This window comes from Equus caballus, chromosome 4 (assembly GCF_041296265.1).
Source record: "Equus caballus isolate H_3958 breed thoroughbred chromosome 4, TB-T2T, whole genome shotgun sequence".
NCBI lineage: Eukaryota > Metazoa > Chordata > Mammalia > Perissodactyla > Equidae > Equus > Equus caballus.
This window is the reverse complement of record NC_091687.1, coordinates 61,476,786-61,620,964: the sequence shown is the minus strand read 5'-3', so window position 1 is coordinate 61,620,964 and position 144,179 is coordinate 61,476,786. Positions and strand designations below refer to the sequence as shown.

General features: G+C 42.2%; 3 protein-coding genes, 1 long non-coding RNA gene and 1 pseudogene across 47 annotated transcripts; 3 read left to right on the top strand and 2 right to left on the bottom strand.

Annotated features, from left to right (window-relative positions):
* Positions 1-8,320: 8,320 nt before the first annotated feature.
* CBX3 (chromobox 3) lies at positions 8,321-19,520 on the bottom strand. 12 transcript variants are annotated; one of them, XM_023639400.2, is made up of 6 exons: positions 19,380-19,520; positions 17,923-17,974; positions 14,836-14,978; positions 12,410-12,572; positions 9,955-10,052; positions 8,321-9,600 (listed from the first exon to the last, which is right to left on the bottom strand). In XM_023639400.2, exons 2-6 carry the CDS (start codon positions 17,944-17,946, stop codon positions 9,474-9,476), a joined length of 555 nt encoding a protein of 184 aa, XP_023495168.1. In that variant the 5' UTR covers positions 17,947-17,974; positions 19,380-19,520; the 3' UTR covers positions 8,321-9,473. The 12 variants fall into 12 exon arrangements, with proteins under 12 accessions (XP_023495168.1, XP_023495170.1, XP_023495172.1 ...); XM_023639402.2 differs by having other exon boundaries at positions 9,955-10,049; XM_023639404.2 differs by having other exon boundaries at positions 14,836-14,975.
* A 768-nt stretch (positions 19,521-20,288) lies between these two features.
* On the top strand, positions 20,289-30,737 carry HNRNPA2B1 (heterogeneous nuclear ribonucleoprotein A2/B1). 33 transcript variants are annotated; one of them, XR_011438203.1, is made up of 14 exons: positions 20,290-20,423; positions 23,300-23,335; positions 23,433-23,543; positions 23,727-23,873; positions 24,172-24,382; positions 24,533-24,634; positions 24,716-24,796; positions 25,459-25,521; positions 26,825-26,944; positions 27,203-27,325; positions 28,048-28,130; positions 28,976-29,204; positions 29,496-29,568; positions 30,194-30,737. XR_011438203.1 is itself a non-coding variant. In XM_023639395.2 (12 exons), exons 1-11 carry the CDS (start codon positions 20,418-20,420, stop codon positions 28,107-28,109), a joined length of 1,062 nt encoding a protein of 353 aa, XP_023495163.1. In that variant the 5' UTR covers positions 20,290-20,417; the 3' UTR covers positions 28,110-28,130; positions 30,194-30,737. The 33 variants fall into 33 exon arrangements, 10 of the variants coding, with proteins under 10 accessions (XP_070121857.1, XP_070121856.1, XP_023495164.1 ...); XR_002807484.2 differs by having other exon boundaries at positions 29,496-29,631; XR_011438209.1 differs by lacking the exon at positions 23,300-23,335 and having other exon boundaries at positions 20,289-20,423.
* Positions 30,738-33,212: 2,475 nt separating this feature from the next.
* On the bottom strand, positions 33,213-65,427 carry NFE2L3 (NFE2 like bZIP transcription factor 3). Its single transcript, XM_023639393.2, has 4 exons — positions 64,519-65,427; positions 43,606-43,785; positions 37,796-37,882; positions 33,213-37,043 (listed from the first exon to the last, which is right to left on the bottom strand). Exons 1-4 carry the CDS (start codon positions 65,092-65,094, stop codon positions 35,787-35,789), a joined length of 2,100 nt encoding a protein of 699 aa, XP_023495161.2. The 5' UTR covers positions 65,095-65,427; the 3' UTR covers positions 33,213-35,786.
* LOC111773199 (small ribosomal subunit protein eS19 pseudogene) lies at positions 47,806-52,607 on the top strand (annotated as a pseudogene).
* LOC111773198 (uncharacterized) lies at positions 63,997-98,472 on the top strand. The gene is made up of 6 exons (XR_011438220.1): positions 63,997-64,171; positions 67,886-68,047; positions 68,860-68,917; positions 72,307-72,538; positions 73,605-73,739; positions 96,389-98,472. It is a non-coding gene; the product is annotated as an uncharacterized lncRNA (long non-coding RNA).
* The last annotated feature ends 45,707 nt before the right edge of the window (positions 98,473-144,179 follow it).

The window sequence follows — 144,179 nt, the reverse complement described above, 5'->3', positions numbered from 1 at the left end:
TGGTGGATGCCATTGAGCTTGATCCTTATTGTAGACACTGAAATATCACGATAAGGAAGAATGTTGCTATGAGAGGTCGCTTAATATTAGTTTCAGTGTCATTATTTTCTCCTTTAAGAGGCTAAAATGCAGAACTTCTGAATAACGATAAAAGGTTGAGTCTGTGATTTTATTTTTAAAAAGCGAAAATTCTCCATATGTATACACAGAGCTCCAAGAGTAGCTTTAAATATCAGTGTTCTTGTCCTGCTCTCCCAAGTCATTTTTTCCCCAATACTTAAATTTAAGGAAAAGGGCAGATTTCAATCTTCATTTGAAAAGAAGGAATTGGTAGGAAGTTCTACAATGTTCCAGGACGTTGAAAATATTCACATTAGAAGTTTTTTCTAAAAAGCAAGGACAAAGGGTATTTTAAGAAAGTGTCTTCAGGGGCTGGCCTGGTGGTGCAGCGGTTAAGTGTGCAGGTTCCACTTGGGTGGCCCGGGGTTTGTCAGTCCGGATCCCGGGTGCAGACATGGCACCACTTGGCAAGCCATGCTGTGGCAGGCATCCCACATATAAAGTAGAGGAAGATGGGCATGGATGTTAGCTCAGGGCCAGTCTTCCTCAGCAAAAAGAGGAGGATTGGCAGATGTTAGCTCAGGGCTAATCTTCCTCGGAAAAAAAAAAAGAAGGTATCTTGAAATTGGCTGAAATTCTTTGCCTTCATTATATATTTTATTTATATAAAACATCCATCTCTTTCTGGAAAAGCTCTCTTCTGGTGATTGATCCAACCATATTGCTCCACACATCTGTATACAGTAGATAGTTCCAGGGAAGGCATTTGACCCAAGCCAGAACAATGAGAGATCTCTTACAGGATTTTTGAATTGGACAGCAGAGAGAGAAAAAAACTCAATGTCTCTTTAGAGGCACACTTGGGGATTTGGGAGCTGCCAGCACTTTTGGTTTCGATTTGTGGAAACCAGTTCCAAAGAAGACAGCCAATAACCAGAGATGGTGAGTCTTGGGGTTGTGCCAGTCCAAGGTTCCAGTCATCCTGAGGCTTACAGTGGAGACTGGTAATAATATTTATCTGGTCCTTATTAAGTACCAGACACTCAGCTCCAGGTGTTTCCATGTTTCTCATTGACTCTGAAAGTCCCATGAGATAAATACCATCATTATCATCCTCCCAGTTTTATAGATAAGAATATTGAGGCATAGGGAGGTTAAGTAACTGCAATAAATAGCTGAGCTAAGATTCAAACCCATGGGGTCAAACTCCAGAGTCAGTGCTCTGAACCAGTTTATTATTCTGTCTCTAGGTCAGTGAGTAATTTTCCTTATCAAAGGAAGTTTGAGTTGAGTATCTCCCACTCTTAGCCAAATTACGTAATACGTATTGTAGGTTTACTAAGTAAGACACTAGTGAAAGGAATCAAAGGAATACTTCAATCTAACTATGTCCCAAAGATACTTTAATGTCTTCCACCTCAAACTTGTTTCTCTTCCCTTTCTCACTAAATGACATTTTCATCCCTCCTAGATGACATGAAATCTTGGAGTCATTCTGGATCTCTTTCTTCCTAACCTCCACATCACTTCATTTTATATACCAAATCACTTTATTCTACAAATACATATTGGGCAGTTATGTGTTGGACGAAACCCTATCTTCAAACTGAAATTGAACATAAACTCACGTTCATTTACCTGTCATACAGCAAAGCCAGTCATCAAAACGTCAGGATTGTAGCAGAGAAAGAGGTTTATTACCAAAAGGCAGCCAGGCGTGGAGCTGGAAGTAAAACTCAAATCCACCTCCCCAAAGGAAAAAAGTTAGGGGTTTTGATCTTGGGTTTCGCGGAGAGGAGACAGTAGGAGGGGGTTGGGGGCTGAAGTTTTGAGTCCTCTGTGCAGATGTGACTGTCTTTCATATTTCTTCACGGGTCACATATGTGAATTCGGGGGTGGAGGTTCTATGTGTTGCATGTGGTGGATTTTTAGCCTATGATGTCTAAAGTTTACAGTCAGTCACTTTAGCTTCTCAGTGCGCCTGTGCAATATTTAGTCAAGCAAGGGGGCTGTCAGGGAGCTGCTCTCTTATCAGCGGTCTTCCTGTTGTTCTGCAAAACAAGCTCAGAAACTTCGGTTACTTTGTTTCCCACATCAGTCTGGTGAGTGCCTGGTTTCAAAACCAAGCCTCTTCTTATTCCCACAGCAAATGCCCTAGTTCATACAAATGGCGTTGACTTTCTTTAACCTTTTTGTGCCCTAGTTTCCTCATGTGTAAGATGGGGTCAATCATACCTACTCCAGGGGGCTATTTTGAGGATTAGATGAGATAAAGTATAAAAAATACTTATGACAATATTCAACAACTGTTAGGTATTTCTTCTAAGAACTAAATTCTTTCATGTGCTCATGGAGATTTTCATTACGTTTGCTTTTACAGCAAAAACATGATCTGTAATGGGAAAATAGACTCCAAATGAATACGCTTTCATATTTTTGTGCTTCTCTGAGTGACTTATATGATGCCTGCAGAAATCTTTCAACATAATATGAATTCTTAGAATACACAAAAAATCCCCACCCAAAAACCCAACAACTCTTTCCCCCCTCCCTAACTATTCTCCATTAGCAGATATGTCAAATGATTGTCATGTATCTGAAAAGGTCAGCATATTCATAGGAGATACTACATTCAAAGCGGGATCAAGCTATGAAGTATTAACAAGATAGATTGGCACCTACTACAACTTCCTTGATTACACCAAGTCAACCAGTCATGCACTGCATAACGGCGTTTTGGTCAAGAATGAATTGCATATCTGACAATGGTCCCCTAAGATTATAATGGAGCTGAAAAATTCGTATCGCCTGGTGTTGCAGTCCTTGTAACACAGCACAACACATTACTCATGTGGCTGCAGTGATGCTGGTGTAAACCTACTGTGCTGCCAGTTGTATAAAAGTACAGCACATACAATTATGTACAGTACATAATACTTGATAATGATAATCAACGACTATGTCACTGTGTTACTGGTTTATGTATTTACTATACTATTAACCTTTTTTTAGAGTTTCCTCTATTTATTAAAAAGTTTACTGTAAAACTATGCCATGTTACACTGGCAGCAGCCTCATATATCTTGTGTTTACTGTGTCTCTTTATTGCATCCATTTCCCTTGTGCTTGATTTAATCTCATGCTTTTTTTTAATAATCTTTTTTTTCTAAGATTGGCCCTGAGCTAACATCTGTATCCAATCTTTTTTTTTCCTCCTTCTTCTTCTCCCCAAAGCCCCCCAGTACATAGTTGTATATCCTACTTGTAGGTCCTTCTAGTTCTGCTATGTGGGACGCTGCCTCAGCATAGCTTGATGAGCAGTGCTAGGTCTGTGCCCAGGATCTGAACCAGTGAATCTCCGGGCTGCTGACGCAGAGCACACGAACTTAACCATTCGGCCACGGGGCCAGCTCCTAATCTCATGCTGTTTTGTTTATGATGGCCCCTAGGCATACAGAATCCACTGCTAATGTTGCCAGTAAGAGGCCATGTTGAGTGATTCACCTGGACCCAAAATTAAAAGTGACCAAGGACAACAAAGGTGGAAAATCAGCGATGGCTATTGCCAGGCATGCCCCATCCCACCATAGCTATGATCTTGAAGAACAAGAACAAAGTGACAGAATCTGTTAAAGGGTCTGCTTCAGTGAAGGCAGTGAGACTAACAAAAATTCGAGGAGGGCCTCTATCAGACATGGAGAAACTTACAAGGACCTGGATTGAAGACCAGAAGCGTATCCCTCTCAGCACTGTGACAATCACAGCCAAAGCAAAAAATTTGTTTGCAGTGTTGAAAAAGGCTGGACCTAACTACCATGTTGAATTTACTGCTAGCTCTAGGTGGTTTAAAGGATTCAAGAATTGTTATTCATTACATAATGAGGAAGTGAGTGGTGAGTCTGTGACTGCTGATGTGAAGGCAGCTGAAAACTTTTTGGAAATTCTAGATAAGCTGATTGTGGAGGAAAATTACTTGCCTGTGTAAATATTCAATATGGATGAAAGCTCCCTATTCTAGACATGGATATCTGAAAGGACTTTGATCCAAAGAGGCCAAGCCAATGCTAGGTTTCAAGGCTTTGAAAGACAGGCTAAGTCTTGCTTTGGGGCAATATTGCAGGCTACAAATTGAAACTCTTTGTGATCTGACACAGTGAGAACCCCAGGGCCTTCAAGCATATCAATAAACACACACTGCCAGTATATTACAGCAGCAATAAGAAGTCATGGACAACCCAGCTCCTCTTCCAAGATGTCCTCCTAAATTGCCATGCCAGTGAAATGGAGACGCACTATTTGGAGAATAACATATCTTTCAGTGTTTTGCTTATTGTTGATAATGCTTCCAAACATCCTCCTTTTTTTGGTGATCTTCATCTCACTATCAAAGTGGTGTTTCTCCCTCCAGACATTACCTCTGATCTAACCAGTGGGTCAAGGAGTTATAGCAGCTCTTGAGGCCTACTACCTGAGGAGGACCTTTACCCACGCTATTGCTGTAACTGAGGAAGACACTGATAAAATTCTGGAAGCATTACAACATCTACGACTGTATCGAGAACCTTGCTTGGGCTTGGGGTGATGTCACCAAGGAGTGTATGGATGGCATCTGGAAGAAGACACTCAAGAGATTTGTCCACGACTTCAAAGGATTTGCTAAGGATGCGGAGGTTGAAAAAATCAACAAGGCTTTGGTTGAGATGGCAGACAACTTTAACCTGAGTGTGGATGAGGACGTTGTTGAGGAGCTTTTACAGGTGGTTCCTGAGGAATTGACTAATGAGCAGTTGTTGGAACCAGAACAGGAATACATAGCTGAAAGAGGCAAGAGAAGAAGAAACTGCAGAAGGAAAAAGAACCATCAAGAAAATTCACAGTGAAGGGTTTAACAGAGCTTTTGCAGACCTCAACGAGCTCCTTCAAAAGTTTGAGAAGACGGACCCCAACACCAAAAGGTTTTCATTAATAGAGAGGAATGGTCATGGTACATTATCTGCTTACAAGCAAATCTATGATGAATAAAATAAACCAAGCAAAGCACCATGGACATATTTCCAAAAAGAGATACCCCCTCAGGAACCTCAGGCAGGTCCTTCAGGAGGTATTCCGGAAGGCATTATCATAGGAGACGACAGCTCCATGTGTTATTGCCCTTGAAGATCTTCCAGGGGGACAAGATGTGGAGATGGTAGACAGCAATATTGATCATTTTGACCCTGTGTAGGCCTAGGTAAAAACTAAGGCCTATGTGTTTGTGCCTTAGTTTTTAACAAAAAAGTAAAGACAAATAAAATTTAAAAATAGAAAAAAGCTTACAGAATAAGGATATAAAAAAATATTTTTCTACAGCTGTACGTGTTGTTTTAAGCTAAGTGTTATTACTAAAGGGTCAAAAAAATTTTTAAAAAGTTTATAAACAAAGTTACAGTAAGCTAAGGTTAATTATTAAAAAAAGTTTTTTAAATAAATTTAGTGCAGCCTAAGTGTACAGTGTCTATAAAGTCTATGGCAGTGTCCAGTAATGCCCTAGGCCTTCACATCCACTTACCACTCACTAACGCACCCAGACCAACTTCTAGTCCTGCAAGCTCCATTCATGGTAAGTGCCCTAGAAAGGTGTTCTTTTTGTGACAGAAATAGAAAAGGAAGACATAATGATCATCACGCTCAAGCTCATGATTTCCTCACAATTTTTTTTTTTAAAGATTGGCACCTAGGCTGACAACTGTTGCCAATCTTCCTTTTTTTTTTAAGGATTGGCACCTGGGCTAACAACTGTTGACAATCTTTTTTTTTTTTTCCGCTTTATTTCCCAAACCTCCCCGGTACATAGTAGCATATCTTAGCTGCAGGTCCTTCTAGGTGTGGGATGTGGGACGCCGCCTCAATGTGGCCTGACGAGTGGTGCCATGTCTGTGCCCAGGATCCGAACCCTGGGCCGCTGCAGCAGAGCGCGCGAACTTAACCACTCGGCCACAGAGCCAGCCCCTCACATTTTCTTTGTCAAGTATCTTCATTGCCTAGTTAAGGTTCAAGAACTTGGAAGGAGAGGGAGACAACACTTGTAACTGTCTGAAGAGTTACCTTGAAGGACTGATTTCCCTGCCTTTCCGCTATCGTCCATGGTACATACTAAAGACACCCTTGGCAGTATCAGGTCCTGTCAGAATTACAAAGAACCAGCTCCTTGGTTTGCAAACAATGGATATTCACTTGTTTTCAATTACAAAAGAAAGCACAGGGAGGGGAGGAAAGTAGTGAGTGATCACAATATTAAAGCTTCAGAGATTTTAAAAATAGCTTATTGGTAATCAACTCCAGATCAGAGTGTCCCCTTCTGTTCTTGATGGTGTTAAACTCCGAGATCCTGCCAAACCAATACTTCTCCAGGAAAACAGATTCCAGGCCCCTTATGAGAAACTTCAGTCTTATCTGTTGACCAATTTTTTTGGTAGAGGCATATGGTTCCTTTACTTTGATCCATCGGATTAGGGAAACTTTGCTACCTACATATCTGACATCTTCAGAGGTATTGGTGTCCATCTCAGAAAACAAAAATCAGAAACCTTCAGCACAATATCCAACAAAATCTCAGATTAAACACCTAATAAATATGACAATGAAAATAGAAGACAATTTAAGTGAATATCCATATAACTTCAACTTTAGGATGGGAGAGATATGTTTAAACAAGACAGGAAAGCCAGAAGATATAAAGACAGACAAGAGCTGACCAGATGAAAATTAAAAGATTTGGTATAAAGACATAAATCACGTCAAAACACAAATACTGAGAAACTATTTGCAACATAAAAAACTCGTGTTAATATTCTTACTACAAAAGGAACTCCTACGAATTCAAAAAATCATAAAATTGGCAATTAACTTTTCGAAGAAGAAATGCAAATAGTCATTAAACATGAAAAGAACGCTCAACAAAAATATCACAGATTTGCAGACTAGAAGTGAGGAAATAGGGTAATGGGTACTGATCAAAGCGTAAATCAATGCAAGCTGGACTCACTAACTTCTGGGAATCCACCTCTAACTACTTAAGTGTCACTATACATTATGTCTAAGAATGTTCATTACATTATTCTAATAGCAAAAGACTACAAACTAAATATACCCACATCAATTGGTTAATTTGAGGAAGCTCCATACAACAGCCTACCACGTCCCTATTAAAGATAAGCGACAAAACACACTTTGATTACTAAATACAAGGCATTGTTCCAAGTGCCTCAAATGTATGCATTTCATCTTTATAGAAACCCATGACTTATCTGTTTCATAGATGAGGAAACCGAGGCACAGAAAGCTTAAGTAACTTGTTGAGAAACTATGCTACACTGCTAGTTTTGAAGATGGTAAGAGCCAGAATCCAAGGAATGAAGACAGCCTCTTGAAACAGAAAAAGACAAGGGAACAGATTTTTGCCATCAGAGCCTCTGGAAGGAACCAGCCCTGCTGATACTTCAACTTTACCCCAGTGAGACTAATTTCGGACTTCTGACCTCCGGAACTGTTAATAAATTTGTTTTTTAAAGTCATTAAGTTTGTGGCAATTTTTTACAGCATCAATAAGAAACTAATGTATCATAAGGGATAATAAAAGCAATCCAAGGACAACATACTGTTTCCAGAAATGCCCTTACTGACGTTTCATGTAGGGCCAATTTGCTATCAACAGAAGGTTCTGTATTTATGAGCCCACTGGCGACAGCAGTGCTAGGTCTATAAGGAAATAAGTAATAACTTAGTATAGATATGATTTCCTTTTTTTTAAATTTTATTTTTTAAATTGAGGTATAGTTGACATTCAACATATTAGTTTCAGGTGTACAATGTAATGATTCAATATTTCCATATATTGCAAGGTGATTTCCTTTTTTCTTTATCAATTTTGGAAATTAGAAATCTATTACAAGAGATCAGCCCTATCAGAATATCCGATGGTTTAGATGGCAGTTTCAGAACACTAGGTTCTAAGTATGAAAATTTCACTGTAACGAAACAAATTCCCCTTACTTAGACATCACATGAAACTAATTTTTATCTCCCTACAAGAAAACATTTTGTGGAAATGCATATTCTAGGTAAGTTTGAAATTCCTAAGCTCAGAACATCTAAGACATGTACTCAAATGCCTTAGTGGTATACGATTTATAAAGATAAAGATAATTCAACAAACGCGTGTGGGTGTTTCTACTCCCACTATAAAGGCAATCAGATAAACAAAAAAAAGAGTCTAATCACATAAAGGAATATAAAACTATTTATTGACCACTGTTTACCAGTATTTACAATAAAGTAAACAATATACAGTTGGATAACATTCTGATTACTACAAAGTTACTGTTTTTCCTGGCTTCTGGTGAACCAGTAACCCAAAGACTGAGAAGTCTGAGCCTACATGTAAAGAATAAGTTGGGATAAAGAAAAAACATGCAGGTCAAAGAGTTTAGATTACAAGTTCGTTCACCCATTTATTCCAGCAGGTCCTAAATCGCCAATCTTCAACCATCTGATTCGGTTTCCATGAACAAAATCTTACACATTCCACGAATCATGTCCTCTTAGTCACTATACTCCAGGGATTTCAACTTCTTGTAAAAGAACGATTCACTAGAAGGAACCTTTAAATGTCCACTTAATTAAGTGTTGCTTACCTAATTAAAACACACCAGGATTTGTCTAGTTTTCTCATTTGGGTGGGGAGGTTGTTGGTAATGATAAAATTTTCCTTTCAGGGTTTTGCAAATAAACTTGCCATTTATATGACTGTAGGTATGAATTCTGATATGTCTAAATTTTCGAACTAATTACAAAATTACCTCTTTAATTTGAAAGGTTAAGGCTTCAGGAAAAATTTCAATTAAACTTCAAGTGATTTCTTTCTTAGGTTGCTCAAAATGATGGCATCCCAAAAACATAGGCTAATCTATGGTTTTGAAATGCTGTTTTGTTTTGGTGAATGATTAAAAAAAAAAAAAGAAAACCATTGACACATGTATTTTATGTATACACACATCAAAAAACCCCTAAACAAACAAAATCCCCAGTATGGTCCTTAGGCATACGAGTTAAACAAATTCTGATTGAGTTATGCCTATGGAGATTTTCCCCAACATTTAGAAAAGCTGTTCTCTAATGCAGAGGAGTAATATACCATGGTATCAAATGTTCTTCTCTGATAAAGGAAGCAACTACAGAAAGCTTTTATTTGTTCAAAGTAACCAGTGCTATAGATGCAAAAAAAACCCCCAACAACTCCCTCAATATTACTTCAAAACGAACATATCAAACTTGATTTTCATTAGAATGTAGTTATTTTTTCACACTAATAAACCAAAAAACCAAGACTGAGATTTTATATATATATAAATATATATAAAAAGCAATGCAAACAATTATTGAGCTTCATCTTCTGGACAAGAATGCCAAGTTAGTCTCTCTTCATAAAAAGCAATTACAATTTGAGGACATTTCATATTTGCCTCTTTTGCCAGCACCAAGTCTGCCTCATCTGAATCTTTCCTGTTGTGAGGAAAAAAAACATGCAGTTAAAAGTCTAAATTATTTTGGTCAACTGAGAACCATTCATTTAAGAAATCATAATTCAATCACAAAAGGTAAGTTCTTCAGGAAGGTTATGTGGTAATTGCGGCTATGTTCCAATAAAACTTCATTTTCCAAAACAGGCCAGTTTGCCAATCTTTGCTTTAAAACAGCATTAGCAAAAGTAACTGGAATCATCCTTTCCACAGATAATTACTCTCTACTTAATGATGAAAACTATTTATAAACCTTTCCTTTCCTAGATAAGGCTTCACAAGTTTTTAAAAAACATGCTTTACTTTAAAATATAAAAGCAATCACCTGCACACTTACCATTTCATGAGAAACATTAATTCTCCACTGCTGTCTGTGGCACCAATTATTCGTTCAGGATCAAGACCTCTGGCAAAGCCTCTTGGTTTATCAGCCTGCTTAAAAGAGGTTAAAGATTTATTTATATAAATGCTGCCAGACCTTTTTCCACATAGCAAACTAATAATATTAACTTCCACAGTTTTCATGATATGTAGCTTTTTTTGGGTGAGGAAGATTGTCCCTGAGCTAACATCTGTGCCATCTTCCTCTATTTTGTATGCGGGAAGCCACCATAGCATGTCTTGATGAGCAGCGTGGTGTATAGGTCCGCAGGTGAGATCTGAACCCACACACCCTGGGCCACTGGAGCAGAGCGTGCAAACTCAACCATTACATCACTGGGCCAGCCCTAATACGTAGCTTCTAAATAACTTTCCAATAGTGAAACAGAAGTGGCTAGGGCAAGAGCCCATATTTAGTACTAAAACACACAGTAATTCCCATTAACCTTACAAGCAGAAAAAAACAAATCTGGATGTCTAAAGTATTCTGGATTGCAGTCAAGAAAACAGACAACTTTCTTCATCCAAAGACATCAAAGGCAGAAGTGTGTGAGCACACAGAAAAAAACTAATCCCTTTATTTCTGGTAACTCTTATCAATTAGTAATCATAAATTCTTCAAAGTGTTTCAAATGACTTTCAGGAATTAGTCTAAAGTACTCACATATTTTTAAAGCACACACAAAACAGTAAAAACTTTAAAACTCAAGACTAGTCAGTATTGTAATCAATCTGAATTACAGGAAACCTTATAAAACACTCAGTGTAACCAGTGGTTCTCAAAGTGTGGTCTGAGAATCCTTGAGACCTTTTGGGAATGTCTATTTATCATCAAGGTCCCCTCTTCCATCTGTGACTTTATACCTCCACCAAACAACCTAACAGCAAATCAAATGCAGAAGTAGAACTGTCCTCTATTAAGCCAGACAGTGAAAATTTGCAAAAATGTAAAATGCCACTCTTCTCATTTAAAGTTATTTTTCATGAAGTTATAACATGCAGTAAGTTTTGCAATTCTTAATAGAAGACAAAACTATTTCAGAAACTTATATTTTAATTTCTAATACAGTTTAAGCAATGATAGTTAAAACTCATATAAAAAGTCCTTTGGGATCCTCAGTAATTTTCTGGAGTGTAAAGGTGGCCTGAAAGCAAAAAAGGGTGACAAGTGCAGAGACCAACAAAACTTTTCTCCCTACCAGACTTTTATATTAATATCCCATCTTTGGAGTAGGATTGCTTGGGTTCATTAGAATGAGGGCTGTAACATTCACTAGTTGTGTGGCTTTGGGCAAGCTAACCTCTGTGGTTCAGGTTCATTATCTATAACGCAGGAATAATTATGCTGTCTCACAGATATTTCATAGTATATGAAACACAAATTAAGTTACTTAGAACACTGGCATATTGTTAAGGGCTCAACACAGGATAACTATTGTTATTAAACAGTGCTTCTGTTGAGTATGTGGCTGACTTTCAATTTACCTATATCAATTAAGAGGTACCTTTTTGCTCGGCCTGCTAAAGCATTCAGAACCAAATTTATAGCCAACCCTGTTTCTCATCTGTAAAATGGGTATAACACCTATAGTCTTAATAGAGTTGTCATGAAGATTTAAAAGACTATCTAGAAAGTACTTGGCATCCAGTTCAAATGATCAAATTTTAAATCTAAAGACCTTATCAATAAGTCTGTATCGTACATTTAGTCCTTAAGCCTAAATACTAATTCAGAACCAAGACCTTTTTCCAAATTGGCATGCTAGGCCAGTAGGGAGGACAAGTATAATGTTTTTAAGTTGAGGGTAGAAGCAAGGAGTTACGTGATTTGCCCAAAGCCACAGAGACATTAGTAAAGCAAAGACTGGGTCAAAATACACATGTGGTGAATGAACCAATTATTCAAGCCAATAAAGCATACAAAGTTTTTTATTATCAAAGAGTATATACTTCAAAATCAAAGCACTATTTGGGAATACTTTGGCAATACAAAGATTGGCAATACATGCCGAAGTGAAGTACTTTCTGGTGGTCAATGCCGCTAATGGCTTACAATCAGGATGTGCTATGTATATTGTAAGGTACTTCAATGACCTAATCTTAGTGGTCTTTACATTTACAACTGCCTGTCTTGGATCACTGGAAATTGTCTGATCAGGGATCAAATCCTTGAATATACGCAAAATAACACTAGCACAACAATTTAAGTGGTATAAGAACTTACTGCACATTTATACAATGTAGGCTAAACCATGCCTATCCCTTTTGTCCTAAATATTAAGAATTTAGGAAAAGCTTTTTAATGATATTTTAAAAGTATCTGAGTTTTTAGAAGTATCTTAAAAGTATTTAAAATCAAGCCATCAACCTTTTACAAAAAGCCAGTCTGGTGGGCAATATTTTATACTTACAGTATCTCTTTTCTTCTTTGATTTGCTATCATCAGACTCACTGTCAGATAAAGATTTCCTTTTTGTACCATCTTTTTCTTTACCAGCTTTTTGAGAATTAAGAAATGCTTCAATTAACTCTGGACAATCTAAATTTTCTTCAGGTTCCCAAGTATTGTCAGCACTGTGTTCAGTCAAAAAAAAAATTCATTCAATTAAACATGGTTCATCACCATCATCCAGATCCACTAAATATGTATCTGAAAAGCTGTCCTCGGTACTGCAGATGCTAACCACTTCCTCCCTATCCTCCATTCTTTTGAGGGAATCTTGCTTACACTTGCTTTTGTGCTTACTTTCACAGCCTCTACCAAGTGGGCAATCTGCTACAATACCTGCAAGTTAACGGAATCTGATTTTAACAGAATAACTGGAGCTACTAGCTTTCCAAGTTACGTAGACAACCCACTTCAGAATTTCTCTGGAAATTTTTAGAAATGCAGATTCCTGATTCCTCCCCCAAATTACTTTATCAGATTAATCATATCTGCCTAGGGTTAGGGCCTCCAATACTTTGTGTGAAAACATAACAATTCTGAGGCATTTTCAAATGTAAGACAGTATTTTCAATTTCTGCTGGGGTGCTCAGAAATGACATACAGCAAGGGTTGGTAACCCAAAAGTCAAATCTAGCCTTTGGATGGTGGATAAACTAAGAATGTTTTTCACATTTTTAATAGGTTGGGAAAAAATTTCAAAATGAAAATTACACGAAATTTGAATTTCAGGGCCCATTAACAAAGTGTTATTAGCAGACAGCCATGCTCACTTATTTAATGTAGTGTCTATCATTGCTTTTGAACTATATTCGCAGAGTTGAATGTTTTGACAAGATACCTATGGCATACAAAACCTGAAGTATTTATCATGTAATTTTTTTAGGGAGAAAGTTTGCGACCCCTGATACAAGGCTGAGACGACCATTTCTGCATGTTTTTCAGAAGAGCTGGAACAAAAATGAGTATCAATTGCCAAACGTGAAAGTAAGATCATCCTACACTAGTGACAGGCTTACTAATTCTGTGTGCTCTCATCCAAAAAGCCTTTACAGAACGAATAGGATGAAACTACTCATTTTAGAGATGCTGGGAAAGGTGCCATTAAGTCCTGGTTACAACTTGGTCTGTTGACATCCTAAGACTCTACAATTGGCAAATCTAAATTAGAGGGTAGAGGAGGACAAAAGAGCTGAAGTGGAGCCTCCGTTCTGTAGTGTTATTTTCATTACAGCCTTCTATTATTAATTAATGCATTACATTGTCCATAGCAGGTTCTCAATCAGAGTAGCAGCCTTAAGTTTGGAGAGAAAGAGGGAGTTAATTTGCTAACACTTTGGTGGGTAGGATGTAGACAGACTCTAGTGTCTCATGGGATTCTTAAAAAAAAAAACCAAAACCGCCTACCAAGGTAATCAATTCTTTGGCACTGGTTAAACCTACTTTTAAAATAGTTGAGACTTACTTTTGCTTGGTTCTGCCAGCTGCAGGAAATTCTTCTAGTGGTAAATTATGAACTTATGATAAATACTTAAGCTCAACTAAGGGTACTAAGGGTACCAGAAGGATAAAATAGGGAAACCTAAATCTTACATTCAACTCATAATACCCAAATTGCTATGGAGGCGACTTTACATGTAAACGTTGGGGGAAGTAGAGAACAGACATCTGAAGCCTCGTAATTTGACCATCATATCCCGCATCTCCACCATGCTCAGAAAATTGCTATTCATCTCCACAGAGACATTTTCAACAGTCCCTGCCCATGGAGCCTTGCTGTTTTTGTGGTGTACAGCAGAAGAATCAAAATAGATTAGTACATGATAAACCTAAGTTAAGAGTATAATTTCTGCATGTAAGTTACTTACAAGACATCTAACATTATAAAGAGTGATTATGAGAGGAATTAGTAACAAGCAACATGAGGAACTAGGGAGCTTAAAAAATGCCCAGACTCTACTTCTTAGAGATTAGGATACAATAAACCCAGCATAGGACCTGGATTACGATGAGCACTTCTGTTTAAGACTCACTAATCTACATCATATAGCTTCAATGTTTTTAAACGCCCTCTGCACGTGGGGAAAACAATGTAAATTAGGTATTCTAATTAGTACAAAATCTACATTAAAACACATCACCTACATAGTAAACTGCACTCTATAATTCTATAAATTTGACTCTCCAAGGTAATTAACTTCAAATCTGCTTGGTTACAACTTTGAGCTAAAGAACTGACTCTTTTTAAACAGATCTCAAACAAGATAACCCAGACTAAAGGTGTCCTTTAAATTTGAAGAAACCTGTGGGAAAACTGGCAAAAGATCTCAGGCAAAAAAAATCTTAAACACCACTTAGGTGCAAATATATAATAAAAAGGATGTTTCTTACTCTGTAAATCCCTTCCACTTGAGGAAATACTCCACTTTCCCATTCACTACACGTCGATCTAGTACTTTTTCCACCACAAATTCTTCAGGCTCTGCCTCTTCAACTTTTTTACTCTTTCCATTTTGTTTCTTTCCCATTTTCTGCTAAAACAAAACAAAAGAGAAATTTAAGAAACATCTCTTTTGATTTTTGAGTACACTTTCAAGGCTAAATTGCTTAATCATTGCATCTGACACCTAAATTCTTACTTCTATACCCCAAGGCAGACATCTTCTGAAAAGATAAAAGTCAACGGATAATCAATAAAATAAAGGCATGCTTAATCCTGATGGTTTAGCTCAAGCCTATCACCCACCACCCTTCACTGAAATAATTCAATCAAAAATATTTTCTGGAAAATACTGGTATCTTTTCCGGGTCTTATTTTTGTCTAGTCTCGAAGACCAAGTTTACTAGAGTTTTCACTCATTTTAACTGCAACACAGGAAAAAACAACTAGAAAGTATTAGAGAACGATACAGAGGAAAATTAAGTAGCAGTGACAGGTTTTATTAAGTGAACCACAGACCCATTAAAACTACGGCCCCCAAACACTAAGATCCCCTTTCCCAATTCAAACACCAATGTTAAAAATGTCAACAATATAGAAAAGAGATATGTGCACAACGAAAGCACGTTTCAGAATCCTGCTATTAATTGCAGGGTCAACCAAGGAGACCATGAATAGATTTAAAAGGACGGATTATTTTTCCACAATCTCTGTAGATAATATTACTGACTACTTGGAACAAAGGTATAATGCTGTCACTTCAAGAGACTAACATGCTGTACTATTTTTATTCTCTGTGAAAAAATTCTCCTTTCTTGGTTTCTCAAGACAAGGAGTCTAAACTGATAGCCAACGAAACTCACTTTAAATGAGTTTCTAGGTTTTTTCCTTGTGTAACACTATTTGTGAGCAGCAGACCAGGCTCAACCTGCCATTTTCCAATAACTCAGATTTGTTACGAGGATTGAAAATGGATATTTTTAAAAAACAGAAATGGTTAACAGAAGAGAGTGAGAGGGCAAAATCCCAAACGTTATGTTCATTTTAAAATTATTTCATCTTAAAACAGGTGCTATTAACAAATCTTAATTGCCTCATCACTAAAGTCATCTCTCAATATAGCATACAAGTTAACAGCAATGCCTCAAGATTGCAAAAAGACATTAAAACCATCTAGTCATTCAGAAGTCTACACACAAAGAAATAAAAATCCTCCAGAATTTAAAAAAAGTGCAGCAAACATCTGATTTTGTTGGATACCATCTCCAAGTCAGGCTTTACAATTTCCATTAGTCAAGATACTTGGGTATTGTACCCAGCCAGATAACTTTCTGCTTCTGTATAGCAAAAGGAAGCTTAAGAATGATAGTGGGAGGAGTGGAGAAAACTTGGTTGTAGGCAAAAGCTTATTATATACTGATCCTAAATAAAAACAAAATAGCTATGTCCATGAAGGTAAGAGGTTAACAGAATAAAGAGGATGACAAAAATAAACACAGAAAATGAAAAACATAAAAACACTAAGAAAAAAATTTGGCATAAAAAATCAAGTACTACTATGGCACTCATAAGCTAGTTTCAAGTGCTCATCTGTTTCTTTTAAAAGAAAATTCACTCACTTTACCATTTAAATCATAGTACACATCTCACAACACTATTTTAAAATGAAAAGTCAATAAAAACTTTTAAAGTTGTCAATTTGTGATCCTTTAAAAAAGGATAAAATATTTAAATATCAGTAAGTTACAGACACTGAAGACTATCAAACTGTGTGCAAAAGCAATTTAATTTTAATAGAATTATCTATTTGCTTACTTTCTGTATCTATATTCATCCTCAAAGCCTCATGGACAGCTAGTTCCTTTCCCATCCAATACTTGAAGAACACAAGTGACCATAAAGCCAATTCATTATCTCTACTTTGGTTTACTGCTTATGGAATTTTAGGAACAGTTCAATCCTGAGGGGTGATAGAAGATGCTATGTGTGCTTTTTCCATTGATGGCTTTGATGGGAATCATCTGTGCCACACAGACTCACCAGATAAGCTTCATAGTTCATTTTTTGTTTCCTAGGACATTTGACTTAAATGTGCAAACTAATGATGGCACAAATTAAAATCACCAACTTGCCCCTTTTAGTGTGAAACCCAAGAAGAGAATATACAAACCAAAACCAAGTGTTTTGCTTTATTTAGATATTAACACTCACCTTTATATGCTTGCAATTACTATTAACACAATATGTTAGAATTAAATACTATGGGAACCATAACGTTGAATTTCGTGATTTTTATATGACTATTCCAGTGTTTTTAAAAAGCTGATAACTAGACATGGCTTTACACATTTGCAGAACTTTTAATGAAGTCTGACAATGCAAACTTTGGATTTAAGAAACTGCTAGAGAGAAAAAATTGCTCAAAAGATCAAATCCTTTCTCGTTCCTGGACACACGCGATTTTGTTCGTCTTGTGTACTAATAACACTGCAATGATTTAAATTTAAAGCCCATCTGTATTTTAGAATAAGCAAGTCTGAAATATGACATGACGAAAGTAATTTGGAAGATTCACTGACTTTTTGCCCCAATTTAAGCGTACAAGGCGCCTGTTCTTTAAACAGGGCAATACTGAAAATACTTGCTTTCTCTAGAATTCAGTACAGAGTGATTCAGGGGATATTATGCCAATCAAAAAGGCTTCACTGCTTAGTCTATGCTTTGTAACATATTCTTCCATTTACATAAATTTGTGCATTTTTATTACAAAATAAAAACAGTAAAATTTGTATTGTGCTATCCTCCCAAGATTAGCTTTCTTTAAATGAATTAAGATACTATTAAGCCAAGTCACTAAGTATCTCAACATAACGATTTCGTTTTGGCCCCTAATTCTCTCCATAACAACACTGGGGAGAGTAGGGACTGGGGAATATATATAGATGTAAGTTTCTCAACCACAGAGATGCAAAGTTATAATTTTTGGGGAAAAAAAATTGAGTTAGATCCTTACATATTTTAGGTTTTCGTTAACTTACCAATGTAGTTTTATTGGAGGCCATTTTTTATTGCAGACTTGAAGAGCTATTACTAGAAAAACGCATGACAGTTAAAAGGAAGTTTGCATGACACAAAAAAAGTAGGTAAACACAAGTTTTGTTTGGATTGCAACCCCAGGTATGCAGCGAATATTATCAAACATGTATACAAATCCACTGAGAAGCAGTTTTGAGCTCCTGTGTTAATTAGACATAATATGCCTGAGAGTACATCAGTGTTCTAACATACGGGTCTAGGAAACCTTACTGGGGACATTGGTACTTGAGACAGCTTCACTGGTTGAAAACAGCAGATAAACGTTTTTTCAATTCAAACCCCACTTACACCGTACTATTTTTTTAAAAAATGGCCAAATATTTTGGTTCAAAATCGGACAACTACCCAATCACAACGGTAAACTACCGTGAATTTTTCCTCTAGATCTCTTAACAGGCCGAAGAGTCGCCTGCGTAATCCCAACTTGGTTTCTTCTTAGAACCCCTCCCTCTTCCCAATCACTAGTTAAAAAACTAAAGGAAAAACAGAGCGAGATGCTCCAGTCCCATTTCGTGCCACTTTTGAAAACGCATCACCTCCTCTGTCCGTCCATCTGCTCCCGCTAAGCCTCAGGCCCCACCCGGCTTCTGCGGCCTACACGCCGGGCGCCCGCCCCCCACCCGGGAGCGCGGGCCGCGTGGTCAGCGCAGCCGCGGGGAGAAACAAAGGCCGCGCGCGGGGGCTCAAGGGCACTGCGCCACGCGGCTCGCGCCTCCCCCGGCCGCGGCCACATAACGGAGCGCCCGCCGCCGACTCCGGGAAGCGGGCCGCGCGGATGCGGGAGAATGCGCCGCCCTCCCCGGAGGCCCCGGTCGCCGACCAAGCCCGGGAGGGGGAGGAGGGCCCCTCATCTCGATTCGGGATGGGGGAGGGGACAGGGAAATACGCTTTGTCTAGAAATAAGGTGGCGGACGCCACAGCTCTCTACGCTCTCGGGGATAGTCTCGTGCCCCCAACTAGCTACAGGCGCCGGCGCAGCGCCAGGCCCGCCGCCGGGTCTCTGCTCCTTCCCGCCACCTCCCGACTCGGGGTGGGGCGAGAAGCGGGGTCTGGGGGGCCTGGGCCGCATGTGCGACCTAATGCAGCACCACCGAGGAAGAGCTAGAGAGAAAGAAAAACACCGACTTCACCGCCTCCGAGCTGCTCCGGGTCCCGGGTCTGCGGCGTCTCCGGCCCTGCACGCCTCCAGCTCCAGCCACATCCGAGGGGGAGGGGGCCGGGGAGCTGCGCGCGGGGCCGCCGCGGGGGGGAGGGGATGGCACCGCCCACGCCGGGCCGCCGCCAGGGGCGGGGCGGGGGGGCGCGCGCCCGGCGGGGGGGAGGGGCCGCGCGGCGCCGCGCCCGCCGGGAGCCCGGGCCCAGGGGGAGGGAGGAGAGCGGCGGGGACCGCAGCACTTACCGTGCGCAGCGTGGCGCCGGCTGGTCCCCGGAGGGCAGGGGAGGGTAGGGGGAGGGAAGAAGGAGCGAGGACTGGGACGAGAGTCTTCTCGGCGGAGGCGTTTTTGCTTCGCAGCAGCAGCCGGTGGCGCCAAAGCCGGGCCCCGCCCACTTCCTCGCCCCTGGGGGTGGGTGCCTCCAAACGCTGGGGGTGAGGGGGTGAAGACAAACTTGGGTGGGAGGAATCGGGGACGAAGAACGAGGGCCCCTTTCGGACCACCCTCTCCAAAGACCTCTCCTGAACCCGAGGGGTCAATTCCAAAGACGTCGGCCGGGGTAGATTGGTGGAGCGTGAAGTGTAATTTGTTGACTAGAGTCGCTTCGGGTGTTTCCGGAAGGGGCCGAGTCTGTCCTCTGCGCAGGGGAGGGCGTGGGGGAGGGAAAACGCAGGAGGAGGCTGCAGATTCTTCTGGCGGGAGAACGGGGGCGGGGGCGTGGGGGGACCATCAAAGGCGTTGCTGCTGGGACCACCTCCCGGGCTGAGGGGGCTGGACCTCAGAGCTGCGGAGTAAGCTCCTCCCGACAGCGTTAATTTCAAACTGCGCGACCGTTTCTTACCTGCCCTGCGCTAAGGCGGGGGCTGGACCCAATTCGGAGAGAGACATACGCAGGACTCGAGCCTTCCGCAATTCACTGAGCCAATTTGCGCAAGTGACGTCAAGCACCACTGCTCGCCGCAAGGGGGGAGGAGTACGTACTTGGCGTAAGGAGGACGTAGAGCGTTCCCGCCAGTGGCGGCGGTTAGGGCGTTTCCGCAACGGCCTGACGTAGGGGAAGACGCGTTAGTCGGGGGGAAGGTTCTAGAAAAGCGGCGGCAGCGGCTCTAGCGGCAGTAGCAGCGGCGCCGGGTCCCGTGCGGAGGTGCTCTTAGCGGTGTTGTTTCTCAAGCAGCGGCAGTTCTCACTACAGCGCCAGGACGAGTCCGGTCCGTGTTCGTCCGCGGAGATCTCTCTCATCTCGCTCGGCTGCGGGAAATCGGGCTGAAGCGACTGAGTCCGCGATGGAGGTAACGGGTTTGAAATCAATGAGTTCTTGGAAAGGGCATGGCGAGGCCGTTGGCGCCTCGGTGGAAGTCGGCCGCCCGCCTCCGAGGGAGAGCGGCGGTGAAGTCTGGCCCCTTCAGAAGCCCCTGGGCTCAGAATGTTTTTGAAGAGGAGTCGTTAGCGGAGGCCTGCTCGGACCCCACCTTCCCCACCCTCGGCCTGCCGGCGCCATTTCCCTTTGCTGGGGGTGGGGGATGGGGAACTGGCACATGGCGGACGCGGCCCGCTCCGGGGAAAGGCGGGCGCCCGGGCGGGAATTCGCGTTCCCTTCTTACAGCTCGCCGATTGGGGGCCCCGGCGACACCGCATGAGCGTTTCGGCGGGTTTCGGGGCCTCGTGTGTGAGGCTGCGGCGCTTCCCCTCCCCCTCTCTCCCGGGAACCGGATTTGGCGGCCGCCATTTTCATTTCTCTCCTTCCTCGCAGCGTTTTTCTTTTTAAACCTCCGAATCCTGTTAGTTTGCCTCCCTGACCGAAGAGGAGACGTGGTTAACGATTTTTTTTTCTTCTCGGGCTGTTTTCACGGCGTTTTGAGGTGGATTGCGGGTGTTTTGGGCGCTCAAATCGTTAGCGTCCTGCGCACCTCGGTCGAGGCGCCCTCCCTTCCTCTCGATGAAATGGCGCCATTGCGGCCGCGCGGAGCGGGCGGGGGCCGGGCGGCGGCGGGAGCGCCGCCGGGGCTGGGCCGGGCCAGGCGAGCCGACCCGCGGGGACCACGGCGGCTTTTCCCGTCCGCTTTCTCTGTGTAACGGTCCTGCCTTTGTCTGCAGTGATTAAAAAAAGGTGGTTGAATTGCAGGAAAATCTAGAAATACTCAAAATTTGGAGCCATCAGATTAGTATCGGCTACGTGGGTGGCAGCGGGGAAGGAGGTTATGGGGGGGGATTTTTCTCCTGTCGGCTTCCCTTTGGATTAAAGGGCTTGTTCGTGTTTTGAGTAATATTTTTATTGGGAAATTTACTCCTTAGTAGATAAGACCACGGATCCTTGTAAGTGATAAGCCAGAAATTTTGAGGAAAGTCGACTGAAAAATGACTTTATCAGTTGTGCTTTGGTTAAAACATGGCTCGGTCCTTCCATGCGTGTGTTGCCGGATACAGAACTGTTCGAGGCTAGGCCGCTCTGTTTGAACTTTGTCACTTTTCTCATTTATGTTTGCAATCGTGGTTGATCATTACATTGATAAGCATAAGGTCTCAAGCGAAGGGGGTCTCCCTGAGTATTTTTGACCCTAAGCACGCTTATAAAATAACTTTGTTTGTAATCGATAGTGGACATCGGGTAAGTTTGGAAAAAACAGAGGTAAGTAATGAGTTTTTGCCTTTTGTAAGTGATTTGTAAACATTGTTGTAGATGTGCTTTTTTTTAATCTCCGTAGTTTATTTGGATTTTAAAAGAATTGTTTACTATTTGGTGTAAATAAAGCTGAGTCCAAATATCAATATGCTGTATAACTAACCATTTTGACAGATTGTTAAATATCTCAGAAGCTAGTTTAATAATTTAGTCTTTAAAGAATTTTCAGAATCCTGAAAACAGTTAACTATCCAGGAAAAAAATCTGAGTTGCTATCTTAGCGCTGTATTTTCTGAACTGTTGGAAGAATATCCTGCTTAGAGGGAGAAATCTCCATAGAACTGTGGGTTGAGAACTGTAATGCTATTTGCTGGAAATAAGAAATGTACTGTTGTATTGAAAGTTGACGTTTTACTTTTTAGTTGCATTGCGCACTTGTAGCAGTTTGTCCTGGACATTATGATCTATTCTGGTTTCTGAATATTTTTTGTTTTTTCAAGCTAGTCAACTGAAAACCAAATGTAATGATCCATTCTTTAACTGACAGCCCAAGATACAGGGCTATTCATGCAGTGTAATTGCTTTGTGGTTTATAGGGATTAAAAGCTTTCAGCCTAGGCTGCTTTTTTTTTCCCCCCACTTGTAGAATTAGAGATAACTTGTGCTGTGTAGTTTGCCAGATGGCCACTAAGTTAAATACATTTGAGCTTTTAGGTTTTAAAAAAAAATGGTGAGGCATAAATGTTAGCGTTATAAGGTGTAACTACTGGGTAGTTGCAGTGGTCATTTAAATATTTTGATGGTTTTTGAAAAGATGATTACAGTGAACTTATTTGTTACTGTTTATGAGCTCAATAATCAGTTTGTTTCTGTACTTATTTAAATACCAAATAAGGGAGTGCCCATAAAAGTCAATTATGTTAGAACTTTACAGCTTTAGAGACCAATGGTCGTAAAGAAAATACCTGCCTTGCTCAGAAGAGAGGTAAATTTTAAGGATGTTTTGGAACATAACACTGAACGTTTTTTTCTCCCGATAGTGTTTAGTGTGAGGGAAAGAATGATTTTTTTAACCAGTTTTTTTAATGAGATGCCTTAGTATCGCCACCAGGGGGAGCAGTGAAAGGAAAATAAATGTCAGTGTTCGGATACTGAGTTGTGAAATAAATGGTAAACTATTGAGTTATAAGTAAGGAACCAGTAGGTTTTATGTTGAAAAGAAAAAGTATTTAAACTGAGTGTTTAAAAGTTAACTTTAACTTTTCTGTTGTGGAATATAGAATTGAATGCAAATTTTGGTAAGATTTGATAAGAATCCTTAACCCTTCGATGACCAGGGAATAGATTTGCTCTTTTCTCTTCAGAAAGTGTTTTTAATGATATTAAATTGGTTTGAAATAATTTAATGTGAAGTAAATTTAGATCAAGGAGTAATGACTTTGAAACTTGTGTAGTTCAGCTGAGGCAATTTTTTGGTGTAACACAACTAATATGCAGTTTAACATATGGTTTAAATTTGATGTAAGTTTTTTTTTTCCCCCCCAGAAAACTTTAGAAACTGTTCCTTTGGAGAGGAAAAAGGTACTCTGCCAGCAGGTCACCTCATATTTAAGAATTTAATTTCCTGCATACAAAGAGAAAATGTAAATAAAAATTGAAATGGTGTTTTCCTTTGCAGAGAGAAAAGGAACAGTTCCGTAAACTCTTTATTGGTGGCTTGAGCTTTGAAACCACAGAAGAAAGTTTGAGGAACTACTATGAGCAATGGGGAAAACTTACAGACTGTGTGGTACGTTAAAGACAAAAGTACCTGATAGTAGTTCTTCCTCTGTTGCACTTCTGTGTTTAAAATGTGTAGTAAATCATGGAAAAAAGCACTTAAATCTATCTTCTTCGTAAATGTTATCGAGTTATACTGTTCATAGCACAAGTAATGAGATCAAATGATAAAGTTTCCCCTTTGGTTTTATAGGTAATGAGAGATCCTGCAAGCAAAAGATCAAGAGGATTTGGTTTCGTAACTTTTTCATCCATGGCTGAGGTTGATGCTGCCATGGCTGCAAGACCTCATTCAATTGATGGCAGAGTGGTTGAGCCAAAACGTGCTGTTGCAAGAGAGGTGAGCAAAATATAACTTCTTTGTGCAATAAATGTCAAGAAAATTCTGTCCCACGGAAGATTAGAATGTCGTGTTTGAAAGAACTAAGTTGTTTGTATCCAGGTCAAAGTTTTTTGCCCTATTAAAGCTGTGTTGGATTTCTGTACTTTGATTTCAAAAGACTAGGGTCTTATTCATAAGCTGTTGCTTTACCTGGTAATTTATCATAGGGTAGAAGCCATCTTTGGTATGTGGATAGTGTGCTTTCAATCATATTTGTGGTTTATTTTATTAGGATGACTTTTTTTCTCCATTTCAGGAATCTGGAAAACCAGGGGCTCATGTAACTGTAAAGAAGTTGTTTGTTGGTGGAATTAAAGAAGATACTGAGGAACATCATCTTAGAGATTACTTTGAGGAATATGGGAAAATTGATACTATTGAGATAATTACTGATAGACAGTCTGGAAAGAAAAGAGGCTTTGGATTTGTTACTTTCGATGACCATGATCCTGTGGATAAGATTGTGTGTAAGTGTCTGTAAGCATTAGATGTGTGACTGCTTCATTCGTTAAATTTTGCATATGTTAACGCCTACAGCTTTTAATAAGAGGTGAACTTCATAAGTTAGTTACTATCATAGCATGCTGATTTAAAGGAGTCTGAACTTTTTATTCCAGTGCAAAAATACCATACCATCAACGGTCATAATGCAGAAGTAAGAAAGGCTTTGTCTAGACAAGAAATGCAAGAAGTCCAAAGTTCTAGAAGTGGAAGAGGAGGTAACTTAAGTTCTTTTTTTTTTTTTTTTTTTTTAATTTATTTGTAAGAGTGAATTTTAGTAACCAAGACATTTGTTGTAGGCAACTTTGGTTTTGGAGATTCTCGTGGTGGTGGTGGAAATTTTGGACCAGGACCTGGAAGTAACTTCAGAGGAGGATCTGGTAAGTTCAAGTTCTAAGTGTTAGAAGGGTCAGTGTGCTTGATTGAAAGTGATTTAGTTTTCATTAGAATCAGGAAATCCTGTCTGATTTTAAGAAGTTATGCTTAAGTCTTTAACATAGGTTGTATCCTGGTGGGAAGTTCTGATTTGGCCAAGCAGTAGGTAGAAGTTAAAAAACATAATCTTACAACTATTCAGTCAGTCGTAGAGATCATTTTATGGTCTCCAATTTTTAAAAAAGGTAAAATGAGGTTGTAACTACTTTAGAAATCACAAGGTATTCCTGAATAGTGAGTGTAAATATCTGTAGAGTCTTGCTTGTGGGCTTAAAAAGGTTTGTATCTATCTAAGGTAAAGAGATGTCAACAGAAAGTCCGTATCCAGTGTCACTCTTGTGTATAAGTGGAATCTCTTAAATTGAGGCTTGCCGAGTTTCGAGCCCCAAAATGAGACAGTTATCCTGATAATGAGATTTAATTACACCCTTTTGTGTGTTTATTTTTAAGAAGAAACACGTAACACCAGTTTTCCACCATAAGGGAGATGGGTCGTAGTAGTAATTCTCATCCAGAGATCACTAATGAGAATGTGGAGGAAAGCAGGGTAAGGAAGTGAGTTGTGATCAAGGTATAATAATGATTATCTTTTTTCTGCCCCCAACAGATGGATATGGAAGCGGTCGTGGATTTGGGGATGGCTATAATGGGTATGGAGGAGGGCCTGGAGGTCAGTTTCTTCTGTGTTTCAGTTTATGTGACTTAAAGGTTTAATCACACTGTATGTTTGTCTGGTTTAGTGTATACATGAAATTTTCCTTAGTTTTACTTCTTTTATAAAGGGCTTTTGTGATAGTGGTTCAATTGTATGACTTTTCCTTTATAATTACTTTACATCTTAGTTGTTTAGCTTAGAGTATATTTGTAGTTGTTAGTATAGGTTGCAGAATCATTTGGGTGGCTTTTAAATGAGAATTTAAAGATGGCATCATGATATCCCGTTGTTTCTCAAGCAAAAGAATTGGACATAGATGTGATACTCTGTGTACTCTGTTTTCCTGGAAAAACATAGACTATTGGATATAAGCAAGATCAAAATGTAAGGGGAGTGTGAGAGCAATTGTGTCTTCCTTGGCTCTTAAGATAATGAATCCCCCATGATAACATCCAAAAGATCCCAAAGGAAGTATTCTAAAACACCCAAGCGTGCTCCTGGGTACAGTTGAGGTTGTAGGTGTTGTTATATAAAGTGATATATTAAAATATGTGTTTTGTTGGAGTACAGAAAAGGTTGATACTTGCTGACAAATGTCCCAGTAAGAAAGGGACATTTAAAACTGTGAGCTCGTAATGGAAAGCTTATTTCTGGTTTTGCCACTCATTGGGCATGACTGAGTTACTCCTACGTCTCATCATTTCCAACTTTGCTTTGAAATCCAAATAATAATTTGGTGTTAATGAGAATGATGAATTCTAGTATTTAAACTACAAGTAATTTGAGACTAACTGTACCAGTTAAAGGTTTTGAATTACATGCAAGTTTGCTAATTTCTGGTCCTCCCCCCCATTTCTACTCACAAATAGGATAGTGGGCATATGGTTGAAGAGACATGGTGATTTCTAGGGAAGTATGAGTTGGGATCTATTGGACCAGTAGGAGGATGTGGCTCTTCTTCCTCCCACTAGGCTTTGCCTCTTGTCTGCCCCCACAACCCTTACACAAAATACCAGTAAGTGTTGGAGATGCCTTCAGAATCCTTAATATCTTTAGATTTAGAGGAGAGCTTTGACATTACGGGTATTTCTCTATAAAGGTTTTATTCTGTTGGTTGTGGCTAGGCACTCTCTGCCTTCAAATGTTTACCAAAGATGCTCTGTTCTGCCCTTGAGGCTATTCTAGAAAAGATTTTTGTAGAATTAATATTTTACTTATAAAAAATAAGTGTTTTGGAAAGCTAGAAATGGGTGTGATAAGACAGTTCAAATGGCATTGAAAATATTAAGTAATTACTTAAAGGCTTATTTTATAATAGGTGGCAATTTTGGAGGTAGCCCTGGTTATGGAGGAGGAAGAGGAGGATATGGTGGTGGAGGACCTGGATATGGCAACCAGGGTGGGGGCTACGGAGGTGGTTATGACAACTATGGAGGAGGTAAAAAATTCACCTGCAACCTTTATGTGGGATTTTGGATTGAAATTAATGACTTTTAACACGTGAGATTTTTCATTTTGATATTGTCATTAGTTGCCTTTAAAAATTGTAGATAGGTGTTCACATTTATTCTGATCATTTATTTTTTGTGGGAGATTTGTCCTAAATACTTAGCTGTATCATTGGTTTAATGTTTGATTATATTGTTCTGATGTTCATTATGCAAAACCTAGTAGCCCCCTTTTGTTTCTTTTGCAGGAAATTATGGAAGTGGAAATTATAATGATTTTGGAAATTATAACCAGCAACCTTCTAATTATGGTCCAATGAAGAGTGGAAACTTTGGTGGTAGCAGGAACATGGGGGGACCATATGGTGGAGGTAATTGATTAGATTATTTAAATTATTTTGTGTGGTTAAAGGATTAGTCTTTCATGACTTGCTAATTGTTAGTTTATTTATCTTTGGGTAACTTCCTTCATATATATTGTTACTGAAATAGGAACTTTGTGGAAGCAAAAAATTGTAACGTCAGCTTGGGGGATCGGAGTGGTTGACATGAGATGTTCAGTAGTGTGAAACATTCAGGAGTTGGGAAAGGAGGTTAGGTATTTCGGGTGGGTGTTCTTTTTTTCCTTTTCCTTGGCTCATTTAAGAGAAGGACAAAATTGCTGAGCACATTACAAGTGGTATAAATGTGTATGAGTTGTTTCTTAGAAACTGAATATAGTAAATAATCCCAAGCTTTTATTCAAACCATTGTTTCAGTTACTCTTGAGAAAATTTTTAGTAGGACCAAATTTCTTTTGCCTCTTGTGGTTGGCATATTTTTTTTAAAAATCCGTTACTAACTCCAAATGATTGTGGTAGAGAACCCTCTAAAAGAATAGCATCAGTAAAATGTTTTTAATTCTAAAGCACGAACTTAGAATATCTATGAATCTGGATAATTTGTCTTCTAAGTAATTAGGTTAATTGGAAATGATGGGTTATGAGCTCTCTGTTTTGAAGAGTGTGTGGCTATAAAATAGTCAACGATAGTGTTAAGATAATTATGGAAATTGTAGTAAGTTTGCTTTCTCTTGCTGTTCTAACAATTCTAGGAAACTATGGTCCAGGAGGCAGTGGAGGAAGTGGGGGTTATGGAGGGAGAAGCCGATATTGAGCTTCTTCCTATTTGCCATGGGTAAGTAGCTTTTGAGTTTTATGTATTATTGTTTTGGGAGACCTAGCTGCCAGGAGTAAAAGCTTTTTAGGATCATGTTATCTTTCCTTAAAATCTGGGTAGATGGATAATTTCATAACCTATTTTTTTTTTACTCTTTACTTCTGTTGAAACAGGCTTCACTGTATAAATAGGAGAGGATGAGAGCCCAGAGGTAACAGAACAGCTTCAGGTTATCGAAATAACAATGTTAAGGAAACTTATCTCAGTCATGCATAAATATGCAGTGATATGGCAGAAGACACCAGAGCAGATGCAGAGAGCCATTTTGTGAATGGATTGGATTATTTAATAACATTACCTTACTGTGGAGGAAGGATTGTAAAAAAAAAAAAATGCCTTTGAGACAGTTTCTTAGCTTTTTAATTGTTGTTTCTTTCTAGTGGTCTTTGTAAGAGTGTAGAAGCATTCCTTCTTTGATAATGTTAAATTTGTAAGTTTCAGGTGACATGTGAAACCTTTTTTAAGATTTTTCTCAAAGTTTTGAAAAGCTATTAGCCAGGATCATGGTGTAATAAGACATAACGTTTTTCCTTTAAAAAAATTTAAGTGCGTGTGTAGAGTTAAGAAGCTGTTGTACATTTATGATTTAATAAAATAATTCTAAAGGAAATTGTGTAATTATAGACTTTTTATTTTAAATAAGTTAAGGAGTGGGTAGTATAATTAAGGTCCATTGCAAAGCTGTTGTTATATTTGTGTAAGATAAATGCTGGTCAGATAAAAGTGTGTTGTCTGCAATTCATCAGGATTAAATTATCTAGATAACTTAAGGGATATCTCTGCAAGGAGAAACACCTTTTTAGATCTTTTAGATGCTGCTTCTTCAATGCAAGGAAAGGAAATAACCCCAGCGAGGTACTCTTCAGGGATACAGGTCTAGTACAAGAGAACTCTTGACGGCTACTAAGTTCAGCCAGTCTTAAAAAACTGTGCTGTTTCTACAAAGCTTTAACTACAGTAGTTTATAAGGATGCCAACGAAAGCTGAGGGTGTAGAGCAAAATAGTTCTAAGCTTCAGTTAAACTTCTTTAGGTAAGATCTTATTTACTTTTCCTTTCTTAATTTTCCTCCCCAAAAGATAAACTAATACTCTTCAATGGTCTTTCAGTATAGTGGTTCTTATGTAGTTTAACATAGCTATAAATTGAGTTTAACAATTTATAAACTCAAGAGAATAATTTTATAAACCCTGTTTTCCAATCTGTCATTTACTTAAATTATTTTGGTTTTTTCCCTTTTTTTCCTTCTTTCCCCCACCCCCCCTCCCCCTCTATGAAGATTCAGGTGCTTAACATATCATTTTTTTCCCTGCTGGAATTTTAGCAATGATATGAACCATGGACAAGTATATTCTGCTGCCACAAAGACTGTAAAGTGCTTCATTTCAACAGCTGAGGCAAGCCAAGTGATCATTAATAAAGCTTTTCTTGGTTCCTTCAGTGGTGTTGGTAGTAAAATGGTAGGTAAAAGTTAGGCTGCAAATTCAATGAATCATGAAATTTCCCATCGTTACACCCTTGTGTATTCACATTTCTTGGATCAAGCATTTTGAGTGAACTAGGAGTTTTTATTAAAAATAAAGACATTGTGTTTTTCTGTTACATGTTCTGTTGATACGGTTGTTCTAGCTTTACATGCTTATCAGGATCAGGCTAAGGAGAAAGTTCAATCTATATTTTCAGATAATAGTTTATACTTTAATGAATAAAGTGTGTCTCTACATTATAAATCCTCTATGTATCCAGTACTAAATACTCAGGTTTAAATGTGGTAATTCTCTCCCAATCCCCTGCGTTATAGGAGAGATGTAGGTTGGCTGCTGAAATTCATTTCTTAAATGTCATCAGAGTTTGGTTGCCTGGCTTTATTGCCTTTTCAGGAATGTGGCATATTAAATCAGGGCATATTCTACTGTATGCACCAGTGAGTCTTCTTTGATCCTAAGACCACCACTGAAGTTATTTAGGTTCTTTGGACAAACATGATAAACTTCTTCAGATACTTTTTTTTTCCTTTGGCAGGAAGGTGTCTTGCTGCAGGTAACTAATGAAGAAGTGGTCAACCACAGAGTCTTCAAGAAATAAGAAATTCTGTACCATCTGAAAGTAGTTCTTGTTGGTGCCTTCATTTTAAAAAGCACTCTTTAAGATTAAAGGGAAATGTTTTCTGATAAAATACAAACTTCATTTAGTACAGGTTCTTAATATAAAACATTTACAAATTGAGTATTGTTTGTAAAAGAGTAACATCAAATTGGCTAGAGAGAGAAATGTATCATGTTTTAAATTAGGTTTTGTGAGTAGACAGATTAAAATTTTATTTTAAATATAAAGTTTATAAAATAAATACTTTTGTATCCAAATACTTGGTGTAATGTTTACACATAAAATGTGTGAATCTTGTTCTATAAACATTCAGTTGTCTAAAGGATTGCCATCCCCTAGACTTAAAGCAGTTTCACAAAGCAACACATTGCCATTTTTCTTAGAATATTGATAGACAAATGAGAAATGCATTGTGGACATACTGGCTGTCCTAATAAAACGCCATTCTTTATACACTGTATACTCAGCGTTTGAATGCTGCTGTAGTTTTCTGGCTTTATCTTGTATGTTTAACATTGCTGGTGGTGGTTTTAAAATCATCACAGATTTAACCAGTTAGAATGATTCAAATTAAGTGGCTCTGCAAAGCACGGAGACAAAATCTGTCACACTAGTTTCTCAAGTGTTCTTTTATATTTTACACTTAGTGTCAGTGGTTACCTTTTTAAAGGGGTTAAACATGGTGGATGAAGTTTAATAACAAGCAGTGATTTTCCTTATTGGACATTTATATAAATAATGAAAGAAGAAAAATAGGAAAAAAGGTTGACTTATTTTAACTACAGTTTCTTTTAGTTTTGATAATATGAGATGTCTCACAGGTAAGTCAAACTAATGGCAGAAGGTGATCTGTTTTGTGTAAAATAGCTGCATCAGAAACTTGTTCGAATACTTCGCTTCAAATTTATTAGAAAAATAATTTTGAACGTTTAAAAAATGTCTAGCTCCGGAGAAGTTGAACTTTGGAGAAAATAAGTTGCTGTAACACAACCTTAAAATACCCAACCCTTAACCAGCACAAATAATAGGGATAAAATTCAGTAATATATAATCTGAAATGAACTGGCTTACTGAAACACCATACTGTTGAATATTCAACAAAGACGTTTTTCTCGTGTGTGTTTTGTGTATTGAGCTGTTTAATTTTTTTTTTTTTAGAAGTTGAGATTTAAGGTAGCTTATCTATAACCCTAGGGTCTTCTAAAAGGACGAAATAACTTCTGTTAGTATAGGATGGTGTCTTATGTTTTCTTCTCAGGCTTGACCCTTACTGCTGTATAACACATTACCTCAGTACTTAGAGCAGTTTTAGAGCAATGATAAACCTGTTACCTCACACAGTATTTTTGGGTCAACAATTTGGGAGCAACTTAGTTGTGGGATTCTGGCTGAAGCCCAAGGTTGCAGGCAAGGAAAACATGACTGGGACTAGAAAATTTGCATTCACAATGGCCCACTGACAGGGTTGGAAGTTGCTGCTGTTTCCCCCTTAGCTACCCAAAAAGAACAGGAAGCCTCAAAATATGACCAGTGTTTAGAAGTCACACTATTTTGTATCCTGATAGTTGCATAATGTGGGTATGTTTTACTTCCATGTCTACCAAGAGGCAAGTGTTATTGGGAGCCATCTTGGGTGCTGGCTCCCACACTGGAGTGCTTCTCTTGTGAAAGTTTTTGAAACTTCATCACTCTGTCTCCCTTGTAAGGATTTCAGTAGCCCAATTTGGTGTGTAAATATAAGGTAAATTGGTCCAAAAGTGATTCTGCTAACTTGGGCTCAATAAAGTATTGAGAGCTAATTTAGGGGAACTTTGAAAGAATCATGTCTCGGTTACTTAGTAATGATAATTGCTAGTTCAAAAGTGGGTGTGTACCTTTGCAGAAGGTGGAAAACATCACTAATCTCAGTATACCTAAAGTACATGTACAGTCTTGTTAATTTTATTTAAATCAGTCGGTCAAGATTTGGAACTAATGTGTCCAGATGGTTGATACAGCCCATAAAATTTTAATGCCAACTAATGCTTTTGTTAGCTGTGTTAACTGGGTGTTTTTTCTGATAATGAGGCAAACCAGTGAGGTGAGTGGATTACCCAAGAAAGGAGCAAATTCATTTCTTTGAAGATGATGGCAGGTCAGGGGGAGAAGAGACTGATCCCTCTATTTAAATAAAAGTACTCTTTAGAAGTATTTGTGATTCAGTCCTAATAGAGGCACTGTAGGCTGACATTTTTTGTTCTGGGGCTTAGATCTGTAGCCATTTAGTTGATGTCTGACTGCTATATTCTAAAGGTCGGTGCTAAACAGCCTCGAGGGAACCCAAATAGGCAGATCTTGTTAAGCACACACTCCTTGGGGTTAATATACATTGACGGATACTCTAATCTTACCTGTGACGGTGTTCAACGTGACCTGTTGCTGGCTTCGAAAGGAAACATAAAGGTTTTAATAGGGGAAAGGACAAACGACTGAACATCTGGTTGGCTGACCTCATTTTGCTTTTAACTCAAGAAATTCTATACTGGAGGAATGATTCCAGGAATTTTACTTGCTATAGGTAAGGAAGGTAAGATTACCTGTATGTTGGGATCAATTCAAAATGGAAAGTAGGTTTGGGCCAATCCCCCAAATTCAAGAGTGCCTACAGGAAAATGTACTGCAAAGAGGTCAAGAGCTAATAACACAAACTACTAAATGAATGAGTAAACATTACTGATCTCAATTATCTAGTTCTTAATTGGTTCTTTTGAGGTTTTTGAGTTTTTAAATGCCACAACATGCTTTGGAACACATTTGGTGTATATCACCACTTACCCCTTAAACTTGGTTTTGATGGAATTGTTTCTCAAGTAAGTCTTGGACTGTATCCAGGTTTTGGTCAGATTAACTGAAGACTGATTCCACTATTTAAATGTGTAAGAGACCGAAGTGGACAGATTGTTTCAGTGGTTTTACTCAGTACAATGCATACAACTTAAATGAGAGTTTGACCTTTTCAGAGTTACCAGTTCCTAAAATCTGAAGCTAAATAGAGGAGATTCTCTTTTTTAAAGATTTTATTTTTTTCCTTTTTTTCCCCAAAGCCCTTTGTATGTAGCTGTACAGTCTTAGTTGTGGGTCCTTCCAGTTGTGGCATGTGGGATGCCACCTCAGCATGGCCTGGGTAAGTGGTGACCTTTCCACACCAAGGGTTCAAGCCAGCGGAACCCTGGGCCGCTGCAGCGGAGCATGCGAACCTAACCACTCAGCCATGGGGCTGGCCTCGATGAGATTTTGTAACACACTACGATAAACTGCACGTTAAGACTACTGGATTAGCAGAACAGTTTAGTCTAACTGGGTATCAGTTTCTTAATCAGCAAATAGGGAGTTCAGAATAAAATCTCGGTGTGAGGTTTTTACTGTTAGAAGATCCAGAGTACGGATGGATTAATAATAAACAGCTTAAGTTTACATTCCTTGAATCTTGTGATTTTCTCATGTGAGGTGATCATTGTCAGTAAACCAGCCCGTGGCAAACTAGACATGAAACTAGCTGTTGAAAATTTGTCTTGGTTACAATGCACCAAATACCTTCCTAATTCAAACTGTTTATAGACTCAGCTTCAGTTAGAATATTTTTGAGTCCCAGCTCACTCCAAGCCTTTTATTCTTGCCCATGTGATGATCTACTCTATTTCATTGTGGTATTGATGGTTTCAGGGATTTGGAGAGAATGCCAAGTAGGTCCTTGATAATCGACTAACGTTACTTTGTTTTGAAAACTGCAAGTAAATTGGTACTGTAGATTTTCATATTGTAGCCTTGAAATAATGTCCGTGGTGATATGCCCTGAACGTGTAATGAATCTAAATATCAAAAGCTAGGAGGGCTCGCCTGGTGGCACAGCCGTTAAGTTTGTACATTATGCTCTGGCAGCCCGGGGTTCATTGGCCAGTTCGGATCTTGGTTGCGGACCTACACACTGCTTGTCATGCCATGCTGTGTGGCAGGCATCCCACATACGAAGTAGAGCAAGATGGGCATGGATGTTAGCTTCGGGCTTATGTTACTCAAAAAAAAAATTTGATGTGTGTTCTCTTCAAAAAGACAACCTGACAGATTTTGAAAGTCGTCATTGTACAAAACTGATTAGAAGTGTGATTGTATCTAGAAGCATTTTACTGGTGAAATCTAGGGCTTGAAATGCCTAGGCCCAATATAACACGGAAAAGAATTAAAAATCCAGACTGTATCAACAATTTCTGTAACAACATAATCCCTTGACTTGTGCTATTCTATGTAGGCAATGATTCTTATGGCAGAAATAATATCTGACAACTTTGATTCTCAATTTTGAAATTAAACCTTAAACGAGTACTATTCATGTTGATCTTGATGTTCTCAAACCTGGACAATCTGGGGTAACAATCTTCAAGAAATTGTCTCAGTGAGTTTTCATTTCAAATGCCCTTATTTCTAGGATTAATGACTTTGTAACTCATCGTCAAACCCTCTTGTTCAAATAGTTAATCTTTTTTGCCCTGTTTGTGTTTAAAAATTGTCCATATGGTTTCAGTATTTCCAGTTCTCTCGGGTTATAGTCTATGCTCATCTATTCACACCTCCCGTACTGTTGGTTTGTGTTCTTGTATGGCTTGTAATGTTTTCACGTTAAGCTACATGAGTTGGAGGGAGGCCTAAACCCTTCTCTGACTGTAGAGGTATTTCCCAGCAGGCATTAAAACCGAATGCACCCTTAGTATTTAAGCCCCAGTTTTGTTTTTTGGCACCTTGCTTTTATTTTACATAATATTCTGTGTTAAATCCAAGGGGGGATTTCCCTTACCAGTTTAATGTATGTTGACTTCAGCATGGCTTGAGTCTGATGGATGTGTTCAAATCTTAAAAATCAGTATTTTGCTGCCCTATTTGCTACATATTCACCTGTATTTCCTGAATGTGGGTATTTCGGAGGAAAAATACCCCAAGTAAATTTGCTTAGGATTTCTGTATAAAAGGTAAAAGTTAACTTTTTTTATAAATTGAAATATAAAACTTATTTCCACAAAAAGAAAAAGTTATAATTTAAGTATTCATAAAAACCAAACTAAAATACTTTTGGAAAAGCTCACTCACTGTACTTCAGTGCTAACAAGCTAAATGAAAATGTTAAGGCTACTTAGCATTTCAAGTCATATAAAAACTGAATAATTAAATCCAGTGTTTGCTCTCTTTCAAGTGACCATCTTATTTAAAAAATGGCTACCAAAGTGGATAGTCATATCAAGGTTTTGTGTCACCTTATTCTTTGTGCATACTACTTATGAATCATGCATATAATGCCGTAGGAGGATTTCACGGAAAAGTGGTTTCCCCCAAATGTCCCACAAGTCTGATCTTGAAGTCCTAAATTTTTGTCCATAATAAACTTCAAAATGTAGCCTTAACTCAGTGATTCAAGTAGGAGTACTTAAGATATAACACCTGAGCTGAACTTCAGTTTCTGAACATTACTGCTTTATGCATATTAATGGAATCCATCTTCAATTCCTTCTCTTTTTCTCTTTCGGTTTTCCTTTTTGTGGCCTGAAGTCACCAGTTCCTTGGGTACAATCAAAACACTTCCATCATGGCTGTACTGAAGAGCATATTGGTTTGGATTGACTGGCCTACCTTCATCATCTCTTAACCTACTAAAAACATCATGATAAAGGTGGTGCAGTTTCTGTTTCATTATGTTAATAGCTTTGTTACACTGGGCTCGCTCTCTCTTAAGGGTTTCCTTCTTTGCTTGCAAGTTACATACATCCTCTTCTAGATTCAAAATTATGTCCATTTTGCGCCTACGACAATTCTGAGCAGCAACCTTATTCTTCCCTCTTCGTCTAATATCACGGATGAGCGACACTTGTAAGTCTGTCAGATAGTGCCTGCTTAGCATGCTGTTGAAAGAATCAACAGGCATGCGGACAATTTCATCTACAGAAAAGGGGATACGTAGAGCTTTGGCACGCCGTTCATCACGGCTTAAGTTTCTTTCTGTGTCACTGAGGTACCTACTCATTTTCTCTGGCTTTTCAGGCCATGAAAAAGATTCAGAATTGGATTCTAGGGCACGTGGCTCTAAGTGGTAAGTGTGGTTATGAAATACATGTTGAAATGCAAGGTCCCCACAAAAACCAGAGTCACTCCTATGACCCATGGGCGCTGGGTAGTTACCTCCCACAGCCCCTTCTAAATTATGGTGGGGAAGAGATTCAGGGTCACTACTATATCCTGTGGCGCCTTCTTCACAGATAGAGTGAGAGGTATTAGACTTGGTGATAGAGGTGCTGTTGTGGCTTGAATTTAACGAAAGCCCAGAATCAGAATCTGGTTCTTGAAAAAGCTGAGAAACTTCCATTGCATCCAGATCTCCTGTGGCCAAAGACATTAAATTTATCTCATCAAATATGTTTATATTGAGGTCATGTAGAAAGTCTTCACTTGTTAGGTTCCTCATCTGATTGTCAACAAATGGGAGGAATGCTGTCAAATTAGCTACAGGAAGGCTCTGTTCAGCGTTGGTGGTATGAGAATTTAACTGCAGAAATGGTTCTTGTGGCTGTGAAGTTCTTACTACTGGATCTCTTCTAAATGTATTGTCAGGACACAGCAACATGGCTTCATGGAGATTCACGTCATGACTTATAGCCTGGCTAAAGTTTACATTGTAATGTGCTGAGGAATTCATGCCATCGTTGCTACTTCCTGGAAGGGCAGGAATATCTCCCAGTGAGATGCCCTGCAAAAGGAAGGGAGAACACTTTAAATACACATAACCCTACGGCAACAGCAGTTCCAGTATCTAACACAACATTTCTTTCCTCACGTTTGTCAGTTCCTTTACACAAACAGAGATATGCTGTTGGCTATGAATAATTTTACCTAGTTCAATAATACAGGCAACATAATAGGTGATGTAAGCCCAAATTAGAATATGCTATACTCGAAAGAGTTATTCTTTGAATATCATGGAAATTTTTAAAACTTGATTAAGTTAAAAGGTCTTGTTATTAAGTATAATATAGTCTTGTAATTTACTGCTTTATAAAATGCAATTCTCATCCTAGCTATTGGCAACATTGTGGAGGGTCATGGTTAATAACAGCTGTAGTAAAGTAGTCTGGGAGGGGTGGGGTTTTTTTTAAGCAATTAGACCAGCATCATAAAGTACAATCAAGACACAAGGGCTGCCAGAAAAATAAAGCCATGGTTTGGTTTGTCAAATGCTTACTGCCATTTTGATTCAACATGAATTATTTGATTATATCTTTGTTATAATCTGGAAGGACGAACAGTATACATATTTGATAAATTCTCCAAAGTTGAAGTGTTTTCTATAAAAAGCAACCCTAAGTCTCCGTTTAAATAACACACTAGATGCTATTATATAAGTATTCAAATTATGTCACCCAGGCAAAAAGGTTATATTTATTCACAGAGAGGTCAATGCAGATATTTTCCTGCAAGGATAAAAGCCAAAGGTCCAGTTACCTCCACTGAATTTTCAGGCTGTGATGATGAAAGCAACTGAAATAAGTCTTCCATAGAAAAAGATGTATCTGTCCCATTTAGATGTCTCTAGAAAAACGCAAAAGGAGCATCATTCATTTAAAGTGAAAGACTGAATTGGCTGCCAGGGGCTTTAGGCTTAATCTTGAAAAGATAACCAGGTCATATCTTCATGCTGGACTCTAATCTTTATTTTGGAATTTTTACATTCAGTTCTTTTTAGTACTCAATATTTTAAACAAAAACCTTTAACAACTCCCCAATTCCTGCCCTATCTTCCATATAACTTTTGGTTAATATTCTTAGTTCCACCTTACTTTGCCCCTCCACAGCCAACCCTCAAAATTGGTTACAAAATTATGTAATTTTTATAGTCAAATACATACTGAGATTTACCAAAATGTTTTACCAACTTATCAGTGCTTCATCTGCCTTCAGGGTTTAGTTTCCTTCTTGTTGAAGTAACTCCTTTGATAATTCTTTTTAGAGAAGCTCCAGGAGTAGCCAACTCTTAGTTTTTTGTAACGTACTTATTTTGCCTTCATGCTTAAGTGATAGTTTATCTGGTGAGATGATCTGGTTTAATGTTTTCCCTCAGTACTTTGTCTCATGGCATTTATTACTATTCATACGTTTGCTATCAGTCATTTTATAGCCAATCTTTTTTTCCTCCGGTGTTAAAACAATTTTTTTCTTAGTCTTTTTTGTCCCACCATTTCACTTTGATATGTCTGGGACTTGATTTTATTTACTCTGCTTGGGACTCTGCATTTCTTTAATCTGAGTCATAAGAAGATCATTTTAATTTTGGAAATATTTTGCCATAAGCTCTTTGAATACTTCTTCATACTTCCTAGTCTCTCCTGGGACTCCTATTAGAAATAATTTAGATTGTCTCATTCTGTCACTATCTCAATTTTCTTTTTATATTTAAAGGTAAGCTCATCTTTTTTGGGGAGTTATTTCTGTAGGAATCCCACATACCAAGAGTTACCAACTAACTATAAGGCAGTTCTCTGTTTTTCTCTGCAAGTACCAGTTTTGATATCATTTTCTACACTTTGCTTTCTTGTCTCAGGATTCCTGATGGTGATGGTGGTGTGGATTCAGACTCTGTATCTGGCTTTGGGGCCCACTTTGGGTTCTGGCTTCTAAGGGCTGGATAGATAGCTTCCTTGCTATGTCTCCTCGCTGATGGCTAGAACTGTCCTAGTCCCTATTTCCTGAACAGAAGAGCCTTTCAACATTCTGGGCTGTAAGCAGGGAACTCAAGTACCCCTAGGTATGTACTGGAGACCTCTCTTCCCATCTATTCAACCCCACTCTCGGTCATGATATCCGGATCCAGTTCCTCCTTGGGGCTCTTCAGCTCTGGCGCCTGATTATCTTAAGTTCTGGATTTGAGTTCCCTCTTTGTTTCTTTTATCCATAGGGTCCCTTTCTTGCTTTTGAGTTCTGCCATACACTTAAAATACTATCCATTATGTTTTAGCTAAGATTTCTACTTTTGGCGTGTCATAGGGGGTATCTTTACATGCCAGCAGGTTCACATTCCTCACTTGTGCTGTACATCACTCCCACCCCGAACTTTTTACTTTAGGGTTTTCTTTTTTGAAGATTCAGACCAATTGGATTGAGGAGTAGGTGTATACACATATTTGGTTTCCTTTTCTGCCAAATACCTTGGGTTCTATAAAGCCATGTTTTCAAGGCCCATAATAGAAAGCTACAAGGCTTTCTGTGTCTATGGATGCTACAGGGCTATTTAAGCTAAATTGATGGATAAGATTTCTTGCATTTAACTGGCAAATTATGCATTCTTAGTGGATAGCAGACTTCTTCAATTGACTTATTTAAAATGATTGCTAATTTGTTAAGAAATTTCAGAAATGTTCTATTCTATTAATAACCTCACATTTGACTCAGTCCTGGCCAACCATTCACCAAAATTTGTTGATGGTCACAAGTGTATGAGAATGGATACTATCTGCACAAATCTGTATCCCTGCAAAAACAATCCATAATGGTGAGTAAATAACATTATTTGCAGAAAAGAAAGCCTCAGTATTTAAAACACAGAAGTTAAGGGTATGAGGATCATTCTGCTTAAAATGAATTATGGACTGATTCTTCGGGCTAGTCAGAGATGTGTTTCATTAAACCTTCTGCCTCTTTCCTCTTCAGTGCCCCAGGAGATGGCAGGTGGAGGCGCTCACCCCTACCAATCCAGTCCTCTGGTTGGGTTGATAGGAGGGTAGGAGGAACGACAGAGTGCCTTAGAGACAACAGCTTCTGCTGAGTGTCTCATCAATGCCATCTTTCTCTGAGCTCCATTTCTCCCCAAGTCGCCTTATGCCCTGATGGTGGTAATGGTTTCATGTTGTTGCTAGTTGCTGAGAGCTTCCTATTCCTTGGTGTTTCCCTTAAACCTGCCCTCACCTCTGCTGAAAAAAAGAATCCCCTCATTCATGTATCTTCAGAAAATCATCAGCATGTGCCTTCTATTTGAGGGCCTTAACTGTGGACAGCATTCTGTTTGAAGTCAGTGTGCCAACAGAGTTCTTCTGTCTACCACACTTAATTCTTCAGAACAATTTTGAGACATTTGGTTTCAAAGAACTTGGTTAATCCATTTCTAAATCTAATTGCTTAATTTTTTCTGCTCAGCTAGGAACAGATCCTGCACAAAAATGGACAATTAAGCCATTCTTACAGTTAATCCATGAAACATATTCCATACTTCAAGTTCAATGTAAATTGCCAGGAAATAGTCAGTCCTCTTCTTTTTTCTTAAGTCAGACTCTCATAATTCTCCCCTTCCTAAGTCTTCACATAAAATATGAACATAGTTTTCTATTTTGGGTCAGAATTCATTGCATTTTGAGCAGAGATCACTAGGATGGTGGGCACACATTTAACTTTATAAGACATACTTTTAATAAGATTAAACATTAATATAAACTCAACTTGTCTTTAGTGAGAACAATATGTCTTCAGACCAGTTAACCTACATATACTGTGTATTTGTTCTTCATTAATAGCTGGCAGTCTGTGTCTAGGACTCCGATGGGGCTAGAGAGAAGTCACTGTTAAGGAGCAAATTATGCCATTCGTCCTAGGTATTCTTCCATGGTAATCACCCAAAGAATGGAAATAAATGCCAGTGATTAACTGATCACAAACAACCCATTTCTGCTTTATTTCAGCAAACTGTAAGAGCACTACAGCTCCATGAAAGAGTAGACAGATAGTGTCAGAAGCTCCTATAAGAAATGTGTAATTTGCAGTACACAAAGATGTGGTGTAAATGCTAACTAAACAAGACTGACACAGGCCAGGAATGTGGAGGTACAAATGAGGAGCCGAGCCTTATCATTAAGAATTAAGGCACAAATGCCTTGCTTTGAGTGATTAATGTGTTTCCGGAAAGTTTTGTCCAAACTGATGTTTGTCCTAATTCAAATTATATTTTAAATTCTCCAAGGAAGCTCCCTACTTTATCTCTTCATTAGTATTTAATGAGTGCCTACTATGTGTCTAACAGTCAGTCAGTTACCAACTAATTTGAATTACCAAGTAATTCAAAGAAGTAGAAAACACAGTTCCTGCTTTTTTGGGAAGCCCAGTGAGGGAGTAAAGGCAAAGACACACCCAGGAGAAAAATGAACCAATAGCATAAATCTGTATACAATGAAGTGGCAGACTGTGATAAAAACTCTCCCTCAAAAAAGATGACTGTGAGGTACTCAGGAAAGTGGGCTGAAACGTCTCCTTCAAAATAAATATGGTTCTTCCAGTATTTTGTTAATATAAAAGTCCACTGGCACTGAAGCAATAATGTGTGTGTGGGAGGTGGGAGAGGAGAGCAGGGGTAAAGCCACACCAAGGATCCATGAATTATGAGGAAAGCCAAGGCCTAGGGAGAATACCAGTGGGCGAAAGCATGGCAGGTGCAGACACTTCTGCATATCAAAGGGGAATGAGAGGCTGCAATGGGACCCTCATTCAACTGAAGGTTATAAAAGGGTTGAAGCCTCAGAGGCTAGGGAGTGGAAATAGGAGGTTTTCTTGGAGTGAGCTCCCCACCCCTCTTACCTGAAGACTAGCAAAAGGACTCAAAGAGACCACTTAGAAACATGGTGTGTGTTCTCTGCAGTCTGGGGAACACAGTAGATGAGGCAGAGCTTGCCTGAGGAATATAACAGGCCGAGAGGCCAGACAAGGGCTGCAGTGAGGGAAGTGACTAGACTGACAAAGGGGGAGAAGGGCAGGTTTCCAGGACCAGCTGCTGGGGAGCCAGAGAGGGGAGGTATATGCCACGGAAAATGCAAGAAGGACTCCTAAAGGCCAGCTGGAGGTAGAGGTGCCATTTATTTATCCCTGTCAAGAGAAGGGCCGATGAAGGACTCCCAGCTGTGGGGACAGGGGTGTCCACAGAACCTATGAAATCAAAGTGCCCATCTGACAAAAGTAGTTTTAAATACATCCTACAGTCAAGGGAAACCAGTGTGATTGGTGCCAGTCAAGTAACACCTTTCCTGAACCCTTACCACCCACCACACCCTCAGCCCCAGAGAAGACAGCCTACTAAGCAAGGGATGAAGACTTGGGGAAATAGAGAAATAAGACACACACACACCCTTTTCCACTTAAGCTAAGCTTCGAGGCTGCTGCAGCAGGTGAGACAGGAGGAGGGGAGAAGGTGAATTTCAGTTCAGAGTTTTTGAGAATTACACTGGATTATATTGACCAATTGCTGTACTGAGATGACCAGGGAGATTTTAATATGATTACCTAGAAGTTACAAGGCCTGCCCGAGATCTCACCCAAGATGTAGGGAAGAACTAGTTCCCCTACAACAGGTCAGAACAGGCTAGAAGGGGTGAGAAATGGTGGGTGGGCAAAGAGAGTAGAGCAGTTTTCTGATTTCACTCCATCGATCACATATTGTTTGATGTAATATTACATGTCAAGGGTACAGTGATGATGGGTTGTCTGAGAAGGGCCAAGCCATGGTACTCTCCATCCTCCAAGGGTATTCAAGGCACAGCCCCAAACTCCTCCTGGTTAAAGGTCTGTGGAGCCTCCAGCTTGTCTTCGGAGCATCCGTTTGCCAGGCTTGTGGGCTGGGACCTCAGCAGGGCTGAGTAGAAACCAGAGAATGGCCTAAATAAAAGAAACGGGGAAGCACAGGCTGCAAGAAGAATCCATCCCTTCAGCCTGGCTCTTGGAGTTCATCTTTCGATACCTCTCTCACTGATAAGAGTGTGGTTAGACATAGAAGAGCCAAGGAGGCTGTCCCACTGAGCCCGGCCAGAGGTACAAAATGGGCTCCTGGATGCCCATTCAGCACGGCCCACCAGGAGACTAAGCAAGGATTTGAGCCCAAGCCCCAGCTGGTATAGAGGGTGATTTGCCTGTAGAGTCCTCTGGCTCGCTCTCCCAGACTTAGCCAGCCTGGCTGCCTCTGCAGGTGGCTGGTTGAGGATTCCTGAGTTCAGGGTGCCAGCCATCTCTTTATCCCTTGCCATGGCAAACACAACTAACAAAACCTGCTAGCAACTTCCTGGAGGTGAGTTTAACCAGAAAAACACTAATTCTACGGGCTGACTCCTTTGTAAATCAAATAACCACTCCTGCAATGTAAAAAAATATGTATTTTCATATGTCAGATTTGCTTATAGTAGAGTACACTTATATGCAAAATTCATTCGCAACACAAACTGTCAAGGTCATAAAATCTACCTTAAAGCCAAAATGTTAGTAAGGCTGGGATATTCTGACATGCTCACCTCATTTCTAGATTCAGTGGTCTTTTCTGCCTCCCAGTCAGGTTTATCTGCTGTTTTATTTTCATCTTCATTCTTTTGCTGTAGTGATTTCTCCTCCTGGGCTGACACTCTTTGCTCATTTTCCTCATGCTGAGAACTGTGATCCACAGCTTCATGCCTCTCTCTTAGTACCTCATTTTCCTATAAAAATACCCCAAAATATGCTAAGTTGAAATCCATGTTTCATCGAATAAGTCAAACAATTTTTAAAACTGCATTGTACTTACTGCTCAGTGATCATGACAACCTGTAAGTCAAAAGTTAAGACTGGTGTTTCATTATTTCAATATCAAAGAAACATTTAATTCTGAAACAAAGGTCAGTTTTGTGTCCTGTCCTTCTTAAGACCTCACTCTGAGGCAAGCTGTTCTAATCGGCATAATTCAAATTAGATGCCTTTATAAAGCCCCTAAGTTTAAAATATTTGCAAATTTGATCAAACAGCTAAGTTGGAAGCAAATACTAATCAAATATACATAGAAAAATCTGGAGAGTATTATTACAAAGTATTAATTGTGGTTGTCTCTGAAAGGTGGGATGGGTTGGGGGAGGGTGGGTAAAAAGAGCTGACTTCCCTTCATACATTTCTGTAGTGTTTGAATATTTTACAACAAACTTATTTCTTTTACAATCAGGAAAAAGGTGAATATATTTTTATTTTGAAAAAATAAAGTTAACAACAAAGCTTAAACTAACATCTCCAGATATTTTCAACTCTGCTTATTTACCTAGATGAGTCCTTCCACTTTTTAATTTCCTTTAACTGAGGAGACTTAAATAATTAAAAGGCTAGAGAATTCATCTAAACATTCAAATAGTTACAATTTAGCATACACTGTAATACTGATACTTTCAATTATGATATTAAAAGCTCTCTGTATGATTTTTTTCCCCTCTAAGGTAACATCAAGGCTTCTGAAACTCTTTCAAAGGATCTATTTTTAATTTCTCTCTTCCAGCAACAAAGCACATTGGACTAACTCAAGGACAGCACCACTTCCCACCACTCTAAACCACAGAAATGTTAACCTTAAAAAAAATAAATAAAGGTCAAAGAAATAGAAATCTACAGATGCCAGAAGCAAGGAGAGAAATCAAAGCAAGAGCAGAAAAAGGAAGCTGATGTGCTGGTGGCCTGCTTGGTTTTACCTGCTTCTCTGTTCACTGTACCTGACTGTAGGATATATGCAGGCTCCCTCCCGACGCTGTGGAGGTCAGTCTTGGTCCTACCTCAATCAGTCCCTGCACACTACTGCTGTGTGCTCAAGGATACTGCTCCTGCTACTCTCCTCTCTTTTCTGCATCAACAGTTGTTCCCTGTATATTGGATAATTCCTTCAGCCTACTGACATACAATATCACCACCTGTCTTTGAAAATCCCTCCCTTGGTCCCATATTAGTCTTTAGGTCCCAGCCCATTTTTCTGCTCTCTTTTAGAACATAATCCTCCAAGAGTCATCTAGACTCAATGTATTCTCTCTTGAACCTATTCCAATGAAGACTTTGTCCCTACCACTCCACTGACACAGCTCATCAGGATCCCCCAAGTTGGACAATTCTCCATCCTCATCTGACTCGACCTATCGGCAACAGTTCATTTAGTTACTCCCTCCTCCTGGAAACAGGTTCTTCACCTGGCATCCACGGACCTTTTCTCTATTCTCCTACCTCACTGACTACTTCTCGTTTGCTGATTCTTCATCTTTATCATCTCTAAACATGGCAATGCCCCAAGGCTCAGCCTCAGACACAACAAACACTCTCCCACCTTCTGACCAGTATTTACTATTTTTTCTGCTTGTAAGGTTCTCCCTCTGCTCACCTCCCTCCCACCCCTACCCTGTGGCTTCCTTCAGGTCCCTATTTAAATACTACCGTCTCACTTTTCTTTCTTAAGCTCACTACCTATTAAAAAAAAAAAAGGAAAAAAAGCACCTCTCAGATCAATATCTAACTCCCTTATCTTCCTTTATTCTTTTCCACAGCACTTAGCACCAGCTGATATATTTGTTGTCTATCTATCCCACTGGAATGCTAGTTTCTTGAGGGCAGGGACTCTGTCTGCTTGGTTCCTGCTATATGCCCACTGCTCACCCCAGAGCTTGACACATAGTAAGTAGATCCTTAATAGATATTTGTTGAATAGATGAACTCCTGGACACAACATCCTAAGACTTTGATAGGGATCTGACTTCTAAGGGGTGAGATGCCATAGTCTTGCTCTTTCCTATAGGTAGGATTCTGGCTACAATGCTGATTCATTCCTATCTAAATTTGGGGAAAGAAGAAAAAGGTGACTGGTCATTACTCTTTTAGCTCTATTCTTTGCCAAGGCAATATTTCTTTTGTTAAACCTGAAGTCAGATTTTAAAATTCTGGATTCCTGAGACAGCTAATTTTGTTTACAAATTTGCTGTTGGTGAGCATAGTTGCTTCTAATTTCTAAATCACACGATCTACTTTAGAACCATGAAGCAAGGTCCCCTCAATCTGTAATATGTGAGTTAACACAACTCACACACATGGACACACACATGAACTTGCAAACACAAGAGTATGTTATCTATAATGTTTACATAAATAAACAATAACAGAGCGAACAGCTGGCTAATACAAGACTAGATCAAGCCCATAAGGAAACCAATCAAGTAAACTTTAGTCTGGGAAGGCTTTTTGTGGGGAAAACTTTTAGAATGTATAAGAATTTGTAACAAAAGTATGTAAGATGGCCTGCCTAAAAACTCAAGAAGAAAGAACTGAAGGCAGAGATTGTATATGACCACAACTCACATTGCAAGCAGCAGAAATTAGGTTAAAAATCCTATCATATAATAATGGATCATAACTAATTAAGTAAAATGAGTTAAAATGAAAGAATCAGTCAGTCCATTTTGAATACAAACAAGTAAACGAAGGAAAAAGGAAATCTCTTCCTTACAGTAGAATGCAACTAATAAATATAGAAGGAGAATGGTGGAGTTAGAAAATCATCCATGTATGCTAGAACTAGGGAGTAAAAGCTTGATGAGAAACAAGATATTTAAATAGTCTCAAAGTATCATCCCACAGATTACTTTTTAATTACAAAAAGAAAAATAACAACACTACAGGAGAAACCTGGCAAACACCATCTAAACCATGTGGTCTGATCTGTCATCACAATGTGGAGATAAACCAATGTCAGGTGCCTCCTGATATGAAATGGAGAAGGACACATTACCACTTCTGTGGTATTCTTGCCAAAAATTCATAATCTCAATGTCATCATGAGGAAAGATCAGACAAATAAAAATTGGGGATCATTTTACAAAATAACTGATTGATACTCTTCCAAAATCTAACGGTCAAGAAATACCAAGACAGAGGAACTTTTCCAGATTAAAGGTGACTAAGACGTTTGATAACTAAATACAATGTGTGATCTCAGGTTAGATGCTGACCCAGAGGAAAAAGGAGTTATATAGAACATTACTGGGGCAACAGATAAAATTTGAATATGGATAGTAGTGTAGATAATAGTCTCAGATTCATGTTAAATATCCTGATTTTGATAATTGGTTATAGAAAAAAATCGTTGTTAGGAAATATACACTCAGGTATTTGGGTATCAAAGGACACAATGGCTTCAATTCACTCAAATGTTTCAGAACAAAAAGAATTATACATATTTAGAGATAAATATGATTATAAATATAGATAAGTCAAATGGGATAAAATGTAAATAGGTAAATCTGAGTAAAGAAAATATACTATTCTTGCAACTTTCTTTTTTTAATTTGGAATTATATCTAAAAAGTTACCCTAAAAATCTCTACATAGCAAAATCACTTTGGCCAAAGCAGCAGCAATGGGTTGACTCAGAACTATTCTTCCATTAAATTTTCTGTCAATCTGTACTTTTCCCCCAAAGTGTATACAACTATGTATAGTTGTATCAATTGCTTTAATAATTATTTTCACCTCTTCCTTTCCAGCCGGCCCCGGTGGTCTAGTGGTTAAGACTTGGAACTCTCACCACTGTGGCCCAGGTTCATTTCCCAGTCAGGGAACCACACCACTGTCTGTCGGTTGTCATACTATGGTGGCTGCCAAACTATGGTGGCTGAGTTGCTGTGATGCTGAAAGCTATGCTACCGGTATTTCAAATACCAGGAGGGTCACACATGGTGGACAGGTTTTAGCGGAGCTTCCAGACCAAGACAGACTAGGAAGAAGGACCTGGTCACCCACCAACTTCTGAAAAAACTGGCCATAAAAACCCTGTGAATGGCAGCAGAGCATTGTCTGATATATCACCAAGGTGAGAAGATGGTGCAAAAAGACAAAAATGGGGTTCTCCTACCAGATGTGCATAAACAAGCCAGTTAATTACGGCATCAGCTTTCAGGAAGAGAAATCAGCTTTATTCTCTGAGATCAATCTGCAGGGAGACAGCAGGTGTGTGCCCTCAGACCTGTCCCCCCAATTCGGGATTTGGGGCAAACTTAAGAGGTTAGGGAGAACAGGCTGGCACGTGGAAATGCTGGCAGGACAGGTTTTGATTGGTGGGCTTCAAGCATTTATGGTAAGGTGGGGAAGGAATTTTAATACCAGATCTTCCTGAATGACAGACCCCTTGCTTTTGATAAGAGTCTGACTTTTAAGCTCTGGTCATCCCGATCCTTTGGTTCTATAGGGAGGATTATCTTTGGTTCTGTGGTCATTTCAGGTCAAGATTTCTTCTTCTGTGCATGCTCTGGCTACGTGACCTTGCAAATTTTCTGAAAGACAATTTGTAAATCACTCTGTTGATAAGAGATGGGGCCTGTTTGCACTGGCTAAATGGGCCCATGGTTACAGGTTCTACCCTGCTGTACACAGGATCACTAGGAGTTGGAATCCACTTGAAGGCACTAACAACTGCCCTCCCAACATTTAAATTTCATATTTCATTTTCTTGTCTAATTGCTTTGGTTGTATTTCCAGAAAAATGTTCAATAATAATGGTGATACCTGGTATAAAGGAAAACACTGTCTATGTGTCTCCTCTACTCTCAATATGCTACTACAGCACTACTTCACTTCTGACACCAGATGTGTGGGTCTCCCATACACCAAGCAATTCTGCGACACCAGTTGGGTGTCCTGTAATTTAACTCAATTCTGACACTATCTACTTGGAGATAGCATCATGTCCCACAGGTTAAGCGTTCAGCCTCAAAAGACCGCCCCCCTTCAGATGCCAATGGCAAGTCCAGTATGTCACCCATGCTTCTGCCAACTGGCTATAAATCGAAGGTTCCCACAACCCCCTCCTTGAATAATTTGCTAGAGCGGCTCACAGATCTCAGGAAAACATTTTACTTACTAGATTACCATTTTATTATAAAAAGCTACAATTCAGGAACAACCGGATGCACAGAGCAAGGTATGTGGGAAGGGGAATGGGGCTTCCATGCCCTCTGTAGGCATGGCACTCTTCCAGCACCTCTTCTAGTACCTCCATGTGTTCACCAACCTGGAAGCTCTCCGAACCCAGTCCTGGGTTTTTATGGAAGCTTCATACATTGGCATGACTGATTAACTCACCAGCCATTAATGGCTGAACTCAATCTCCAGTGGCTTGGCTTCCTCAGAGGTCTGGGAGCTGGGGCTGACAGTTGTAACCTTCTAATTACAAGGTTGGTTTCCTTGGCAACCAACCTCCATCCTTAAGGGCTTTTGAAAAGTCATCTCATTAACACAGATCAGGTGTGGTTGAAAGGGGATCGTTATGAATAACAAGACACTCCTTTTACCTTTCTGGCTCTGGAGCTATTTCCGGAACTGAAGACAAAGGACAAAATATTCTAACAAAAGATGCTCCCATTCCTCTTAATGCTTAGGAAATTCCAAGAGTTTTGGCAGCCCTAGGTCAGAATGGGAGAGGTAGACCAAACATATATTTAAATCACATCATCACACCTGACATTCTTATCTTGCTCATGAATTTAATAGGAATGCTTTTAATGTTTCACCAATGAGGATGACGTGGACTTTTACTTGAGATTCAAGTCAATCATTTTTTTAGTCATTCATTCAATCAATACATACTGAGTGCCAAAAACTACACTAGATGCTGTGGATACAATAGTGAAAAATACATTCCGACTGCCCCTTCAGAGCTTCTGTCCCAAAGGGAGCAGGAGCCAAATATACAAGTGAACTAACAAAACTGCAAGTTACGGCAAGTGAAAGAGAGAAGAAAGAGGGGAGCTAATTTAGAAAGAGTGGTTAGGGAAGGCCTCTCAGGGGAGGTGATATTTTAGCTGAGATCTAAAGAAATAGAAAGGGTTGTGTGCAAGGCACAGAGAATATCCAAACAGTGTACTCATTTGCCTGTTACCATAACATATTTAATTAGCTTCTTGATGGATATTTAGTTGTTTCTAATCTTTTCTTATAACCTGCAATATTAAAACGTCCTCACACATACTTCTTTGCACACATGTGCAAGTAGAATAAATTCCTAGACTTTATGCTGGGTCAATAGATATGTACATTTTTTATTTGATGGATTCTACCCAACAGAATGTGGTAATTTAAATTCCTAACAATGGATAAAAGTGCCAATTTGATAGATGAAAACTGGTTATCTCAATGTAATTTTAAGTTACATTTCTCTTATTATGAGTGAGATTGAACATTTTTCACAAGTTTAAAAGCATTTGTATTTCCTTTTCTGTGAATTCTGTGTCTCCTTTGTCCATTTTTCTATTGGTTAGTCTTCTTCTTATTGATCGGTAGCAGCATAAGATCATTTTTACTCACCTCCTCCCCACCAGTCTGCAGAAATGCAACAGTGGAAGTGGCGAGACCAGTTAGGAAACCATTGGCATAATTTAAGTGAGAGTAGATGACAGTCTGGAAAAGGTGGCGGTAGCAGATAGAGAAGTGGAAGAATCCATGACAACTGTGGAAGAAGAACAGACAGGGCTTCTTGATGGACTGCAAATGGGAGGTAGAGGAAAGGGAAGAAGTAAGAACGACTCCTAGATTTCTGGTTTGAATAACCTGTGCATAGTTCTGGAGAGAACAGTCTAAAGGGGAAACAGAGTTCTTCCATTTTGGATATGTTAAATTTGAGATATGAAAACTCAAGTAGAAATATCCATTACACTGGTGACGAGAATCTGAAATTTAGAGCCTTTGAACTGAAGGTATAAATTGGGAACACATCAACATAAGAAGAAATCCACAGGAACTAATAAGATTCCGGCAAGAGAGTACAAAGCAAGAAGGGACTCAGCACCTTGTCTTGAGGGAGTGCAGCAGGCAGGTCAAGCAGACAGGCCAGCAAAGAGACTGAGGAGGACAGGAAGTGAGGTATGGGGGAAGCCAGGAGAGCGCGATGTCTCAGAATCGAAAAGTATTTCAAGAAGAATGGAGTGGTTGATTGTGTAGAATGCTGTTTAGAGGCTGTACGAGGTAAGGACAGAAAAGTATCCATTGGATTTGGCAATGAAAAAAGCTGTTGGTGACCTTCGAAAAATCAATTAGGGTAGAAGCCAAACAATACCATGTTGAAGAGCAAATGGGGGACAACAAATTGGAAAGAACGTATAGACGATCCTTTCAAGAATCTGGCTATCAAGTGAGTGGAGAAATGCGTCAGAGTAGTGTTCTGTTTTGAAGATGAGATACTAGAGTATGTTTGTAAGGCAATGATTTAGGAGATGGGATAAATGCAAAGCAACGTCCTTCAGAAGGTAACAGACTCCAAAGTACAAGTGGCAGGATTAAGTCTGAAAGAAGGAAAAATAAAGTATTCATTTCAAGATAAGGAGTAGAAAGTGGAACAAGAATATACTTGAGGATTTGGTAGTAGGAAGATCAATCTGTTTTTCTTGAAGGGTATTTTCAAAAAGTAGAAATGGATATTGAACATTAAGGTTATTTAGTATGTCCATAGCTTATGTGACACTTTTCTTCAAGAGGTAAAGCTTAATTCTCCTCCCCTTGCGGAGGAGCTGGACTTAGTGAACTGCTCCTAACAGAATAAGATGGAAGTAATGGTATAGCACTGTGGCTTCCTCCTTGCTCTCTCTTTGATCACTTGCTCTGGTGAAAGCCAGTGCTCATGTTTTCAGGACATTCAAGCTCTGTATGGTGAGGCCTACTTGGCAAAGAACTGAGGCCTCCTGCCAACAGCCATGTGAGTGATCTATCTTGGAAGTGGATCCTCCAGCCCCAGTCAAGCCTTCAGATGAATGCAACCCAACCAACATCTTGATTGCAACCTCATGAGACCCTGAATGAGAACCACCCAGCTAAGCCACTCCAGAATTTGTGATGCACAGATACTGTGGGATAACAAATGTTTGTTGTATTAAGCCATTAAGTTTTGGGACAGTTTGTTATGTAGTAATGAATAACTAATACAAACATTAAAAAAATGTTTTTGGTATCTATATTTTTTGTATACCTTACTAATATCTTATTTAATACTTTGTAGGAATCCACCTAAGAGTGACTCTTGGCTTCTCCTGGCTGGCAGTGTGGAGGCTGCGTGATGCCCGGAGTTACCGTAAAAGACGCGAACCAGCAGTTCATCAGAGCTCTGGCAGCCTTCCTTAAAAAGTCTGGGAAGCTGAAATCCCTGAGTGCACGGACACTGTCAAGCTGGGCAAGCATAAAGAGCCTGCTCCCTACGATGAGAACTGCTTGTACACATGAGTTGCTTCCACAGAGCGGCACCTGTACCTCCAGGCTGGCACTGGGGTTGGCTCCGTGACCAAGATCTATGGGGGACATCAGAGAAACAGTGTCATGACCAGCCACTTCAGCAGAGGCTCCAAGCGTGGCCTGCTGGATCCTCTAAGCCCTGGAGGGGCTGAAAATGGTGGAAAAGGACCAAGATGGAGGCTGCAAACTGAGACCTCAGGGCCCGAGAGATCTGGACACAATTGCTGGACAGGTGGCAGCTGCCAACAAGCAGCATTAGAACAAATGATGCTAGGTTAATAAATTGCCTCATTCGCAAAAAAAAAGAAAGAAAGAAAAAAAGGAAGTGATTCCTGGATTTCTTTGATGTATTTTTTTAGGTCTTGGTGCCATCGTCATGCTGGTTTTGAAAAAAGAATTGGGAAGCTTTATGTAACATCAGAACTCCTTACTGGAAAGTTTGAAAGAACTGCCCTTGAATTCTGCCTGCACCACCAAGAATTTTTTGTTTTGATTTTTAAAGAAACTGTTCTGACAATGTTTTCAACTTCTTTTGTGGGGTGTGCGAAACCGCCCTCCAGAAAGGCTGTTCTAACTTACATTGTCATCAGTGGTATTTGAGCATATTCATTTCCTCACATCCCACCTACTCTGGGTTTATTTCTTAATATTTTATTAACTAAAAGGCTAAAAATGCAGCTCATTAGTGGCTATAATCTTGGAGACATCAATGTACCTATGAAACAAGTGGTGATTGTGAAGACAGTAGGGGCAGGGCCCTAGACTGGGGTCGGGGACAGATTCTAAACATAAGAAAATCTGAGTACTCTTCAGACGGAGACATGAGGAGCGACAGGAGCCAAGGGAGGAAAGTCATGGTCAGAGGAGCAATCTGAGCTTTCTCTGCTGCCTGTGGGTATTTCTTTTTCCTCTTCAGCCACATAGAGAGAGGCAGAAAGTGAGACCTGGGGCAAGTCACTTCAGGGTTGAATACGTGATTTCCCGAGAGGGATCTTTCCAGCTCTGACAATCCAAGGGTCTATGAGTAAGTGGCTATATAATTTATCATCCAAACGAGTCCATTTTTGAGAGGGTAAGAGGGTGCTATGAACAATTAAAGTGGACAACAGGCATAAACCAAGACTGTCCCATCTGGTCACCCTGTCTATGAGGCCACAGGGGAAAGAGGAGATTGCACAACCATCAAGAATCTTGATTCAAACTGAAAAGTGCTGGCTGAATTCCAGAGACCTGGGGAAGAGAGGCACTTTAACCTGCACAGCCTCAGGTATTCAATAAATACCTTCTCAGCTACTATCATTTAACTATCATTTACTGAGAGCCTATTATAAAGCTAACAGAAACACACGTCATAAGAAGTGACGAATGACAATTTTTCCCAGGTTAGTGTAATGCCCATGTCCATGGAGCTGTGCAACCCAGATCCCCCTCAAGAAAGGACTTGTGGCACCTGCTGGGGACATGTGGGCAGACAGCCTCCAGCTGTGCCTCTAGGGAATGCCTCAACGGCCGAGAGCCGCCTCACCTCAGGTCACCGCCTTCCAAGGGCACCCACATCCCGAGAAGACCAGGGAGCATGTAAAGGCCTGGCTGCCTGGGCCCAATGTGGGATAACTGTGATGCACCACTTTGGCCCCAGAGCTCCTGGTCTTGTTAGCCTGCATCCCAGCTGGACTTCTGCTCCTGTCCACTCCTGCTCTCTTGTTCTTCCTTGCATAGCTGTTGATCCCAGAGGTACTCCCTTATAAACATCCTGCACACTAAACTCAGTCTCAGAGTCCCCTTCCCAGAGAACCCAACTTGCAACAGCAGTTGGCAATTCTATCTTGGGGTGGGGGGGGCGTGGAGAGACCAGGATCTCAAGGCAGGGACAGGTGGAGGATTCAATATTATAATATTTCTATTTAGAAAGTGAAAAAGGCCTATCCCACTTGTAATATAATTTGCACAGTCCAGAAGGCCCCACAAAAGCCTCGTAGCCAGGAGGGCTCAGGTCCAAAAAAAACAGCTGAATAAAAAGGCCCATCCTCCTCCTACCTGCTGTGTGACCTTGGGCCACTTTGACCCTCAGTTTCCTCCTCTGTGAAATGAAAGGATAATATTGCTAATTCACATTTTAAGAAATCAATTGAGAAAAAGCACTTTTATACATTTTAAGATGCTATACAGATAGACATCAGTTACTACTCCTTTCTACTGCTTTTTGAGCCTGAAGAGTTGCAATTAATGACTAACTGCTGATAACTCAATTAGAAATTGATACCAGTCCCAGGTAGCCAGTAATTACTACTATCTCTTTGTTTCCCTTCTTTTCCTGTTTTTCTCAACTCAATGACATGGAGCTGAGATAGGGAGTATGAGTTTTACAAGAACTGTTGTATATACTGGAGATTATAGTCCACGCTCTTAATTTAAAGCATGGGTAAGGTAAACCCATCATTAAGTTACTTTTCATTGGTGTGTGCGTGATTTTTACTCCCATGGGGCTGGCACTCAATTAAAAAAAAGAAAGTTTCCTTGCTTGCCATTGTAAACTTGTGAGTTGGGGCCCTTAATCATAACTAAATATCCAGCGACTTATACTGAACTGGTACTTGCTGGAAACGTCCTCCCCACCATAGCCCTCTCTGCTGGTAACGGACCCATCTCATCCTCTGCATGGATCCAGAACCTTCTCGGTTTGGGCCCCTTAGCTAAAACTGGGTTCTTCTGTCTCTAAAATCCCATGGCTTCTAGGTTCTCTTTGATGACCGTTATTCTGTTCTATCTAAAATTACAATTATTTGAGTCGTCTCATTCCTACTGGGCTGTAAACTTGTGACATCTGTCCTCCAGCTGTAATTCACCTTTGTCACCACGTAAGGAGCAGAGCTGAGGCCTGCATGAAGGTTTTCTAAGTCAATAAAGTGGTGGGAAGGGGAAGATAGGAGCAAATCTGGACTTTTCTCTCCTCCTTGCTAAGTCTCTGAAGTTCCTGATAACTGGCAAGATGATTTCTGAGTCTGTACTTATTCTGCTGTGCTGGGGCCTGAATAGTGTGATGGAGAGTCTGACCCTGAAAAAACTCTTTGTGAACAATCCCAGCTGGCTTAGCTGGGCCTTTCATTTATTCATCTGGGGGAGGAAGGACTGAGACCTGCTTTGACCTTTAGGGTTGGACGAACCTTCAAAGACAAAGAGCAGCGTGGTGCCTATGAGAAGGATGACATCAGAGGGAGAAGGGTGAAGGCCAAAGGATTCTGAGGGCTGCCTTTAGGCTGGAGGCAGCCGGAGTCATCAGGTCGGAGAGAAACGAGGAGCCAGATAAAGAGAGGCTGTGTCCTGTCTGGCTGGGGTGGTTTTTAAAAGCAGTTTGTAATAAGTATAACACATTTATTGAGCACTCGCTGTGGGCCAGACACCACATACGTGATCTCACTGAAGTCGCTCAGCATCCCTGTAAGGTAGGTACGTACTGTTGCTCTCTCTTCTTACAGGGGAGGAAACTGAGGCACAGAGAAGTTGAATAACTTGCCCTAAGTCACAAAGCTAGTGAGTGACAGAACCAGGATTTAACTGCAGGCATTCTGACTTCATAGCCAGCTCTTAGACACTGTACTGGCTCCTGTTTGCCCCTGCAGATCCACATGTATTCCCCTAGAAGCTGAGCTCTGCAAACTCTGGGGCTCCCGTGCTGCCTGGCTTCCAGCAGCATTTGCCAGCAGGAGGCTGGAGCAGGAGACTGGCGGGTGGGCAGAGGGCAGGCCAGGGCATTTCTCCCCCTGGGGCTGCGGTGACAGCCCCAACCCCAGGGCCACGCCTTACACTTGGCTCTGCTGACACTCTTTCCACCCCTTCCCGCTGGTAGTCTTTGTGTGTCCGAGCACGCTCGTCTGCTCCTCTACAAAGTTATGCACTTATGCCTCTTCATCTCAGCCATCTAGGGTGAATTCTGCTTCCTGTGGGAACCCCAACTGCACCACTACCCACACTGGCTCCCACTTGCTTCGCACTGTGTCACCCAGATTAGAACAGCAGTGGTGTGAAGAGCTTGACTCTGTGAATAAACGAAGTCCTAGTCTGTCTGCATATCACTTTATCATGCAAAACAGCTGGCTGCGACACAAGGCATGGGTCTTGTTCCGATTGAGTCCAATAAACTAACCGTGGAAAAACTGTTCATCAGCTAATTGGGGGAATTTGAATACTGAGTGGATATTTGGTGATATTAAAGAATTAGTGTTGACTTTTTTAGGTGGGCTAATGACACTGGTTATGATTAGAAGAGTTCTTATATTTTAGGGATATATGCTGAAACATTATAGGTTTTCTGAGTCAATGAAGGTAGTGGGAAGAGTAATAAAGGGACAAAACTGGGATTTTCTCTTCTCTTTGCTAAGTCCCTGCAAAGAGCTGGCACAGGAATCACAAGAAATGATGGCTGGGATTTGTTTCAAAATAACAGGGGGAGGGGAAAGGGGAGTTGTAGACGAAACAAGACCGGCCATGAACTGGTAACTGTTAAGGCCGGATGATGGTGACAGGGGGTTCCACTATCCCAGTCTCCATTCTCTCCACTTGTAATATATGCTTGAAATTTTCCGTAATAACATGATCCAAGTCAAACTCACTTCTGAAGGCCCATGGAGGAGGAAGAGAGGCAGCTAAAAAAATTGGCAGGCATCCTCCACGGGGCTGAAACTAAGTTATTCGACGTGACTGCCCACCGTGAGAAGTCGGGTATAAAAACAACCAGTGTCTCCAAATAGGAGCCTCAACATGTAGGACACAAGGGCATGAACTCCAACCCGCAGGCTTTGATTTTTAAGAGGTGCTTCTCACACCATAACCCCTCCAGGCAGGCTGAGGGACTGGGCCGGGGGTTTAGAGATTCACTTAGGATTGATTTATTTAATGCTAGATTACCCCAGCAGGAAGGATAGGCCAATTGGCCCTCAAAATGCATGATGTTTTTGTATTTTCCTTATTATGAAAAATTTCATCCCTATAAAATAAGCAGAAAACAGAATAATATAGTAAACCCTCCATGTACCCATCACCCAGTTTCAACAATTACCAACATTCTGCCATTCTTGTATCATGGATACCTCCGCCCCTCCCCACTCAATTATTCTTTCAGGTTTTAGGCAGGATTTACGCATACAGAAATGCATACACTTTAGCTGTACAATATTGACAAATGGAGACACCCATTTAACTCACACCCCTACCACGTTACAGAACATTTCTATCTCCTCAGAAAGTTCTCTCCTGTTCTGATATTTTTACTTCAGCTTTGCTTGTTCTAGAACTTAAGCACAGAGTTTTAAACTGCATTTATTTGCAAGCTAGTTCTGCATTCATTACTAGGTTTTTTCTAGCAAGCTAGTTCCCCATCCCCCAGCAAGGAACTGGAGAGATCTGGGTTGTTTTAAAACACTAGCCCTGGCACTGCTGCCACAGCAGGTAATGTGGCCCAGTCCTCTGCTATTCTGGGCCTAAATTCACAGGAGGACAGGCTCTCGGCCAGGCAGCCCCTGCTTTCAGAGGCTGCTGGATGTCGGGAGGCCCTGGAGGAGGAGCACGACGGCTGAGGTCAGGCTTGGGCCCGCAAAGGAATCCCAGGAGGCCTGGTCAACTGCAGATTCCCAGGCCCCACCTGAGAGGCTCTGATTCAGCCAGTCTGGGGTGGGCTCCGAAATCTGCATTTTAACAGCAACCCAGTAACTGATGCAGTCACTGGATTACCCTTGGAGAAACTTGGCTCTAAAGAAAGGCTGGAAGTTTTTCCTTTGGATGAGCCTTCAGGGGTTGTGCCTCCTCGACAAGTCCGAGGCCTCCTTCACATAACTCTGCAAATATTTGAGTTGGCCACCATGTTCCTTCCTCAGTCTGATCTCAGCATGGAACGTCCCCAGTCTGTTAGACCATTTCCAGCATGACTCCCCGACTTGGGGGTCGGGGGTGGGAAAGGGTTCCTTCCACACCAAAGCAGGTCCCAGCATGACCTGGCAGTCTTCAGTAATTTCCTCTAGAGGACAGGGGTGTCCAGGAGATTCGACCCCCAGCTCAGGGGCAATAAGAGCGGATCATGTGCTGAACATCTCTTAACATGCCAGGAAGAGTAGGAGCCCTTTAACACGCGGTGTTATTTAACCCTCACAAGAACTCTCCAAAAAAGAGAGAATGCCCTCCTCTGACAATTTAGAAATCAAGGCTCACAGAGGTTGCCCAGGAACAGGTGGAGCTGGGATGGTGTGAGGATTAGTTTTATGGGTCAACATAGCTAAGCCAAGTACCCAGTTAGTCAGCGAACTCTAACCCAGGTGTTGCTGTGAAGACATTCTGTAGATGTGGTTAACAGCTACCATCAACCAGGTGACTTTAAGTAAAAGAGATTATTTTTGATAATCTGAGTGGGCCTCAGCTGAAGGGCCTTAAGAGCAAAACTGAGGTTTCCCTGAGGAAGAAGAAATTCTGCCTCAAGCTTGCAGCATCAGCTCCTGCTGAGAGTTTCCAGCCACACTATACAGTTTGGGCTTGCCAGCCTCCATATTTGCGTCAGCCAATTCTCTAAAATAAACCTTTAAAATATATATGTATTTATTTATTTTATACTGGTTCTGTTCTCTGGAGAACCCCAACTGATACCAGTGGAAATCCAGTTCTATCCATCTTCAAAAGGTCATGCCTTGCCTCTATGCCACTGCCCATACTCCGCCAACCACCACCTGCAACTCAACCAAAAACAACCCAGGTGGGCACCCGAGCCTCGGCCAGCTTCAGCTGCCCAGATATGTATTTGACTATTTACGTAGATCCTTAAGTAGATTTTGAGAGTAAACTATTCACATTGGAAGGCTGCCACAAATGGGAGAAGTTTGATTTCATATTTGAAGTTTTATAGTGGGTGGGAGGGATGGTTTACTCAGTGCTTAAGAACAGTGACTTGTTCTATTCTGGCAAGGTCACTAACTTGCCACATAACTTTAGGCAATCCTAAGTTTCACCAGCTGATTAATTATAATGCCGACCTGAAAGTCTGCTTTCCCCTGCCCTCATCCACTCAAATTGGCATTAACTGGTCAGGTGCCCATCAGGATTTCAGATCTGACCTATTTTCTAGTTGGGACTCTGGCCTTGAAGGGCCCAAGACACATTCAAGCTCACGGTATTGTGGAAGTTCTGCAAAGCCAACGTGGAGGGATGGATGAGGAGTGCTCAACAGACGCTGGCTGAACTGGCCTCTGCTCCTAACCCTGTCCCTGGGTGCTCCTTGCAGGTCTTAAAGCGAAGACCCAGTTCCCACGCTCAAGACACTGAAGGTTCAAAGTAGAGGATCCCAAGTCCCATAAAAGAAATGTTACAGTACAACAGGGCTCAAAAGGAAGAGCAGGAAATCCTCAGAGATGAGGTGATGGCTGAGACAAGACTGAGAATTTAACATTAAAAGACTTGGGAGGAATGAAAGGAGGCACTCTGGGCAAAGGTAACAGAGTAACAGGCAGGAAGGCATGGGGCTGTTTTGGGAAAAGGAAGGAGACAGTTTTAGTAGGAAAGTAGAGGATGAGTGGGAGATGAGTCACACGGGCCAAATGGGGAGCCTGAATGACAACATGGCATTGGTAGGTAATGAGGAGCTGGTGGAGGCTTCCCAAATGAAAATGGGGAGAAGCCAAGCATGTTTGGGAAACCCACACCTGGCAACAGAACGGACAGGGATAAATTGGAGAAGAGACATTGGAGAGGCCCAGCTGACAACTCCCTAAGGTACTCTTACCATCCCATTTTACAGATAAGGGAACTAAGGCGCAGAGAGGTTAAGCGCTGTGCCCCAGCTCACACAACCAGTCAGCAGTGAAGCCGAAATCTATGACTATCCAGCGGGTCCGACTCCAGTGCCAGCACTCTCGCTCACTAAACCAGCCTTGCACTCTGATTTCTGAGTTGAGCTGAGAAATAGGGGGGATAGAGAGGAGGAGAAAGATACGAAGGATACTGCAGAAATATCTCTGTAACCCACCAATTACGTGGAAGGACTGACTGGAAAAAGGGTGAAATACACTCCCTCAGAGTTGTAGCACATCAAGCCAGCAAAAAACCCAGATTTCCTCATAAGCACACACCAAGTCCTGCTGGAAACAATCCTACACAGAGACCAGCTGCTTCCAGAAAGAGTTGCCTTAGCTTTCAAAGGTTGGAGTCTACTTGCTAAGGAAGCTGAACACCCGTTTGCCAAGAAAATGGAGATGGTGACTGTAATGGACTGAATTGTGTCCCTCAAAATTCGTAAGTTGAAGTCATAACCCTCAGTACCTCAGAATGTGACTTTATTTGAAAATTGGGTCATTGCAAAGTAATGAATTAAGATGAGTAGGGTGAGCCCCTAATCCAATTATGATTGGTGTCCTTATGAAAAGGGAAATTTGGATGCAGACACGCATCCAGGGAGAACGCCATGTGAGGGTGAAGGCAGAGACTGGGGTGATGCAGTAGAAATCAAGGGTCGCCAACGATTGCCAGAAGCTAGGAGAGAGTCCTGGAACAGATTCTCCCTCACAGCCCTCAGAAGGGACCAACCCTGCCTCCACCTTGATCTCCAACTTGTCACTTCCAGAACTGTGAGATAATAAATTTCCGTTGTTTAAGTGCCTAGTTTGTGGTCCTTTGTTACGGCAGGCCTAGGAACCTAATACAGTGACCTATGCCATCCTTCCCATAAGACGACCATAGGTGCATCTTGACTGCATCCTTTAGTAAACAAAATGAAGAGCCTACTGTGAAACTTGGCGGTACTGCAATTATGTAATTATAAGACCACTTCTGTATCATAGCTGTAAGTTAAAAACACGCAAGTGTTTGAAATTTCATCTATCCCCAATTGCCCAAGCATCGAGGACTATCTTTTATTTTGAAACAAAAAACAATTTTGACTTTAGCAATCAAGGACCTTCTTTCTCTTCCCTTTACTCTTAGAAGCAAGTATTGACTATGTCAGATTCTTCCTGTGACCTGAAGAAACCCGGCCCCATGGGCAGTAAATCAAGAGGTCCTGCTGGACCCCTCACTCGGCACAGGGTCCTCGTCCTAGGGCATGCAACCACATCAAGATGACCACAAGCCCTCTCAGCTTCAACGTGGCAGCTCTCTGAAACACCGAAGCTGGCTGTAAGCAGTCACACCAGATTCAAATGCGCTCACACATTCAATTCTGCAAAAACTGTTCATTTCTTTGTTTAACCCGTGCAGTACTCTGAAGAACAAGGGCTTCACGGCTGTAAGGGAACGGCTGTGGTTACGAAGGGAAGCATGTCTGCCCTGGGGAATTCCAGATTCTGTTTGCAGATACCGATTAGCCCCACTAAGAAGTGAAACCAGAGCAGTACTTCTTTTCATACTTGGAAAATCCCCTACTCCAAAATATTTGTGCACATGTACAAAAATTATGGAAAATTATACCATAAAACCACAATCTACAACTCCAATGGAAGCCACCGGAATTATCTTTTTAAAAACCAAACGAACCTACGATGTTCCTATGGGGCAAAGCGCTCCCTCTTTTTGAAGTTAACAGTAGCTGATGTTTATGGAGCACTGAAGACGTGACAGGTACAGTTCTCAGCCTGTTCCGTGAAGTGAATTGTTTAATTCTCACAACAACCCTATGTGGTAGGCACCTTTATTATTCCCATTGTGAGGTGAGGAGAATGAAGCACAGACAGGTTAAGAAATGGCCCAGGGTCACAGAGCTCTAAGTGGTAGAGCTGGGATTCAAAACCAGGCTGCCTGGCTCCAACACCACCCACCTCCTTAACAAACAAACAACCAAGCCAGACATAGAGACAAACAAGACGAAAGGGAATAAAGGGAGCAGGGACAGGTTAAGGAGGGTGGGTGGAGGCAGAAGGCGAAATAAAAGGGCGATCACATTCGAGGCACTGGGCTGGCACTCTACACATGCTTTTCCCGTTTAATTGGCACAACACCTCTGAGGTAAGAATTAATCTCCCACTTGAGAGATGAGACACTGAGGCTTGGAGTGATCAACATAACCCTGTAAGAGGGAACATTAGTAAGTGATGTCCCCAAACCCAGGTTTGCTGACTGCACAAACTGTTTTCTCAGCCCATTTTCTGCCACAGCCATGGGTGCAAAGTGTAACTTCAGCATTATGGATGGTAGAATCTGCTTTTAAAAGTCAGTTCAGCACTTGGAGAGCACTGGTTCTGGGGTCAGGAGGAGCGGGCATCTCCCCAATCTAGGAGTCTGCTTGTCCAGCGAACCTCAGTACAGTGTGGGTGCGTAATTAATGTCCCAGTCTGGGAGTCAGGAAGCTCAGGTTCTAGTCCCACTTCTGGCACTAATTAATTGTGTGGTTTAGCCAAGTCCCCTAACCTCACTGGGCATCTATTTCCTTCAGTACAAATTGCATATAAGGATGCCTGGTCTTCCTACCTCATGGGGTTGATGTAAAAGGCATTATCAATAAAACTGAATTGGCTGTGAAAACTGTAATGTGCTCAACAGCTGATCGTTGCCAGCAAGAACACAATCAGGTCATCCCAGCAGCTACCGTGGTCCAGCAGGTTCACACACGCCAGCCGGGAAGGCAGTGCCAGAAACACGGTCCCAGGTGAACTTCACCCTCTCCCCTTGAGTCTAGGAAAGCTGGGCTCAAGGCATCCAAGGAGGTGGGGTTGGTCCTAGGGACCCAGAGCTTCCGCGAAGGCAGGCTCGCCTCTGTAAATAAGTATCAACCAGGTGATGCTGGGAGGCAGAGGGAAGTCCCTGAAGAGTGAACAACAGCCTCACCCCCCCCCACCCCGTCCTGTATACTTTGCAAGCTGGTTGGCATTCAGCTGTGAGCGGGGCAGGGTGCCATCTGGTAGAGCATCCATCATCGGGTTTCGCCCCCGCATGTTACAGAATCAGGAACAGCAGCAGTGCAGCACGCAGCACTCTGTAGGGGCCAGAGGATTCAGGGTAGAGGAACCCACAGGGTCCAGACTGGATGAGTGAGGGGAAGAACCTCCCATGGTTTGTTCTGCACAGACAGGAGCCCACCAGACTCTCACTAACCCCCACCCCATTAGTTCCGGCCCCAGGAAGAGGAAGGGATCGCATCTGCATAACAGTGAATCACCAAGCACTTTGGCACAATGACCCCTCCAGGAGCGGGTGGAGAAGCTCGTCTGGCAACTGCCTACACAAATAGGGCAACTCGGAGGAGCAGCGAACAAACCTGTCCAGCCCCAATGCCCATTTTGCATAAGATTGCAATCCACAAGAGCAACGTCCGTGGAACACTTGTTGATCGACACCAACTGTTAACACTAAGGTTTGGGCCAAGAGAGAATTAAAAAAGTCCCTCTGAAGGATAAGGTGGTCTTGTGGAAATTGGATTAAGTGTCCTTAAGATTCGAGCAGCCCATTGGGGGCCTCAGAACGCTCAATCAACAGATCATGGTCAACTTTTTTCAAAAGGAAGTTAAGCCGAAGGGTTTGCACCCATAAACCAAAGAAAGGGAACTTGTTAGTCACTAGGTGACTGTCAGGGTAACCTGTTTTCTTTATGCTAATAAGGGGTTACACAAGTTCCAGGAGGGAGGAGGATGGTTAGGTCACGGGTGGACCGTCTGCCAACTGGCCTCTGACTGGATACGGACCACGGCTCTTTAATCCAGGGAAGCAGCAAAAGCGAACAGCAACTGGGTTCAAGTCCGGGCGGGGGCCAGCCGTCGCGTTAGGCCGGGAGGGGGGCTGTTAAGGGAAACGTGCATCGCCTCTTTCGGATCCTCCAGGTCGGGCAGGGGTTCCAGAAAAAGACATCTCAGTGTACGCGAGGTACTGAACAGATCGTGGGCAAGAAAATTACCAGCACCCCTTCTCCCCTCGCCACCTCCGAACGACCTCTGATAGCCGTCGAACACGGGAAACGCGGCTTCTACAACCGAACGGATGATTCCACCCACTTCTTGCTCAAAAATCTAAAAGCCACAGCGACGACACTAATAGCCTCCGCTCGGATTCACAAAAGAGGAGAGGCGCAGAGCCGTCCGCGAACCTACAACCACCCAGGGGTTGAGGGTGGAATGAGCGCGGGTGTGGCCCCTCCCTGGGTCCCCCACAACCTTCTCGGGCTCCGGGCCAGCTCCGCCCGCGCCTCGCTCGCGTCCCCGATCTCCTGTTACCTCGCTCGCGCGTCCGTCGGCGTCCGGCACTCGAGCCGTCTGTTCCGCCGGTGCCTTCTCCTCCTGCCTTGCGGCCAAGGGGCTACTCGGAGACGCTCGGGGGTCCCCGCCGCCCCCTGGCGCAGCCTGGCTGCCGCCGTCCACACCGGCGCCAACACCTCCGGCCGACGAGGCGGCGGCGGCGCCGAGCAGCCCATGAGCCCCGTCCGTGTCCCCGGCCGCCACGCGGTGCACCAGCCACGCATCCACTCGGGTGCGGGGGATGAAGGGGACCCCCAGGGCGCGCACCTCCCGGAGCAGCTGGCCCTCGGGCGGCGCTGCGGGGTCGGCCTCCCGGCCCTTGGGGTGCAGTTGGTCCGCGCGCCCCCACCCTCCCGGCGCGGGGTAGGAGCTGAGAGCATAGGCGGGGCTCGTCGGGTCGCACCCGAGCAGCAGCTCATCCCGGAGCAGGGTGGGCGGCGGGAGCAGCAGGCAGAGGTCCAGGTCCAGGTCCAGGCGGAGCCCCGCCAAGCTCAGCAGGATGGTGAGATGCAGGAGGCCGCCGCCGTCCGACCTCCACGGCTTCAGGTACTTCATCTCCCGCCGCGCGCCTGGGGACGCCCCTGCCGGCGCCCGCGGGTCCCGGAGCTCTGGCCGCCGCTTGGGCACGTGCGAGCCCCGCGCGCCACCGGCACCTGCCCGGAAGCGACAGAGAAGCGAAACAATGGACCCGGGCGCGCAGCGGCCGTCGCGGGCTCCCGGAGCCGGGCACAAAGGCGCTCCCTGGGCAGCCGGCACGGTGCCTGGGGCTCAGGACGAGCAGAGGAGGAGTCACCTGCGCGCCGAGCCCGGCCGCCCTGTCGCCCCGCAGCCCCGCGCCGCTGCCAGGCTCCGCCCCGGGCCGCGGGCACCGCCGCCAGGGACACGCCCACGGCCGCCCCGGGCCCGCGCCCGTGGGAGGGGCCCGCGCGGGGCGGGGCTCCCCGGCTCAAAGGCTCTTTATTTGGGGGGAACGCAAAGCTTTCTGGGAGAAGACGTTGTTCTGGGCGCGAAGTGCTCCCCAATCGTGTGGTGGTGGGCTGGGCGGTGGTAGCTGAATACGTGGGGTGGTAATGGGGACTCGGGTAAAGGTGGCTGGGAAGGGCCTGGACATGTAGACTGGGGAAGTGTTGAGGCATGGGCGGCAGGCGAAGGGCTTCCACCCTCCCGAGAATATCGGGCAGGCGCAGGGGGTTCAGGAGTGTGATCACTGGCTTCAGATCCCAGCCCTGCTATTTGTCAGTCGTGTGACCTTGAAAAGTTACTTAACTTCCCTGTGCCCCAGTTCTCTTATCTATAAGATGGGGATAATAGTATCTGTCCAATAGGGATGTGGTGAGGTCAGGTGAAATATATGTAAAGCCCAGAGTTTGACATACAGATTCCACAGCTGCCATTCAGATCAAACAGCACTCCCCCCAAACCCCTGTCCCTATGCCGTTTCCCTGCCGCCCCCCCCCCAGGCCACGTGCTCCAGCCTCACAGACACCTCACTGTTTCCTGGGCATGCCCTGAATAACGCTACACCTTCCCTCGTGGTCTCCTCTGCTCCTTTAAGTGAGGCTTAAGAGCATTAGCTCTAGAGTTACCTTGTATGAGTTCAAAAACCCCCTCCACCGCTTATTAGCCTGGACCTTGGACAAATTGCTCATTCTCTGTGTGTCTCAGTTTCCTCACTGTAAAATGGGACTAGTAACAGCACTTCCCCAGCAGACATGTTGTGAGCCCTAAATGAGATGCATGTAAATCACCAACCACAGCACTTGGTAGGTAGGAAATAACCTGTGTTGCCCTTCCTCCAAGGCTTACCGCCAAAGACCCATCCTCTGAGTTTTCCCCACTGGAATTAATCTCTTCCCCCATCTGCTCTCCCACACTACTTTCTCCATATGCCAACATTGCAACATTTGGCACATTCCACTTTGTATTGTAGTTGAGATAGATCTGATTTGCCCACTGTGAATTCTTGAGGGCAAAAAACCTGTTTGGCACACTTCTGTGGCTGCATGGTACCTAGGACTGGGCCTTGCAAATGTAGGTTTACTCACTCTCGCTCCGTTCCTTAGGAGGTATGGGAGAAGGAGGGGATGCCTGACTGAGGGTTGGCAGTTGTGTAAGCAGCTGAACAAGATTTGTTTTTAAAGGACCGTTCCTCCACCTAGTTTTCTCCTCTCTCTTGGGGCTAGTGTGGTAACTTCACACTATATTTCAGCTTGCCTATTGCAAGGCAGGGGACCAGAGTCTGCTTCTGCTTTAAGCCATGCTGGATAGGTTAGGGGGTAATGAAGAGGCTGGAAGAGGGACAAAGAGACATGCTCCCCAGGATAGCAAGGTTTGGGACAGAATCCCTGTTGGTAGCACTTAGTCCCTGGACAGGGGATTTGGATTCTGGGCTTGGTAAATATTGGCTGAGTTTAGGTTCTTACTGAGGACCTACTAAACTGCACGATGCTATGCTGGGGGCTGTGATGGATATGAAATGGAATACTTTTTCTTGGTAAGTTTATGGTTTCATTAGGGAGATTAAATATAGGTGTGTGAAACATCTAGAAACAAGACAAAGAATGTTCTCAAATGCCAAAAGTTGAGGAGATATAAATGACTATAAAGGAAGGGCTGCAAACCAGGTGAGAACAGAGATGGTACCTTCTTCAGGATGGGTATCTTCCAGAATCTTGCACACAGTTGGTGCTCAAAAATATTTTTTCGGTTGAATTGAGGAGTTTACACTTAAGATGCATTTGGATGGATCTGAATGGACTAGGAGCAGGAAGAGCATTCAGACTTTCTTTCTAACATTAGTTGGTGAGGGGGCTGACTCTTCACCTTTTAAAATGTGAATTGAGGGAGCCAGCCCAGTGGCGTAGTAGTTGGGTTCACGCACTCTGCTTCAGAGGCCCAGGGTTCACCAGTTTGAATCCGGGGCGCAGACCTACATACTGTTCATCAACCATGTTGAGGAGGCGTCCTACATACAAAATAGAGGAAGATTGGCATGGGCATTAGCTCAGCGACAATCTTCCTCAAGGAAAAAGGGAAGGATTGGCAACAGATGTTAGCTCGGGGCCAATCTTCCTCACTGAAAACAAAAATGTGAATTGATAATCATAGTATCTGTTGACTGTTCAATTCAAAAGTGTGGCTTAATTCTAGCTTACAGACTGGTGAAAAGGAGGACACATAAGGGACCTTGGGGTAAAATATTAATCAGGAGGCTCATAATCAATCCCACACACCCTTGACCTTAGTTGAAACAAAAGTGCTGATTTTTTGGAATTCAGAAAGAGTGGAATGAGATTAGACGGAATGACTTCTACTTAGGTGTTTTTTTTTTTTTTTTAATTTCTAGAATTCCTCCATCCAGGAATAGCCAAGTGAATAGTACAAACCATTGTCATGTAAAAGCCTTGCAAAGTCATCTGCTTTTAGTAAAGTCCTTCAATCAGTACCACTTAAAGGACAGTCCAAAACGGATACCAATCCACAAACATTTGTCTCTGGTCCTGATGAGGTAAGCAATAAAACTGAAAGTGTTTAGGAATTTTTATAGCAATTTGACATTGTTGCAACATCCAACATGTGATCATTGGGTTTGGTTTTTTCCAATGCCTTTGTTCTTTTCTTTTTCTAGAAATTAATTTTGTATTTATTTCACCAAAGTACTGACCTACAACAGATTGGAAATTTTAAAAAAACAAACGAACTGGCCCTTCACCAGGGTTAGTTTGAGAAGCGCTTCCTTGAATGGCATTCCTGTGAGGTAGGCAGGTTGTGATGATTTCCAGCACTGCCCTTTCCTCGAGTGTGGACTGAGCCTAGTGACTTGCTTCTAACAAACAATATATGGCAAAAGTAATGGGATGTCATTTCCAAGATTAGGTTACAAAAGGACTCTGAGTGGCTTCTATCTTGCTTACTGTCTTAGTCTCTCCGGGATACTATAACAAAATACCATAGAGCTGGTGGCTTGTAAACAGCAGAAATTTTTTGCTCACAGTTCTGGAGGCTAGAGGTCCAAGATTGGGGTACCAGTATGGTTGGGTTCCAGTGAAGCCCCTCTTCCAACTTGCAGACTGCTGACTCCTTGTTGTGTCCTCACATAGTGGGAGGGGCAAGGGAGCTTTCTCTAGGGCTTTTATAAGGGCATAAATCCCATTCACTAGGGCTCTGTGCTCCTGACCTAATCACCTCCCATAGGCCCCACCTCCTAATACCATCACCTCGGGGGGTTAGGTTTCAACACATGAATTTTGGGAGAGACACAAACATTCAGACCATAGCACTTACCTGCTCCCTCCCTCCCTCGCTCTCCCTCTCTTGCAGAAAGCTGCCATGTTGTAAGCAGCCCTCTGTAGAAGCTCAGGTGGCAGGCCGATGACAGGTAAGAACCCGAGGTTTGCCAACAGCCACTTGAATGAGCTTAGAAGCAGGTCCTTCCCCATCGAGGTTAGAGATGACTGTAGCCCTGGCCAACTCCCTGATAACACCCGGGGAAAGACCCCCAAGCCAGAGGATGTGTCCAAGTCACACATGAAGTCCCAAACGAGAAATGACTCTCAGATAATAAATGTTGTTTTGGGCTACTAAGTTTTGCGGGGGTTTTTTATGCAGCCTAGATAACTAAACACATATTGTGCCAGAGTGGACATTAGACAAGTGGAAGGAAAAAGTAAAAATGCAGTTGCAATTGTGCTGTCTGGTTAGTGATATATTCAATGAATAATTTATAGCTATGAAGTAACATTGCAGCAGTACATTCTGGTCCCAAGATGCAATAATCTGTTTTACCCCTTTATTTTTATTGTTTTGGTGAGGAAGATTGGCCCTGAGCTAACACCTGTTGCCAGTCTTCCTCTTTTTGCTTGAAGAAAATTGTCATTGTGCTAACATCCATGGCACTATTCCTCTATTTGTGCGTGGAACACCACCACAGCATGGCTTGATGAGCTGTGTGTAGGTCCGTGGCTGGACTCTGAGCTGTGAACCTCAACAGCAAAGCTGAGTGCACAAACTTAACCACTATGCCACTGGGCTGGCCCCTGGTTTACCCCTTTAAATGTAACTTGTAACTTGTAACTTGGTGTGAAAGATAGTTACCACTGAAACATAGCCACTGCCAGCTGATGTGAGATGAGCACAAGTGCTTTCTTCCATGACAGTTTCTTGTAAGTATCTATCCAAAATCAGCAAGAAAGAAAACAGATCACAACCTTGACATCCCTTTTTTGGAAAGTTTCTGCTAATATTAGCTATGGGAAATTTAAATTTGTGGTAGAAATTCCAGGGTTAAGTAAAATAGCCTATTAAAAGTCCAAGACGTAAATTAGGATATAAGACATATTATTTAAGAGGAAGAATTAATCATACCTAGTTTCAAAACATTGTGACTGGGGCTGGCCCCATGGCCTAGTGGTTAGGTTCACGTGCTCTGCTTTGGTGGCCCAGGGTTTTGCCAGTTCGGATCCTGGACGCGGACATGGCACCACTCATCAAGCCATGCTGAGGTGGCGTCTCAAACAGCAGAAGTAATAAAAGGGCCTGCAACTAGAATATACAACTATGTACTGGGGGCTTTGGGGAGAAGAAAAAAAAAGATTGGCAACAGATGTTAACTCAGGGCCAATCTTTAAAAGAAACAAAAAAACCCATCATGACTACAGAAGAACAATGAAGACACTGAAATTGTTAAAGATTTTGTTTACTTTGCTTCAGTCATCAATTTAATGGAGACTGCAACCAAGAAATCAGGACTGTGATTTGGAAGGACAATAATAAAAGCATTAGGAAAGATCATCAAGTGTAAGGAAGCATCATTAGAGACCAAGGCCAAGATTATCCATACCCTCATGTTCCCAATTACTATGTACAAGGCGAAAGCTGGACAGTGAAGAAGGCTGACAGGAAAAAGTTGATTCGTTTCAAATACGATGTTGGAGGAGCGCTCTCTGGATACCCTGGACTGCCAGAAAGGCAGACAAGTGGGTCCTAGAGCAAATTAAGCCTAAACTATTGCTAGAGGCAAAAATGATAAAACTGAGGCTGTCCCACTTTGGACACTTCATGAGAAGCAGGATTCTTTGGAAAAGACAACAATGCTAGGAGAAATAGAAGGCAGCAGGAAAAGAGGAAGGTCAAAGGTGAGAGGCATTGACTCCATAAAGGAAGCCATAGGTATGAGTCTATAGAACCTGAGCAGGGCCGTTGAGGACAGGAGGTTGTGGACATCACTCATTCATAGGGTCACCAGGAGTTGGAGCTGACTCGAGGGCACATAACAGGTTTCAAAACAGCCACAGTCAGTAGAATTTAAATGACTCCAATTACTGAGATGTTTTACCAAAGGCTTCTGCACATTGATTAACGAGTGGCCTAATTTGCTATCTAGTCCCAGTCTTGGTGAATCAGCTGATACTTAATGAAGAGGAAGAGTTTATCCTTTTTCTCTTGTTAGTCTATAATCTTCTGTAAGTTTGAGTATAAAGTTGTTTTGGACATTATGATGATGATTATCACCATCTGTATGCTCATGCATAGCATTCACAATAGAGGCTACAATGTACTGAACCCTACTCTGTGCTGGGCCCTTTTCACGCATAATCTCATTTACTCCTCAGCAACTTTATGAAGGAGGTATGACCTCCATTTTATATTGTCTAGGTAAGGCCGCTGAGGCTCAGGGACATGACACCTGTGCCCAAGGACATGCCCTTGGTAAATGACAGAGTCAGAATCCAAACCCCAGTCTCTCCACTTTCTACTGCAGTCCACGCCTCCTCCTCGTTCATTCATTACTCATCCTCCTCCTCCTGCAGGCGGGAATGTGCCCCTTCAATAAATGCATTCTTCCCATGGCTTTTGAAAGTGTAAAATCTGTTAAAATCTTATCTTCTCTGCAAAGTTCCAGGGGAAGTGAAGTATTGGTTTTGTCCCTCCGGATCATGCTCCTCCTTCTTGATCTTTTACACAAAAATGACCACCCTGTATTTAGGGCACCTATCACGTTGGCTCTTTGGTGATTCTTGCACAGTTTTGATTCCTGTTGATCTATGCCAGCCTCATTTAACATCAATGACACGTATTAAGCACCCATTTGGTGACAGTCATTGGAATACAAAGATGTTCAAGAGAAGAGCTTGCGGTCTTATTAGGGAAGCAGGATGTGCACAGCGTGAACCGCATGCCGCTGACTTGGGAGCCTGAGACCCCTCACATGAGAAATATCTTTGTTTAAGGCCGGCCTGTGCCAGGGAGCTCACAAGCTCAGTGGCTTTGCTGCCTCCTACCTAGTCTCTGTAGTGTGAATTGGAATTCTTACATTCAGGTGAAGGTTCCAGAGCTTGCAGTTGCTCTGTGTGTGTGTAAGGGGATTGCAGGGGACAGAGAGGGAATTAAGAAGAGGGGTAGGGAGGTCTAGGTAACACTGGAGTGAGACTGACCAGCAGGAAGTGAGAAGTCTACAGCAAGTTTGCAGCATGCACATTTGGGAGCAAAGGGGAGCTACCATGGCCAACCTTTGTCCTGTCCATCACATCCAAAATGCTGGACCCCTAGACTATTCTGGGCCTGGTTCTGTTTAACCACCCACACAAAGCTAGTCAGGTTGGCTAACCACTATGATAAACAACCCCCAACTCTCAATGACTTAACCCAGCGAAAGTTCACTTCTTCATTTCATAGTTCAAAAAAGGGGTTTGGGATAAGGGGAGTCTGCTCTTTGGGGTCATTTGAGGACACAGGCCCTTTCCCTATTTTGGCTCTGTTCTCCTCTAGGTCCTCTGTGTCTTCTCCATTCAGCTGGTGATGAAGAAAGACAGTGAAGACCAAGCATGGGAGGATTTTATGGACCAGGCCTGGAAGTGACCCCCATGACTTCCGCTCACATTCTGTTGGCCAGAACTCAGCCACATGGCCACACCTAGCTGCAAGGGAGGCTGGAAGATGGGGCCTAGCAGTGTTCCCAAGACCAAGAAGGGAGCATGGATATCTGTCTTTGGCATATCTGGTGAGCCAGTGTCCCTTGGTCTTAGTCTGCATTCCATTCATTCAGAAACAACTTATTCAGCACCTACTGGGTATGTAGCTCTTTTGACTAAAAATATTATTTTAGCCCCTCACCATGAACTAACACACTAAGGCAAACCCAGAGCGGCTTGTTCAAGCTTGACAGGTCTAGGTGTTTAAGATGGTGCCAGGTGAGAATGGTCAAAGCAGGCGGTGCATCTCGTGAAAGAGCTTGGGATTCCTGGGTCTGATCCTAGCTTGGGCCAAGCAAGTCATTTTGGAAAGGGTGCCTACATTTCCGGACCTCGGGCCTCTCACCTGCACAGTGAGAACTTGAACTGGACAGGTGTTTAAGTTCTCTTCTTGCTTTGAGTGTCTCTGAAAGTCTTGGCAACAGTTGAGGAATTATGTTAGATTACTACCAAACCCCAGTGTTTTCACTGAACTGTGAGACTTTCAGTCCTAAAAGCACCACCTCACAGCTTTGGAAAAGAAAGCAAAAGATAATACCCTTTACTCTTGATTAAATCTCCAACTGGAAGAAGAGTCTGAAAGACATCTCTCTCTGACCTTGAGATGCATCTTCCTTTTTTCATTAGTGCATGTACTTGCTTGATGACATTTTGAGGGTCACACACTCACAGAGATCTTCACTCTCAGACTTCACACTATTTGTTGAGGGGGAAGCAGCACATAGTGGGGTCGTGGGGAAAGTCACCCATCATCTACAAAGTAGAAAACCCAAGCACCCATAATTGGGAATTAATCCAAGTGCAGTTTGCAGAGGCCCAATTTATGGCTCCTTTGCTATAAGAAACTAGTTTTGAGGCCAACGACCCTGATCATTATTTAATAAAGTTGGTGGCTTTTTTATTATCTGAACGACGATTAGTTTAGCACCTGAATTCTCTCATTTGCTTAATCGTCTCCCTCGAGCGTATTTGTATTTTTGATAGCAGCTATAATGTTCTCTTTACTAATTCACATCATTAACCAGTTCCTGCTTAACTGTTTCTTTGTCCTTGCTGGTTTTCTCTAATTCCTAGTTTTATCTTCCTGCACTCCAGAATCTCTGATCTTACCTTAGCGGCAGCTTTCTGGTTGCCAAACTACAAGACGGAAGGCAGGCCTTCCTGGGCCATCCAGATCTGCTGCTGAGCCCCCTGCCGGCCCTGCCAGCCTTCTACCCGCCTTTTAAAAAGGTAAATACTAGTCAGTGTTTTGGCATGCTGAACAAAGGTTGTCTGTGATATTGCAGTGGGTTGAAGAGTGTACCCTCAAAATTCACATCCACCCCAAACCCCAGAATGTGACCTTAATTGGAAATAGGGTCTTTGCAGATGTAACTAAGGTAAGGATTGAGAGGAGATTATACTGGATTAGGGTGGGCCCTAAATCCAATGAGAGGGTCCTCATAAGAGACAAGGACACACAGACATACAGAGAAGGAGACGTGTGAAGACAGAGGCAGAGATTGGAGTGATGCTGCCACAAGCCAAGGTCACTAGGAGCCACCAGAAGCTAGAAGAGGCGAGGAAGGATTCTCCCCTAGAACCTTCAGAGGGAGCACAGCTGCGCCAGCACGTTGATTTCCGACTTCTGGCCTCCTGAACCACATGCGAGAGACACATTTCTCTTGTTTTAAGCCACCAAGTTTTTGGTGTGGTAATTTGTTCTGACATTCCTAGGAAACTAATACGAATATGTTTTTTCAATTTCCTTCCATTTTTGTTTTGTTCTTGTTATTATATGAGAACTATTTCTTCCCTGAGTAAAGCCTGGGGTACTCTGGGTGCTGCCAAGTTTGCGGCAAACTCAGCGCCAGGATATAGGATGGAATGTTGCTGAAACAGGGAGTTACGAAGTTGGTTCAGATGAGGGGGGCAGAAGGGCAGGCGGCTTGTCTTGGAGGCCACCTGAACCCTTTACTTGGTCCCTGTGTCTTACCTTCAAGGCTCCATCTGCACCAACCCTCATGTTGGCCCTCTCCTCTCACGCACAGCAAGGCCCCATCAAAATGCTGCCTCAAGCTTCTGTAGGAGAAGTTGATTAAAGGTTCTCGTGACCTCTTTTTTACAAACTGGAAATAACTTTTAGTTTTCCTTTTAGTTTTAGATAGAAGTTATGTATGCTCATTGTAAAGCAACACCAACAGATCATACAGAAAGAAAACAAGAACTTACAATCATCTGGAATTCACCACGTGAAGATAACTACATTTTAAAGTGTAATATACATGTATATATATTATTTTTATAAAAATAATTCATGATTTATACAATAACACTAACAAATTATATAATTTTATTACATAATTTGTAACTGCTTTTTAAAAAGCACTTATAGGGGCTGGCCCCGTGGCCAAGTGGTTAAGTTCGCGTGCTCCGCTGCAGGCAGCCCAGTGTTTCGTTGGTTTGAATCCTGGGCGCGGATGTGGCACTGCTCATCAAACCACGCTGAGGTGGTGTCCCACATGCCACAACTAGAAGGACCCACAACGAAGAATATACAACTATGTACCGGGGGGCTTTGGGGAGAAAAAGGAAAAAAATAAAATCTTTAAAAAAAAAAAAAACCCACTTATATTGTTGACATCTTCCATATAAACAAACATAGCTTCATGTTGTCATCTTCATAAACTGCAAAATATCCCATAATATGGATGTACCTTGATTTAGTTAATTTCCTACTGATAAACGTTTAGGTTGTCAAATTTTCACTATTATAAACAATTCTGTGATGACCTCTTATATGTATTTTTGGGCACAGATCTTATTATCTACATAGTATAAATTCCCCCAAATTTCTGAGTCAAAGAATATAAATTTTAGGGGAGGGTTGGATATATTCTGCTGATTGCTCTCCAGAAAGGACTATATGTGGTGACTTTCAGTGTTTTTTTTTTTTTTTTTTTAAAGATTTTATTTTTTCCTTTTTCTCCCCAAAGCCCCCCGGTACATAGTTGTGTATTCTTCGTTGTGGGTTCTTCTAGTTGTGGCATGTGGGACGCTGCCTCAGCGTGATCTGATGAGCAGTGCCATGTCCGCGCCCAGGATTCGAACCAACGAAACACTGGGCCGCCCGCAGCGGAGCACGCGAACTTAACCACTCCGCCACGGGGCCAGCCCCGACTTCCAGTGTTTTTTAACAGTATGTCCTAGTTCTGAATTTCAGTAAGGAGTCCTTGATTACTAATGTAACCTTGCTGTTCCTAACATCTGGATTAGAAAGGATATTTACAAAAAGTTTCGTACAGTAATTTGAATTTTTTTGCAGAGCCTTCTTCACTTTGTTTGAAAGTACTTGGTGATCACAGTGTATTATTTACTACTTTGTGACTTTTGCAAGCTTCAGCTAACCACAAACGTGACTCTCCCTGACGTATGTCTTTTTCAATTCAGTGGCAAGTGCATTTTCTCAATTCTATCGAACTGTGTCTTTCCAAACCTTCAGGATTGCCAAGATGAGTTAGGAAGAAACAGGATCTGGATCTGTTTCCTACAAAAGTGTCAATATTTGCCAAAACAAAGAGCAGGGAGTACCCCCAATGGAATGCCATCTGTCCTTGTCTTTGAGCGCGAGCGTGCTGGAAGATCTTTTCACAGCCAAGAGATGATTATTTGGCATAACTGATACTGAAAATCAACAAGGTGGCTTACAGATCAGAAACTGGCTGATGTAAAGACATACTTTGCTATGTGAAAACTGGAAGTATAGAAATGTGTTTCGTTTTAGAATCTATAAACTAGGGATTGTTTACTTTACCAAAGTATTTCCCACAGGAACATTTTAATCAGCAGGATCGCCTGGTTGATTTAAATATTCCGATCATTAACAAGTCATTTTGTTGCACAGACTTTTAAGAAATGAGCAGCTGATAAGATGAGACATAATTCCCCTCTTATGGTTCCATTATTTCAACCACACTGTTTCTTAAGCAGTTAAGCTCATCACTTTCCTCTATCACTTATGGAAACTCAGTTTGGTTGCAGTTTTAGGGCGGAGGCATAACGCACAAGGCCCAGCTTCTGAAGTATGGTCAGTTGCCTGACCTGAGTTCCAAAGGGTGGTCTTAGCTGCCTGGTTTCTCCTTTGGAGAATACCCAGATTCCTTTGAACGGCAACCCACAGAGTAATTCAAGAGATCGTCTTGGGTAGCAGTGAAATTCTTTAAAATTCATTTGGCAGGTTTCAGGCTCCATTTCTCCTCCTACAGAGTATTGCTCAGTGGGGTGTTTGCCACTCAGAACTTCTAATCCGTCTGTGTGTTGTCCAGCTAATGGCGTTTGCAGTCCACTTGGGGCAGACAGACAATAAACAAATAATTTGTCAGGGAGTGATAAATGCTTAAAAAAAAAATAAAGCAGGGGAAAAGGGATAAAGAGGAAGAGAGAGGTGGTATGTGTGTGGGTGCACACATCTGTGTTACAGAAGAAGGTAGATAGGGAAAGTCTGACCTGAAGCAGATGAGGGAGAGAACCACAAAGTTAACTCAGGGAGAGAGTATTCCAAGTAGCGAGAATAGTAAGTTCAAAGGCCCTGAGGCAGGAGAGTACCAGCTGTGTTCAAAGAATAGTGGGGAGGCCAGTGCAGCAGGAAGGGAGAGCAGCATCAGGTGCCAAGTCATGCTGGATATCACGGACCATGGTGAGAATTTGTATTTTACTCTGAGTAGGATGGGGAACTGCTAGAGGATTTTGAAAAGAAATTAACACATGCAAAACACTTAACACACTGCATACAGTAAGTACTCAAAAAATGCTCACTTTTATTTTACTTTCCTTGACTCTAAAGGTAATCTCCATTCTGCTTTAGAAGAATAGTATTTTCTTTTCTAAATGTGGCAGAAAGGCTGGAAAGCAAATGAAAAATTCCTGGTCTTACAATCTTTAGGTCCAATTTTAGCATTCTACATCTCCACAGGTTTGATTATGAGAAAGTTACCCCATGTTCAAGATTTTAGGTCCTTCTTTTCCATTCTGCTGCTCAGCAGTATGTTTTTTTAAAAAACTTCTTGTTATGGACATTTTCAAATTTAGTACGGAAGTAGATGGGACACCCAGCCTCAGGCAAGTATCTATTCATGGCTAATCGTGTTTCCTCTATACTGCCATCTATTTTCCACCCCTTCCTTACAATGAATTACTTTACGGTAAATCCCAGACATAGCTTTTTATCCATGGATGCTTCAGTATGTATCTCTACACTCTTTCTTTACCATAATACCATTATCATGCTTACAGATTTAACGATAATATCATCAAAAATCAAGTCAGTAATTAGATTTCCCTGGTTGTCTCATTAATGCTTTTTAAAAATAGTTAATTTGTTTAAATCAGAATCCAAACATGGTCATACTTTCCATTTGGTTAATAGGTCTTGTAAATCTTTTAAAATCTGTTCACCTTCCCTTTTTTTTTTTTTCCTTTTCTTTTCTTTGTTGGAGAAACCTGGTCATTCGTTCCTTAGATGTCCCTTGTTTTGGGTTTTGCTGAGTGCCTCCCTGTGGAGTTGTTGCATGTGTTCGTTTTTCCTATAAACTGGTGGTTAGTTCTAGAGACATAATCAAGTTGGATTTTTTGGCAAGACTGCCTCAAACGAGGTGCTGTGAGCTTCCTGTTGCACCCCATCAGGAGGCATGTCCTGCCTAGCTGCTCTCTCTCCTCCAATTTACCATTTTATCCATATTAAAGTGTACAATTCAGTGACGTTTACTACATTCACAATGTTGTGCAACATCACCACTCTCTAATTCCAGAACTTTTCCATCACCCCAAAAAGAAACCTATACCCCTTAAGTAGTCACTCCCTGTCTCCCCTCCTCCTAGTCCCTAGCAGCCACTAATCTGCTTTTTGTCTTTATAGATTTTGCTATTTTGGATATTTCCTATAAACGGAATCATGTACTATGTAGCCTTTTGTGTTTGGCTTCTTTCACTTGGTGTAATGTTTTCAAAGTTCATCCACGTTGGAACATGTGTCAGTACTTCGTTCCTTTTTATGACTGAATAGTATTCCATTGCAGACATATACCACATTTTATTTTACCCATTCATCAGTTGATGGACATTTTGGTTGTTTCCGTCTTCTGACTAGTGTGAATAGTGATGCTATGAACATTCAGGTACAAGTTTTTGCTTGAACACCTGTTTTGTATTCTTTTGGGTGTACACCTAGGAGGACCTCCCTTTCAGTGATGTTATCAGTGGGTTCCCTTGGCGTCAGTCTCATCCATACATGATGATGTTCCCTGTGGGCCTTTCATCTATGGATTTTAGCACCATTGCTGATCACTGCCAATTCCAGTAGGGTTTCAACAGCATGGTTTTCATGGAGGTCAAGGTGGTCTAACCATTTTATTTTCAATTCACATTAAAGCACCACTGGGCAACCACATTTATGCGATTTTCTGAGGGGAAGAAAAAGAGAGAGGGAGGGATTGGTGACCAAAAAGTGTGGGGGAAGCTGCATACGATGGATCCCTCTTGCTGCAGATTCCAGTGCCCACTCACATATTAAGGCCCCTGGGAAGTTCTGCAAAAAAGAAGACTGTTTAGCTTCGTTTAACTCTGTATTCCCCAAGTTTATTTGACTACAAACTTTTTTTTCTTTATAATTCTTATTACTATCCATTCAAATATACTTTGGAGAATACTGTTTTAGGGTCTAGGTTACTTAAAAGAACATTACTTATTAATATATGCATGTGTTTCTTTTTAAAATTTTTTTTTATTGAGGTAACATTGGTTTATAACATTGTATAAATTTCAGGTGTATGTCATTCTATTTCACCTTCTGTACAGACTGCATTGTGTTCCTTACCAAAGTCTAGTTGCCATTCATCTCCGTACAAATGTCCCCCTTTACTTCTTTCTCCCTCTTCCCACTCCCCCTTTCTGAGTGGTAACCAGCAGTCGATTCTCTGTATCTGTGTGTTTGTTTGTCTTCCACATATGAACGAAATCATACGGTATTTGACTTTCTTCATCTGACTTATTTTGCTTAGCATGATACCCTCAAGGTCCATCCATGTTGTCACAAATGTCAAGATTTCATCTTTTTCTTGTGACTGAGTAGTAGTCCATTGCATATATATGGATACCAAGTATTCTTTATCCATCATCCATCAATGGACACTTTATTAGGTTGTCTCCAAGTCTTGGCTGTTGTAAATAATGCTGCAATGAACCTAGAGGTGCATATATCTTTTCAAATTAGTATTTTCATGTTCTTTGGCTAAATATCCAGAAGTGGAATAGCTAGATCATATGGTAGTTCTATTTTTAATTTTTTTGAGGAATCTTCGTACTGATTTCCATAGTAGCTGCACCAATTTATAATCCCACCAGCCATTAATGAGGGTTCCCTTTTCTCTATATTCCCTCCAACAATTGTTATTTCTTGTCTTTTTAATAATAGTGATTCTGATAGGCATGAGGTGATATCTCATTGTGGTTTGATTTGCATTTCCATAATAATTATTGATGTTGGACATCTTTTCATGTGCCTGTTGGCCATCTGTATATCTTTGTAAAAATGTCTGTTCAGATCCTCCCATTTTTTAAGCAGGTTGTTTGTTTTTTTGTTGTTGAGTTGTATGAGTTCTTTATATATTTTGGATATTAACCCCTTATTGGATACATGATTGGCAAATATTTTCTCCCAGTTGATGGTTGTCTTTTCGTCTTGTTGATAGTTTCCTTTGCCACGCAGAAGCTTTTTAATTTGATGAAGTCCCATTTGTTTATTTTTTCTTTTGTTTCCCTTGTCTGAGGAGACATTAAAAAATGTACTGCTAAGACTGATGTCAGAGTACATTGGCTGTGTTTTCTTCTAGGAGTTTTCTGGTTTCCAATCTTACATTTAATCCCTTTTGAGTTAATTTTTCTGTATGGTGTAAGATAGTGATCTGCTTTCATTCTTTTGTGTGTAGCTGTCCAGTTTTCCCAACACCGTTTATTGAAGAGACTTTCCTTTCTCCATTGTATGTTCTTGGCTCCTTTGTCAAAAATTGGCTATCCATAAAGGTGTGGGTTATTTCTGGGGTCTCGGTTCTGTTCCACTGATCTATGTGTCTGTTTTTCTGCAGTACCATATGCATGTGTTTCTTAGCTGTCTGGCACCAACCTGACAGTCTCCTGAAGCTTATATTCACTTAGTGGCCATAAACTGACTGTATTCTTATAAAAGCCCTGGGCAGCAGAATTGGCAATATATCTGGCAAAGCTTCACTTAGAAACTCTGAATTGAGATTATGTCCCTGGGGATGAATGCTTGAGCCAACAAAGAATATGTCAGTTTTACTTGTCACCTCCATCTTATAGTGTTTGATGGACATCTGTGATAAACCTTAGAGAAGTGCCGTATGGATGTGTACCCAAGGACGCCAGTGGTACTTATAGTTCCTCTCTCTGCTCTTCATTGCTTTACTCCACACATCCTCCAAACCACATCTAGGGTGGCTATTCCACCTTATGTTTCCCGGATCATACTGCTGAGGACTCTGTCTCACCACCTACACAATCAGCGTGGTTAGATGAGGCTAAACATGGAGGTCAAAATGGAGAGAGTATCTGGCGGATTCCTTGGTTGACTTTCCGAGGTCAGGGACCTGACAGTGCTCCTTTCATATGGCCTTTAGGAAGAAGCGTCCACTTGAATATGTTTCACTTACATAAGTGACACATGAAACTTGATAAGTTTGCTTTTAAAAAGCTCTTATGAGTCAGCTAGCTGTGCAGAGTGCTGACTGAGTGACCTGCACCTTTGAGATTGGAAGCAGAAGATGGTGCCTGCCAGATAGATACTTTTGGTTTTTGTGAGGAGAAAGGTGGTGAGATGCTACTAAGGCCAAACACGTGACTGCCTCCTTCTTATGACAGTCTCCCGACATGGTCTCAGGGCCGAGTCTAGGTACTGCCCCAAACCGTATGTTCTGAGGGGAGAAGAGATTCCACAGTAGAAAGAAGTTGCCTCAAGAATGAGAGGACAACTTCAAACGTACTGTCAATAATTCATCAAATGACAGTGAGAAAGCACCTGGTTCAGGTCATGCCGAGCAGCCAACAGATCCTGGGCCAAGAACACCAACGGCAGAAGGAAGCACACCCGAGCCAACTTGCTCATGAGCTGAAATATTCAAATGTGGATACAAGGCAGTTACCTAATTCTTGCACCTGTTCTGAATCAGCACGCACTGTAATGTTGAACCAAGATTTGACATGATGCCAGTGACGGCAGCAGAAGCAGAAAATTTGCTGTGACACCACCCAAATGGTGCCAGGGAAGGGACGAAGAGAACCCATTGGGCTCTGCCATCAGCTGTGGAGGACTTTCAGAAGCCTTTCTCCTACTGGCAGGGAAGACTTGGGCCGATGCCTGGCTTCCTTGGAGTAGCTTGCTAAATAAATTGGCATGGACCCACATTTAAAAATTTGCCAGCTAAAGATGTTTTAGGTGTGTCAGTGGGGTTTTGGTTTCATGATTGCTGCTAAGAAAGTTTGAGCAACTCACATACAATTTCACTGATTTAATTACTGCTTAGAAAGGAAATTACCAGATTTAGGAGCCTAGGAAAAGACATCAGCATCATGCCTCACATTTCTCATGGTGTTCAAGCAAGAGTCAGTATTGATCAAAACTTTTCGTCTGCCTCCAGCGGTTTTAAAGTGACATGTAATTAGCTGACTTATTTTGTGGTCCCTTCTTCATGACTGTGTGTTGGACAGTATCAAAAGACATCTGCCTGTGGCTGTTTATAGGAATCTCGAAGCTCAGTGTCTTGTGGTCTTCTATAAAAGGTAATTGAAGAACTTTTGTTTGCAGAATATGGAAGTGCTTTAAAATGCTTGTGGGAGAAAATCTTGAAAGGATGGTAGACCCATTTATAGGAGAGGTGGCAAACTGTGACCTGTCTGGACTTTAGAAAAAAAATGTATGCATCTGCTTGAAGCAGCTTTTTATAAGTGGAATGCATGACTTACTTTATAAATAGTAAAACCTAAGCCTTGGAAGCAGTTTTGATTCTCCAGGGACCACAACTTATGTTAAAAGGGCGAATATGGTTCATGATAAGATCTGAATGGGTTATGGAATAATTAGACAGAAAACCCAACTCAAAATAAATGTTGACTGAGGTTCTAAGACTGAGCATCCCTCTGGCAGGTGGTGTGTCTACCATGTGGATGTATTTGAACCAACATCACAGAGTGGGAGAGGATCTTAGCTGTCATCTTCTCTACCTTCCCCAGCTTCCAGATGGGAACCTTTGACCATCTAGATGGTTGAACATGCCCAGGACCTCACAGGCAGCCTATCTCATGGGTGCCTGCCCAGATCCCCTGTAGCCTCTAACCACTGTACGTGTTCTCTGGAACTTCCCAGAGTAAATCCACTTCTATAAGACAGATTTTCTAATAGCTAAAGTTAGGTCTCATGTGTCCCTAACTCACCCTTTTCTTTCCCAGACTGATTCTGTGGATCTGGATCCTTCTGCAGTTGTTCACTTAATCAAAGAGGATGAACTTCCTAGAGAGAAGAGAACAGTGCTTTAGCCAAGCAAAGAGCAGTAGATGTGCTTCTGAACTAGACTCTCCAAAGACCCCATGAGCACTTTTCCAGACCAGCACCCCATCGCATCCTGCTTTTCCTCCCTTTCAGTTTCAAGACCTTTTGGCATCCTGGAGGTCTACCACCAGCTGGCATCCGTTAGCCAGTGGTCTTAAAAGGGATGCCTAGCAAAGGAATGCAATACGGCCGGTATAGTCTGGTCAGAGCTCGCTTTTCTGGGCAGTATACTTTTAGATCGTTAAGTAAGTTGAGAGATTCACCCACCTTCTTTGGGCTTTAATTTATTTCCTGAACATCTTTTACAAATTATTATTTTCAAGATGTAAACTACATAAAATAGTACCACCACTTTGGAAAACAACTTGGCATAGTAAAGTTCACCCAGCAATTCCATTTTTAGGTATCTTCTCTACAGAATCTCTTGCATGTGTGTACCAGGAGACATGTAAAAGAATGTTCATAGTAGCATTGTCTGCAATAACAACAAAAACAAACAAATGAACAAAACAACTGGAAATATCCCAAATGTCCCTTGACAGGAGAATGAATAAATGAATTGCTCATGCATTTTTTTATTGTGGTAAAATATACATAACATAAAAATTTACCATTTTAACTATTTTTAAGTGTACAGTTTTGTGGTATTAAGTTTATTCACATTGTTGCGCAACTGTTACCACCATCCATCTCCAAAACTTTTTCATCTTCTTCAGCTGAAACTCTGTGCCCATTAAACACTAACTCTCCAGTCCCTTCTCTACCCAGCCCCTGGCAACCGCTGTTCCACTTTCTGTCTCTGTGAATTTGCCTGTTCTGTGTACCTCATATAAGTGGAATCATACAATATTTGTCCTTTTGTGACTAGCTTATTTTACTTGTCTAACGTTTTCAAAGTTCATCCATGTTGTTGCATGCATCAGGATTTTCTTCCTTTTTAAAGCTGAATAATATTCCGTCGTTTATATATACATATCGCATTTTATTTACCCATTTGTTGATGAATGCTTGGATTGCTTTGGCCTTCGGCTCTTGTGAATAATGCTGCTATGAACGTGAGTGTAAAAATATTTGGTTAAGTCTCTGCTTTCACTTCTTTTGAGTATGTACCCAGAAGTGGAATTGCTGATCATATGGTAACTCTGTTTTGAGGAATCATTCTATGTACTGTTTTTCACAGTGGCTGCATCTGTTCATTCATTCATTCATTCTTTTTTTTTTACTGCCTGTAATATTCTGTAGTATAACTATAATGTAATTTATCAGATATTGCCAAACTTTTTTCTAAAGTGATTTGTTGATATATTTACCTACCAGTAGTGTATGAAGAGTTCCTAGTAATCTACATCTTTACCAACACTGAGTTTTATTGGGTTTCTTCATTTTTGCCAATTTAGTGGTTTTTCGGTGATTATCTTACCATAGTCTTAATTTTTATTTCCCTGATTACCATTGCAATTACTCATAATTTTATATGTTTGAAAGCTTTGTTTTTCACATAGACATCTTTAATCCATTAAGAATTAATTTTTGTGTATGATGTATGATAGGGGTCTAATTTCATTCCTTTCTACGTGGATAACCAAGTATATGGGTTCCATCTTTTTCCCATTGCCATTCATCTCATTTGTAAAGTTTCCATGTATGTTTGGTCTGCCTATGAGCTCTCTATCCATTCACTTGGTTAATTTGTCCACCTACGTTAATGGCATCTGTTTTCTTTACCATGAGGTGATAATGATGTATTGAGACTGATGCTGGGTTAATTGGGCATTTATTGTCCAGTATTGTAATTGCACCTGGTTATGGACTAGGTGGGGTTAGAGTTGGCCTGCTGGCTGACTAAAGTATGGTCCGTGCAGTCATGGGGCTCTCAGACACGTATTTCAATCCTGATGATGCAAGGTGAGAAGTGTGGTAATAGAGGAATGGCTGAAGTGCTAATAGGAAGAAATGATGAAGGAAACAACTAATTCCAGTATGAAGGCATCCAGGAGGGTAACAGTCAGGGAGGTTGACCATTTCAAATAGGAAGTATATGATATCATGGTTGAGAGCCGAGTTCTAGAGGTAGACAAACTCATATTTGAATGTGTGACCCTGACAAATTCTTGAGACCTCACTGAGGCTCAGCTTCCTTATCTATTCAACAAGGGTAATAATAATACCTCCCTCAGAAGGTTGTTGGGAAGATAAAAACAGACCGTGTATCAGGAGCACTTAGCTAAGTGCCTGACACATTGGAAGTACTCAATAAATGTAAACCTATTAATTAATTCATTCAATAATATTAACTGAGCACCCACTGTCTGCCAGACATGGCAAAAGGCTATAAATGCAAGTATGAGCAAAACAAATGGTCTCTACCCTCACGTAGCTTTCAGTCAAGTGGGATAGATAGATGCTCATAAAATCATCACACAAATATATCATTAGAGACTTTGACGAGTACTATAACGGGAAATTATGGCCAACTAGGACAGAACAGAAGAGGGAAACCTGACTTATGATTATTATTTGTATTATCACGACTTCTGAGCTGGGACTTGAAGGATGAGTGGTTTATGGGCGTGGCAGGCAGGCAAGGTCATTCTGGGCACACAGAACTTCAAAAGAGAGGGCATGGAGATGTGGAAGTTTTACATCAGGTCAAGGGCAAGGGCCTGGGCACCCCTCACTTCCTGCCCACCTTTCCCAGAGGACAGGCAGGAGAAGGAGGTTGAGTGATTACCTCTGGCCCCTAAACATATATTGTGGCTCAATGAACTCCGATCTTTGGTCACTGTGAAAAGTTATTCTCAGTGCCACTGACCAGCTCCTTGGCAATAACAGACTGAAAATGAATAGTGAAAATGGCTCAGGGGAGTTGGATAACAATGAAGTCTTTTTGACGTTAATGCTGGTCAAAAAAGTATCTAGCACCGGCTTCAGTTGGGCATTCCAAAGCTCAAAGATAAAAAGAAGTGCTCAGAGAAAATAAAGTTAAAGCTTTTTCCGAGACATCTGTGAGGCATTTTTACAAGCTGATGGTGAGTACTGTTTTCCATTTAGAGTAGATGTGGCAAAGAGTTATATTTGCAAGAAGGGAAAAATAGATGATTGTGAGGGGTTTTTCTGGAACAAGTACAATTCAGTAGCTCTCAAATTGTAGTGTATATCAGAATTCCCCCTGGAAGCCTGTTAAAAATTTAGACTCCCTGGCCATCCCCAAGACTCAGTAGGTGTTCCCTGGGCCTAGGGCTCTGTATTTTTAACTAGCTGCTGGAGGACACCCTTTGAAAAACCTTGCAGACTTAGTATCTTTAACTCTTTCCTTTCTTTTATCTTTGTTTGCAAATTCTTTTAGAAGAGTTTCTGAACAGGCTTTCTTTTGCATTCCCCCTTCCCTGACCTCACTGTCAGCTGGGGGTCCCAAGCACAATTGCCTGGGCAGGTCTCATGAATGCGCGAAACTGGGAGGGTAGGAGAATAGGAATTAAGCTGGTTGGGCGGGCAGCCTATCTGTCTAGTCACTTGGCTTTTCTAAACATTGTGCAAGCCAAGAACACATCCCTGAGAGCTTTTTGCATCTCAGTGCTGCCTGTTGGCCACCCAACCACCCATTCAAACAATTGTGTAGAAGATAATGGTGCAGGTTCTGGCCTCAGCTGACTTCAGCTGGAGTCCTAGCTCCACCACTTCCTAACAGGTAATCTGACGAGTTCCTGAACCCCTTCAAGCCCTTCTCTTCTCATTTCTAAGACTGGGCTTGGCTCATCTGGCTTTTGCAAGGATGTAAAAAGGTAATACATGAATATGTCAGGTACAGGGGCTAGCCATTTGGGGACTTAAGTGAGTGAGATTAAGTAGAGTGAACAGGTAAAATTGAAGGGATATTTCTGTGCATTGTCACAGACTGTGGAGAGCAACAGGCAGACATCCATCTCATTGTCCAGCACACAGCCCCTCTCATTCTGCCCTATGTACTTTTTTTGTCTAATTGAGGTATAATTAACATATGACATGATATTAGTTTCAGGTGTATAACCTAATGATTCAATATTTGTATATATTGCAAAATGATCACCACAATAAATCTAGTTAACATCCGTCACCATACATAGTTACAGAATGTTTTTTCTTGTTATGAGAACTTTTAAGATCTACTCTCTTAACAACTTTCAGATATGCAATACAGTATTATTAACTATAGTGGCCATGCTGTACATTACATCCCCATGATCTATTTATTTTATAACTGGAAGTTTGTACCTTTTGAGCACCTTCACCCATTTGCCCCCCGACCCAACCCTACCCCCACCTCTGGCAACTACCAATCTATGAGCTAGGTTTTTTTTAGCTTCCACATATAAGTGAGATCATATGGTATTTGTCTGTCTCTGTCTGACTTATTTCACTCAGCATAGTGCCCTCCAGGTCCATCCATGTTGTAGAAAGTGGTCAGATTTCCTTCTTTTTTATGGTTGAATAATATTCCTCTGTATATATACAGCACATCTTCTTTGTCCATTCATCCATCGATGGGCACTTACATTGCTTCCACTTCTTGGCTGTTGTGAATAATGCTGCAATGAACATGGGGGTGCAGATATCTTTTCAAATTACTGTTTTTGTTTTCTTTGGATAAGTACCCAGAAGTGGAATTGCTGGATCATATGGTAGTTCTATTTTTTAGTTTTTGAGGACCCGCCATACTGTGCTCTCTGTACTTTTGCAGTTATTTCTCTTCCTATAAACTTCCATTGTCTCCACACCCGTATACATTTAACCAAATTATTTTCAGAGCTCAACTGAAGTCCCACTTATGGGAAACCTTTCGCTGTGGCAATAACTTCAGCTCTCACTAATGTTTCTTTCTCTAGTTTACTATCGCGATTTTCATCCACATCTGTACCAGTTAGGTTCCGATTGCGTTCTGCCTTATGGGTGTGTTTTGTCATTTCATCTAAAACAAACTCTTGGAGGTCTGGGTAAATATTTTGCTTCCAATAACTGCAGGAAAAACCTATATATGTGAAAGGGCGATATAAGTTAGCATTGACCAACTTAAAGTAATTTTTTTTTGCTTCATAAAGAGCCAAGGCTCTGAATTTTCATATAATTCTCACATATGAATTCTCATATAATTCTCAAAGAATCATGCATTCTTTGTATCCAATTTATTCAGTCATGTATTCCTGTGCATTATAAATACAGAAATATGAGAAATTCATTAGCAACCTAGATCTACCTCTTTCTCCTCAGTACACACCACACACACACACACACACACACACACACACACACACACACGCACACACACAAAGGAGGGGAATTGAGGGCCAAGATTATAATACAATATTGGTACTGGGCCGTTAATCTCAGCAGTTCTCACCCCTGGCTGGTTTCCTCTCTCCTCTCATGTGCAAACGTGCTGATCAGGGAGGTGTAACCCTCACTTGCAACCCTTTCCTGGTTGGTGGTGGATGGATCTGGAGGCTGCTTGAGGCTGTCCTTGTCACTGCCCCCCTGTGGCTCCACTCTGAGAGGGAGGCTTCTCGCCCTGTTCTTTAAACATTTTGCTTAGAGACTCTTCTCTTCCCACCCCAAACAGAGGAACACTCTCTCTGAGCAACAGCGTTCTCAGCCAGCAGTGGACAGTCTGCACTGAATGTGCTCACAGCTTCCCAGGAGCTGGGCTGGGCTCAGGGTTGTGGTGGGACACACCCCTGTGCACTTGTCTTTACCTTCCTCTTTTGTCTTGAAATAAAACACACAGCTTTCAAATTTCCTGTACGTTAGTTTTTTCTCTTCTGGGGACACTCTTTCCAAAGGGCGGCTTTCAGGGCGCTTAACCTTGGGATTTGGGGGCTAGATTTTTGTTCTCCAACTCCCTTCCCTTTTCCACCTGGGAAGTGCACAGTATTTCAGGCACTGCGACCTCTAGAGGCTGGTTATGGCATCCCAGTTAAATCCAGTGAAATTTCTCATTACATTTTTTTTTTTTTTAAGGAAGATTAGCCCTGAGCTAACATCTGCTACCAATCCTCCTCTTTTTTGCTGAGGAGGATTGGCCCTGAGCTAATGTCTGTGCCCATCTTCCTCTACTTTATATGTGGGACGCCTGCCACAGCATGGCTTACCAAGCAGTGCCATGTCCGCACCTGGGATCTGAAGCGGCGAACCCTGGGCTGCCGAAGTGGAACGTGTGCACTTAACTGCTGCGCCACCAGGCCAGTTCCTCATTACTTCTTGACCCCAAATAAAATACCCAATGTAGGCAGCCTGTGGTGAAGTGGGTCAGGGAAAGGGGTGAACCTTGTTTGAAAGTTACTGTTTCTCTCAGAAGAAAATTCTTGGCTTTAACTCCAACAACCAGTTTCTCTAGTACACCTTCAGGTGAAGTTGGACTGCCCTGTCATGCAACTTTCTGAGACCCAAACCACCTAATTTTCACAGTCTGGATTCCTTGTTTGTATTGAGAGAATCTCTCCATAAGTTTGTCAAACCCTGAAGCTGGCTTGATTTCTAGGCTGGCTTGATTTTATCCTTTAGAAAATATCTTACTCAATGGGGAAAAAAAAAGCCATGACAATCTTTCACCCTCCGTGGATATGTCCTCATAAACTCATCCAGTGGCAGCACAACTTTTTGTTGTGGTCCTCTGGTGGATGAGTGAAAAGAACCTGAGGCTTTGCAAAGTTGTCAGGAGGAGGAAGTTGAGGAGGACCGGAGATCTCCAGACCTGGCCTTTGCTGGAGAACAGGGGCATTTCCCAGGACCATTTCTCTGCAAAACGTGGCTCACAGCACTGCACTTCAGAGCCAGAGCCAAAGACCACGTGAAGTCGCCTGTCCCGAGGAGAGAAAATGACCTGGTGTTTTTTAGCTATGAGGTTGCTACTACTCACCTTGAGGGAGAAATTCACATTAGTTTAACCAACCCTATGTGCTTCCAATTCAATTAAAAAAACCTGATGTTGTCAAATAGAAACATAGGCCTTTACTCATTTCTCAAGTAGAATGAAATGAAATTGATTGTCTATAAAATATTTATCAGATCTAGGCTAGTGTTTGAATTAGAATATCTCCTGCAGGCCTTAAAATGTCCTCTCTCTGCTTATTTCATTATTGATTAGGCAGACAAAATTTTTACTTAATGTGGTGACCATAATGTGTTTACGGGGATTAATTTACTCACTCTTGAGGATTAATTTAATTCTTTTATGTTAGTCGTTTTTTCCTGGGACTTTTTTTTCCCCAAAGGGTCACATCCAAATTTATTAAGACTGTTATATGGTTCACAATAATTTGGGTGTAAGTGAATAATTTATGCCTGTGTTTGCCAAGCCTGGCTGCCCATCAGAATTATGTGGGGAGTGTCTAAAAAGTACAGATTCCAGGGTGTCACCACAGACTCAGTGAAGCAGAATCGCTGAAGGTACGGCCTGGGAATTCTTCCGTTTACAGATGCTCCTCAGTGATGCAGGTGCAGCAGCCAGGCCCCTCTTAGTGGACTCGGGTTTCGGGAACTGATCAACATAGTTTAGTCCTGCGTAATTTTAAGGTTAACATGTTATTGTCATTAAGTGTAGAGAATTTTCTGTTGCTAACACCACATGTCCTTATTTCTTTGCATCCTTCTGTCCATGAGAATTACCCAAGCACCCCTTCTTACATGAGAAGTGAATTTCAGAGGAGGAGGACAAGCCATACGAGGTGAAGGTGGTTCTGAGTGCAGCCGTGTTGTCACTGTGGATGGAGGAGCTAGCTAGAGCAAGCAGACCAGCCACCTGATGAGCTCTCTCTCTCTCCTGCCGGTCTGGTCTAGACTAAGCTCTTTGGGTCAGCATCGCTCCATTTGACTGGGTCCCTGAAGGCCCTCAGGAAAGATAGATTGGGTTACGTGCCAGCAGAATTCACCATGTTCAGTGATGTGAATTGGTACCTAGACACAGGGCTTGAAAAATACTGATCTGTAAAGTTACTTGATGAGTAGAGACACAGTTATACACCATTTCAAAGCTCTCAAGACTAAAACACTCAATTATATCTCAATTAAAACACGACAAGCACAATCACAGTAATGACAACAAAAACACTAAAAAAACTAAAGTTTTTAGCTTATGTCAATGAATAGGCTGTCTCCCCCTCATGTCAATGAATAGACATTACTGAACAAAGGCCATCCATCTATTTGAACTAAAACTTAGTCTCTGGGTTTGATCAACGATTTCATGCAAATAAACATATCTATTAGAAAAGCCTTATATGTGGTACAAAAAGTAAATCACATTGAAAGGCGTGCGTTTGAGGGGCACATGGCAAATTCCAACTGTACAAAAGGCCTAAGATGAAAAATAAAGCTCCTTCTCATCCTTTCTAGGTTTTGTTTGTTAGAGACACTCACTGAGATCAATTTCTTGGCTATGCTTTGAAAAATATTATATGCTTATATCATATACCACCTCTTACATGTATAGGCAGCCTCTTAAACAAGTTGTTTCCAGCCTTTTTACTATTATAAAAAATGCTCTGGTGAACATATCCACGCACATATATACATACCTGTCCTATGAGCCTCTGAACCCATGGGGTAGTGTGTTTGAAAGATACATTTCTGGAAGTGGAATTAATGGGCTCAACGGATATATGAACACTTAGTTTTGACAGACAGTCCAAAATGTCCCCGCAAGGGTTGCGCCACTTTACCAGTCACGAAGAGTTTGAGAGTCATCTTACTGAATGCTCTTGTTTCTAATAGTTTTTCTGTTGATTTGCTGTTTGTGTGTTTTTCCAGTTATATGATACATCATCACAGATAGGGATATCTCACCTCCTTATTTCCAATTTTAATACCTGTCTTTCTTTTGCATTGGCTAATAATTCTAGAGCAATGCTAAGCAATAGCAGTAAGAGTGGGCATCTTTGTCTTTTTCCTGACTCTAATGGGAAAGTTTCCATTATTTCCTTATTAAATAGGAAAATTAAAAAAACTTTTTCTCTTTACTGAGAATTTTAAAAAATCAGAAATGAAATGTTAAGTTTTATCAAATACCTTTCTGGGATCTATATTAAATTAAGACTGCTCAGGGGGCTGTCCCAGTGGCACAGCCATTAAGTGTGCATGTTCCACTTCAGCAGCCCGGGGTTCGCCGGTTTGGATCCCGTGTGTGGACGTGGCACGGCTTGGCGGGCCATGCTGTGGTAGGCATCCTACATATAAAGTGGAGGAAGATGGGCATGGATGTTAGCTCAGGGCCAGTCTTCGTCAGCAAAAAAAGAGGAGGATTGGCAGCAGATGTTAGCTCAGGGCTAATCTTCCTCAAAAAAAAAAAAAAAAGACTGCTCAGGAAATCTAAGACTTCTGGTTGTCCTGAATCTATCAAAAAATGTTATGGTTACAACAGTATTTGTAATACAAAACAAAAACCAAAACCTGGAAACCGTGAAAATGTTTCTCAATAGGGAAATGGCTAAATAAGTTATAACACTTTCATATAGTGGAAAACTATTCAGCTCTTTAAAAAATAATGAAGTAGATTATATTTGCCAAGATGAATCAATCAGAGAGCTGAGGTCAAGCGAAAATAGCAAGTGCAATATAGTGTGTGTCCTCATTTGTTTAAACAATGAAAAGGGACATGCACATATAAATATATACGTATATACAAAGAAAAATTCTGGAAGGACATGGAAAAAACTATTTGAAATGCTTGCTTCTTGATGAAGGATAGATGTCTGGGGATCTGAGATATTCTGCTCTGTGTTTGGATTTTTTTTTAAACCATATGCATGTCTTCCTTTTTCAGTGAAAAAAGAATAAAAAAAGTTATGATTCAAGTTATTTTAAAAGAAATTTTTTTTCATGTTAAAGGTTTAAGTCCTAGTAACTAAAGGTGAAAGATAAGCCATATTAAATGTAACTAACAATGGGTCAAATTTGTCATGTAGACATTTTCGTTGGTTGGTTGGTTTTTGCACCTGGGGTGTGTACCTCACTCCTCTCACCCTAGTCCCGGTTCTATGAGGGAGCTGCAGCTTCTGGAATTTTCCACAAGCTCCAAAGCCCTCTGCAGTGGGAGCTTATTCCAGCTGAGTTGGCCTCACTCTTGCATCAGGGGGAGTCATGTAGAGCTTTTATAGTAAATATTCTCCAAATAGAGTTCCCAAATCTATTATTAATAGCAAATGCAAGCCTCTCTGACCTTGTGCTAATAGGGATTTCTTTCAACCTGGATGAACAATAGGGAAAGGATTTACTAAATTAGGCCAACAATATGACATATCTTTTTTTTTTTTTAAAGATTTTATTTTTTCCCTTTTTCTCCCCAAAGCCCCCCAGTACATAGTTGTATATTCTTCGTTGTGGGTCCTTCTAGTTGTGGCACGCAGGACGCTGCCTCAGCGTGGTTTGATGAGCAGTGCCATGTCTGCGCCCAGGATTCGAACCAACGAAACACTGGGCCGCCTGCAGCGGAGTGCATGAACTTAACCACTCGGCCACGGGGTCAGCCCCATGACATATCTTTTTGTTAAAAATTATGATTACGAAACTTGAACTGGGGAAATGCCTGCCATGATGATAAATGAAAAGAGCCGACAAATGGATTACATATACACTATAATTTTTTTTTTTTGAGGAAGATTAGCCCTAACATCTGCTGCCAATCCTCCTCTTTTTTTGCTGAGGAAGACTGGCCCTGAGCTAACATCCATGCCCATCTTCCTCTACTTTATATATGGGATACCTGCCACAGCATGGCTTGCCAAGCGGTGCTAGGTCCACCCTTGGGATCTAAACTGGTGAACCCCAGGCCACCAAAGTGGAACATGTGAACTTAACTGCTGCACCACTAGGCTGGCACCTACACTATGATTTTAACTTTGCAAAAATAAAAGGGAGGATAAATTGATACGGAAGCTTTGGTGGAGTGATTTGGTGAAGTGGTAGATTTTCCCCAAATATCTTCATAACATTTGGCATTACATCAGTGTATTTTATTAAAAAATAAAAAAAGAGATGGTGAAATAAATTGTTTTTGAGATCCTGATATGAAAAGAGGAAATATACTTTCTTGTCTCCTTTTAATGTCCTATGTGGAGAAGGAACGTGCCCTGGCTCAAGGTCACAGAGGTAAGAAATTCGAGACAGCACCACCATTCAGGGAGGACTTCTTATTGGCACTTTGAAGTGAACGAATTGAGCTTCTGCCGTGGCAAGGCTGGGCACAACTCTGAGTGTGACACTCCATTACGAGGGATTCCACTTTGGCGCCCCAATGAATGGCTGCCACCATGCTTATAGTTTCTATCCGTGTGACTGGTCCTGCTGCGCATTCATCGTTTCAAGTGATCTGTCTCACTGCGCCTTGACCTAACCGAGCAAAAAGGGGCTTGTTCTGCTCGCCACAATCTGGTGCCAATCAAATGCAAACAAGACGGTGGTTGAGAAAGGAAAATTTATATGATTAGCTAGCATAATCAAAAGATGGCAGACTAGTGTCCTGAAGAACCATCTTAAAATCATACAGAATCTTGAGGCGGTTATATTGGGGAAAGAGGCAGGGAAGGAGGGGGGTTAGGGGCGTCGACCATCCGGTGTGACAAACTTCAAGGCCCACATTGTCTCTTTCTTCTGTCGTTCGTGATGGGTAGCAACGCAGAATTTTTCTCTCTGGAGGTCCTCGTGTTCCTGGGGAGCTCAGAGAACAAAGTTGTCTTATCACAGCTGGGAGATAGCCGTAAGCAAGAGTCGTAGAACTAGCAGATCAAGCATTTTGTAAAAGCGAGAGGTGCTTAATCACCCAGTTACATGCAGGCTAGAATATATTCACAGAGACTGGTGAGTCAGGGTCATAGTTACAATATTGCTTCCTTTCCCTAAGATGGCTTGCCTCGTGTTAACTTAAGATCCAGCGGTTACATTGATGCAAGGCCCTACTGTTCTCTTGGTTGATAAAATTATTTGCTATAGGAGATGATTGTTTAGCAACTTAGGAGAAGCTTTAGAAAATTCTCGCTGAATGTCCAGAGAGCTTTGACCCTTGGAAATCTGATTGGTCACCACTGTCAGCGACAATATTTGCCTCCTTTCATCCCCCTGCACATTTTCTTTCTCAGCTAATATGGTAAACAGCACTGATCTCTACTCATGAATGACTGGGCATATCAGGCAAGACCCAACCTTCCTGAAAGTCTTTCTTCCTATTCTAAAAGAAGAAAGAATTCCCAGGGTTCATAGATTTCTGCCTCTTTCCTGGGTACGACTTTATCTACACAGGTAGATAAAGCACTAGTGTCCTTTTGGTTAGTGATAAATTGCTTTGCTGCTGTGAGAGGCTGCCCTCAACTATAGTAAATTCTCCTCCCCTTTCTACCCTATGTCCCTTGGTCTGGATCATGGGGAAAGGGGGACTTCATAAAATGATGCTTGAGACCATCCTACTTTGGCCACGTCAGGGAATGAACAGAATGGGGAGGGAAGTCTCCACCACTGAGGTTTGATGAATTTATAGCTGGGAGATTACTTATATTGTAGGAAAAGTGAAAACTTGAAATCTGAACTGGGAAAAGAGCAGAGCTTTGCAAGAATGTGATATTCAGGGACATGTTTTTGCAACCACCTCTTAGTCGCATAATCAACCTTCGGCAGAAAGCAGAGAAGAACAATAGAAAGGAATCAATGGAAAAATCCCAGGGGATGATGGGCAAGGGAAAATCTCAATAAAAGCAACAAAGAGTGCCTGTACGGGGTTTTACAAACCTGAGTTTTCCTTTTTGTCTTGGGAGAAAGGGATTATAAAATAAAACTGTTAGAGACAAATTGTATCATGAGTGAGGAGGATAGGAGGGAAGCAGGGAGAGAGAGAAAGAAGGGTTTTTATTTTTTAAGTTCTGGAAAAATCTTTAAACAAAAACTCAAAAGTATTAAATAAGAGATAGATGTTGGAACCACTCGAGTGCACCATGAACTATATTCCTGAAATCAAATTAAAAATGTCCAGAAACAGAAGGATCCACCAGGTGCCCAGAGATTAATTCTGATTTGGGGGGGTGTGGGCATCAGGTTTCTCGTTTGTCTGTTTCAGGCCACTGCTAAGGCCTGTACAATTCTGGTGCAGGACATTCTCTAGCTAGTTGCTGTGACAGCTTGTGAAGTGCCACCACCAAGCTCTGCAGGGACTTCAACCAGAGCCTCCCAGAAGTTCCCCTCTGATTTGGGTGGGGGGTTGTGAGGCTGGCCGGCTGCGGCACCTAGGCATCGCATCCTCAGTGTCGTGTCTCTTCCACCTTCCCTTCCACAGTGCCTGGCTTCCTTCCATGGCAGCTCCGAGGGGATACATATGATGTTTTACAAAAGTCTTCACACTTCAGGAGTGGTCTTCAAGGTCCATATGGGACTATTTAATCACTGAACAAAGGCAAGTTTCCACTTAACCCCTGGGCGTTTTTCATTTGTCTATTTCAATCATGATACTTTGGAGCAGTGACCAGATTCAGATCAGTTTTGGTTCTTACATTGGACATTGTTTTGGTCTGACCAGCCTCCCTCTCCCTGCCCTTTGCCAACAGCTGCCAGACTCTCCTTCGGGGGAACGACCCTATTCCGTGGCACACAGTCTTGATGAAACTGTCAATCAGGGAGGGGGCGAGATCTGAGACCCAAGCTTAGCCAATCAGATTCTTCTGGGGATCTGAATCACGAGTGGAATTAACATCAGGTCAGAGAAAAAATGCACGTCCAGTGAGGCACCGCTAATTCCTGCTTCTTGGAGTAGCATACTGAGAAGGTGTAGCCTTTGGAGTATGGGCTGTGGGGCCAGATTGTTTGGGTTAGAAACACACTTTCTATATAAGACCTGAAGCAAGCTAGTTAACCTCATGCCTCGGTTTCCTCAGATTGTGAAAGGGGATAATAGTACTTCTCTCATAGGGTTGTTGTTCACATCGCATAAATCAGTGCATGGGTCTCAGCAGGAACACTTGTGAGGACACAGGAACCACTCTGAGTATTTGAAGCAGAAAAGGAATTTGATGCATGGATTAGGAACATAAAAATCAGTGAAAGGCTGGAGAAGCAGGCTCCAGGCTGCAGGACTGGCTTCTGGAACACACTTCCAAACTGGCCTGCCAGGGGCGCTGTCTCTTCTGCCACCATCAGGAAAGTGGACCAGTAGTGGACCATCACAGGGACTTCAAGAACACAGTGCCACAGCTGTGACCCAGGGAGCAGGAAGGCACTTGGCTGCTCCTGTGACCACCTCTCGTCACTCAAGAAGCTGAGGACTGGACAGTGGACGGTACTCTATCCAAGAGCATCAAGATCACCAAGGTTCAATTTTTAAGGTTGAAACGTTGGCTGCTAGTAAAAGTGCTAATATTCATAAGCAAGCGATGCAACTTGTAACTGAAGGATCTAAATCTGAGGACCCTGTCAGCTCTATAATTTCATAATTCCCAAGTCACATGCAAAAATCAGTTTAATTAACTTGTAATTATGCTTCTTATCTTCTTCATTGGCAAAGAGGGAGAGGATAGTCATTCATGGGCCCTCCAGCAGCACAGAAGCATTTATTACTTGCATCTTCCTAACTTCCTTGAAATGTAGTTTTAATACCATAATTCACTTTTGTAATAGTGGCCTGGTGACTTGGGCAGTGCAATCACATATGCTGTTGAGACTTCGACGGAGCCAAAGGAGAGGCATCTGGACTGCAGCAACATGAGTCTGACCGGGAGGAGAGAAGGAGGATGAGGAAGCTAATCCTGATAGAGATCCCACAGTCAGGTGTCCGCTGTGGGAGAGAGTAGGGGAACTCACCTGCCCTGCAGAAGGGGGTGTGTGGGTGTGGGTGGGGTGAGCTGAGCAATGTGTTGGGCTCACAGACTGAAAAATGAGCTGTGACTCAGGCTTCCATTCATACCAAAGATCTGACCTAATAGCAGAACCCATCACCAGAATCTAGGCACTGGGAATGTTCAGGAGCTCAGTGAGCAGAGAGTTCAGGGGTCCGCACACAGCAGGACCTCCCTAGTGAGGAGGGGGTGCTAGAGTGTGAGGAGAGGGACATGTGAGGAGCAGGAGGACTTGCAGAGCTAAGCTGGGTCTCAGAGCCCCTTCTTCCTGTAAGTCACCACTGGGATTGAGGCTGGATACCAGTTACCCTGAGCAGAAACCACTAAACCAGCATTTCTTTCACTGGAATAGACTCCAGGCCTTTTTCGTTTGTTTAATCAGAAGGAAATTCTATGTTAACTAGACTTTTTGCGGTGATCATTTCGCAATGTATACAAATATTGAATCATTATGTTGTATACCTGAAACCAATATAATGTTACATGTCAATTATACCTCAATAATAAAAAAATAAAATTCTCACAAGCTGAATATTGGATTAATGGTTTTTATTGTCGCTACTTAAGTATGTAACAATACAAAGCTCTGTAAACTTTTACACATAGTATTTACATAATTCCATATTTCCACTTACATGTATGGAATATATATATTCCATGCTATGCCAGTCCTGTTATATATCTATAATGATATAATTATAAAGTGGTACAGTGTTGTGGTGAAGAACACAGATTCTGGAGCCACATCTACTTGGGTTCAAATCCTAGAGCCACCACTTAGCTGGTGTGTAACCTCAGGCGAGCTAACCTCTGTGCCTCAGTTTACTTACTGGTAAAATGCAGGTAACAGTACCTATCTTGCAGGGCTGTTGTGAGGATTAAATGAGCTAATCCATGTAAAGAGCTGGCATCTAGTCAGCTTTCAATAAGCACTAGCTATTATCATAGAAACAAGGCCAATGGATGAATGAAGCACAAACACATCAGCAAAACCAATATTGTTCAAGTAAGCCACATCATTTAATATGACAGATGATGCTGTTGTTCTGAAACTGATTGGTCACGTTGGGTCTGACGGTAGGAAGATGTGGTCTCAGGTTCGGTTCTATATTTACTTTGGCCTTTGGGTTCAATGCTAACGCCGAGAATGCCTGTTAGCCTGGCCTTATTTGCTAGTTCAGACTAATCAGACCTCATAGTTAATTAAAACTCTGCCCTTGAGCATTCCTGAAATGCCGATTTTAATGAAACGCCACTTGATAACTCTGTGGAACTGTCTTATTTATTCAAAAGTAAGGTGAGCATCGCCACATCCTGGAAATCTGCATTAAGTGAGTGTCTAATTGCATTATTGCTAGAAGGAGAAAGAAAAGTGCCTCACTGTTCATTTACTGCTACATTCACGCTAAATGAGGTTTTACAAGTTGGCAGGTACAAAATAGGGTCTATGAACAGAATGAGAATGGGGTTCTGATTACTACAAAGTTTCTTTGAGTTTGGATACCAAAACATTTGGCATTCTAACGACTTAGATTATTCAAATTGTTTTGGACCCTTCATTGTTCATCATAACGTGGTATCATTTGGCCTTCACTTGGTGAGAATATATTTACCAATATAAATATAAACTCTAAGTTATATGGCAGAATATAAATTTTTTTAAAAATGATTATCATCGAAATGAAAACAGAAAATTGAAAACAACCACCACCACCCATACTCTTGGAGAACTGAAGACCCCTGGACTCTCTCACTTCGGTTTCTCAGTGCCAGGTATACAGTTGGTGCTCAATAAATATTTGTGTCTGAATGAGGAAAAGAAACTAGTAAGGGAAATGCAGCAATAGCCATTCCTGTGGTCTGCGGTGGGGAGGTAGTGAGGGCAGGTGAGATGCTGGGACACAGAGATTTGCAGACCCACAGAGCTCACCTCTGGCACTCTGGCTCTGGCACTTTCAAGAAGCAATTAGGAGCTGGGCTGGTTGGGTCCAAGATGTCAGGTCTGGAAAGAATGACCTACTTATCAGCCACAGTGGGCAGAGGGTGGGGCTGCGAGCCTGCCGTCGGATTGCAGCAGAAACTGGGACTGCCGGGCCCTGCAGCTGGGCCCGTGTGCAAAACAGAGTCTGGGAAAACCGGTCCAGGGTGCAGCCCGGGAGCAAGATAACCTCCACCCATGGACCACAGCTCACTGAACAGTGCGACAAATCACACCAGGTATATTTACACCAATACCTCTCCCATTGCCTCCATTTTGTTCAACTGGAGGAAAATTCATTTTAACCTGAAGTTCAGGATGAATAATCTAGTAGGCAACAGTTCCCTGAGTGGAACAAGACGGCTCGCATTTGCAGGGTGTAGCCCACAGTGCTGTATAGATTCTGGAGCCCAACCCCGGGGCGCTCAGCATTCCTTTTGGTTCTTTTGGAGCCTGGTATCTGCATTTTAAACAAGCTCCCCGCGTGATTCTGACGCCAGAGGGCTTCTGCCCTGACTTACACATGGATCCAAGTTTTCCTTGAAGGCAAGCAGACCTGGTTTAGCTAACTAAGGGGTTGAGTTACTTTATTAAACAGCCAGATATTCTTTATTGATTTGCTACCACATGCAGGCCTCTATGGCTGGGTCTCTGCTAGAGAGGTAATGGTTCAACGTGTCTCCAGTCGTCCCCTCACTGGGCGCCCCACAGTCAGTGACTGCTCTCCTTTTCCTGTAAGTAAGCCTCCCGCTGGTGCCCCAGTTTTACTCCCTGGGACCTGTGTGGTTCCCCTGTGCCAGCATCCCTGCTGGTATTTGTCTCTTTGTTCCTCCGGGCTGGGACTTCCTGAAGCTGCAGGGGTCCCCTGGGTTTGGGGAACCTGCCTGCCCTGAGCCCCACTGTCTAAGGAGACTTGCCAGTCCCCTGGGGCTCCGTTCCCCTCCCCAGCCACAGCTGCTGGATAAGGGACCTAAAGATGACCATCCTGATCGGGCTGGAGGCGTGTGTTGCTGGAAGAGTTGAGTTGCTTCTTTTTTTGGGAACCGGGAGTTTGGAGTCTGGTAATGAGTGCTGAAAGACCACGAAGAACTTAGGCGCTAGTTTTGTAGATTAGTTGGATTAAATTTGAAGTTGTTTAATTTATACCTAGACTTGAGACACATGATAAAAAGACCAGACAGCAGAAAAGAGAATGGCCACTTCTCAGCCCAGCGGCTCCACCCTTCCTGAGACCTGGCTGCCCAGCTTGTCCCGGATTCTGAGCATGTGTGTGGTTTCCGTAAACCTTGTTTTGCCAGGGCAACAAGTCCTGCCTACAGCAGCCCAGCTGCCAGCCGTCCTGAACCTGTGCATCTCACTGTGTCTACACTCCACGTCCCTCCCCACTGGCCTGGACAACCCCTAACCCCTGTCAGCATACTCTCTATTACATTATTTCTTTTACTCGGATGGACTTCCCTCACCTGTGTGGGATGTGGCCCCATGGTCTCAGGCACCCTCATTTGGGGATGAGCCTGTCCCATGACCAGCCTTGCTCCTCACGTAGCCTAATGTTTAGGCTTCAGTGTAAAATGTTAAGTTTTTATTTCTGATCTGTTCTTACATTTTGGAAGAGAAATATCACTTCCTAATTTTTTTTTTTTATGTGAGGAAGATTGTTGCTGAGCTAACATCTGTGCCAATCCGCCTCTATTTTATGTAGGATGCCACCACAGCATGGTTGATGAGCGGTGCTAGGGCTGTGCCTGGGATCCGAACCTGTGAACCCAGGGCCACTGAAGCAGAGCACGAACTCAACCACTATGCCACTGGGCTGGCCCCACTTCCTAATTTTTTAAAGAACCAGTCCTGATGGTCTAGTGGTTAAGATTTGGTGCTCTCACTACCAAGGTCCAGGTTCATTTCCTGGTTAGGGAACCACACTACCCACCTGTCAGTTGTCATACTGTGGTGGCTTTGTGTTGCTGTGATGCTGGAAGCTATACCACCAGGATTTCAAATACTAGAGGGTCACCCATGGTGGACAGGTTTCAGTGGAGCTTCTAGACTAAGACAGACTGGGAAGAAGGAACTGGCCACTCACTTCCGAATAAATTGGGCATGAAAACCCTATGAATAGTAGCAGAGTGTTGTCTGATATAGTGATATAGTGATATAGTGATATAGTGCCAGAAGGTGAGAGGACGGCGCAAAAGCACGGAGCAGGGTTCCACTCTGTTGTGCACAGGGTCACTAGGAGTTGGAATTGATTGGATGGTACTAACAACAACAAATTCTTTAAAGACTGGGCCTTCTCCATTTCCATCTTTTTAACTAACATCAGAATTACCTGATGAAAGAAATGTGATTTAGAAGGAAATGACATTTTTCTTTCAGGATGCTGAAATTTTCACTTGAAGACCTGATTATATTTGGGGGGGAGGGTAGGTAGAAAACAAAAGTGTTCCCTAATTGTGATTCCTGATGGAAAAAGTGCTGACCTTCATGCTTTCTATATTCGTCTATTGTAAAGGGACAATCCATAAAATTATATACTTCTTATTCTTTTCCTCAGCAGTTTGCAGGCAGTACCCATCACGTTTCATGCTCCTAGAAGTCATTGCCGACAAGTACTTAGTGTGTATCTGTTTCTAATTCTAGGATGTATCTGTTCCCTTTTCCTCTCCTCTGCTTTTCCTTTGCTAGAGTACTCATCTCTCCAGTGATGGAAGCAGATTGTTCCTGAAACCAGCATCTCACCTCAGTATCAAAGTTTGTGTCTGCAGAGGCTGCTGCCTGTGTGGTTGTGGTATTTACTGGGCTCTCTATTCTCTCAAGCTGAAAGGCAGCAATATTCAAGAGGCTGTTTTTACGCTGGCTGGGACAGCCACCCAGCCCTGAGACTTATGCTTTTGCTGGAGCCGAAAGGTGGCACCCATGATCACGTTGAAGTGTGTTCATGTGGTGCTTTGGAATATAAGAAACATTTATTGAGAATGTACTGTTTGTAAGGCCCTGTGCCAGGTGCTGTAAATAGGGCAAAAATAACTTTTATTCTAGAATCTTTTACAATAATAAAAAAGAAAAACCATTTACAAAAAATGACTTCTGTAGGACTGCAAAATTCTAGAGCCAGCAGGAAACTTGGAGGTTATCTGTCGACTTTAAATGTTTGACTGCAACCCACACTAAGCAATAAATTTGACACTGAGAGCCAGCACACACGGACGTATATATGTAATTGAACATGCTTTATGAACGATACTTCCTTACCGTGTGCAATGTCCTCTAATATTTTCTACATTTTTTGTCTTTTTATCTCATTAATCACAAATGCTGTTCATAATTCAATAAATTTATTTTTTGGCCCATGAAAATCAAACTATTGTCTGCAGTTTGAAAACACTGATGTGTAAGCCCCTCACTTACACACGGTGGCTCTGAGGCCCAGGGAGGTGATGTGGCATGGCCCAGGCATCACACTGAAGTTGGGGCCCCGAGCTCACCTTCATTTTCTTGTCCTAACCTGCTAGGTCACGAGCTTAGGAAATAGTTCTTGGAGGTGAGCACCAGCCAAATAGACAAGATGACCTAATGGACAGTGTCTGGAGAGCTGACTTCCATTCCCTGTGGGCAGCTGTAATGGATCTTATGGCCTCAGATGGGCACCTTTTCCCTGTGCTCAATGATTTGTTCTAGTTTGTCTGGAACTGAGGGGTTCTGAGGATGTAGGACTTCCAGTGCTGAAACCAGGACAGTTCCAGGCAAACTGGGACAGTCATCCCAGGAGATGTTTATATCTTACCACTCACAGAAAACAGATGGGTGCCATCTAAACTCCATGTACAAATAGCTATAGGCACAAAAAGAGCTACTATTTGATCTTTGTTATGTGTTGTGACAACTACTTGACTCTGCAAGACAATACTAACCCAACGACACAGACTTTCCCAGGTGCACCCCTCCACCTTGTGCTACCAGAAAACACTACTTAAATCCTCACCTCTGACATTTTCCAGAGTGGGCCTAGAGGAGAACTGGTGGCCTAGAAGGTCTTCTGCTTGCTTATAGATGTCTTATAGGTTGTAGATATTCTGATGCAATGATGATGTCTGGGTGAAAAGGATTGGAGATAAGAAATGTTAAGAAATGATGACTCTAAGGATAATAACAAAGATACTTAATTTGGAATTAGGACTTTACATTTCTCGTGGTCTTTTAACTTCCTGTTTTCCCCCTTTGTTCTGTTGATTAAGCCTTTGTACGGGATGAGGAGGTCCACCTAACTGAAAAATCGCTTCCCTGTTCCTGGGCCTGAGTTGGCACCTGTACCTCTAAATCGCATCTTCTACCTTGAGGCCCTTGTGGATTTGGGGAGACTCTCTTAAGTGCTAGAGAGACTTACCAAAATTGAGGACTATTGATATATTTTCATTATTGAGTATTTAAAAATATATTTTATTAATTGTAGAACACTACAAAAAAACGGTCTCAAGACTACATTTTGTAGATGCTTTTCAAGGCTATACACATCATGGGTCTATAATCAGACCTGGGGCAGGGGCTGTTGTGAAGGGCAAAGGGGGGTCTATAATGCTGAAGCACATTGTAAATGGTAAATCCTAACACACAGGTGTTCAGTATAATGGCGCTCAAGATGTGTTCTTCCTGCTGGTTTTGTCCCCTCTCTGGGAGTGAGTAGATTTACCAAATCAACCCTCAGAAACCATTTCTGGAACTGCTTCTTTGGATTTGCTTTTAGGGCCAGTTTATCAGCCACGTGAGAAAATTAATTCTTTTTTTTTGAGGAAGATTAGCCCTGAGCTAACATCTGCTGCCAATCGTCCTCTTTTTGCTGAGGAAGACTGGCCCTGAGCTAACATCCGTGCCCATCTTCCTCTACCTTATATGTGGGACACCTACCACAGCATGGCTTGCCAAGCGATGCCATGTCTGCACCCAGGATCCGAACCGGCGAACCCTAGGTCACTGAAGCGGAATGTGTGCACTTAACCCCTCACTGCACCACCAGGCCAGCCCCCAGAAAGTCAATTCTTATCATGTCATAATCACATTTCCCTGTTGGTTTATATCCTGGAATATCCAATCACCCATCTGTCCCTATGCCTTTCAACTGTCTAAAAGAATCAAATTTACTCTCAAATATGAAGATTTGTCCCTGTAACTGATAGTGAAAAGAATAGGCCTCGGGCTCTGTGTAAAGTTTCCTAAGAGGGATTTTGAAATGCTTTGAGCAATGGAATCATTGTTGGAATAAGAGAGTGGCCTCCTCAGGTCTGCACTCACTAGGATGTGTAAGTTTTGATGCATTTGTTTAAAAATCCCTCCCATTACTTTAGATCCCTCTCTCTCTCTCTAGACTCAAATGATACAATTAATTTGAACCATGTGTCATTTGCTGTTGCTTGCATGCTCACCCTTCAGCCTGAGGGAATCTGTGTGTGGCTCTCTAAATTGTTCTTAAGGGAGCACAAGCGCTTTCTATGACTCAAAATGATCATGTCATGCAATTTCATGGGATTCTTCCTTTCTGTGATTTGAAATTGTTATGCCAACCTAGTTCTTGGGACCTGTTTCATGGATATGAGGACAGATTTGAGCAAATGAAGTACTTGATTGGGCCAGGGAGTAAGTGTTTACTGAGCACTTAATCCGTGCGTGGCTATGTAGAAGAATGATTTGAGTGCCCTATGGTTCTCATGAGCTGGATTTCCCTTTGTGTTTGACGACTTCCTCTAACTTTAGACCTGGAGTAAAATTCAAGGATTGTAAACACTATTCAGGTGAGAGCAAAAATCCCCACGAGTTCTCGGTAAAGTGAAACCATTCCTCTCCTGGCAGGCGGGATAATTCTCAGATGACATGGGGTGTATTTTTCTTCCTTGGGATCCACTAATCAAAGTGTTAGCTCGTCTTGGGCAAGCTTTACCAGCTCTGACACCTTTCATCTAAGATGCTGAGGTTCTCTATAAACAGCAATTATGTCTCATAACACCCTTGTTAGCCCCATTTGATGGAGAAGAAAAGTGAGGTGGAGCAAGATTCCATTGCTTACAGAGGAGCCACCATGAGGATGATCCCTCGCCTGCTGAGTCTGGCTCTGTCTGTGGGTCACTGAAAAGCACCGAGTAACTCCTTCTGCTCCAGTGTGACAGCTCAGTAATTAAACACTCTGGTTTCTTGGTTTGATTTTCTGACCAGCTGGATTTGCCAAGTGGGCTTTTTAACATCCACCCTAGGGAATAGCAGGGGACAGTGACGAGGTTCTGGAAATCCATCCCTGTACATTCCTCTTCTCTGTATGCAAGATATGGGAAAATTGCTCTGGCCTCTTTTGGAATGGGAACAGAAAGAAATATGGACCATATTGTCAGAACTAGAAATTGGGGTTAATAGTGTGAAAAATATGAGTGAATTTACAGGAACCATGAGAGAGACATTCAACAGTGGAGTTGTACCAGAAATCCTGAGCATATGGCAACCCTAAGCACAGAAGGTGTAAGTGTCTTGAAGAGGGTTATAAGCAGTAGATAAGATTTTGAGTTTGCCAAGGTGGATAATATTGCATCCCAGAACAAGTTAGTTGTGAGGTGGGGTGGGGAATAGAAATGTGGTGGCCTTCAGAGTTCAGGCAAAAGAGAAGGAATTTGATCATAAATTCATGATACATAATGACAGAAGTGGGAAGGAGGTTGTGATAATCCAGGTTATGTATGCAATGATTTATTTAAGCAAATATGCATATTAAGCTCAATTTAGCTGCGGATGATTAAAGATTTTCTGGGTTTCAACTATCATAAATGCTCAAAATAACTTATCCATAACTTTTTCTTCATTTGCTGATGTTTGGGAAGCCTTGGTAATCACACACACACACACACACACACACACACACACATACACACACTCTTTTGAAAAGAATGTGTCCACCTAGCTCCCCCTTCTCGGAGACCCTCTGGTTTCTTTCTTTATCTGAGTGAAGTGGTCTAGCTGTAGATGACCACATTTCCCAGAAGGAAGTAGCCAGGATACTTTGGGCTGAGGAGTTAGATGAAGGGGTGAAGGAGGTGGAGGAAGAAGGGGCGATGGGTGAAGGGGGGCCTGGGGGAGACTGTAGCGTTAGCACTGCTGTCATCAATTGCACCTTGAAGGGGAGCAAGCACAGACCCTCAAAAAATATGTTGGGAGGTGCTTGTCTAACATGCCCTAGAGAACAGAATTGTTTTGGGTTGAGTTGCTGTAGTGGTAACAATGATGAGGATGGCGAAATAATAATATTAATAGTAATATCTACTTTTGATGGAGTACCTAGGTGTCAGGTGTTTTCTACACTTTAATTCCTAAAACATCTTTTATATCAAGGTTGCAAAACCATTCACGTGAATACACTCATATAAGCAAGAAAATGTAGTATCTTTACTTCTTTATAACCAATCTGATCTTCCTTATCCCCATGCCACCAAGTATACAAAAACGTCCATATTAAGTCTGTCCTCAGTCCAATTCAGTAAGTGAAGCCATCTTTTTTTTGATAAATCTCAATATCTGTTGGATAAAATGATCAGACTTGCTGAGTTCCACTTCACACCAACAACTCTCCAAAATGCTGTCTCCAGGGGCGATATCTGGCTTATGAAACCTTATGCCATGGGAGGGGGAGAAGGGCCCTGCCCTGGTGTTGACCCTTGGGTGTGCACTGATTGGTGTCCAGTGAGGTTGGGTTGATCAGTCCCATTCCCCGTTCTGCTGGTACCCACTGCTTAAATCTCACCTCATCTGGGGCCTGGTTGCTCTCTGCTGGGCAGACTTTGCCTCTTTTTGAGAGCAATATGGATCTCCCTACTGTTTGGCTCTGACTTCTGTTTGGGACAACTCTCGAGTCTGTCCTCTGACCCTCAGCTGCAGAGCTCCTTACTCTGTCGTGGTGACCACATAAGCCAAGCTCCTTAGCCAAACTCTCAGTTCCAACTTGCATCCTCCCCTTGGGGATATTTGAGAGCTTCTGGATACCGTCTATGCTACAGGTTAACAGGGCAGTTGGGGAAGCAAGCGTGAGGCTCGCCCTGCTGCACCGTGAGTTTGTGGTGATATGCGCACACATGCATTGGGAGGGCAGTCTGAGGGGAGCTTCCATTAACGGAGACAGGAGGCTACCAAGTTACCCTTGCTTGCCCTTCAATGTCCCTTTCACAAAGTCCCCTCTCCCCTTTGGAACTTGAGCCCAGAGATGGGGGCGGTTGGTACACAGAACTGACTGCCTGTCTTCCTCCTCTGTCACATTTTGCTCCCTCTAATCCTTGCTATATGAAATGTGAGCTAAAAGAGTTTAGAAATTTTTGTCTCTCAACCATATCCGGTTTTGATGAACATTGTCTTATTTCACAAACATAAAAATAATACAGATTTTAAATTCAAAGTTGCTTACTGGTCTGTGTGTTCTAGGTAGTTCCTGCCATGTTTTCCGCAGTATAAATCCATGATGAAATGTCCAGAAAAGGCAAATCTATAGAGATGGAAGGTAGACTGGTGGTTGCTGAGGGCTGGGGGTGGGTGGCTGGAGGCAGAGCAGAGACTGCTGAAGGGTATGGCTTTCTTTATGAGCTGATGAAAATGTTCTAAAATCATGGTAATTGTGGCAGAACTCTGTAAATGTACTCAAAGCCATTGAACTGTACACTTTAAATGGATGAATTGTATGATACGTAAATTATATCTTCATAAAGCTGTTATTTAAAGAAAAAGAAGCCGCATGGCTTGGCCTTGGAGGAAGCAGACCGCAAGAGAATGTGATTTAAATGGATTTAAAAACCCATGCTCTACTCACGCAATGGAGTATTATACAACAGTGAGGAGGAACGATCTACTGCTTGTCACAACAACACAGATATTTCTCAGAGAAATATGGCACCGAGTGAACAAAGCCAGACACAAGGAGTACCTCCTGTATGATTCCATTTATGTAAAGTTCAAAATCAGGCAAAGCTAGTCGATGGTGGTAGATGTCAAAATAGTGGCTGTTGTTGGGAGGGAGGGAGGTGCTGGCCGTGTTGTTTCTTGATTTGGGTGTGTTTGCCTTGTGAAAACTCACCGTGTTTCTAATTTGTTAAAGTTTTCTATAAACATGTTATACTTCATTTTACTAAAGTTTACTAAAGTTTACTAAAAAGGATCTGTTTACTCTTGAAGAGAAGTACCCCCATATATCCATCTACCTGCAAGACGGGTTTTGTGATTTCCATTTTACAAGTGAAGAAACCGAGGTCTAAGCATTCAAGTGACTTGTTGACGGCCAAACTGCTACAGGTGACAGAGCCAGGCCTTCTGAAGGCCTGCCTGGCCACCAGGACCATGACTTCATATTTCTTCCCCTGGGCTCCTCCCTGCCGGGTCTCTAATCCCTTCTCCCTTTGGCCACAAGAGGAGTTTTCTATGGAGAAACTTGTTCTTTTCATACAACAGCTACAGAGCTAGAAGCCCTCTCACCCCACTCCCCCCAAGAGTATAGGAGGATCGGCAGTGCCAAGTCTCCTAGGCCCATCCTAGTGTTGTGACCAGCTGTACCATGTGGGCTGCAGCCCTCTCTATCGCCAGCACCTTTTGACAGCTCTAAATTCCCGTAAAAGCTTCAATAAGGGGAGCAGCATTCGAAATAGATGGATGATATTCACCTGTCACTTAACAGCTAAAAATAAAAAAGGGGAGGTGATAGTGAGATGCCATTGGTGGCATAATACCAACTGATTGACCCCTTCTCATTGCTATTTCTAGTGGAGGGAAATACCAGCTGGCCCCATCACCCAAAATGGCAGTAAATTCCGGTCATTCATTAGTACAGTTTGAGCCAGAACAGAGGGTACGCAGTGTCTCCCTTGAATACAAAGGAAAATGATACACAGCGAAAAAGTGAAATCGAGACATGCTTAGCATAGGAAACTTGGATCGATGCTGCAGCCAAGGAGGACTCTTCCACTCACAGGAGAGGTGAGTAATGAGAGGCTCCGGCCAAGATTCTGCTGGAAAAAGACAGAGCTATGTTTGGGCTGAGACTCCTGGTGTGCTTTTCATTTTAAAATGCGTTTTTCAACATAAGTTGACTCATTGAACCAAATTAGAATTTTAAGTGGAATTTTGAGATCTTCTGAATAATTAGTGGAAGTTCTTGAGGCATTATTTCCATTAGGGTCAGTTGATTCCTAAAGTACTCCTTTTAATGTGTATGTGTGTTTTGAAATGATGAAATAGGAATTGATGAGTTTGGCTTAGTGGTCAGGATGTAAAACAGTGTCACCATAGAAACCTGAATCTTAACACGAACAGTTTGCCTGGGGCAGGTTTTGAGTTTCTGGCACTTGACCTTCAGAGGTTCTGGATGAGAAGGTTTCCTGGTCTCATGAGGGTCATGCTTCCTGAAGAGTTCCAGCAGCACTGGCCTGCTTTGACACCGGGTAAGCCATTTCTCAAGGCCCACATGGATGTATTGAAACTGGGACCCCAATTTGTTGAGGGAGAAAAAACTCAGCAAATATTAATTATTTTTAATTTAATTTTTAAATTCACTTTTCTCAAAGGAAAAAGGTATAGCAGAAAGGAACTAATAGACCCTCTGGATCACACTTTGGGAATATTTTAAATGAAAAATTACTTCCATCATAAGGTGAAATTCTTTTTCAGCATCTCTTCTATCACAGCGATTTCCAAAAGAGGGTGTTCCGTCTATAATCAGGATGGGCTTATTTAATTATTAACAAAAGGTGGTCCATTTCAAAACTTTGAGCACCCAGAATTTAAATTTTTATCCTTGGGGTGAATCTATTTTCCTTAAGCTACTTCTGCCAATTGTAGCAAAATTTGCCAAAGCGTAGGGTTTATGGTAAGCACTAAAGTTGAGAACAGTGTATTCTTTATTATAAGCTTGCTTTTATGAGATTCACTGGAATTGGGTGTGTGAGTCTTGAATGCTGGTTTTTAAGGAGGTATAGAAACTATCTCATTATATTTCTCCATTTAAAAATTGTGGAAGGAAATTCTTTGCTTTTAGACAAAAGTATGTTGGAATCTCCGGGGATAAGTTGAGAAAGGGTCTCTTTAATTGGATCTGAAATGTAGCGGCTGAGAATAGAGGGAGCGCCATTCACTTAGGAAAAACAGAGACATCTGCTGGCCGATTGGCAGACTGACTTTTCCAGATGCTCCAAAGGCTTTTGAAGGGGTAATCTTTGCAAGACAGGGACAAATCTGTCACAGTTTATGCTGTCTCCTTTTTTAGAGAGCTGTTGTGTAATCACGGAGTAAGAATTTGCAGTAAAAGGAAAGAAAGCACACACATACAGTTTACTGAGCTACGTTGCTTTTGGTAAGATTTTCTCTCGATTCCACCTGGATGGGAAAGTCAGCATTCTTTCAGAAAAGGCAAATTTGTTGTCTGCTCTGTTTTCTGACTCCTTTTAATCCAAAGCCTGCAGTGAACAGCTCCGAAGGGAGCAGTTCGATGAGAAGGGGTTGCTCATTTCTAGTCCAGCCAGGAGACATGCTGGTAAGTGCAGCCTCTGGAATAAGAAGTATTTGCCTGGGGTCTAACCCACCTTCTCTACTGACTAGCTTCTTAGCTCTCAGTGTGTTATCTTTCACAGGGACTAAGCAATGCCCATTTCTAGGACTGTTATATGCATTAAATAAGATTTTTGGATGCAAATGTCAGGCCTGGTTGAGAAAGGCCCCCCAGGGCCCTCCAAGCCACAGTCACCATCTTTAAGCTGGGCAGGAGCCTCCAAGCTTAGAGATGAGCTCTGTTCTTCATCCAGCATTTTCAACTCCCTGCACAAATGCACTGTTGGCTCAGACTCTACTAACCCCAAACAGAACTCGCCACCTCCAACTGCCTCCCTGCCTCAAATGGCTTTGAAGCCATTCAGAGGAGCTATTCTTGATAAGAAGTTGAGGCATCCTATTTGTTGCCAGAGCCTGTTCATATCACTACAAACACAGGCTCTGGAGTCAGGGCCTTGGTTTTCTCTTCTTTAGAATGGGGCCAACGTCACCTCCGCCCAGGGTTGCTGTGACGAAGCAACAAGATGAGCCCGTGGACTCTTAGCACAGGGCCCGGCCTACAGGAGGACTCAGCATGCTTACTTACTCTTTTATAATACAGTCTCACAGGTGTATCTTCTTTCCTGCATTTCCACTGCCTCCAGGCCTGGATTAATGTAGCCACTGTCACGTTGGTCTCTGGGTCTCCAAGCTGCCGCCCTCTCCCCTTCTTCTTACAGGCTGTTGCTAAGCTAATGTTCTTTATGTGTAGTTTTTGTGGGGCTATTTCCTAGTCAAGAAACAGCTTCTTAAATAGTCAGCCAAAATCCCTCACCTGCGTATAAATCCTTTCTAACCTGAGTCTGTCTGCTATTATCCAAACTTCCTCCTTACTAATCCCCGAAGCACAGTCTCCGTTCCAGGCAGGAAGGCCCCCTGAGCATAAGCTCTTTATTCTGGCCCCTGTGCCTTCATTTATGCTGTTTCCCTTATCCCTTATGCCTCTCTCTCCCACTCCCAGTCTTGCCTGTATTTTAAGATGCAGCTCAAATTCCACCTCCATCCCGAGCTTTTCTCCCGTTCTACAGTCTATAACAATTTTTTCTATAGGGCTAATTCCTATTGCCCTAACAATTCTAAATTCTTATTGTGCTAGTAAATGCCATCCAGCAACCATTAGTTAGAATTTACTTGTTCTCAGATTTTTCTTATAAGTTCTGTGAAGTAAGGGCCTGTGTTAATTCACCTCTCTGTGCCTCAGTTTCCTCTTCTGTACAATGGTGATAATGACAGTTCCTGCTTCATAAGATGGTTGTAAAGATGAAGTAAGTTAACATATGTAAAGCAAGTGCCTAGCCCCTAGAACGTGTTTGATAAATGTTAGCTGTTATGATTGTTCCGGGCACATTAAGGGATCAATACAGCTTGTTTGATCATTGGGCATGTTTCATAGAGAAGCCATCAGGCAGACCTGGGTCTTTCACAGCCATCTGCCTCGACACTGCGTATCTTTTAAACAAGACATTAATTCATTTGGCAAATATTTAATGACTGCTTACCATGTTCCAGGTACATACTGTACTGTAGGTGCCGATCTTAGCTTTGTATACTTTTATATATGTGGCCAGTCAGCCATTCACATCCGGAATAAACAGTATAGGTCAAATATATTCGTCATAGAGGCTTTGAGTTCAAGTCTTGGCTCCATCCATATGGCCTTGAGCAAATAATTTACCATATTGGACCTGTAGTTCCTCTACTGTAAAATGAGCTCTAGAGTCTGTTTCTCTAGTTTATGATCTGCCAAAAGAACCCACTATGGTTTAAGTTGCATATTAAGCAGGTATTGGCTCTCTCTCCGCTCTTGTTCACGTCGGACCTGGATATGTGATCTCCGTGTCCTGATCTGACACTCCATTAGCTTGTTCTGTGACTGTCAGATACTCCACCTGCTACTATTTCAGAAAGAGCCTCTGAGGAACTCCCTGACCTCATTCAAATCTCTACCCTTTTTTGTTTCAGAGGAGATTTGATCTCGCTCCTCAAATGTTGTAGGAGAGGAAGAGATGTGCATGCCTTTATCCGTTTGTCATCTCCCTATTTTCCTATTCCTTCCTTAATTAAATTACACACATGCACGTACACACACACATACACACAGTTCATTTATATGCTCCTTAACACAAGGCTCTAAGATATATTTTTTAAAAACTATTGGCGCCTAGCACCCTCTCAGTCCTTATACTTGCTTAATACATGCTTGCTGATGATGGAAATTGCCCTAGCCGCCATCATGGAAATGGAATGTTTTGCTTTTCCAGTGGTTTCCAGGTGTGAGTGGGCTGTGAACTCTACCATCTCCCCCTCTCCCTTCCCCATCTGAGTCAGCATTTCCGGAGAGAGGGCTCAGAAATCTGGATGTTTGACAAGCATCCAGGTGATTCCTCTGCACACTACAGTTGAAGGCCCATAGAGGCTGGCCCACCTGCGGCAAATTCAAATCAACTACAGCTGCACGTGGCCCAGACGAGGTTCCACTCACTGTTGGTTCAGAACCACAGCTTCACTGAAAGGGGCAGCAGATGCCACTCCGTTCTGGCTTGTTGGATGGCCTGAATTACCAGTGCTGACTTATTAGATGCCAACTCCCTGTCCCCCAGTCCTGAAGCATGGTGTTCCCATGCGCTCCCTCCGGAGTCTTAGTCACTAATGGTGTCTTTCCCTTTTGTTCTCAGCCTTCATAATGTGTGGCTTCCCTAATGAGGTTGAGCTTCCTTTGGATATGAGATCTGCACACCTGGGCGTGGTCCAGTGGCTTGGATTTCTCAGGAATAGTTTTCTGTGTTCTGGGAAGTAGCATATTCTAGAGCAGATTCTAGAGTTCAAACATTTTGGACTATGACTCAGTGTAAGAAACCCACTTTATGCTGAGACTCAGGGTCCATGCAAACACACACACATATAAATATGCACAGTGAACAAATATTTCTATCATATCTTTGCCTTGTGATACTTTCCATTCTCTTTTATCAAAAAGATAGTCTTTAAGTGCAAAATCTAGGCAGGTCCAGCATCTCTGTCAAAAATCTGATGGACGCTGCAGTTCTGCCCTTCATCATTTTCAAATGATTTCAGAGTCTACGATCTCTCTAAACCACCCACAGAACCCAGATGATGTGGTTTCTTACTTGCGCTCTAGGAAGCACGACACTCTGCTGGTGAAGCAGGGTGACGCTGGGATGGGCTTCTCAGAGTTAGATGTGGAATTATTTTTGAAGTATGCCACTTCCCCCCAGCGTACCTTCAGAATATCTGGGGCAAGGTGGGGGTTCTCAGCCCTGAGAAGAGTAGTCAAAAAGCTTCTCAAATGATTTCCACCCTCCCCACCTGTCCTGGGGATGCGGATTGGGCATAAACCCTCTGAAAATCACTGTAGTGGGGAGCCACCTTGGTATTTTCAAAGTGGACACAAGCTGAGAATCTTTCCACTATTAATAGCAAAGTACTTGCAATACATCCCACAACCAATAGTGTGTGGTCATACCACAGCTGAAAAGCTGGTTCCACTTGACCTGGCTCTACCTTCCCCCAGGGTGTTCCCAACCCCCTTCCCAGTCATTGGTCTCCCCTTTCTTCATGCCACTCCCTTTCCTGCCTGGGCTTCTCCCCTTTTCTATTTGAATGGTTCTCACCTTGCAAGATTCAGCCCCCTGAACCCCACTGACATATTCTGTCTGTGCTGGGTAACTCCCTGCCTGTGTGATTGATAGTAGGTATATGCGTCTTGACTTCAAATGAATGGAGGGAAGACTAGGTTTTGCTCTTCTTTGGATGGACCACCATGCCCTAGAAACAGCAAATGCTCAGTGAGCATCTCCCCATACAATCCCAGACTCTGAGGCTGGCACCCATGCCTTCTGCTTACCTCCTCACTGGTGCCCAGAGGCCATGTGGCAAGATGGTCATCAGCACAGATTTGGGTGCTGGGTAGCCTGGTTCAAGGCTTAGCATTACATAAACTGACCCAAAAAGTTCTCTAAAAACATTAAGGATTGAGGGGGAAAAACAAGCTATAGAGCAGGGTGTTTACTCTGCTACCACTTGTGAGGGGAAGAACATGTGCACACGTGTTTGTTAATGCATGGAATTTCTTTGGATGAATCCAAAAGAAACTAGCAGTAGCAAGTTCCTCTGTGGAGGGAGAGAAGAAAGATTTACTTGCTTATTTTTCACTATACACCTTTTGAATTTACACGTGCATGTATTGCCAAGTCAAAAGTTAAAATTAAAAAAATTCGGGGCCAGCCTGGTGGCGTAGTGGTTAAGTTCACGCACTCCGCTATGGTGGCCTAGGGCTTGCAGGTTCGGATCCCGGGCACAGACCTAGCACCGCTCGTCAAGCCACGCTGTGGCGGTTTCCCACATAAAATAGAGGAAGATTGGCACAGATGGTAGCTCAGGACCAATCTTCTCTCACACACACACACGCACACACACACACACACACAAATATTTTAAAAATTCATTTCTGCTGCTTACTAGCAGTGTGACTTTTAGAAAGTCATTTGATTTTTCTGATCCTCAGTTTCCTCATCTGTAAAAGGGAGCCAAAAAAGCCTCTCTCACTGGATCGGGTGGGTTAAATACGGTCATGCATACAAAATACTCAGCAGACTGCTTGGCACATTTACTGTAAGAATTCACAAAATGGCAGCTATTATTATTTTGTTACCTGACCCAGGCACTTAGAATTCGGTCCCTTGCCCTCTTATTTTCACCCAAAGCCTAGAAGCATGAAAAGTAACGGCCATCAACCAGCATTCCCACCTCTGTTGCAGCGGTTGGTGGCTCCAAGGAGGTTGGCGTCTGGTTGAGGGCAGTGTGAGCCAGCTGTCGGCATTAGCCGACCCTCTCTTCATTTCACGCCCTCGATAATTCTCCCATTTCCTTTTTACCCTCAAGGAACTCTGAGCTTTGTTCCTTCTAATGTTCGCGCTCTAACTTAATCCCTCATATATGCCTCAGATGACACAAATGAGCTTCTTAAAAAACTGGAAATTCTTGAAGTAAAACACAACAGTTTCTACCCCAAGGTCTCTAACTTCCAGCTGGATGCTTTTGTCACGAAGAGAGAGCTCTTTAGGCTGTGGTTCATGTCAGCTCATGTTGCCCGAGTTGGTGTCACTTTGTCAGAATTATTTGTGAGTCATGTCACCTCTCTGCCTTAATTAACTTTTTCTGTGAAAGTGGTTATAAGATGATTTACTTGCTTTTACTCAAGCTACGGGAAATAAATAGAAGGTTGAATTTCAAGGGGTTAGGCGTTGGTGCAAAACAATTGTCAACTCCTGTAAGGCAGTTGTTTTTCCTGAAATCTTTGGCAGTGGTGGCCATACCAAAGCGGATTACTTTCCCGAGTCTTATTTAAGTACAAGATGTATTCTGACTTGGCATGGAGGACAGGGAGCTGTGGAAGAATAATATGTACCAGTGTTTAATGATATTAAAACATGGTAATATCCAACATTTACTGAATGCTTACTATGGACCAGAACCTGTGCTAAGCACTTAATTAGTTCTTCCCCTCACTCTACAAGGACTTGTCCCCCTTTTACAGACAAGGAAATTAAGTGACTTACCTGAAAAGTTAATAAGTGCCAGTGAACCCACCCAGATCCTGGCCACTAAGTGCATGCTCTTAACCACTGTCTAGATCAGGCATCCGAAAACCTCTTCTGTAAGGGGCCAGAGAATAAATATTTTAGACTTTGGGAGTGGAAAGCAGTCATAGACAATATGGACACAGAGTGTGGTTGTATTCCAATAAAACTTTAGTTATGAATAGTGAAATTTGATTTCATATAATTTTCACATGTCATGAAGTATTATTCTTCTTTTGATTTTATCCCCCACTTTTAAAAAGTGTAAAAGCCATTCTTACCTCAAAGGTACGAAATAGGTGGGGGACCACATCTGGCCCATGGGCCATAGTTAACTAACCTCTGTTTTAGATCACTCAAAACAGGACCAGTTGTGGGAGAATGGAAAATTTCCATAAGAGGCTTGCCCAACCTATTCTAGATCCTTCTGGACTTTAGCCAGGGCCTAAAAGGAAGAGATGGGGAGGAATGTGGCCTCGCCTGTCTGCCTAATGCTCATGCTTGCAGTTCCTTTTCATCGCTTCTCGCCTCTCAGCACCCAGAGCCCCCTGCTCTCCTGGGTTGCTCAGAGCCTCTCCTGGGTCCCCCACTTCGATCACCCCTCCCTAGGCAGTTTTCCTTCCTCCCTGTCCCCCCAGCCTCCCATTTCCTCAGAGAACTGGCATGAGCTAAAGTGCTTTTTAAAAATCTGCCTTAACATGTTTGCATTTTAAAGGAAGCTTCTGGATGTGGCATTTCACTGCAAAGCCTCTCTGAAGCAGTTAGCCTGGGAAAATGTGTGAGCAACATTGGGAGTGGGGGAGGGACCGTTTCAAGAGAGAGATTCATATAACCCTTAAAATCACACCTGGACAGAGCCATAGGGGAGGCTGACCCTGGCCAGAGAACCCTAGGGCTCCCCGAGGACCCTGGACTAAGCTTGGATGTGGGGAAGAGATGGGTTATTGGGGACACATTGGGAGAACCCTCAGGGGCTGCTTACCAGACAGGTTGAAGAAGCTGAACTGGTTCAGAACTAACAGTGACGGATGAGCTGAGGGCTGGGTGCAGCAGGCGCTGACTTATTTCCTTGGCCTACTTAGTCAGATTTCTCCTTTGGTAAAAACCACTCCAGGCATTCACTTCTGTGGCCATACAGCCCATGGGAAGATGCTACATGGGCTCTGCGGTCCTTTCAGTCGCATCTGGTGGTTCTTAAGTGCCGTATGTGGTGGAGGCTGGCTGAAACCCTGGACACAGCAGAGGAGCCGAACACCAGTCTTCTCAAAGGGGAGCATGCGTCTTGGGCTGTTTTGTGTTTCCTGACCTTTCCTGTGTCTTGTGATTGTTCTCACTGCAGCCCCCCTCCCCCCATACAAGTTATCGACACTTTATCTTTTGTTAATTACAAATATTTCTGAGCCTACCAGATTCATCTGCATGTAGTTTTCTCTTTAGCCCATGTCAACCTCACAGGAATAAATATAGGTCGTTGTCATAAGCCTTCCTGGGAAGGTGGGAGAATATCTGATTCTTTCTATCATGGATCCGGCTACAACTCCACGGCTGTCTAGAATTTCTGTGCTATTCCCGTGGTAACTGCAACCGGGGAAGGAAAATATTGGGCAGGCTCATGTTTAAGGAATAGAAGACAGAAAGAAATGCCTGATTGTCATCTTCACAGAGGTAGAATTTTTCCAGAGAAATCCCTTTCTTTGTCAATAGGCTAATTTTTTTGCCAGCTGAGTGTGTATGTGTGCAGGTGTGTGTATGTGTGTGTGTGTTTGGATGTGGAGAAACAGTGGAATGCACTGTCGTATTATTATTTTCTTAGATTTTTTTTGTTGTCCTCAAATTATGTCAATTTCTAGATAGATTTTTATAATCCCGGAAATTTCCCTTTATGGGGAGGGAGAAAACGAAAATGAAGAGTTAACCTGTGATATTATTTGGTATTTCCATATAGCTTCAGAAAGGAAATGTGTCTAATAAAGCCCTTTGACCCTTCATCCCTGCGGGGTCAAGTTTGGCTTTCGGATGTGGCCTGCAATATTTTTATATTGACACACGGTGTTTGAAACTCATCAACGTTTGAACAACGCTCTGAAGTGGACGGTGTGCGGGGACTATTACATTTGGCTTCTGTGTCTGCCTCAGAGGTGTGGGTCTAGGACAGATTGATTAATTCAGAACGTTAGGGCTAATAATGAAAGTTTGGGTTCTGAGTTTGGAGCTCTGTATGTAGACATTTTGCTGCCGAACAGTTTGGTGGCTCCATTCACTCCATGTTGCATTTTTAGAGACTTGTGCTCCTTTATGACACCCACAGATTTGAATTTCTGTTCTTGTCTGAACAGAGGAAGGGATCGCTGCATACACAGGCCAGATAAAACACATGAGTGGGCAACTCACTTTCACTATTTCGCTTTCAGACAGCCCGAATTCTAAACGAAGGATGGAATTCTTTAGATTTGTGTTTCAATTTACTTTTCTACATAATCAGTCTAAGGACAGCAGTGTTGCTATGGTGATGTCCCTTTCATATTTGGGATGATGATCAGAGCTGTGATGGTACCCGCAGACCTCGTTTTCTTGCACTTCGCTTTATTGCGCTTGGCAGATGTGTTTTCCACAAGACCCTCCACCAGCCAGAAGATTACAATTTGCTGAAGGCTCAGATGATGGTTAGCATTTTCTAGCAATAAAGTATTTTTTAATTAGGGTGTGTACATTGTTTTTTTAGACATAATGCTATTCATGCTTTGTAGATTATAGTGTAAACATAACTTTTATATGCACTGGGAAACCAAAAAATTCATACGACTCGCTTTATTGTGATATTCGCTTTATTGCACTGGTCTGGAGCCGAAATGAAGTATCTCTGAGGTTCATAAGGAATACTGCTTTTTAAGCACCTACCACACACTTAGAAGCTATACATGAGTTCTCTCTTATAGTCCTCACAATAACTCTACAAGGTGTATTTTCATTTTGCAGATGAGGAAACTGAAGCTGAGAAAGATTACACTACTCGCCCCAAATCACACAGCTAGTGAGTAGTAGGACAGCATTTTTATCCATTTTACCCTGACTGCAGCCTGTCCGCGCTCTTTCAACACCATTACCCTGAGCCACCTGGTCCCGCTAGCACAGCGCATGCGCGCGGCTCGCCCGGTGCCTTGGAGCTGTCTGTTGTCCTTTGTCTGCAGCCAGTGGTCCGCGCGTCCTGGTCTGAAGCAGACCGGCTTTGTTTTCTCCTCTGTTGTATTGTTTGTGAGTCTTTACTCCCAGAATGGTTTCTTCAGCGCACAGTTAAGAGAGACTGAGTGTTACCGAAATTTATGTTCACAGTTTTGTGACACGAAATGGTTCATGGGGCTCAAATAAAAAGCTGGATAACGGAGCAGCTGAACTGTTTGCAAGGAGTAACATTTAATAAATTGTTAAGAAACACCTCGTAACATAATGAGTTATGTGGGATGAAACAACCAAATATGCACGTGGATCTGGGCGATGTAAAGACTTCTTGACTGTGCTAACTACAGTAAAACGATGATAGCACAAGCCTCTTGACTCTCTCCTGCCTCTGATTTTTCTTTTACAGTGCATTCTCTGAGATCCTGTTCCTATTTTTAATAAAGCTTTACTCTATTAAAAAGCGATCTTTCTTTTTCTATCACACAGCACTGATTTTAAAGCTTAAAAAAAATAACTGGGAAGGAATACTATTTCAGAGGATAGTTTACAGAAATCGCTACCATGACAGTTCTTGTTAATAAGCGCTGTTAGGGAAGTTGGGGTAACTCCGCTTGAGCTTATCGATTATCCAGGGTCTCAAATTAGAATCCTAAACAAATGCACCAGGGTTTAAAGTGAGCTGTGAGTGATTTAGATATAGGAAGAAGAAGGAATTTTGAATTTGCTTGGTCATTTTGTTTTCAAAAATATATTTAAATGATAAGCATCATTTTCTATATGGTTACCTAGTTTTGTCTTTTTGACACAAATTTCCTAAATACTATGATAAAAGCTAGCATCCTAAATACTGTTAAGTTTAAGCCCTGCCTTCCTTCCTTCCCTCTTTCTTTCTCCTCCCTCTCTCTCCTCTTCTTCCTTCTCCTTCTAATCACAGGACACCATTCCCTGGGAATGACACAGGCATTTAAAAAAATATATGAATCTTTATATTTGTTTAGAGATGTCATTTGAAGTGAAGCTTCTGTACTTTCCTTTGTACTAAACAATAAAATGTTTATCTTGAAGCAGGTCTTGTTGAAGTCTGAAAGACAGAGAGGCATATTTTAGTTATAAGGCATTTTTATAGAGACTCTGATAGCAAATGAACTGAGAGAAATGCTATTTGATGCACCGTGGAAATGTAATGTTATTGTCTTGCTGTCAATGTAACCTGGAGTGATATATAGCTGCTTCTCCCTGGCATGGGAGATTAATGAAATGACTCTAATTTTGGCAACCCTTGCACACTGAGAGTGGGTAACACAACCCTAAGTTGGTTTGAGCAAAGGGTGGAGCCGACTTTAAACGGTGCCTCATAGCTTCTATTGGTGACACTGGTAGCACTATTTCAGCCCCACTCAATGCAGGTGGTCCTGAGCCACCCCTGCCCGTTTCCATGCCTGCACCGAGGTAACTGTGTGGCCATAGTCGAACTCACATCCACTGTCAGATGATATGCCCCTTCAGCGATTGTGTTTGCCAGTTAATAAACAGTTACTTGGTGCTTTGATCTATCTTTAATTTAGAATAAATGTATCCTGTGTTTTCCAAGATTCATCCATTGTTTGGCTACAGTTTCACCTCCTCCTCTTTCAATTATTCACACTACTGAAGTTGCAAAGACTTCTCCTTTAGTAGCCCCTGCAACTCTCAAGGAGGTTTGTTTCTGTGGTAGCTAAGAGAATGGGCTTTGGAGCAAGACTGACTGGGTTCAAATCCTCCCGCCGCACCACTTCCCAGGGGTGTTCTAGCGTGTAAATGAGGCACTGTGGGCTGCAAAATACAGTGCCTGGCACAGAGGAAAATTATTTTTATTCTTTTTTTTAAACAAAATCTGAACGTTTTGGTTCAATGCTTTTCACTAAACAGGCTGTGTTAACAGAGACCATCAATCATCAGTAGCCACTAACATCACAGAGAGAAGCAGACACTGTGAGACTTCTCATGGAAGTACATGACACCTCTAATAAAGTGGTCTTGTCAACAAAAGCAAACCTGAATCGAATCAGGCCTCAATCTAACCACCATGTCTCGGAAAATAATAGGGCACAGAGGGCAAAACCCAGAATGTGAGAAACTCTAGGACAAACGACTCTATGTCTTCAATAAGTGGATGGGCAGGAAAATTAAAGTGGGGGAAAGGGGACGTATAGACTAAAAAAGACTCATGGCAGCCAGTTGTAACATGTAGACCTTATTTGGGTGATTTGAACAAACTGTAAAAAGCGTTTAGAAGACAATTGGGAAAAGTGAACACTGAATGGACATTTGTAATTAAGGAATCATTGTTAATTGTTTAGTGGTGATAATGTTTTGGATTTGTGATTTTTTTGAGGTTTATTTTTAGAAATGTGTACTTCAAATATTTTAGAAATATGCACTTAAATATTTATTTGAACTTTATGGGTGAAGTGATTTGATGTTCGAGTATAGATGAAACAAGAGTGGCCCTGAGTTGTAATTATTGAAGCCCCATGATGGGTAGATGGGCATATATTATACTGTACTTTTATGTCCGTTGACATTTTCCTTGAGAAGAACTAAAAATGAATCAAAAGAAAGCAAAACAACCACCCAGACCAAAACCTCTGCCAAAATCCAGTGGGCACTCAATCTAAACCAACAAACTCCCAGAATCCCTCAGCACCTGATACTGTCCAGCCAAATCATGATGCCTGGGGCTAGGCCATTGATTACAAGAGGCTTCCTCACTCAGGTGGGTGATTTCCACCAACATGGTTTATTATCTTTAACAGAATTTGAGAAAATGGCTGTTTCAGGTTGGTTTCTGTCACCTGCCTCTGAGGTCAAATACTGCTATCAGGAGTTGACAGTTGCTATTTGGCTCAAAGTACTTGAGGTCATGGTCATTCCATTATCTTTCTAAGACTGCAATTTTTGAACCTGCTTTTACTGGATATCAGGTGCTCAGTTGCTGTCTTTTTATAGGTGACATCAATATCAAGTGGCATATAAAAGCTTTCCCAAACCATGATTGCCTTATTAATCAATTCATAAAACTGATCAGGAAAATGTTAGGGGATCTGTTAACATAGTAATTAGGGAATAAATCTAAAACCTACCTTTGCTGGATAAGTAGGCTTTTAAAAAGGAGTGGTGATGAAATTCCTACAAATAAGTGCATCTTATTATTTAATTTGTTCTTTTCTCTCTTGGTGTATACGTCTTGCTCCATGGCAATGTTTCCAGTTAATGACTAAAAGTATTTCTCTTTTCTGAGCGAGGCTATCCTTAATTTGACACCTGGGTTGCTTTTGTCATTATCTTCTTCACCTTGGAGAAACTGGGCATAAGATTTTGAGGTTATTAAAGGAAATCCAGAGCTAAAAGATTAGATATATTTTTTGAAATTTTTAAAAATCAATTCATTTGGCATAAATAAGATTCTGTCTTTATGCCATCACATTTAATCAAGATGAGCAACATGAATCTTTCAGAAGTATAATAATCAGTTTATCAAGACTCTGCACCAAGATGTTTACTGTTTAAGTGAAAAAAAAATACTTATGTTATTAAAATCAATATATTGGGGAATTCTGATTAGTTATTAAAAATCCATGGCCACATTAAAAGTTGAAAAGAATTATATTTGATCAGAAAAAGGTATAAACATTATGTCAGAGAAAGAATGGTATGAGTATAATTGTTATAATTCATTAAAAATTCCACGTATTTTATGGAGGATTTTAAATTTCAATACGAGGTTCGAATTTAAGAGTTTCTGATCCTTGCCAACTTTGAAAGTTTCTAGATCCGAAGAACATTGTATCACTCTCCTCCACAAAGCTTGACTGTATGTGTGTTCCTGGTTCCTGATATCAAACGGAATACATATTGGTAATTTCCTTCGTCTCCTCACAGTGGTCTCAGGGCCAGCTCGTTCGTACATCTGGATGGACCGGGAGTTCCCCTCTCTGTTTGTATAATTCCTCTACATTCTGCAAGAGCCAGTTTAAATGTTATTTCTTCTGTGAAGTTTCCTATCTCGCTGCCACATACTCCTCACCTCCCCAACTGAATTATGCTCATCCTCAGCACTTAATCTGTTGTATATACACTGCAGAGTTTAGATAATCCCCAAACCCAGCCCTGAGCTCCCCCAAGGTCTCCTGTGTCACTCCTCTTGGTTACCCTAAGGGCCTTCATGGATGTTTATTGAACCAAGATGTTTCCTGTTTCCACTTTGGCTTCCATTTCATCTTCTGAGCCTCTTTCTCTATTTGCGTTTGTAGGTTGCCCTTTGCTTTATACAGGGCTTTCCTTTCAATTATCCCTTTAGCATCTCATACGAACCCCGAGTTTACAGAGATGGACAATTTACCCGAGGTCTTACACTCAATGTGTGGAAGAAATATGACTGCTACTCAGGTCTCTCTATTCTTCTAGGATAGGTGTTTTGTTTTGTTTTGTTTTTTGTTTGTACCAAGCAGCTGTCAAAATAATTTACATGTTAATAATATTTCTTACATATTCTTCATTCCTGAGAGATAAGAATGGAACCATTGCTCATTCCTCCCCAGCAATCCTGTGGCTGACTTTGGATCTGTGTACAAAACCTCAGGGAGGCACTGAGTCTCAACTCTCTCTGTGGGATCCAGAGGCTCCCGAAAGGGGATGCAGCCTGAGATACTTGCAAATCACCTGTGAGCCCTCCACGTTTTCAGGCTCTGGGTGCTGTCTTGATAAGAGTAGGATTCATAAGGGGGAAAGGAAACTATATTGCAGTTTCTTGCATTTCTCTTTCTGATTGCAGTACTTTGGAGTCATGAGTATTTTCCCCAAAGTGTGTTACTAAAATATGACAAGTAGATAATCTCCATTTCATAAGTTGGAGTGCTGCGACCCAAAAAGAGCAGCCGAGTCCTTTACAAAAGAGAGAATTGCTCAGGCCCAGCAGGCCCTGAGTCAGATCTGCAGTCACCAGCCTGCCCTGCCTTTTGGGGTATCCATGTGACGGATGTTTCAAGGCTGAAGTTAGATGCCTTTCCTCTGAACACACTCCCATCCAGCTATAAAGAGTTTGAGCAAGGACTCCATGTGTAATTCACACATGACTCTGCACACCCGTTTACAGCAATCGTGAAATAAAAATTGCTTAGGCAAGAGTTGCTGTGCAGCACTGTTTAGCAGCCTGCTTCCAATATTGCATTTACAAAAATTACATATTTCATATAATCAGGCCTGTCTCTTACTTAATCATCCCACACATCATATAAATCTTTAAAATGGACAGGTCTATAAATCACTAGCATTTTTCATTTACCACTTATTCTAAGCCAGGCAGTTTCTTATTTAAATTGCCATACGAATAAATCTAATAATCCTTATTCACTTACATCATCTCAAACTTTAAATCTTATTCCGGCTGAGGTCATAAGTGAAATCAGTATTGAGGGCAAAACTAGCAGCTGTAACAACTATAATAGCCTGCCAAATTATATTAAAGGGCCCAAATAACATTAAAAAAATGAGGAAGAATTGAATTACATTATGAAAGTGTGATCTGCTGAATCAGGCAAATGCAGGGCCCAAACAGAGCTCTTGCAGGAGGCGCAGCTTCTGTGTGGAGTTCGTGCCAATCGGAAGAGAGAAACACTTGCCTAAACCCTTTTATTAGCACATCTTGATTAAAATCTAGATCAAGGTTTCTCATCCTTGGCACTATTGACATTTTGGGTCAGTCGAGTCTTTGTTGTGAGGTCCTGTCCTATGCGTAGTAGGATGTTTAGCAGCATCCCTGGTTTCTACGCACTAGATGCCAGTAGTACCCCCTGCCCCAAGTTGTGACAATCAAAAATGTCTCCAGCCAGATGTCCACTGGGGGAAAAGTCACCTCTGTTGATAACTACTGGTCTGCATGATCAGACAAGATTGAATCTGGATCTCTCCCAGGGAGGACCAGGGATGTCCTGATGGCTCTGGGTCTTGCAGGGAGATGTGCTCCACACTGTGCCCTTTTTTGTAACATCGGTGCTGCCAACTTTAGTGGATGAGAAGCGAGTCCAATGTGGTTCTCAGACTAATTGAATGGTGGCCAGGGGGAGGAGGCAGGGGAGGAAGAACCCTGATGAGAGTAGGGAGAACACTCAGTGACTAGGACAACTCTCTGAACTCAGGCAAAATGATGTTCATGTTGGGGACTGGCCCTTTCCTTGCCTTTTCCCATCGACTTAGCAGCCTGCATCTCTACCCTTTATGAGGACACAAGGGTAACACAGACTTGACATTCACAGCAGCTATGTCAGCATGGCTGTAGGATAAAAATTATTTTTTATGCATCTTAAATGGTTCAGAAAGGTCATGTGATTTTAGAGCAATCAAAAGAAAATGGTGAACGTTTGTAAAGGGGATGCTCAAATCTCAGTAATTGGCTTATGAGCAACTTAGCATTATCAGGCATGTACAAATGTTGGGAATGAGGAATCTGGTTTCCTCTCTTCTTGTGGTTGGCAGATTGCATCTTATGAGAGCTGGCAGAGATGCCGATAGTTCATCTCCGAGCCGTGGAAGGAACTGGCTGCAATTAGTTTTCCCAGAAAGATTCTGCCAGGTCTTTGACAGACTAAGGAGTTATTCCCCATATAAATCACTCTTGCTCTGCCATCTTAAATGCACCTGCTTTTCTAGAAGGGCATCCATCCTGTATCACCTAAGCCTAAATAAAGCAAATACTGCCATTATAATCTGAAGATCAAACTCACTGACAGCTCCATGTAACAGAATGCTGGGTCAGGGGACATTTGTATTTATAGGTTGGCAGTATCTCATGCCTAACTAATGGGAATGGTGATATCATTTGTACTGGGGACCAAAAAGACAGAACTGGGAAACAATATCAGAATGAAATTTGTTGCATCCAGGGACTTTTCTTTTTGAAAGGTTGTTGATCAGCATTGAGAATGGCCAAGCCATTCCATTGTCTTAAAGCTATGGCGACTCTGAGTCATTGAGTTGTCAAACTGATTCACTTTGTATAGGAAAGAGATTATTAACCCAGCTCAATTTTACCAGTAATTTTTGAAACCTCATTCCATCTTTCCCCTTTATTTCTCAGTATAAAATATTAGTTTCATTCGTGTTCTTTAAAGATGAGTTTAAAGCTCTCAGCGATTTCATTTAGTCATACTGTGGAAGATACATATTATACCTTCTGGTGCCTTACCCCTAATTAAAATGCTCCAGGATGCCTGATATTTAGGATGGCATTATTATTTCAAAAGCAGAGGGCATAAATCTCCCCCATGGCCAATTTTCTACATGTCCCTGAGTAGATGGAGACAGGACGAGAAGGTGGAGAGGGGAGCATTAGATGCTTCCCTGGTGTATTTGGGCTCCACTGCCATGATTGAGTCACTGTCTGAATCTCTATCTATCTTTCTGCTAATGGTGAATGTTAGCAGTACTCAGCATTGGTGTTTTGGGAGTGGTTTCTACATCTTAGTGAAACACGCCAGTGTGTTTTCTGAGTTCCAGCACTAGTATTCTGTGACTCTAAGGCCTGAGATAAAGAGGAAGAGATGGAGAGACAAAATTTCTTGGCCTCTGGTTAGCGACATCCTTAGGCTCTGCTCATTACCAGGGTCATGAACTCCCTCAACCAAGGTTTCATGTCAGCAGTGTGGGGACCATGTTTTATTTGAGGATACTCTTTCTTAAAATAAACTTCCAATGGTGAAGCCATTGCCTTTTTAGGAAAGCATCAAATACTTTTAAATCAGATGTGCAGTCAGTTGTATAAACAATACTGTCACTGAGTCACTCTTTTATCAGAGAAGATGATTGAGCTGATGCCTATTTCATTGACAGATGATTTTATGTCTCACATAAGGGTATTTTGCGTTGTTAATGACCCTTTCTGTTCTAAGAGAGTAAAACATTTATAGGCCAATATTGGCCTGTTTTTCTCTGTAATCACTGATGTCTGATGGGATGATATTCATGCTCTGAAGTTGGTCACCTGAACCAATATGGCGGGATAATGCCCACTAGGAGATTTTGCTCCAGAGGCTCACAGAATGTGTCACAGCTAAAAAATGGGCTATGGTGACTAGACTGCTTGCTTTTGGTGGCAGAGTCTGTCTCTTTTATTACTCATGCCTGGCCCAGGGCCTGCTGTATCTAATAACAATGATAACTTTCATTAAGCGCTATTACATACCAGGCATGGTGCTAAGCACTTTACATATATCTCATTTAGCTCTCACAGCAGCTCCATGAGGTCCTGAGCTGGTTGCTTACCTATTTGCTCCCAGATCCATTCTCTGCCCTTTTCCTGCTCTGCTCTGTATCACATTTCCCAGGCTCCCTGCTTTCGAGTTAGGTTCAGCCAATAAGAGGCAATGGTAGAGGCTAGTGGGCAGAAAGGGGGAAGAAGCGAGGGTACTTCTCCTTTCTTGCTCTGATGCAAGTGGTGGCTCCAGGAGCAGCTGGGTGTCCTCCATGGATCCAGCTCCCACTGGTCTTGGCTTCTGGGTTGGTATCATTACCTGCTCTGACATCAACTAGGGATGGTAGTGGCTTCCTGAGGCGGCTAAGCTCTGGGTTGCCTTGCCATACGATTTGGCTTCTCAGCCCTTCCATCGCCCAAGTAACTAATTCTCCATATTAAATGAACTCACTTTGAAATGTTTAGAGCGGTTCTTCTCTCCTGCCTGGAACCTGACTGATAGATGTAACTGCTATAGCACCCACACTCTTCACATGAGGAAAGTAAGGCTCAGAGGCGTTAAGAAACATACCTAAGTCTGGTCATTCAGCCTATGCTTTTTAACCATGAGATAATCCTGCCTCAATATACAAATAAAAAGTCATCGAGTGATTAACAAAGCAACTCTTGAACTTGGGCTCATGGGGCTAAGAAACCATCTACCACACCTGCATCATTGCTATGCCAGTTGAGAAGACCTCTGTTCTAATCCTACTTATTTCTTCCTTGAGCAACTTGTGTGACTTTGGGGACATGCCTTAACCATTATAAAACTGCCTTCATTATCTCACAGAATGATTCTCAGATGAAATACAAGGGAGGGGCTGGCTCGGTGGCCTAGTGGTTAGGTTTGCATGCTGTGCTTTGGCAGCTTGCAGATTTGGATCCTGGGCGTGGATCTATGGGCCGCTCGTCAAGCCATGCTGTGGTGGCATCCCACATACAAAACAGAGGAAGATTGGCACAGATGTTAGCTCAGGGCTAATTTTCCTCGCCAAAAAAATAAATTAATTAAAAAATAAAAAAATAAAATATAACGGAAATAAGAAGTGAGACTTAGGGATTTGGGTTCTTCCAAGAAACCATGGCCCACAGGTTGCCTCTTAATTTGCCACAGGTTTATATGGTATCTGTGTAGGGGACGCTGTAGATCTCATATTGGTTCAACCACAAGATCAACACATGGTTTTGAATGCCCACCATGTGTCAGGCACTATTCTAGGTTCTTGGGGTTTAGCTGTGAACAAAACAGACAAAAACCACTACCCTCAATTACAGTTCTGTTCTGTTGTGTTTTGTTTTAAATGCCGTCAATGTTAAAAGTACTGTTCCTTAGAACCTCAATGCTGAGATACAGTCTTGGATACCAATTGTACTTAAAAAAGTGTCTAATGTGGTTGTCCCAGAGCATTCTTTCTGAAGAGTGTACAAACCAGGTAATCTTGGACGGACCTGTGCATTGGAGAGGGGGAAAGAAGATGGAGCATTTGTCCTTGTAGGAGGTGGTACAGGGCAGAGGGTGAGAGCAGGGACCCTGGGGTGACACTGTCTAGGTTCACGTATCTGTGGCTCCACTTGGGCAAGTTACTTAACTTCTTCAGACCTCAGTTTCCTCATCTGAAAAACGAAACAGCAATACTAGTAAACCCAGTGCTTGGGGTTATCGAGCACTTTAAATGAGAACACACATAAAGTCCTCAGAAAGGTGAGAACCGCTAACACGCGTTATTTTCACCTCGTGACAATTAACTGAGGTAGCAAATTTCATGGAGGTCCCTCAGGCCAACTCTTGGAGCTTTAAACAGAATAGTTCCCTTAATGTGGAACACTGATTATTTTTCTTAGAATCCTACCCTTTGGATTCCTTTCTTCTTGCTATTTGAAAATATCTGTCTTTCTTTTCCTTTCTCTCTCATATCCTCAGTGCTGAATAATTCCCCTTCTTCTGAGGTATTGGCACAAACAAATATGCCTTTTTATAAGAGCCCAGGCATTTGGGACCCAACTAATAAAGTTTTATTGTGATTGAACTCAGTCCAAAGGGTTTTTATTAAGTATCTACCATGTGAAACTGGATCGCCGAGGGAGCTACTGGGGCTGATATTATATATCGAGTTGAGAGGAGGGAGAGTCCAATTTAGTCAGGATTTACGTGGAGCCAAACTGTCTTTATAATCTGTATTTGCCGATTATTTTTTTACTTCCTTAGCAATACACCTTTCCCCAGTTTTTCAGTGATTGATTAAACAATCAACACCCACTATGTGTTTAGGCATTTCACTGGGTTCTTGAGGATACAGTTGTGAGCAAACAGGCATGATCGCCTTTCCCAGCATCTGAGAGCTTGCATAGTGTAACTGGTTATATGAAAGAACATTCTCTTACATAAGAAGAGTGATCCCCTACCCCCACCGGAATTGGCTCATGGGACAACCTAGTGGGCTTATGGAGAGATCTCTCAGCTCTAGGAAGCCTAGGAGGAGATCCCAGTATGAAAGGGCAAAGCATCACACTGACAGCGTCTCAGGGTCCTCAGAGGTTCTTCTGTCTCGGCAGCAGCAGGAAGGGCTTCTGCACCCCATCCTTGTCTCCCAGCTGTGAAGAGAATGCGGGTGCCTTTTGGAGACCACTGCGTTCCTGATGGCACACGAAGGGCAGGGAAGTCTGAAGTAGCTGCTGAAGCCAGATTAGTGCTGATGGGTTAGAGAGTGGGACCCCTCTGTGTGCTGGAATCCTATAGGATACATTAATCTCCTTGGGGGACAAATGAAATTAATCCTCTCTCTAGATGGCAGCAAAGTGACAAGAGTGCAGAGATTAAAAGAGATTGTGAGGTTGTACGGGTGACAGCACCATCAATCGGGTTAGGAAACCCAGCGCTCTATTCTCACCGAAGGGAAGTGGCACCATCTCAGTTTTGCAAGTCTGATGGGTTTGAGGTGCTGGAGAAAAGCTCATTCCTACTAACATTCCTCAGATTTAACTCCTTTAAATTTCAGGATTTCTGTTTATAAGAAACTATTCTCATTCGTCTGTTAAATACTGTTTATATATTGATCTCCTTGTGTCAAACTCTTCCCTGATGTTATCATTATAATTTGTATTGACTTTCATAATACAGCACAGCCGTTGGGTTCCGGGGAAGCAGACGGTGAGATGGAGATTAGCATGCAGGAGGTTTCCTGCGAGCACGGGCAGCATCAACACCTGGGTGGGGAAGAGAAGGAAGCAGGATTGGGTCCGGGAGAGGCTGGGCAGCAATGCAGCCTCAATGCTAGCCTCAGCTGATTCTCTGGCGCCCTCCGAAGCTGAGACGAGGCTTCTGAGTTGTCCCTTTTTGTGTAAAAGGACTGGTCTTTATACCCCCCAGGTCAACCAGTCATTGATGCAAAGCTGCCCAAGGTAGGGGCAGGACCTGAACACCGTGACCGTCCTCAGCTGAGGCAACTGGGAGCTGTCAGCCTACAACTTTCTCTGGGGAATAAAACCTTGGTTTCTGAAGGGGAAATGTGGGTGGCACAGCAGAGTATTCATGGTTGACACTTAGCAGAGGCCTTCAGGATAACCTGCACCTTTGAAACTTCCACGACTCCATCAATGACTTCATTAATACCTCATCCAAAGGCATCCTTATCTCTTACTAGCACTTAACAGTAGCTTCTCCATCTTTCTCAATAATTTGCTTCTCTTCCTAAACTTCTAACTCTTCCCTCTCTTTCGTTGGCCTCTCTCCTAATCCATAACTATCGTCATGTCTCCTGAGATTCATTCTTAGAGCTCTTCTTCCAGCCACTTCCCTCTTGGTTGTCTCCCTGGCTTCATGGATGATCCTCACAGGAGGGGATTCCAGACCCACACAGGTACGCTTCTCTCCCTTCTGAGTTCTAGCCTGGTGTCCCTAATTGCCTGTCCACTTCGCACTCAGCAGGCCTCAAATCAATCTTGCCTTGGCTCTCAAACCAACTCCCCTTCCTGATTTCTCATCTTCTCCCTATTTTGCTGTTTTCCTAATTGTTATGTTTGAGATTTCATATTCATTTTGAACTCCTTCATACAGCTCATTTACCATCTTGTTGTCACCAAACATTGTTCGTCAGTCAGAAATTGCTGCCCTTTATATTCCATTTCCACAACTGATATTTGTTCAAGTCATTATCACATTGCATCTGGATGACTGCAATAATAGAGATAATAACTGTGTGACTTTGGAGACATTCCTTCCATTTACGTAGCATTTATAAAGTGCCTGGCACTGATCTAAGCACTTTGTAGATAACATGAACACATTTATCCCTCATAACAACCCTATGAGGTACGTGCTATTATTAGACTCATTCTACAGATGAGAAACCTGAGGAACAGAGAGGTTAGCAACATGGCTGACATCACACAGCTAGTAAGTGGTAGCACCCAAATTATGAGCCTCAGCAGCCTGGCTCTAGAACTTGTGTTTTTAACCATTAAGCTGATGGTTGGCTGCTGGGGATATCATCTTCATCATCTTCATCATTATTTTTGCCTACGCCGCTTAGCAATCACTCGTTGCTTCCTATCTCTTGTAAGTTTAATCTGAGGTGTGTCCATCTTTTTTCCCCAAGTTGATTGAAAGCTCTCTGAGGGTGGAGATCACATCTAATTCTTTGAACCTCATTCATGTAGTAAAATTCATTGACTGAATTGTTTGAAATACCATGTCAATAGCCTCCTAATGGGCCTCTGAGATTTCACACGTGCAGTTCATTCGCCCTGTTGCACACCGAATGACCTGTTTAAAATGGAAAGTAGATTTACTTAATTCTCTATTCAAAACTCTCGAGTGGATTCCTGTAAAATCCAAAATTCCTACCATGCCAGGCTCTGCATCACCGGGCTCCTAACTCTGGGCCTCCTCTCCTGACCCCCTCGGCCTCCCTCCCTCTGGCCGCCTGGCCTTCTGGCTGTACTGATGACGCGCCAGTGCAGGCCCCCCGCAGCCCTCAAGATGCTCTGCGCTCGCCCGGAGTGCTCCTCCACACATCTTCCTCCCTCACTTCATTCAGCTCAACTGTCAATCTTCTGTCTAAAATAGTACTCTGCCCGTCATTCTCTCTCCCTCCCTCTGCTCTGTTGTGATACACAGCTCTTCTGATAGTATCGATCCCTATTGACATTATATTGCATGTTTATTTGTGTATTTTCTGTCTTGCCTTTTACCTTGTAAGGGCTCCAAGAAGCTAAAGACCTTGTCTGTCTGGTTTGACCTGTTATCCCTAGAGCCTAGGACAGCCTGGCAGATGGCAAGCCTCAACAAATATTAGTTGCACGAATGAACGGAGAGGGGGAAATGGGGCGTCTCAAAATGACCGCCTTTGGGCCCGCTGGGCTCTTCCTCCTTCAGCCAGCAGGGGGCTCTTGCACTCTCTCCAGAATTCAGCATCGTCTACAAGGACCACCCGAGGAGTTTACCTGAAATTCTGCTGCCTCTGGAACCAGAAATACCCACCTCCTCCTTTTTTCCCTCCGAATAGGATTTTTCCAACCCAGGCAAATATTGAACTTTGTGTTAGCAAACAGGTTCTGCTTTTTATGGGTGGTTCTTCAAGGATTTTTTGGTTTGGGTTTTTGAAGGGTGTAAGATCTGCTGCGAGAAATTCCACTTTTTTATTCACTCACAAAGACACATTGTCATAAGCAAAATGTATGGAGCCACTGGGACAATAGCACAGCAGTAATGAAAGTTTATGTAAATGCTTGAGCCCCGCAAAGTAAACAGCCAACTGAATGAAGCAGATCACTTATAATGTGCGTTTATATCCTTGTGAAAGGGGGTCCCTCACTGTGTTTTCTGACCACCTTCTCCCCAATAACCTGGCAATATAATATACCTTGTTGCGAACAGACTTCAGAAATATATTGGTAAATATAGCATAAATAAATCTTCTCTTACTTAAAATAGGGTGGTTTTAAAGTTTGTGTCAATTTAAAAGTTGAAAAATCCCAACTGGACAACACTGCTAATGCGCTTGAATGAGCTTATTGTCTCTTGCTCATTTCCTTTCGGGTCGATTCTGGCAGAAACGCCAACCTCATTGCCAAGACAAAAAGAACTATATATTACCACGTATGCTGTGCCAACACAAAGTAAAGCTAGTTTGGCAAGACTTAACCGTTGTTGGGAAGGTCCAGGTATCGTAAGGTTATTCATATGGCTAATATTCTGTTACTCATGTCTGTTTCTGTACAAATGGTCCTTAATTTTGTACACAAGAAAATTTGCCTCCCTCGTCAGGCAGTAGTTTCCTGGAAAAACCACAGTAACCTTCTGTAAATGAAAGAGTAAATGGATTCTTGTAGAGGAAGGAGCAAAGAAGAACTCACAGAGAAGGATAGCTTACCTCGATGGAGAAGGCTGCCTATCAGGGTATTTTTAACAAACAGAATCCCTCATTGCAATCTTCAGTTTCCAAACTGTGAATCGATTTCAGTCCAGATACTTTTTTTTCTTTCTGGGAAAAAAAAGGATTGGAACTGCTGACTCTAGGCAGGAGGAAATGAGCCTTATGACTCGTGTGGGCTGAGGAAGCAGGTAAAGGTGTGTGTTGAGTCTGATGACCTAACTCAGCAGCTCTTGTCTGAAGGATTCCTTGGAATGGAGTGCTTCTTACTCAACTGTGTTCAAATAAAATGACGTGATCTGTCAATCAGTAACGTTTCCCCAGTGTGGGCAGAGATCCTTCCAGGCAGGTAGTGTGTGGGGGCAAAATTACATCAGTGAAATAGAAACAGTTCCTGTCCTTGGAGAGCTTATGAAACTGTGCCTATAGAATAGGCACATTTGAAAAAGGCTTAAGATCATTACAAACCATGATATTAATGACCGCGACCTGGATTCATCCATTTCCAGAAAGTGTGGCCTTGATCCCATTTTTTAAAACTGAAATTGGGCTGAAGTTCAGGTATATCTGGTCTCCAGAAAGGACGTCACAGTAGATTCAGAAGTATTTAGCGATGTGGCAGCTCTCCCAAGCACGAAGGCACCACCTTACAAGTTAGACCTTAGAGGTGGTTGGGGTGGAAGTTTAGAGCATTTTAGTAAGTGGTAAATGGAAGTTCATTCATTCCAAGGCATTTACTGAGCACCTACCATGTGTAAGGCACAGTGCTAGGGGCCTCAAGTTACTTATGATAGGAAAGGGGATATGACATATACATAAATTGCTAAAATAGAGTGGACACAGAGATGAGTGTCTTGAGGGAGGTACATATGAAATGTTGAGGGAGTTCAGAGGAAGGAGGACTACACAGAGTAGCCCAGTGCAGGGGCCATGGCACGTGGATCTTGTAGAACAAACAGGACTTAAACACTTTGGAGAGAGGCGTGGCCCTAGAGCTGAATCCAGAGTAGTGACAGGTTTGTGTATCAGCCGCCCAACGAGAACTCCATATTGATAAGTCAAATGTGGGACATGGTTGAAACCTCACTCAGTATCTTCCCCCATTCATAGTCCTCTTCCTGTCTAACCTTCAGTAGTATTTCTTCAGGTTATTTTAGTTCACTCGCTTGAAAGTCATTTCTTCTAGTAGGAATGAATGAATAAACAGTGTCTATTTTCCTGATTCTTTCGTGGCCTCTTTATATACAAGGACAGTTTTCACTCAAGCTCACAAGGTCCCGGGCCTTTTTACAGATGTGGCACAGCCCTGTTCTGAACAGAATGATGGTCAAGGTGCTTGATGCTTTTGCACCGCTTGTTCACATGAGGTCCTGGGCTGTCATCTAGAAAATTAGGGACAGAAAGCTTTCTCCATGCCCTCCTGCCTAAACAGAAAGCTGATGGACACGTCTTGAAAGAAAAGAAGAAAATGGAGGAAGCAAATGAGATTTGGGTTTAGGGGCTGAAACTTCCTGTCTGAACCCTGAAGCCTCGCAGCAGGCCTGTTACCTTCCCTGGGAGACCAGGGCTCCCTGCAGACACCCCAGGTTTTGAGTGGATTCAACAGTATCACAAGGAACCTCATTTTAAATAAAATGGTGAGATGACAAGATGCTGAAGCATACTGAGAGCACCAACCAGGAATAGAGGCTTGCTCCAACACAGCTAGAAATGGACTTCTGGGGCTTGGATGTGGAAGTGACACAATAAATACAGAGTTTTAAGATGCAGAAGCAATCCAATAATAATACTGCAAAACCAGAAAAGGGTTTGACACATGTTGGATGCTTTACAAATGTCATTAGGTCATCTTTGAATGTAAAGGGTGACTTTACAGAGAGCTTGCCTCTACTGTCCACCTACTGATGATGCCCTTTGATGATCAGGATTTTCAAATAGATCAAACTGTTGCTACACTTCAACAGAATGCTAACTCAGCTGTTCCCCAAATCATATGGGTTTGTACCCATGTCATGTATTTGGAATCCCTGCAGAATTTTCCTGAATAATTTGATGGAAAACAGAAACAATTCCATTTGCTAATTGCCAGTAGACTTTAGACATCACCCTACAACCTGATTGCTGTACATTTTTATTACTGTTTCTGCATTGATAAAAATACACCCCCACTTTCATTGTCCATCAGTTGTGCAGCAATAAGACATGTTCACACCTGAATTCTTCCCAAATCTGTTTCCTAGATGTAGAGTCATAGACCGACTTGTGTTCCCCCTTGGTAAACCTATAACTACTGCTTCTACATACCTTGACTGAGGTCCCTTCCTTGCCTCCATCAGTTCTGCTCCTGACCAGCAGGTTGCTTCCTGTCACTCATGGCAGTTTTCCATCTGGATTGTGTCTATCCATCAGTTCCCCTAAACTCCACCTGGGCTAGAACTGCTGCCTCTTTTCAGGGATGCAGAAAGAAATGTGGGCTACACTCTGCATTTCCTTAGACTCAGCTAATTATGAATTTAGAAACTTGGAAACAATTACAAAACATTCTTCAAAAGAAATTAGCATCCAGGTTTACACTCCTTTATCTGTGAGAGCATTTTGTGCTACTTGTGCTGAAGGGCATGAAATCCATATTTTTGCTCAAAAAATTGAATCTATGTTTATGCAGCACCCGAATTTAATTACTCTTAAAGCTTTTTAGGATCCCAGATGAAAGATGCTACTGCAGTGTAAAGTCCGAATACTATTTATTTCCCTAGTCATCAACATTAGTTGGTTTCTCCTTTCTTGAAACCTATTTATCACTTGTATAAATATAGTATTTGGGGAGCTTCCTGCATTACATCATCTCCCGCCCTTTTAGTGCCCTTGGTGTTCATTGCACTTTCCCGGTGAGGCTGGCTGAGACTTTAATGGAGTGGCCGCTCCTGTTTTAATACCATTGGAAGCTCTTTAATGTTACTTATTGCTATCAAGATGAGAAATGACAATTATTTTTCTTGTTTTTGTCCTGTGTAGAACACTATCTTCTTTATTACCAGGGTGACCAGACTTTTCTCCTGATGTCAATATTCATTCACAAACCTTTATTACTGACTCCTGTGGTGCTAGACACTGTGCTAGGTTCTGGGACTGCTAAGCAATTCCTGGGCCCGTAACCTTCTTCAAAAGTCAGCTCAGATTGTATCTCCTCTGGGAAGTTGCATCTGGCCTATTCTCTTCCACCCGCCTGCCTTGTTAGTGTGGTGGACAGATGCTGAGGTAGCTCCCGTGATTCTGTCTCCTGGTATTCATGTCCTTCTGTAATTCCCTCCCTTTGTGTGTAGGAAGAACCTGTGACTTGCTTAACCAATAAAATATGGCAAAGAGGATGGGATGTCACTCCCATGATCACGTTCAAAAGATTGTGATGTCTGTCTTGCTGAGAGGTTCTCTCCCCTGCTGGCTTTGAGGAAGCAAGCAGCCATATTGGGGAGGTACATGTGGCAAGAAACTGAGGTTAGCCTCTGGCTGATAGTCAGCAAGAAATTAAGGCCCTCAGTCCAACACCCAACAAGGATGTAATGTGGCCGAGAAACATGTAAGCTTACATGTGGACCTTCCGCAGTTGAGTCTTTGGACGAGGACCCATCGCTGGCTGACACTTTGATTGAAGTCTTACAGAGGACCCAACTAAACCATGCTCTGACTCCTCAGCTACAGAAACTGTGAGGTAATAAACGTGTATTGGGTTTTTTTTCAATTTTATTTTTTTCAATTTTGTTTACTAATTTTTTGAGGAAGATTAGCCCTGAGCTAACATCTGCTGCCAATCCTCCTCTTTTTGCTGAGGAAGGCTGGCCCTGAGCTAACATCTGTGCCCATCTTTCTCTACTTTATATATGGGACGCCTGCCACAGCATGGCTTGCCACACGGTGCCATGTCCACTCCCGGGATCCAAACCAGTGAATCCCGGGCTGCCAAAGCGGAACATGTGAATTTAACCACTGTGCCACTGGGCTGGCCCCTTAAGTGTGTATTGTTTTAAGCTGTTTGGTTTGTGGTAATGTTGTTGCACGACAACAGGAAACTAATATACGTAGTAATTTTTCCCGCCTCTGTGGACTCCGTGTATATGCTGCATAGCTTTCTTACTGCATTTAGATTGCTTTGTTTTCTTTTTTTGCATGTCTGGCTTCCCCACATATAGTCAGGACCATAATAATAATTACCACTGAAGCACAGTAGAATTATACATTGTTATCTTTCAAATGTACAGAAACAAAAAAGGTAGCTTTCTATTATTTTCTCTAACTGCTCTCATCTCAATCTCAAGGCCCCATCCTGCTGATGGTTGTGTGCGTGGGGGAGGAAGCGTTACTTAAACTTGCCAATGAAATACAACTCTTCAAACTGTGTCCAGTTGACTTGGTCTTTAGTCAGTCAAATTCAAGAATCAATTCCCTTAACAGAGCTGTTTCTCTCCTTTCAAAGCTTTCCTCGCTTCCCGCTCTCCAAAACTGTGTCAGGTGTGGGGAAGGCTTACATGTCCTCATGGCAATGGGGGAGGATGGCTAGTTCACATGATGGTCCTGTGCTGTCGGCTGCATATGTGCTGGCCTCTGCAGAATTGCGCCTCATTCCACCCTGTCACCAGGCATCCTGCTGGCACCTGCAGGATGTGGAAGTTTGCAGCTGACATAACTCATGGCCTATCTCAGTCTCATCATGAGCTGGTAGAGTTCTTTTTTGCTGACTAAGCTCCTCATTGGCTCTCACTGGCTCTGCAGATACTCTGATTCTCTTCCATGTTCTCCAACCAATACTGGCCTGGAGTGTCTATTCTGTGGTCTCTGCAGTGGATCACTTTGAACCAGCCATGCCAGCACTATGGCAGTCCTGTTGACCCTCAGTGGTCAACTAGCTTCTGTGTTGCCCATTGGAGAGCCCACTGGATCATGTGAATTCTTTTCACGTTATGAGGGAGCAAGGAGAGCTCAGAACTCTTTCTGCCCTATCTTGGCAAGGGACTACCCTGTGAAATGGCTTTCTCCCACACTCCTGTAAAGGAAGTGGCACAAGCCTCATCTATTTTCAGCTTCTCTCTCACTCTGAATTCTAATCTTATGGCCAGTGTAAGGTCCAGGGAGGAGGCAGAGCTGAGGCTCTGAGAGATTCAGGTATAATCTTCTCTTTACCTCCTTCTCTCCAAATCTCTCTCCATATCATCACCTCTCCTGGAAGGGCTTCAGATTTCTCATTCTGTCTGGTGGGAACTCTTCCATATGTCATTTACTTTCTTTCCCTACCCTAAGTGGGACTCGTCTTTTTCTTCCCTGGGACACTAAGTGTCATGGCTTAGCCTTGATGCTACTGAGGCTGCAGGAAAAGAAATTGCTTACCAGTTAAGAAAGATGCATCAGGGGGCTGGCCTCGTGGCTGAGTGGTTAAGTTCGCGCGCTCTGCTGCAGCAGCCCAGGGTTTCACTGGTTCGGATCCTGGGCGCAGACATGGCACTGCTCATCAGGCCACGTTGAGGCAGCGTCCCACGAGCCACAACTAGAAGGACCCACAACTAAAATATACAACTACGTACTGGGGGGATTTGGGGAGAAAAAGCAGAAAGGAAAAAAAATAGATTGGGAACAGTTGTTAGCTCAGGTGTCAATCTTTAAAAAAAAAAAGAAAGACGCATCAGGAGTTTTTATTAAAAAATCATGCTGTCATGGAAAAGATGAATATATTTTGCTCCACTGAAATTAAGAACTTATGCTCATGAAAAGTTCCCATAAGAGACTGAAAAGACAGGTTGCAAATTTGGAGAAGAAATTTGCATACATATGACTGAAAAAAGGTTGGCATCCAGAATACAGAGTGTGCCTAAGAACAGAGCAGAAAAAGACAAATTATCCAATAGAAAAATAGGTACAGGGCACAAACAGAAATGCTACAGAAGAAGCATGAATGGCCTATAGACATGTAAACCGATGTTAACCTTCTTAGTAATCAGTGAGATGGAAATTAAAACCACAGTAAGATACTATTTATACCTACCAAATTGCTAAAAATTTGAAAGTCTGACAATGTTTAGTGTTGGGCACAATGGAGACTCTCATTGTGGGGTGGGAGTTCAGACTGGTACAACCACTTCAGAAAACGAGTTGGCATTGCCTAAGTAAAGTTGAATGTGTATACACCCCGTAATTCTACCCCTGGATAGAGCCTGAGAAACTCTGGCACCTGTGCATCAGAAGCCATGCAAAAGAGTGTCCACAGCAAAGATCTGGAAACAATTCAAATGGCCATTAACATGAGGATGGATAAATAAATATATGGTGGTATGTTCATACAATAGAATACCATTCAGCTGTGAAATGAAGGAGCTACCGCTACACAGGTCAATATGGATGCATCTCAAAAACACATTGTTGAGTGAAAAAAGGAAAGTCACTGCATGAAAGAGAAAAGGCAAGCACGAGTTCCTTCATCGGAAGGTCAAAAACAGGCAAAACCAAGTGCTATTTCATTTAGGATATAGACATTAATGCTGAAAAGGAGAACCAAATAATAAGACGTGGTTCAGGATAAAGAGGACCTCTTTAAGGGGAAGGAAGGAGGGAGGGAGGGAGAGGCAATCCAGGATGAGCCCCCAAGGCTTCAAAGGTAATGGTAACTTTCCATGTCTGAAGTCAGGGGTTGGCAAAGTTTTCCAGTTTCCCCGGGCCATAAGGTAACCATTTTAGGCTTTGCGGGCCATATAGCCCCTGTCACAACTACTCAACTCTGCCATCGTAGCGTGAAAGTGGCCATAGACAATAGGTAAAGAATGCACGAGGCTACGTTCCAATAAAACTTTTTTTTATGGACACAAATTTGAATTATGTATAATTTTCACATATTATGAAATTTTATTCTTCTTTGATTTTTTTCAGCCATTAAAAAATGTAAAACCATTAACCTGTGAGTCATGTAAAAATCTGCAGGGGACCATTAGAGTTTGTATATATGTATATTGTGCACGTGTGTGTATATCTATCTATCTATCTGTCTGTATACTTTTGTGTATGTTTGATATTATTTATAAGAAGATCTGTTTTAAGAATAAAAAGTTGTTATCCATCTAATCCTATCATTTATTTAACATCTGCTGTGTGCCTGGCACCGTGGTAGGGGCTGTGTGTATTATTTTTAATTTTGTTAATGGGCATGAAAGGTAGGTATTTTTACTTCTTTTAGATGATGAAACTAAGCCACATGGGGGTTAAGTGACTTGAACAAGGGCCCAGAGGAAGGAAGAGCAGACTGGAGGGGTGAACCCAGGTCTGTGCCAAGCCCACGTTCTATGTGTTCTATTACTCCATGTCCTGAAAGTGCAGTCTATGTGGTATTCCTCTCTGCACCCTTATACCCAGCTCAGGGCCTGGCACATAGCAGGCATTCTTAAACATGAGTGATACGCTGATTCCTTATGCCTCATTCTTTCTTTTAGCTAATTCCAACCATTTCGCTTGGTTAGAAATCGGCACAGATGAGGCTGGGGTTTTAGTATCTTTTTTCCAGATGTACCACCTGGGGATCTGGTTTCAAGCTACCCAAACATCTCTGGCTAACTCCAGAAAAAAGGAATTTTTTTGTAAAGACATTAAATATCCTTGTATATAGAACTGAATAGTTAGATTTTGGGAAGAATGAGGTAGTAGGAAAGAAAAGACCTTTTCTTTGTAGCACCTTCACTAGAATGACTCATTCTTGTCCTTTTCACCTCTGTGTTCCTTTGTTGGGGAGGGAGGCTGCCAGTGGTTGGCCTCTCCGGGGTCTCATGCTCACCCTTTGGATGAGAAGAGGCACCGTGATTGGTCGTCCCACCAAGGCCACATGGGATGGAGGAGGGATTAGCTCCTCAAAGGGAAGGCAGCTGTCCATTACTGCTTGGAAAGAGATGAGCCCGTGTCCCTGTTACTGGGATGGAGCCTTGACAATTAGAAGGAGCAGCATTTACCCTTCACCACTCTTATAGGAGCGGCGTAGAGCACTGGCAGCAGGTTAGCAACAGCAGCCTCAGGACAGAAGGAAACTTAAAAAATTTTTTTTTATTAATAGAGTTTATTTTTTAGAATAGTTTTAGATTCAAGGAAAAATTGAGCAAATAATACAGAGAGATCCCATCTATCCCCTCCCAGTTTCCCTTATTACTAGCATCTTGCATTAGTGTGGTATATTTGTTATAATTAATGAACCAATATTGATACATTATTATTAACTAACGTGCATAGTTCATGTAAAGGGTCACTGGTGTACAGTCCTATGGGTTTTGACAAAGCGTAACGTCGTGTCCACTATTACAGTACCATACAGAATAGTCTCACGCTTTCAAAGTCCTCTTCCTAGTCTTTGTTCTCCCGTCCCTCCAGAAGCCCTAATGACTGCTCTTTTTACTCTGTCTCTATAATTTTGCCTCCATAGAATGTTATATAGCTGGAATCACACACTATGGGGCCTTTAAAAAATTATTATTAATAGACTTTATTTTTGAGGGCAGTTTTAGGTTCACAGCAAAATTAAGAAGAAAATACAGTGTTCCCATATATCCCACCCATCCCTGCCCGCACATGCACTGCCTCCCCTACTGTCCACATCTAGAGTGGTACATTTATTATGATCGATGAACCGGTGATGGCACATCATTATCACCCAGAGTCTGTAGTTGGGGTTCACTCTTATTGCACATTCTATGGGTTTGAACAAAAGTATAATGACATGTATCCACCACTTTAGTATCATACAGAATAGTTTCACTGCCCTAAAGATCCTCCGTGCTCCACCTGCTCATCTCCCCCTCCCCACCACTCCTTTTTACTGTCTCCATAGTTTTGTCTTTTCCAGAATGTCATATGGTTGGAATCATACAGTATGTAACCTTTTCAGATGGGCTTCTTTCACTTAGTAATGTGCATTTGTTTCCTCCACATCTTTTTATGGCTTGATAGCTCATTTCCTTTTAGCATTCAACAATATTCCATTGTCTGGATGTACTACAGTTTATTTATTCTCTCACCAACTGAAGGACATTTTGGTTGCTTCCAAGTTTTGACAATCATGAATAAAGCTGTGATAAATATCTGTGTGCAGGTTTTTGTGTGAACATAAGTTTTCAACTCCTTTGGGTAAATATTAAGGAACCCAATTGCTGGATTGTTTGGTAAGAGTATGTTTAGTTTTGTAAGAAACTGTCAAACTGTCTTCCAGAGTGGCTGTACCATTTTGCATTCCATCAGCAATGA

Excerpts from the sequence above, each read along its gene's own strand:
- NFE2L3 (XM_023639393.2), bottom strand. The coding sequence starts at position 65,094 with ATGAAGTACCTGAAGCCGTGGAGGTCGGACGGCGGCGGCCTCCTGCAT. Across the intron at positions 37,883-43,605 it reads CCACTGAATCTAGAAATGAG|AGACATCTAAATGGGACAGA; the intron begins GTGAGCATGTCA and ends GCGTTTTTCTAG. Across the intron at positions 37,044-37,795 it reads AGCCTGAAAATTCAGTGGAG|GGCATCTCACTGGGAGATAT; the intron begins GTAACTGGACCT and ends TTCCTTTTGCAG.
- HNRNPA2B1 (XM_023639395.2), top strand. Across the intron at positions 24,383-24,532 it reads TCCTGTGGATAAGATTGTGT|TGCAAAAATACCATACCATC; the intron begins GTAAGTGTCTGT and ends TTTTTATTCCAG. Across the intron at positions 24,797-25,458 it reads TAACTTCAGAGGAGGATCTG|ATGGATATGGAAGCGGTCGT; the intron begins GTAAGTTCAAGT and ends TGCCCCCAACAG.
- CBX3 (XM_023639400.2), bottom strand. The coding sequence starts at position 17,946 with ATGGCCTCCAATAAAACTACATTG. Across the intron at positions 12,573-14,835 it reads AAGTGGAAGGGATTTACAGA|TGCTGACAATACTTGGGAAC; the intron begins GTAAGAAACATC and ends GACTGAACACAG. Across the intron at positions 9,601-9,954 it reads TTAATGTTTCTCATGAAATG|GAAAGATTCAGATGAGGCAG; the intron begins GTAAGTGTGCAG and ends TCCTCACAACAG.